Genomic DNA, 117,519 nt, shown 5'->3' on the forward strand with positions numbered 1-117,519 from the left:
GGACCAACTCCATATTAATGCTGTCATGACGTGGTCCTTTCTGGGTATAGATCATGGCTTCTCACTCTCTCCTACACCCGGGTTCTGTTATCTCAGGTTGTAAATTCCTGGCGGACACTCTCTCCCCCTTTTCATGCAAAGAGAGACCACAGAGTGAACAAAGGGTTTCACGTGGCCGAACACTTAAATACCAAAAATGGGAAAATGAAACTATATGTCCACTTGTGAGAATGTGGGAAATGTCCGTGGACACATAAGAGACAGTTATGTTAAGTGTGTTTCATTTGGTGACCTCATGAAGGACAGGAAACACACATAACTATATCTCTGAATGTGAACGTTTCTCAATTATGGTGTTTGTATCTAATTCTTGTATAAAATGAATGAGTAAAGATTAAACTATTTGTGAAATTATGTAATGTGGTGTCAAAACTTTAATGTGAGAGAATTGTATTCCCTTTAAAGTTTAACTAAGTCATTGGCCCGCCCCTGTGAGCACAGACATGATCTGGCATCATGGAACCGCATTTTCTATTGTTACGAATAAAACCCCCTCCTGAGGTAAATCCTCTCCAGACCACGCATACCTCGGTGTAAGCTGAGGTGGGACAGGTTTGAGTACCAAGACTAAGCAAAACCACAGCATGAGCTGTGATTGCGAATAGTTATTGAATTCATAACCATACCCCGTTGAGCATTGGCTACACAGCTGGAAATAGTTAAAACTCTGAAACCATCTATCCCTACAGAATAAGAGCAAATCTTAGATACTAATTACTAGTCTGCAGCTAGAAATGATGTAAACCTGGGACGAGAATACCAACAACCGCCGAAACACCTATTCTATGAGAACATTTTTGAATGGTACTCTGAAGTATCCATTCTAACCGTGAAATACTTTGATCTTCAGGGAAACAGAGAGAGAGACTCGGATGAACTCTCTAGCAGCCGGACCGGATTCCAACAGAAAAGATCACAACGACACATGGGCGTAAATATATATTGATTGCAACTATTCCCGAATGAGTGAGCGTTCATGTGCAAAGGATTAGCATTTCAATTAATGTAATTATCAACTGTGTGTAGTGATCCCGCTTCTTTCTCAGTCCACAACTTCTTCCCTTTGTCCACCAAGCCGTCATATTGGCTTAGCGCACTAGGGAATCTTCCCTATCCTTGTTAGTAACTAATATTTACTGTTTGTTTGTTTATGCATTTCTGTGATTATTTAGTTAGTTAGTAAATAAAGGATTAAGCCAATTGGTGTATGGATTATTTATAGTAAAGGCTGGGTTTGTGCAAATAACCAATCATTTACGACATTCAGATGAGACAAAGAATAATTCATTAATGGAAGACTAATTGATCAGATATTAAAATATCTGAAGAGTTCTATTCGGAAAATTATAACTTCGTAATCTTTAGACTTCCTGTGGTGCCCCGACTTCCTAGTTAAAAAATGTACATGATTAGTTTAATCACATAGTAATTATTACACAGACTTGATTTGATTAAATAACCGTCTTCACCTTTAATGATGCCAATGACATGACAATGCCCATGATTTTGGAATGAGATGTTCGTTGAGCAGGTGTCCACATACTTTTGGCCAAATGTGAATCACATTTTTATTTGGCGTACCCCCGACGGCGTTGCGCGTACCCCTGTTTGGGAATACCTGCGGAAGACCATTCCATTCTTGTGGGCCGGCTCAGGAGTATTGATGTCTCTGAGGGGTCTTTGGCCTGGTTTGCTAACTACCTCTCTAAGAGTGCAGTGTATAGAGTCAGAACATCTGCTGTCCCAGGCACTGCCTGTCACCAAGGGAGTACCCCAAGGCTCGATCCTAGGCCCCACGCCCTTCTCAATTTACATCAACAACATAGCTCAGGCAGTAGGAAGCTCTCTCCTCCATTTATATACAGATGACACAGTCTTATACTCAACTGGCCCCTCCCTGGATTGTGTGTTAAACGCTCTACAACAAAGCTTTCTTAGTGTCCAACAAGCTTTGTCTGCCTTTAACCTTGTTCTGAACACTTCCAAAACAAAGGTAATGTAGTTTGGTAAGAAGAATGCCCCTCACCCCACAGGTGTGATTACTACCTCTGAGTGTTTAGAGCTTGAGGTAGTCACCTCATACAAGTACTTGGGAGTGTGGCTAGACGGTACACTGTCCTTCTCTAAGCACATATCAAAACTGCAGGCTAAAGTTAAATCTAGACTTGGTTTCCTCTATTGTAATCGCTCCTCTTTCACCCCAGCTGCCAAACGAACCCTGATTCAGATGACCATCCTACAAATACTAGATTACGGAGACGTAATTTATAGATTGGCAGGTAAGGGTGCTCTCGAGTGGCTAGATGTTCTTCACCATTCGGTCATCAGATTTGCCACCAATGCTCCTTATAGGACACATCACTGCACTCTATACTCTTCTGTAAACTGGTCATCTCTGTATATCCGTTGCAAGACCCACTGGTTGATGCTTATTTATAAAACCCTCTCAGGCCTCACTCCCCCCTATCTGCGATATCTACTGCAGCCCTCATCCTCCACATACAACACCCGTTCTGTAAGACATATTCTGTTAAAGGTCCCCAAAGCACACACATCCCTGGGTCGCATGTCTTAATGTGGAAGACACATTTCAGTTGAAGGCATTCAGTTGTACATCTGACTAGGTATCCCGCTTTCCTTTCCCCTTTCAGTTCAATGCTGCTAGCGACTGGAATGAGCTGCAACAAAAACTCAAACTGGATAGTTTTATCTCAATCTCTTCATTCAAAGACTCAATCATGGACACTCTTACTGACAGTTGTGGCTGCTTTGCGTGATGTATTGTTGTCTCTACCTTCTTGCCCTTTGTGCTGTTGTCTGTGCCCAACAATGTTTGTACCCTGTTTTGTGCTGGTACCATGTTGTGCTGCTACCATGCTGTGTTGTCATGTGTTGCTGCCATGCTATGTTGTCATCTTAGGTCTCTCTTTATGTAGTGTTGTGTTGTCTCCCTTGTCATGATGTGTGTATTGTCCTATATTTAATTTATTTTTAATCCCAGCCCCTATCCCCGCAGGAGGCCTTTTGGTAGGCCGTCATTGTAAATAAGAACATGTTCATAACTGTCTTGCCTAGTTAAATAAAAGTTCAATTAGAAAATAACATTAACGTTTTTCTGCCATGCGTAATATGCAGTAGACTATGTATTGCATAACAATAATAATTGTAATTCTGTTTTTTGGGGGAGGGGGTTTGGGCTCATAAGCCTAGGCATATGCATAAGCTCTAATATGCATATGAGTGTTTTGAATGAATCACCTTAGAATGCGCTGTCCGTTTCATTATGTTAGGCTTTGAAACCACATCATCCATGTTTCGCACTCTCAACTTGCTGTTGAACTTCTTACTTCAAATGTATCATCATAGTGAGGTGAAATTTTAAAAGTAGAATGGTCTTACTGTTTTGATGATAAGTGTTTGTGGTGATTTTCAATGCATTTGCATTGATGTCAGTGATATTTCAGCCCTTACCAGGCCATTAGGACCTGATGGCGGGACAATAGAGCCCTGAGTACCAGGCCATTAAGACCTGAGGGAGGGACAATAGAGCCCTAAGTACCAGGCCATTGGGACTTGATGGAGGGACAATAGAGACCCGAGTACCAGGCCATTAGGTCACACTTTTGTGAACAAACAAACTCAGGAAGACAACATGAAAGAGCGAGGTGGAACATATGAGGTTGTGGTATTTGTTTCACTGTTGTGCATTTTGTAGTATGTTTTTTCCCTCACTTTATTTCACTATACTGATCCCACTAGTTCTACTTGTCATAAATAGGAAGTTAGCTACGATCAAAGCTCTTATTTAAAACGAAAGATCATTCATGTGTAATTAATCTCGCAGAACCAGACGTGTATCTCTGAATATTGCATTATATGGCGTAGCTATAGAGTCTATCATTACTGTGTGTAAATGACATTTTACCATGTAAATGCAGGGATATTTCTGAGGTACCGTAAAATAAAGTGCAACTATACTTTCTTATGCGATCCTCCATTGCCACATACCTGACCTCACTGAGGATCATGGGCTGTGTGCACTCAAATGGCAGGGTACTGATAAAACACAGAAGCCACTGCCTCCTTCCTGTTTCACAGCTGTCGTTCTGAAGTTGCTCCCTGTCTTCAGAGGCAGCAAATCAAACAGAATAAGAATAAGATAAGAAGCAGTACGGCTGGTTGGGTTGTGTATCGGAGGACGCATGACTTTCAACCTTCGTCTCTCCCGAGCCCGTACGGGAGTTGTAGCGATGAGACAAGATAGTAGCTACTACAACAATTGGATACTACGAAATTGGGGAGAAAAAGGGGTAAAATTCCAAAAAAAAAAAAAAAATAATAATAAAAAGACTGTTCTCATTGTGTAGAAACCAGGGTCTGACCCCCAAAACAAAGTTCCTCTCATCATTATCCATACCGGAGCCATCTCCACCTTGGTACCCAAAAACAAACTCATTTTGGCACACAAACACCAACTCATTCTATGGAATGCGGGCTCCGAGAGACAACAAGACGATCATAAATCAGTTGCTAGAGTTCAATCTCAGAAGCTCCTCTCAGTTCACACAGACACAATAGAGTTCTAAGAACCCTATATGGTAGCATAAAACAACCATTTGATCAAATAACAGTATTATTAACATAATCTTGTAATTTCTCCAAGATAGTACTTGCATTTCAGCTGAATGGCATTATTGTTAAACATTGTCTTGGTGAAGAGGAAAAAGCTCTGCTTCTTCAAAGTTTCCTGTAACACAAGCGGTGACAAAATGTCAAAGGTATTAGTACTACGCCAGATTTGGATAACATTTTGGTAGACTAAAATATTCTGGTTAAAAAACCTGTTTCAAATGATCTGAACAAAATAGCTAAATAGCTTGTCAGGAATGTAGCTAGACGCGAGGGTGAGGGCGGGTAGTCTATGAATGAATGGATCAGATGAATTGTATTGAGTAGTCTTGAAACACAACTCCATGATAGGATATAAGAATAGGGATACTTTGGCAGGCCTAATGAAGACAGAAATTATACAGTTTTACATTGTTTATAATGTAGTGGAAGCTGTTACAATGTTACATTGTTGTAGTTAGATTGTAGCAGGACTTACAATGCAACCTTCCCAGAAAGTCAAACTAAAGCAAGGCAAGTGTTGTCTCAATGCCTCCTTCTGTAGATTGCGACAGTATATCAACTATTGAAATAGATTAATCTGGCTAAATAGAAAATGTACTAAGCCAGCTCCAAATGTCTACCGATTATGTTTTGGTAGGACATGATGCTGCGCACAAGAAGACAAGGGAATTACACTGTTGACATTTAAATCAAATCAAATTGTATTGGTCACATACACATGTTTAGCAGATGTTATTGTGGGTGTAGTGAAATGCTTGTGTTTCTAGCTCTGACAGTGCAGTAATAACTAACAAGTAATATCTAACAATTTCACAACATATGCCCAATACACACAAATATATGTAAAGGAATGGAATTAAGAATATACAATATATGGACGAGCAATGTCAGAGCGGCATAGACTAAGATACAGTAGAATAGTATAGAATACAATATATACTGTACTTAGGAGATGGGTAATGCAATATATGTAAACATTATTCAAGTGACTAGTGTCCCATTTGTTAAAGTGGCCAGTGATTTCAAGTCTATGTATATAAGCAGCAGACTCTATAAGCTAGTGATGGCTATTTAACAGACTGATGGCCTTGAGAAAGAAGCTGTTTTTCAGTCTCTCGGTCCCAGCTTAAAATCCATTTACCCTGCTCTGACACTGCATTTACCCAGCCCGGACACTTTACACGGGCGTGTAAAGTGAATAAAAATGTATACAAATAACACTTCTGTCAAGTTCCCCGTCAATAACCCTGTTTCCATGGCGCTCGCCACTTGTACTAAGCGCTCCTGCTTGGTTTTCACTAGTTACCACAGAAAGTCAAAATTAACTATATTGTAAAAAAGTATGAAAAAAAGAGTATGTTTTGTCTTATTGTAAGATTAGGGTTAGGCATAATGTTAGCAGTGTGGTTAAGGCTAAGGTTAGGTTTCAAATCAGATTAAGATAAATTGTAGTAATAGGCAGAGTTGAGCCATAATTATGACTTTGTGGATGTGGTAACTAGTGACTAACCTCCTGGTTGCGTCCTTGGCCTGACGTCACCATGTAGGCGGTCTACCATGGACACCAAACTGGAGATAATATTTTAACTGCCGAACGGCAATGAACGTTCTTATTGGACAAATTCACGCAGTGTGGCTTTTTCTTTTTCGAATGTTTTCATTAGTTTCAGACATCAACATTCCATGCACTTTGTAGGTTAGGCAAATAGGTCTATATTCCAAATGAAAAAATGCCATTCTAACTCATATTTATTGGGGCATGAAATTACTTTTTTTTTGTTAAACAGGATCAGTAAATCACTGAACATTAGGCCTGTCGTGTAGATTACTTTATGAAGACACAGACTACTTCTGTGCATTTATACTGTTTAACATTAAGTTATAAAAGGCTTTTATTGAACACACAGCTTGCTAAAACATCCCTATAGGCTTCCGCCTTCACCCCGTGACCTCCTTGCCCCCCCCCCTACTTCACTGCTCAACATTAACATTACACCACAAGGCCGATGTACTCTCATTACCTCATTATGTTAAATCAATGTGAATCATGCATAATAAAAGTGTAGTAAATGTGTAATTAATAGGTTTTTAAAAAGACTCATCATACATAATATAATTATTAGGGAAATACCAGTCCTTCTGATCATAGCACTACAGATTATAGGACCCAGAGTCATTGACAACCTGCCTTTCTCTAGGTGCTCCCTAGGCAGGGGTGTGAAGCGCTGATCACCGAGGTAGAATACGAACAACTCTGATGCGTTGAAATATAACTTGTAAAGCTGGTTTTTGTACCTAGTAGGAGTGCCAGCTCATCAGTCTTGGTGGACTTTAGCAACGCATTGGTCGCTGTAAGTATTTCCTTAACAAGTTCATCTGACTGTTTCACGTTTGTTTTGCCTTCTTCGTCACTTGTAAAATCTTTTAAAATCTGCTGCAGAGGTTACTATTTGTGCTGCTTACCAATACAGGCGATGTTGCAGTTTTCTGAGGGAGCCCCACCAATAACACATTTATTACAGGTGGACAAATTGTATATGTATTTTATTACAGGTGGACAAAATGTATATTTCTTGCTTTCTCTCTTTTGTCGCCTTTTTGTTTAAGGTGGACAAATGGATTTTCATCAGATGTTGAATGATCAAACTCTTATTCTTTTCTTACTTTTTAAATTTTTTATCTCTAGGCTCCTGTTGTAGATTTTCACCTGTAGTTCCTCTTCAATATGTTTCTGGCCAAAAAACTCATTGGTGGCATCCTGGATGTTGTGAGGTAGGCCTGGCTCCTTTTGACATACACACACACACACACACACACACACACACACACACACACACACACACACACACACACACACACACACACACACACACACACACACACAGCACACACACAAACAAGCACACACACACACCCTGTCAGGTTACTGACTTAATTCATTCATGATGTTGCACACTCAGCAGTTATTATATAGTAATAGACAATGGTCCTTCTGGTTTTCTCCAACAGCAATGTTGACCCTGGTCAATTCATGCCATCAGAGCCTGTGAGTTAAACCTTTAACAACCTTGATAACATCTCAGAACACTGTCCTAGTCTTATGAACACTGTGGATTGGAAAGTTTTAGAAGTAAACTCTACTCTTTTGAGCAAATGAACCACAACTGTTGCTGTCCTGCATGCCAGACCGCAGTGTTAACAGAACCTGGTCTGTGTTTGTGCCCTAGCCCCCACCACGCAGACCTCTGGCCTACGCTAAGCCGAAGGAGAATGACGAGGAGACACAGTTTCGCAAGGTGTTCCAGCAACTTGCTGGGGATGTAAGTACTTATTGTTTTTCAACTTATGCACTCCTACTACTATCATATCTGATCCTATTCACCTCCGTTATCCAACCGTTAGTGGTTTATTGTAATATAGTGCAGACCAACGACCAGTGTTAATTAAGTCACAGATTTGTTTGTGGTGTATTATCTTTTGAAGTTGGTGCAGCCAACTATCCATGGCAGGAATGTTATTTCATTTTCGGGCTGATTGTACACTGGTACAATAAGTGAAGCCCTGTTGTCGCCTCTTGTATCCAAGTTAAACCTAGTTTGCATTCCAAACCCCTCCCTCCACTTATTCACCCTGCTTCATCTGGAGCCAGACCTCAGAATGTGGTTCATCCAGCCACTCAAAAGATGTTGGAAATGACGCTTCTAATGTGCTGTCTGTCATTCGCTGCTGCCAACCAATAGAAGCCTTTTAGTAGAGTACAGTAAAGACTTTCTGTTGGTTTAAATCATTGATTCCGCCCCCTTTGGTTCTGGCCATGTGTAGTAGCCCAGGGCTCCACAGATGTTCCCCTTCTCAACAGCAACTGTATGCTCATATGACTGCTATTGGATCAGGCAGTGGTGGAGTAAGAAGCTGAGGGTGTGGTTGTTGACAACCCAAAACCCTGGTTTATTCCACAGACAGCAAGAAGAGAGACTGGTTCCTCCTCTCTCTCTGCCTGGTTAGTTTTGTGTGGGTGGGGGTGGAGGCTGTGTGAGTCATATACTGTTGTTGAGAGTGGATACATGTATTACGTGTTCTTCTGGGCACTCGTCAGGCAGTGGTTGACTGTAAACTGATGACTAGACGGCCTCATTAAGGCCTTTCTCATAAGTGGAGGGAACCTAAAGACATACTTGTTGCAAATGTACCCGCTGAAAGTTTTGAAGTTGTTTCCATAATTGTGATTCTAATATGTCACGCACAAATACAGACAGAGCTATGTATTTGGTCCATGATTGTACTCCTGACACATCTGTTCATTAAAGTCGTCTCAGTGTCCTTATCCTTTTGTGAGCTGAGTTGTGACCCAAATACATGTAGGCATTTACAGCATATGAGGATATACTTGTGTATCTCTCTGTGTATTATAGGACATGGAGGTGAGCCCCACTGAACTGATGAACATCCTCAACAGGATCATTGGCAAACGTGAGTCCTATTTTTACACAAACACCATGCTTGTGTCTATATTTGTCTTTGTCATTGCATTCTTATAGTATTTATATTTCTGTGTGCATGTACCTTATGTTCATAAGCATGTCTATGCATGCCTTTTTGTATCTATGTACTCTCTGTACACACACACACACACACACACACACACACACACACACACACACACACACACACACACACACACACACACACACACACACACACACACACACACACACACACACTTTACTCATATCTAGACACCTGCTGCACGCATAATGAAGTTTGTCTAAGCACAAGACTAGTTCCATGGAATGGTTTAGAGTGGTCTGTCTGTGTTCATTTCAGGTAGTGACCTGAAAACTGATGGCTTTAGCATCGAGTCATGCAGGAGCATGGTGGCTGTCATGGACGTATCCTTCCACATCAGTGTCTGTATTAGAATGGAGGACTATACTACACTATTCTATTCCATACTATACTATCAGAGTAGTTGATATTAAGTTTTACCTTAACCCTGAGCACACAGAGTGACAGCACAGGAAAGCTAGGTTTCCATGAGTTCAAGTTTTTATGGAACAACATCAAGAAATGGCAGGTGAGTTCAGTCCTCTTGTTACATTTTTGATAATCGGCACTGTATGAACAATTGTGTGAAATGATGGACATTTCTGTGAAACGTTTGCCTTGAGCTAGAAATGATTTGCATGTATTTGCAAGGCATTCATATAAAACCACCTACAACTTCAAATAGTCCTTTTACTCCATTAATGTAAGAATGTTGTTTTATAAATGTCATGTTAATACACTCTTAATAAAAGGCGCTGTGAACTTTGACCTCCTGTGTAACCTTATTTTCGTTCTGATTCAGTGTATCTACATATCAAATGACACGGACCGCTCAGGGCTCATCTCCTCACAAGAGCTTCCTGCTACCTTCAAAGCTGCAGGTGAGCTCAGAGATCATGAGAACCAAAACATGGAAATGCATATTTCTTTGTCATCATAAGGCTTTTATAACAGTGTCATAACGGTGACAACAAACAGCCATGATAACTGATGAAAGCTAGCTAGTTCCTGCATATACACTACCGTTCAAAAGTTTGGGGTCACTTAGAAATGTCCTTGTTTTTGAAAGAAAAGCTATTTTTTTGTCCAATAAAAAAACATCAAATTGATTAGAAATACAGTGCTGACATTGTTCATGTTGTAAATGACTATTGTAACGGGAAACAGCTGATTTCTAATGAATTATCTTCATAGGCGTACAGAGGCCCATTATCAGTAATCATCACTCCTGTGTTCCAATGCCACGTTGTGTTAGCTAATGCAAGTTTGTCATTTTAAAAGGCTAATTGATCATTGGAAAACCCTTTTGCAATTATGTTAGCACAGCTGAAAACTGTTGTCCTGATTAAGGAAGCAATAAAACTGGCCTTTAGACTAGTTGAGTATCTGGAGCATCAGCATTTGTGCATTGGATTACAGATTCAAAATGGCCAGAAATAAAGACTTTCTTCTGAAACAGTCTGTTCTTGTTCTGAGAAATTAAGGCTAATCGATGCGAGAAATTGCCAAGAAACTGAAGATCTCGTACAAAGCTGTGTACTACTCCCTTCATAGAACAGCGCAAACTGTCTCTAACCAGAATAGAAAGAGGAGTGGGAGGCCTCGGGGCACAACAGGGCAAGAGGGCAAGCACATTAGAGTGTCTAGTTTGAGAAACAGATGCCTCATAAGTTCTCAACTGGCAGCTTTATTAAATAGTACCCGCAAAACACCAGTCTCAACGTCAACAGTGAAGATGCAACTCCAGGATGCTGGCCTTCTAGGCAGAGTTGCAAAGAAAAAGCCATATCTCAGACTGACCAAAAAAAAAAAAAGATTAAGATGGGCAAAAGAACACAGACACTCGACAGAGGAACTCTAGTTTCTCAAACTAGACACTCAAAGGTACTTGTCCTCTTGCTCAGTTGTGCACCAGGGCCTCCCACTCATCTTTATATTCTGGTTAGAGCCCGTTTGCGCTGTTCTGTGAAGGGAGTTGTACACAGCGTTGTATGAGAGCTTTAGTTTCTTGGCAATTTCTCGCATGGAATAGCCTTAATTTATCAAAACAAGAATAGACTGACGAGTTTCAGAAGAAAGTACTTTGTTTCTGGCCATTTCGAGCCTGTAATCCATCCAACAAATGCTGACGCTCCAAATACTCAACTAGTCTACAGAAGGCCAGTTTTATTGCTTCTTTAATCAGAACAACAGTTTTCAACAGTGACCCCACACTCTTGAAAGGTAGTGTATGTGTTTGGTCTCATTGGTGTCTCTCTCCTGTTATGTCCGTGTGCAGGCTTCCCTCTCAACGACCAGCTCTTCCAGTTGATGGTACGCAGGTACAGTGATGAACAGGGCAACATGGACTTTGACAACTACATTGGGTGCCTGGTCAGACTGGACGCTATGTGTCGTAAGTGACTGATCCTCAATGCTCCCCTGCTCAGTCCGATTATGTTCTTGATTTCAGACTATTTCCTTTTCATTACCCTTCAGTAATAGTGTTTTGTGCATTTTCAGGAGCTTTCAAGACTCTGGACAAAGATGATGATGGAATCATCAAAGTCAACATCCAGGAGGTAAATTAGTTTTCACTATTTTCTCTTTGCATATGAACGATGTGTTTAGGGTTAGGGACCATTTTTAAGATGAATGACTGGATATAGGAACTGAAATTAGACCTAAATAACCACACATCTTTTTGTGTTCTGCTTTCTCCACAGTGGCTTCAGTTGACCATGTACTCATAAAACATCAGGGAAAGCCTACAAAAATCCTACATTCATCTCTTCATTTATCTCTTTCTCTTTCTCTTATTTTAGATTTTTATTTCATATGACCATTGTTATTATTGTTTACAGACGTTCATATGTCATTTAGTCATGAAAGTTCATTCAATTCATCACTAGATGGCAGCATTGCAGCAACACCAGGAAAGCACAAATCCACTTTCTGTCCAATAGGCCAAACTCAAATACCTTTCTATATTCCCAAATATTTTAAAGTTTTGTGTTTTCCTTTTTTCCAGCAAAACACTTGGTCAAACATTCCATAATGCTATGAAATGTAATATATACATTCTAGTGCTCAATAAAGGGGCAATATTACCTAATACTTGCAGATATCTCATTTATTTCAATTTCTAAATGTTCTGCTTTTGCTCATTAAAGAAATGTTCTCTGTATGTTTGTAAATAACTTTAATATTTTTGTTTTATTGTAGCTTTTTGACTGACTTTTACAAACCAAGTCAATAATAATGTTGATTGTTATTCAGTTATTCATCACTTTTAACTTCCACCTCTGCCGACTAATAGCCGAATCTTTGCTGCCTATTACCTTTATTTACACACTGCATGGGCAAAAGGAGAGAGGAGCACAACAGAACAGCGGCTGGTGACGTGCACAGGTACCCGGGCCGTTTCCAGAGCAACGAGAGAGCGGCTGTTCAAGGGGGCGTGATCGCGGAGGAAGGACTAGAGACAATAAAATGAGAGACCACTCGCCGGGATGTAACGTCGAAGATAGAGCCACCAATTGGGTGAGCGGGTGGTAATCGGGGCGTGTCATCGGACTTACCTGGGGGCAGAGCGGACCTGGAAGGCAGGAACAAAAACCTTTGAGATGATGCTGAGGGACCGGGTAGATCAATGAACAAACAGGTGACGGATGTTCCAGTGGATTGTTGGGAAAAGTCGAGGCAAACACGACCACTCATATACATTAAGTTAAAGGTAAGTTTAGAGGCGATTTAACAGTGTTTATCACTTTATAGACGTAGGTGGTTTATATATTATAATATAGGCTATGTGGAGGCTAAGCTTGACCCATCGCATCAACACTGTTCATCTATTTATTTACGGCCTAAAAGAGTTACAACAAAGACTGGCTAAATCCACTGTTTGATAAGTTTGTGAAAGTTAAATACAAAATCAAAAATATAAGTATCTATTCTTGATGTAAACAAACATGCATGCTACTTGGTACTATGTGAACATTGCAATAATAGGTCTCATGAAACACAATTTGCTGAATCCTCCCATTCCTTGTAGCTGCCCAGTCCTTGATGAGGTGATCAATGCTCTTCTTGAAAACATGTTTCTATAACATCATATTGTCTTATTAGTGTTTTAGTGTAGGGGGTAGATTATTATTCTAGTAGGGGTGTAGAATTAATGGTATTTACTCATCAGTGGTAATTACTATGGTGGCAGTCCTCTTCAGTGGGTAGCCATGATCCGTGATGTCAGAAGCCATGTTATGCACGCTAGACAAATATATAGCTCTGAGCGGGTTGGCAAACACACATGTTGTCAAACAAACACACACGTTGTGTTCAGAATCAGACACTGTATGATACCTTCACAAGTTTGTCATCTGTTGAATTTGAGGGGAATCAAATATTCAGATATGTCCCTTCAGATAGGTTAGGCATTGGTTATAGGCTATAGGTTATAGGCCCGTGTCGCACATAATACTTCACAGCTTTTTTTAATCGAGTAAGTTCTGTGTCTGAAAGATAGGCAGCCCTGTTATATGTCTCCCTCTTGAGTTGTCAAAATGGCTGTCATGACCATCAACGATGTGATGCGTAGTTGGGTGAGTGGGAGTGCAACAGGAAGCCTTTGGTTGAGATGTATTGTCTGTCTCACTCATCTGTCTATCTGGTACAGCAGATACAGTGGTCATTGAATCAAGGGCAGGAGACAGGAAATCTGCACGGAGATAAAACAGCTCTGGTTCAAAGTTCTCAAAGTCTCATTCCATGTGTGACTCCACAGAAAACCATCCTTTTATTTATTTTTTTAGTTCAAATCAAAATCAAATCAAATGTATTTGTACAGAAACCCAGCCTAAAACCCCAAACAGCAAGCAATGCAGGTGTAGAAGCACGGTGGCTAGGAAAAACTCCCTAGAAAGGCCAAAACCTAGGAAGAAACCTAGAGAGGAACCAGGCTATGAGGGTTCGCCAGTCCTCTTCTGGCTGTGCCGGGTGGAGATTATAACAGAACATGGCCAAGATGTTCAAATGTTCATAAATGACCAGCATGGTCAAATAATAATAATCACAGTAGTTGTCGAGGGTGCAACAGGTCAGCACCTCAGGAGTAAATGTCAGTTGGCTTTTCATAGCCGATCATTCAGAGTATCTCTACTGCTCCTGCTGTCTCTAGAGAGTTGAAAACAGCAGGTCTGGGACAGGTAGCACGTCCGGTGAACAGGTCAGGGTTCCATAGCCGCAGGCAGAACAGTTGAAACTGGAGCAGCAGCACGGCCAGGTGGACTGGGGACAGCAAGGAGTCATCATGCCAGGTAGTCCTCAGGCATGGTCCTAGGGCTCAGGTCCTCCGAGAGAGAGAAAGAAAGAAAGAAAGAGAGAATTAGAGAGAGCATACTTAAATTCACACAGGACACCGGATAAGATAGGAGAAATACTTGAGATATAACAGACTGACCCTAGCCCCCCGACACATAAACTACTGCAGCATAAATACTGGAGGCTGAGACAGGAGGGGTCAGGAGACACTGGTCTCATCCGACGATACCCCGGACAGGGCCAAACAGGCAGGATATAACCCCACCCACTTTGCCAAAGCACAGCCCCCACACCACTAGAGGGATATCTTTAACCACCAACTTACCATCCTGAGACAAGGCCGAGTATAGCCCACAAAGATCTCAGCCACGGCACAACCCAAGGGGGTGCGCCAACCCAGACAGGAAGATCACGTCAGTGATTTCACCTTTATTTAACCTGGTAGTTCAGTTGAGAACAAGTTTTCATTTACAACTATAATCTGGCCAAGATAAAGCAAAGCAGTGCGACACAAATAACACAGTTACACATGGGATAAACAAATGTACAGTCAATAACACAATAGAAACATCTATAAACAGTGTGTGCAAATGTAGTAAGATTAGGGAGGTAAGGCAACAAATGGACCATAGTAGCGAAATAATTACAATTTTACAATTAAACACTGGAGTGATAGATGTGCAGAAGATGAAGGTGCAAGTAGATATACTGGGGTACAAAGCAGCAAAAAAATAAGTTACAATATGGGGATGAGGTAGTTGGATCGGCTATTTACAGTTGGGCTGTGTACAGGTGCAATGATCGGTAAACTGCTCTTACAGCTGATGCTTAAAGTTAGTGAGGGAGATATAAGACACTAGCTTCAGTGATTTGTGCAATTCGTTCCAGTCATTGGCAGCAGAGAACTGGAAGGAAAGGCGGCCAAAGGAGGAGTTGGCTTTTGGGATAACCAGTGAAATATACCTGCTGGAGCGTGTGCTATGGGTGAGTGAGCTGAGATAAGGTGGGGCTTTACCCAGCAAAGACATATATATGACCTGGAGCCAGTGGGTTTGGCGACGAATATGAAGCGAGGGCCAGCCAATGAGAGCATACAGGGCGCAGTGGTGGGTAGTATATGGGGCTTTGGTGACAAAACAGATGGCACTGTGATAGACTACATCCAATTTGCTGAGTAGAGTGTTGGAGGCTATTTTGTAAATGACATCGCCAAAGTCAAGGATCGGTAGGGAAGTCAGTTTTACGAGGGTATGTTTGGCAGCATGAGTGAAGGATGCTTTGTTGCGAAATAGGAAGACGATTCTATATCTAATTTTGGATTGGAGATGCTTAATGTGAGTCTGGAAGGAGAGTTTACAGTCTAACCAGACACCTAGGTATTTGTAGGTGTCCACATATTCTAAGTCAGAGCCGTCCAGAGTAGTGATGCTAGACGGGTGGGCGGGTGCAGGCAGCGATCTGTTGAAGAGCATACATTTAGTTTTACTTGCATTTAAGAGCAGTTGGAGGCCATGGAAGGAGTGTTGTACGGCATTGAATCTCGTCTGGAGGTTTGTTAACACAGTGTCCAAAGAGGGGCCAGAAGTATACATAATGGTGTTGTCTGCGTAAAGGTGGATCAGAGAATCACCAGCAGCAAAAGCAACATCATTGATGTATACAGAGAAAAGAGTCGGCCCGAGAATTGAACCCTGTGGCACCCCCATAGAGACTGCCAGAGGTCTGGGCAACAGGCCCTCCGATTTGACACACTGAACTCTATCTGAGAAGTAGTTGGTGAACCAGACGAGGCAGTCATTTGAGAAACCAAGGCTGTTGAGTCTGCCGATGTCAATCACCGCATTCTCAGATTCTAAAGCCTTGGCCAGGTCGATGAAGACGGCTGCACAGTATTGTCTTTTATCGATGGCGGTTATGATATCGTTTAGAACCTTGAGCATGGCTGAGGTGCACCCATCCTTATACAACAACTTCTAACCGTCATCATATATACAGTACTTGTCACAATCTTTGCAGCCCTTCATTCCCAGACAAAACATACTGTTGTTAGTTCTGGTTGTCTCTTTTCTTTCCTTCTGTCTTCCTCCCTCCCCCACCTCTCTCCCTCTTTTTCTCTCTCCATTTCTTTCTCTCCCTCTCCTCTTGTCTCTCAGCATGTTGCCTGGGTGAGGCAGGTGGTGATTAATGGTAATTATAAGGAGGCTGCTGCATGGTGCACTGTCATCTCGACTCCCTCACAACAGAATGGAAGGAGTGTATGTGAGATGCATGTACTGTAGGTGAAAGAGTCTGAGGAACAAGAGAGGTTTTGTGAAATAGGCACCAATTATGTCAAGCAATGAATGGAATATGATCTGAAAGTATAGGCAGTAGAGGCACAGAGTTGAGTGGGGATGGAGAGGGGTGAGGAGAAAACAAGCAGGGTAGAAAATTCAGTGATCAAACTGACATGCCAGGTGCAAATATTCAGGTTTTCAGAACTATGGGGCTCCAATGGCGGCTGAGAGAAAGGCTGTGCAGCCACAGAGTTGAACCAACAGATCATGCTGAAATCATGACTGATCCAATGTGTCCTTAATAGTATTGTTCCATGTCTTCAAGCTCACTCAAAGAGCAATGGGTAATTAGAGGGGTAATTTTCTGGGTGATACTGCCTAGATTTTCTAATTACTGTACTCTGCACAAAAACTGCCCATAAAGAGCTCTGCACTGTTGCACTGTTTTCATTGTCTTTACCAGGACGGGTGTCAAAGCCACCTGATGCACTAGCCTTGCTTCTTGGGAAAGAGGCTCAAGAGCAAACCAGACAGACTGTGCTGTCCTTCCGTGGCTTCTGCAGATGTCAGGCAAGATGGCTGCCGACTCGCCCGTGAGGACAGAGCAGGAGGAGCTGCAGAGGAGGGCCAACCAGGTAACAGATGAGGTAATGTCACATATCATCTCAAGAGCACTAACTTCTTTAACTTTGAAATATCAACAACAGAAGGTTCAGCTGCACTTTTTTAAGATCAATACACAATTTCCCCATAGCCGTTGGCTGTTGACCATTGGCCCCCACGATAAAGGGTAAATCATGCCTGGAGCTATAGAAAAGGTTACCTGCCATACCCGGGCATTGTTTTCAGAGTTGCAATATCAAGAGATTACACAGTGACATCACCCTAAGCCACTCTCCCAGAGGGTTTTCCCCTTGGGTAAAGGTTACTTACTGCACATCACATCTAATTCCCAGTCCAATTACTTCAGCATCAGCAAATTCCCTGGAGAAAGGCCCCAGCATTCTGTACAAACACATTCTTGGCACACAGACCACTGAAATGAGTCTGTTTATGTTTTTAGTACTGTATCTAAGGTAACTAAATCCTCTAATTGTGTCCTGTCTCTCTGACCCTCCTCATCCAGTCCCTGGAGAGTACCCGTCGTATGGTGCAGCTAGTAGAGGAGGTATGGGAGACTCAGCACCTGCCACTCACTCTGCCTCTGTTGACCAAGCCCTAATAATGACACGTCATCGTCATTATAATCACAGTATCTCTGGTTGATTTCTTTTGGCAGCCTACCGATAATGTACTCCATTCATTCAGTCCTTTAACCGAAGAGTCTTCATTTGATTCAATGCAAAAATCATGAACATTATAGCCACATTATGGTGAATCTAATCTATTGCCATTTCTGATCTCAACAGAGCAAAGATTCAGGAATCCGGGCCCTGGTCATGCTGGACGAACAAGGAGGTAATGAAATGGACGTTATATAATCATTTTCTCCCATTGGAAGATGTGGACACATCGATGTCAATCTTACAACATAAACCTTAGATGGTCCTTGTTCTTGTATGTATATCCATAAGTGGGTGCTCATGTTTTTGTCAGTATACTAGATGAGTGTAGGCTATTTGTGTGTCTGCTTTTGTGTGTATGTACTGTATGTGTGTGTTCCTTCCTGTGTCTCTCCTATCCACCCTACTCATGTTCCCCACCTGCCCCATATGGGCAGAGCAACTGGACCGCATCGATGAGGGGATGGATCAAATCAACAAGGATATGAAAGAGGCTGAGAAAAACCTCACTGACATGGCCAAGTGTTGTGGCCTGTGCATCTGGCCCTGCACCAAGTAGGTCTGCCCTGCTCTGTGGACACCTGTCATCTGTGTGTCACCTGAGTGCCCGTCAGGCCAACCGGCAACCAGACAGTCTGTCTGTCCATCCATCCCGCCTCTGCTCCAGTCCATGATTCATTTTGTGTCTGTTTTTGTTTTGCTCCATTATGAGATTGGGTGACTAGAAGTCTGCAGCAAAGTTAACTACAACAAAATGATGGTCATGTCCCAAAACATTTATATTTTACAAACAGTACATCTTCTACTCACACAATACCAGGCATTTTATGGACTTGTGTGTACCATTATTAAATCATTTGTGTCCTGTTCTCGGTTTTGGGGTTTGCACATACCATATTTGCGCAATTGCATTATGCTTTACCGCTGGCTTTCCTTTGTCAGTTGGGGGCTTTGGTGATAGAACAGTTTTGTGTTATATTACGTTCTCCCTCATTTTCCCCACTTTCCTCCACCTCTCCCATTCCTACCCTTCCCTCACGTTTTGCGTTGTCCAGAGCAACTGGAGCGGATTGAGGAGGGCCTGGACCAGATCAACTCGGATATGAAGGAGGCTGAAAAGAACCTCACAGACCTGGGCAAATGCTGCGGTCTGTGTTCCTGTGATAAGTAGGTGTTGGCAGGTGGGAGGGGTTATGAGTGTCAGGAGCAGATGGGGATAACATGGTTCCTTCCTCAAGTATTAATGTGCATGTCTGTGTGCCGGTCTTTACAGTTTGTTTGCCAGTTGCTGCGCATAAGACTCCTTCTTGCTTGGCTTGTCTCTTACTTCCTTCTTCAACATGTCAGGGCTTAGATCAGAAGTTTTGTTTATTTCATGCAGGTGACCCTTTGTTGTACTCTTGAGTTAACACAATGTACTGTGGTATGAAGATTTGTGTGTATGGCTGTCTGATGTGCTCTGTCCTGTCTGTGCCTCTGCATAGGCTGAAGGACTTTGAGGAGAGTGGTGCCTATAAGAAGGTGTGGGGGAACAACCAGGATGGGGTGGTGTCCGGCCAGCCGTCCTCACGCGTGGTGGATGAGAGAGAGCAGATGATCATGAGCGGAGGCTACATAAGCAAGTAATAATGGTCAATGGCATGACAACCCCAATAGTAAGGCAACAAATCCCAATACTCAAAGACGTGCACATGCCCTCACTAGTCCTAAGAGAACGACAGCTTATTTTTGTTGTACACACATACAGTAGCCCTATATCACACCATTATGGATATGGGCTAATAATTTAAAAAAAATTCTCCATAGACAAGTCTTGGGCCGCTAATTCCAAACAGCGTAAAATAAAAACATTTTTAAAAAACTGTGAAAATGTATTTAATTTTAATAGACAAAAATGATGAATTCAGGAATTTAGATTTCATTGTAATGTTTGAGCATAAGAACACAAATTAGCTTAAAACTGCTAAATGTTCACTCAGCTTCATAGCAGAATGTATAGAATTGCAGGAAATTAACATTTCTCTCAGGTCGATGGAAAAATGTGTAAAATTGCTAGAGATTGGCTTTAAAACACAAAGATCCTTTCCGACACAACAACCACCGAAGACTATTTTTGATCCAGAAAAAAACCTTGAACTCTGATGCAGCCTGCACATACTTTTTGGTTTACAAGTATTTTCTGATGAATTTGGCCATTGAAAATACTTGCTCATTTATAGCACCAAGGACTGTGTACCTAACAGAGGCTGTGTGTGGCAGCCAGGGGATATTTACTCTTGTCTATAACACATTGACATATAGAACCAGTCACCTGTCATGTGCGGTAGGAGCACCTGGCCAAACAGAGGACATTTATACAAACCTATGCCCCTCCCTGGATGCAGGGAAAACACGCCTTCCGAAAACAGTGATGTACTGAAACTTATGTTAAATGTACAAACTGACATCTGCAAAATCTACATTCTGCCGGTGTGTTTTCTCTTTATCTGTATTTCTGTCTTGTCTTTCTGTCAGGGTGACAAATGATGCACGCGAAGATGAGATGGAGGAGAATCTGGGACATGTAGGCAGCATTATAGGCAACCTGAAGAGCATGGCACTAGACATGGGCAATGAGATCGACACGCAGAATGTCCAGATTGACCGCATTCAGGGCAAGGTCAGTCCTATAGTACCTGCCATACAGCTATTTATTCAATAGCAATAGATGACCAATTCTGTGTTGAACATGAATCTAATGTGTTGTTTTTACAGGCCATTCTCAATGTATCCCGCATCGATGCTGCCAATCAGAAAGCTAACAATCTAATGAAGAGATAAAGAGGAAGATTGTCCGTCTCTGCTGTGTGATCTTATCTACTCCCTGTCGTTCTGTGCCAATATGCGTTCAGTGACCGTTCACCCACATAGAAAATCTGCCAAATGATCGTGTATGCCTTATCCTAAAGTCTGAGCAGCAGGGTACACATCATTATTCATACCTGGCTCTACATTAACCCACACCTGTTTGCCAGTCTCTGTTCAGTTATTACATTCCACTCTTGGTACTCCATGTCACATGTCACATGACAAAAAAAAAAAAAAAGAGTACAAGAAATGGAACGCTAGAGAGACTGGTACCCAGATACCCAGCCTGTACCACACTGCTGCCATCTGTTGGCTAGATTATTTTCTAGAAACGAGATACACATCCCCTTCGCTCTTTCACCATCCTCCCTCTGGTCCTCTTTCGATGCCCGTCCTCTATGGAGCCAGATACCTGCCATAAGATTGAACGTACAGTACCCGTGAAAAGTTTGGACACACCTACTCATTCAAGGGCTTTTCTTTATTTTTTAAACTATTTTCTTACATTGTAGAATAATAGTGAAGACATCAAAACTATGAAATAACACAAATGGAATCATGTAGTAACCAGTGATTCTTCAAAGTAGCCACCCTTTGCCGTGATGACCGCTTTGCACACTCTTGGCATTCTCCTCACCAGTTTCATGAGGAAAATGCTTTTCCAACAGTCGTGAAGGAGTTCCCACACTTGTTGGCTGCTTTTCCTGCACTCGGTCCAACTCATCCCAAACCATCTCAATTGGATTGAGGTCAGGTGATTGTGGAAGCCAGGTCATCTGATGTAGCACTACATCCCTCTCCTTCTTGGTGAAATAGCCCTTACACAGCCTGGAGGTGTGTTGGGTCATTGTCCTGTTGAAAAACAAATGATAGTCCCACTAAGCGCAAACCAGATGGGATGGCGTATAACTGCAGAATACTGTGGTAGCTATGCTGGTTAACTGTGCCTAGAATTCTAAATAAATCACACACCATCACACCTCCTCCATGCTTCACGGAGGGAACCACATGTAGCGATCATCCTCTCACCTACTCCGTGTCTCACAAAGACACGGTGGTTGGAACCAAAAATCTCAAATTTGGACTCATCAGACGAAAGGACAGATTTCCACCAGTCTAATGTCCATTTCTCGTGTTTCTTGGCCCAAACAAGTCTCTTATTCTTATTGGTGTCCTTTAGTAGTGGTTTCTTTGCAGCAATTCGACCATGAAGGCCTGATTCACTCAGTCTCCTCTGAACAGTTGATGTTGACATGTGTCTGTTACTTGAACTCTGTGAAGCATTTATTTGGGCTGCAATTTCTGAGGCTGGTGACTCAAATGAACTTATTCTCTGCAGCAGAGGTAACTCTGGGTCTTACTTTCCTGTGGCTGTCCTCATGAGAGCCAGTTTCGTCATAGCGCTTGATGGTTTTTGCAACCGCACTTGAAGAAACTTTCAAAGTTCTTGAAATTTTCTGTATTGACTGACCATGTCTTAAAGTAATGATGGACTGTTGTTTCTCTTTGATTATTTGAGCCGTCCTTGCCATAATATGGACTTGGTCTTTTACCAAATAGGGCTGTCTTCTGTTTACCACCCCTACCTTGTCACAACACAACTGATTGGCTCAAACGCATTAAGAAGGAAAGAAATTCCACAAATTGACTTTTGTCAAGGCACACATATTCATTGAAATGCATTCCAGGTGACTACCTCATGAACTTGGTTGACAGAATGCCAAGAGTGTGCAATGCTGTCATCAAGGCAAAGGATGGCTACTTTGAAGAATCAAATATATATTTTGATTTGTTTAACACTTTTTTGGTTACTACATGATTCCATATGTGTTATTTCATAGTTTTGATTTCTTCACTATCATTCTACAATGTAGAAAATAGTTAAAAAAATAAAGAAAAAACCTTGAATGAGTAGGTGTGTCCAAACTTTTGACTGGTACTGCACGTATCGTTACAATCGTAAGAAAATCCATACGTAAATTGTTAGGATCGTAAGAAAAGCCATGCGTGAAACAAAATGTAATCTGTGCACATACAAAGCACCATGTTACGATTACGGACTAACATATTAAGCTTGAACAAATCTTGTGTTGCAATTCTGACATACAATAATACCTTTCACAGTTTTGTCAGTTTCATCTCATCAACAAAAAAAACGGACAGCAAACGTCCTGTGAGGAGTGTTACCCGAACAAGCACAACACAGTATATACAAAATAGAAGTCAGGGAAACCGGAAAGGGGTATCCTGCACATTTTCAATTTAAGTCTCCATGTTCTATTACTCCTCAGTTGAATTTACTTCACATTTAGGTAACTAATGTAATGGTTTGTTTGCCAGTGCAAGTCTAGATAGCACTAGCTGAAATATGCCTACAACAGTGAAGTTTCAGTCCGCTAGGTGCATCTCTACTGCATGGACATATATCTGGGTGACGTGGACATCTCCATGCATGCACCTTATCAAAATATGACTAATTCAATATTGCACCATTCCACTCACTGGGCTCTGTCTGCAATCATAATCAGTAATATATACCAGTGGTGTAAAGTACTTAAGTAAAAATACTTTAAGGTACTACTTAAGTAGTTTTGTGTGGTATCTGTACTTCACTTTATAATTTATATTCTTGAGAACTTTTACTTCACTACATTCCTAAAGAAAATGATGTACTTTTTACTCCATACATTTTACCTGACACTCAAAAGTACTCGTTACACTTATCAAGAGAACATCCCTGGTCACCTCTACTGCCTCTCATCTGGCCGGACTTACTAAACACAAATGCTCTGTTTTTGAATGATGTCTGAGTGTTGGAGTGTGCCCCTGGCTATCCGTAAATTTTAAAAAACACGAACAATTGTGCCATATGGTTTGCTTAATATAAGGAATTTGAAATTATGTATTATTTTACTTTTGATACTTACAGTGGGGCAAAAAAGTATTTAGTCAGCCACCAATTGTGCAAGTTCTCCTACTTAAAAAGATTAGAGAGGCCTGTAATTTTCATCATAGGTACACTTCAACTATGACAGACAAAATGAGAAAAAAAATCCAGAAAATCACATTGTAGGATTTTTAATGAATTTATTTGCAAATTATGGTGGAAAATAAGTATTTGGTCAATAACAAAAGTTTCTCAATACTTTCTTATATACCCTTTGTTGGCAATGACAGTCAAACGTTTTCTGTAAGTCTTCACAAGGTTTTCACACACTGTTGCTGGTATTTTGGCCCATTCCTCCATGCAGATCTCCTCTAGAGCAGTGATGTTTTGGGGCTGTTGCTGGGCAACACAGACTTTCAACTCCCTCCAAAGATTTTCTATAGGGTTGAGATCTGGAGACTGGCTAGGCCACTCCAGGACCTTGAAATGCTTCTTACGAAGCCACTCCTTCGTTGCCCGGGCGGTGTGTTTGGGATCATTGCCATGTTGAAAGACCCAGCCACGTTTCATCTTCAATGCCCTTGCTGATGGAAGGAGGTTTTCACTCAAAATCTCACGATACATGGCCCCATTCATTCTTTCCTTTACACGGATCAGTCGTCCTGGTCCCTTTGCATAAAAACAGCCCCAAAGCATGATGTTTCCACCCCCATGCTTCACAGTAGGTATGGTGTTCTTTGGATGCAACTCAGCATTCTTTGTCCTCCCAAACACGACGAGTTGAGTTTTTACCAAAAAGTTCTATTTTGGTTTCATCTGACCATATGACATTCTCCCAATCTTCTTCTGGATCATCCAAATGCTCTATAGCAAACTTCAGACGGGCCTGGACATGTACTGGCTTAAGCAGGGGGACACGTCTGGCACTGCAGGATTTGAGTCCCTGGCGGTGTAGTGTGTTATTGATGGTAGGCTTTGTTACTTTGGTCCCAGCTCTCTGCAGGTCATTCACTAGGTCCCCCGGTGGTTCTGGGATTTTTGCTCACCGTTCTTGTGATCATTTTGACCCCACGGGGTGAGATCTTGCATGGAGCCCCTGATCAAGGGAGATTATCAGTGGTCTTGTATGTCTTCCATTTCCTAATAATTGCTCCCACGGTTGATTTCTTCAAACCAAGCTGCTTACCTATTGCAGATTCAGTCTTCCAGCCTGGTGCAGGTCTGCAATTTTGTTTCTGGTGTCCTTTGACATCTCTTTGGTTTTGGCCATAGTGGAGTTTGGAGTGTGACTGTTTGAGGTTGTGGACAGGTGTCTTTTATACTGATAACAAGTTCAAACAGGTGCCATTAATACAGGTAACGAGTGGAGGACAGAGGAGCTTCTTAAAGAAGAAGTTACAGGTCTGTGAGAGCCAGAAATCTTGCTTGTTTGTAGGTGACCAAATACTTATTTTCCACCATAATTTACAAATAAATTCATAAAAATCCTACAATGTGATTTTCAGGATTTCTTTTCTCATTTTGTCTGTCATAGTTGAAGTGTACCTATGATGAAAATTACAGGCCTCTCTCATCTTTTTAAGTGGGATAACTTGCACAATTGGTGGCTGACTAAATACTTTTTTGCCCCACTGTAAGTACATTTTTGCAATTACATTTACTTTTGACACTTAAGTGTATTTCAAACCAAATACTTTTAGACTTTTACTCAAGTAGTATTTTACAGGGTGACTTTTACTTGAATCATTTTCTATTCAGGTATCTTTACTTTTACTCAAGGATGACAATTGGGTACTTTTTCCACCACTGGTATCTACCAGGAATAATGAAACATAGATTAATATTAGATATTTGGTGAATCTATGAGTTATGTATGACCACTGGAGTCTTTTCCACTCAAAAATGTTTTTATAGAATATGTCATCACAACATCTTGCCAAAGCATATTCTGTGGAATAACATGACATTGAAATTAACAAGGGAGAGGTTAAACATAGGCTAAATCTGGCATAAGCTTATTCCCAAACTTTACAATAACTATGTTGCAGTGGTTTTAGGTAGTCTCAGTATAAGCTATTCCCTCCATCGCAACACTGCTGCCCAGTTGAAGAGCTTGTGATCTCCACGCAGCACCACAGCACCATACGCCTTCGGAAAAGCAGGCCTCAGCTTCAGAAGATGCCCTTCTGGAGACATGCAACCATAGTCATTATACCCTTTATGTAGGCCTTTTTGCCTACTAGCCAAATAGTGCAGAGCATGCATGATAGGTGCAACTCGTCACTCCAACATATTTGAACATTTAATTCATCCTTCTTTCAGTTCAGTCAGTCAGTATGTCATCCATTCAGTAATTTGGCTGAGCTGCAATAGGAACTAAATCAAAGAGAATAGAACAGTCATCCAATTGTTTATTGAAATCCATGTGTATTCAAAATTATCCAAAGTTCTTTAGCCTGTCACTATAATAATTCTGTTTAATTTAGGCCAATCCCAAAAAAATAATAGGCCTTCAACTTGTAAGCATTGCAATTTAGGCTATAATTTTGAGTGCTGGTGTCTTGCAGAATCATTTTAAAGGGGAGATCAAGCTGATCCTAACTGTTATAGGCCAATTTCTATTTGGCCCTGTTGATCAAGTGTTGGAAAAACTTGTCAATAATCAACTGACTGGCTTTCTTGATGTTTATAGTATTCTCTCTGGGATGCAATCTACTTTCCGCTCAGGCTATGGATGTGTCACTGCAGCCTTAAAGGTCCTAAATGATGCCACCATTACCCTTGATTCTAAGCAATGGTGTGCTGCTTTTTTTTATTGACTTGGCAAAAAGCTTTTGATATGGTAGACCATTACATTCTTGTGGGTCGGCTAAGGAGTATTGGTGTCTCTGAGAGGTCTTTGGCCTGGTTTTCTAACTACCTCTCTCAAAGAGTGCAGTGTATAAAATCAGAACATCTGTTGTCTCAGCCACTGCCTGTCACCAAGGGAGTACCCCAAGGCTGGATCCTAGGTCCCACGCTCTTCTCAATTTGCATCAACAACATTGCTTAGGTAGTAGGAAGCTCTCTCATCCATTTATATGCAGAGGATACAGTCTTATACTTTGCTGCCCCCCGGATTTTGGGTTAAATGCTCTACAACAAAGCTTTCTCAGTGTCCAACAAGCTTTCTCTACCCTTAACCTTGTTCTGAACAAAGGCCATGTGATTCAGTAAGAAGAATGCCCCCTCTCGCCACAAGTGTGATTACTACCTCTGAGGGTTTAGAGCTTGAGGTAGTCACCTCATACAAGTACTTGGGAGCATGGCTAGAATGTACAGTGTCATTATCTCAGCACATATCAAAGCTGCAGGCTAAGGTTAAATCTCGACTTGGTTACCAAACTAACTCTGATTCAGATGACCATCCTACCCATGCTAGATTATGGAGATGTAATTAATAGATAGGGTGCTCTCTAGCGGCTAGATGTTCTTTATCATTAGGCCATTAGATTTGCCACCAATGCTCCTTATAGGACACATCACTGCACTCTTTACTCCTCTGTAAGCTGGTCATCTCTGTTTGCCAGTCGCAAGACCCACTGGTTGATGCTTATTTATAAAACCATCTCAGGCCTCACTCCCCCCTATCTGAAAAACCTACTGCAGCCCTCATCCTCCACATACAACAACCGCTCTACCAGTCACATTCTGTTAAAACTCCCCAAAGCACACATATCCCTGGGTCGCTCCTCTTTTCAGTTCGCTGCAGCTGGTGACCGGAATGAGCTGCAAAAAACACTCAATATAGACAGTTTTATCTCCATCTCTTCATTCAAAGACTCAATCATGGACACCCTTACTGACAGTTGTGGCTGCTTCGCGTGATGAATTGTTGTCTACCTTCTTGCCCTTTGTGCTGTTGTCTTAGTCCAATAATGTTCGTACCATGTTTTGTGCTGATACCATGTTGTGCCGCTGCCATGTTGTGTCGCTACCATGTTGTTGTCATGTTGTATTGTTACTATGCTGTGTTGTCATGTGTTGCTGCCATGCTATGTTGTTGTCTTACTGTAGGTCTCTCTTTATGTAATGTTGCTGTGTCTCTCTTGTCATGATGTGTGTTTTGTCCAAAATGTTTATTTAATAAAAAATTGTTTATCTCAGCCCCACCTCTGCAGGAAGCCTTTTGGTAGGCCGTCATTGTAAATCAGAATTTGTTCTTAACTGACTTGCCTAGTTAAATAAAGATTAAATACAATTAAAATAAATAAAAACTTGCATTTTATAACTGTTTTTAGTATAGGGCTCCCCTTAATAAAAATAAACCCTAGCTCGCAGGCCTCTAAATACATTTTAAAATAGTTGAAGAAGCATGTGCAGTGGCTGATAGGGAAAACAGATCCGGCAATTAGAATAGGCTTTCGATAGTCTTGACCATTTGGGACCCCGTGGCTATTTCAATCAGGACAGGTTATAGCCAAGACTTAATCAATATTTAGTTTTGTCTCATTTATTGATATGGATATAGCCTCTGCGTGATGGGGTTGTGCAATGCAAATGGATATAACAAGCCTAAATACAGAGTGGAATTCACTAATACATCAGTCAGAATGCCTAATATAAGACCTAGTCAGTGCTCCCAAATACTGGAAAAAGTTTGATTCATTAGGTTACATGACACACCACAATAGCCCGAATCAGCTATAAAAATAAATTATGCAATTATATTTGAAAATTAAATAACACACAACAGCATGGCATATTTAGATAGCGGAATAGGCCTAAATCACATCCACTTTCTATTTTGCAGCTCAGGCAGTTCTTCTAGACAAGGCTCTTCTGTGTCTTTATCATTCTCACACAAGTCATTTCCTGAAAGCCCAAGCCTATTCTACGTCATCTACTGGTATTGAATTGAATTTACTTTGGGTAACAGACATATACAACAAAATGTACAATGTGGACCCAGAGGACATCACTTGAAAGTATGAATTAAAACGCTTGTTTCCAAAGTGGTCCTCAATGGTAAAAACAATAGCACATATAATGATTAAAAGGCCAGACAAAATTACAAAATGTATTTATATTGACATCCTAAAAAGTGGCCCTATTCACTGCACTTTTCCCCCTTACCTTAAAAATCAACCATATTCATTTCGCATTAAAACAATCTATCCATTGCACATCATACCGGTCCTTCAAATCAATACACCCGACCAGCAGTAGGGGTCACAAGGGGCAGTGGAGTGGTTTCTCTTACTTAAGACAACCTTGTACAAATTAAAACCGTTGCCTGCTTTTTAAAGCAATTTCTACTTTTTCTTTGCTTGTTTTCCAGGGGGAAGCTATTCCATAGACAAATGCCTGTGTAGAAAAACGCGCTCCTCGCAGTACTGATTACTCTTGGGATTTTACAAGACATAACACTAGCTCTGGTATTGTAGCTGTGTTGGTTATAGACCATATCAACGTGATTTTTCATATAACCTGGGGCACGATCATTAAGATGTCAAACATATGATTGAGTTTAAGTTGGTCCACTCTGGACTCCAAAGGCAGCAAGCCCACCTCCCGGAACTCCTGTACCCCTATGTGGTCCTGGGGGGACATTCAGCATATACATTTTTAGATAGCCCACTATACCAAGCAGAGCAGACATAATCAAAATGACATGGAATCAAGGTTGAGACAAGCATTTTCTTCACTTTGATGTTAAAATATCTAACGTAAACTCACCCCATTCCGTACAAATGTGTGCAACCGCAACATTCAAACGAGGCTACAAAGAAAACTAATGGGACTGTAGTTGACTTCAAAATCTGGGGTGTGAACAACATTTCTATTCAAGCGTTGATCGACATGGTAATGGCTCTGTAGTATTGGAGAAAAGTTGGAAAAACGGACATCGTGATGTGTCATGCTGTAACGTACAGCACGCATAAAGTAACCATATCTGTCTTACAATCTCTCTCCACCAGGTGTAGCACTTCTCTCATCCTTTAAAAACAAGAAATGGACAAATGACGGGGGGATACCTAGTCATTTTTTGCATCATCACTGCATGCGATCATCATTCTCAAAGCCGCTGTTTACTTCTAAGATCACTTTAGCACCGCCCTAAAAACCTGATTCCAATTTCACACAAACCTTCAAATAGGTATGTAATGACACATTATATAATCTCTTTATAGTGTTTTATTTACATTTTAGAGGCAATATGGTGATAAGTTGGACAGATCGAGTGAAAAAAAGCAAATTTCCCACACATCTCTCCTTACCACTATCACGCATTAGTTTCGCTTCCCCACCCGCCATTTTTTAAAAGACCCGACGGGGCTCATTGCCTTCTTGAATCATGGAGAAACGGGCAGCGTGGGGGTCATGTAATTGATTCTGTTGGAAAGGGGAGAAATTGTGCTTTACAATGGTATTAACATTACAGTTGATCTGGAAGTATTACGTTTTGGGGGCGCTAAAATAAGGTAAATTGTACAGACCAAGGCGATGTTCAAAAGTGAGTGAGTTTACGTTATTGTTACGATATCAAAAATGTCCATTTGTTTGCCATTTTAGAAAGAATTTTGGCAGCAATCCGGGATTGATCTAGGGACACACCAAGATAACTTACACTTGTTTTAGATTCAAACCTTACCTGCACAGTTTACCTTTATCTTGTTAGCCCTAAGCAATCTACAGAACAAGAATAGACTGATGCGTTTCAGAAGAAAGTCTTTGTGTCTGGCCATTTTGAGCCTGCCACAAATACTGATGCTCCAGATAATCAACTAGTCTAAAGAAGGCCAGTTTTATTGCTTCTTTAATCACAAAACAACAGTTTTCAGCTGTGCTAACATAATTGCAAAAGGGTTTTCTAATGATCAATTAGCCTTTTAAGATGATAAACTTGGATTAGCTAACACAACGTGCCATTGGAACACAGGAGCGATGGTTGCTGATAATGGGCCTCTGTACGCCTATGTAGATATTCCATATTCCAATATCTACACTGTATTTCTGATCAATTTGATGTTATTTTAATGGACAACAAATGTGCTTTTCTTTCAAAAACAAGGACATTTCTAAGTGACCCCAAACTTTCAAATGGTAGTGTACATTCAACCTTTTGGCAGGTATCTGGCTCCATAGTCCCCTTTCGATGCAGAAGGCATCAGTGGAATTGGGTTGCTATGCTTGTTCAAATCAAATCAAATGTTATTGTCACATGCGCTGAATACAACGCTTACTTATTTGTGGTCACCAGGCAGACAAAATAAATTGGGAAGGGATCAACATTCTGTGTTTGCTTTGCTTTGAACACTTTAATGAATTTTATCTGTCAATGAGGACAATAGTTTTTTAAAATGCACTTTATAGCTCCGTTTTCATTTTTATTTATTTAACTCAACAGTTGCTTAATGGCAGACTGCATTCTCCCATGTAGTTTGTGTTAATATTGTGAACTGGACTTACAGCTAAATGTATCTAGCAATTGACATGTTTGAGTTTTCGTTAAGACTATATTAGCACTTCAATATAGCTGATGTCAAACATGGTTTCCATTACACAATTTCCTAATTGTCATAACATCAAGTAGGCTAGACCCACATCCTCCCCTTATTACATCACTGTGGTGTTAATTTGCAAACTTCAAATTGAATAATTCATATAATTTGTATACAAGATACATATGGACTGGTATTGTAATTCTGTAAATAAATTATTAAATTAAGCTAGCGTTAAACTGCAAGTTATTGTGATCTTTTCCATAGACCGCGTGGCCTAATGGATAAGGCGTCTGACTTCGAATCAGAAGATTGAGGGTTCGAGTCCCTTCGTGGTCGTTTAACTTCTCTAGCGTTACTTATTTAGATATGTTGTCAATGTCACTACATAAGTATTGTCATGTCTCTTGAAGCCAAGAAAATAAAGGATTATTGACTTTGAGCCTATTTTGTTTTAGATTGATTAGCGACCGATTTATGTATGCTATATTCTTACAATTCGGTAACGTAGTATTTAAGACCGTCAATATGATTTAGTAGCAACATGATTTGGTTGAGGAATGTCACCACAGGGTGTGTACTCGTTCAATCAATGACTGTACGTTATTATGTAACAATAGTAGCAGTGATTGATGCACGTTGAACTGTAATGTGGCCATTCTTGGCATCATACCAAATTCGTATTCTGGTAAGATTTCGTAATGTTGCGCTCGTGGCCGCCTGTAGGTCATGGAAAATGCGCGATCAGAGTCTGCGCAACTCAGCGTTCTTCTCGTCGTCTGTGCGAAGTTTATGAAGCTGCACTGCAAGAGGAGAAAAAAAAACATTCGTCACTCTATTGGTAATTCCTGCTCTATCCAATGAATCACAACTTCACATTTGTTGTTGCTAACTCTTTTGTCAATGTGATTAATTACTAAGATAGTTAATTAACGTTTCTATATCAACAAACAATCTGCAAAAAACGCGTACGACCTACGTTAGCTAGCTAGCGTTAGCTCGCTAGCGACCGACATTAGCTAACGTTCTTTCAAAATGGTAGCTAGCTAGGCAGAATGCGTAGGAAAATCTCGCTATTGGCTTATCCATTAATCCACAACAAATCTGTAATGATCTCTGTTCGTTCTCAAATTGGTATTTTGTCCCCTTCGTTGCATGGCAGGATGCACGTTTACCGTGGTTGAAAACACTGGCCTTCGAATTACCGCAAAATAGTGTAGTTGGCTACATTCAGCGTAGAGTACACAAGGGGGGCTCAACAAAGAACCAGGAAGCATAATGCTCATTGGCCTAGCAAGAGAGTGTAAGATTGAAGCTGCTAATTATACGAATGGTTAATTTAAAGACGTACCCACATTTAATTCCCATGCAGAGTTTTATTTTTTACCACGAATTATTATGTCAATTGTCAGGTATTATTGGCAATAGTAATGGTGTCCTGACTACTGGAATGTATGCCTAGCCTACAATTTTTTTATAAAGAGGTTGATGCATTACAGAAGTCATGTTTTAGGCACACTTAGGGATGGATCCCTGGTCTACCCATTGATACGCATATTATTTTCCCACAGAACAAAAATCTTACCCAAACATTTTATAAATTCAATGCACTCTTTACTTTATTCTATAATATATGCATAATAATAAATAATATATGCCGTTTAGCAGATGCTTTTATCCATAGCAACTTAAACGTGTGCATACATTTTTACGCGGGCATGGTCCTGGGAATCAAACCCACTACCCTGGCGTTGCAAGCACCATGCTCTATGAACTGAGCTACATAGTCTCTTATAACACAGGGATTCCTATCAGTTGTGTGTTTTACATTTTGTTCTCTCCTGCAGGCTGACAGTGCCAGGGGTGGTGCCCTCTCAGGTATAGGTGGTTATCTCTTGGGCGTGTAAACAGGACAGGCCAAGGGCTGTTAGGAGTGCAACATGAATTTTAAATTCACCTATAGCGAAATAGAGGAACTTGGGGGCAACTTGCCCATGAAGAAAAGGAAGTCACGCTTCACCTTCGATGAAGTCCATCTGCTGCTGACTGAAGTCAAAAGAAACAGGCACATCCTCGTAAGTAAGTACCTCCCCTCAGTGTGTACTGTGGGCACAAATGACATGAATTTGATACATTTACGAAGTTTATGCATAGTAATGTGTGAAGCCTTTGGTCATGATCAGCATGAAGCACTCAAAATAGACACATGTTCGCTTTGCATTTGTTTGTCTCTTGTTCCCTGCTTGCCTTTTATTCCTTGGTGTGCTATTATCTGCCTTTGTCACCCACCACAGGCAAGTTCAACCAAGGCGCCTCGTCAGACCTGAGGAAGCGGACATGGGCGGACATCGCGATTCACATCAACAAAATTAGCGAGTGCCAACGGGAGGTCATGGAGATCGTCAAGAAGTGGGCGGACCTAAAGTGCGATGCCAAGCGTAGGATGGTTGCCATGCGAGGGCCTAACGGTGTCCGTATCTCCCAGAACCTGTCACCGGTGGAGAAAATGGTGCACGAGATACTATCCATGTCCCCTCCGAACAAGGCCACCATGGGCAGTATGAATGATGAAACTGAGGAGAATGACTTTGGTGACATGTCAGGGATGTCGACTCGCTCCTCTGGCACCTCTAATGGTATGGCTGGCCTTCATCACATGGCTATGCCTGTCACCAGCCCCCATGCGATGGGCTCGTCTATGTCTCCTTTCTCAACTCCGGATAAAGATCTTGGCATGTTCTCTCCGATGCCATTTGGCCGTGAGTCTTTCCTGTAACAATGTTTCTCTTTTTCTCATGAGCTCTTTCTCCCCAACACTCATGCATTCAACACACTATTCACATGTTGTATTGATTATTATTATCTTCTCTGTCATATTTTTTTATTGTCCTTTTAGGGGATCCTTCTCAGTCATTTCATGATTTTTCATTCATGAAACCAGTCGATGAAGGTAAAACTCTTTCTCTCGCACTTTGTTGTTGGTAAAAGTGTTTGCACCTAGGTTTCCGTGTAATTATGCATCTATGAACTGTGTGTGTATTCACATCGTGTTTATGTATTGCCCATAGACGACAGTCTGGGATTTGAGGACCTAGAAGAGGAGCCGCGGCACATGGGCTCCTTCCGCCCCCCTGCTGAGCCTCGTCGCACCTACTCCAGATTCGCTGCCTCTTCCACCACTGTGTCTTCCTCCATGGCTACCTCCTCGTCCTCCCACCCAGCTCACTCCTCTTCCTTTCTCCCTGCTCCTCTCTCCTCTTCCACCTCTACAGGGTCAGTCATGGGGCAGGGGGCAATCCGGAAGCAGCTAGCCCACAGTGCCTCCCTCAGTCTCAAGGAGCAGCAGGCCACTACTGCCCTGCTAGGGGCCGTGTCGGGGTCTTTGGGGGCCCTGGCCCAGTCCGTGCAGCAGCTGGTGGAATCGCAGCAGGAGTTTGTACGCGACTCCCTGCAGATGCAGCGAGAGACTGTGAGCGTCCTTCGAGACTTCTCCACCAATGCCCTGGCTCTCCTGCGGGACAAGGTCAACGGCCACCCACCGCCTTAACTCCCAGTTCACCAACAGAACACAACACACACACGGACCCTACCTGTGAAGTGCTTGCCCGTGGACTGAGATCATGTCATTAATACTATTTGCTGATTCACCTTGAGAATGAGTATGCTGCCACTAGTATAGAGAGTACTGAATAGCAGGAAGCCCAAATAAAATTATGAATATCTTTATATACCTGAGATGAGCTTTCTAACCAGTGACTGGTTTATTGTTACTTTTGATTAAAAAGAGCAATGCATCCATGTGTCATGGTTCCAGAATTATGGTAAATCATATTTTTTGTATTTTTTTTTTTTTACTGAATGAAACAAGACTGGACATTGCAAGTATGTTTGTCAGAGAAAACTTGTGCAATACTCTAAAAACGCTTTTCGAGTGTAAGCGAACTGTTGATCTGCTCCTATTTTGTTTCACATAGCCTCGTTTGCAGGCTTCCTCTAACAAGTATGCAATGACCGGTCATCCACACACATTCCAAGCATAACCAGCCACATTTATAGATTAATTTGGATCAAATTAATTAAATGACTAAGAAAAAGAGCAGCACGTACATGTGGAAAGTATGAATGAGATTTGATCTGCCAACCTCTGTCATTACTATCCAAAAGTTAGGTGGTTTGGTTTTCAAACGGGCAATAAATCACACTACAACTACAAGACGACTAAATAGAAACTGGCCATATTTGTAGCATTTGCACTTCAATTTAATGTATTTTCATTTTGTATTGAGTTTAAATTATGAGTGTCTAACTTTTTAGAAAAGTTTTGAGTTATATTTTGTCAATGCTGAAGAAATGTGTTTTTATGAAAAAGTAACCTTTTTCACTGAACTTCAATTAACTTTTTGTTTTTCCAGACTGAATGATTTTTAAAACATACTCTAGACTACTGTACTGTAACATGTAATGTGTGACTCCTTCAACCAAATCTTGAGAATAAAACAACCTGTTTTTAACCTATTTTTTTCCTGGAGGCAGCACATGAATGTATGGGATCTGTGATCAGTCATTTCTGAAGCTAAACCAGGCTACAGCTTTAAGACTCAGGTACTGACCACATTGAAACATGATCTTCGGCTTTAATAAATGATAGGACTCCCGGCTCATCATACAAGGTGCTGGTGCTGTTTGCCCTCTGAAGGACGGAAACACAATGCATCTGTGAAAAGCCAAAGATAACACAGACGTGTATTCCTTTCCTTTTACATTCTGCCCTCTGGATCTGGATATCTGGCCATGAATCCTGAATAGTAAGTAGTTATGAGTTGTGAGTGACAATGGCATTTATAGCATTATTTGTGTGGTTGTCGAAGTTGGATGTGGTGTCATGTTTAGGTAGGCTATTGTCTTGGATAACATTGTAGCTACTGTTAAAGGCCCCTTTAGGTTTATGGTAGAATAAAATGCTCTGAACTTGGGACACTTTTTTGTTGCTTTATATGCAATAACCATAGTGTATGTTAGGTCTATCAACGGTGTGTTTATTTATTTTTCATCCTACTTGATATAATCAACCTAAATAATAATGTAATGTATTCCTCAGCGACTACCTGTTCAAGCTGCTTCTTATAGGAGACTCTGGTGTCGGCAAGTCTTGCCTGCTCTTGCGGTTTGCGGTAGGCATTGTGTTAAAATAGAATGCACACAATCTTTGGTGTTGTTCCATATAGCAATGAGTCTAGTGCAAACAGAAAGCAAAGGCCATTTCCTTTGTGGAAAGGACACTGCAAAATATCATCAAACCCAGTAATTAACCACTGTTTGAAGGTTTGTTCAGCCCATTCTCCCATTGTAAATAATAGAACTGCTCAGTGGTCTCTACTCCTCAGGATGACACCTACACAGAGAGCTACATCAGCACAATCGGAGTGGACTTTAAGATCAGAACCATTGAAATGGAACAGAAGACTGTCAAACTACAAATTGTAAATACATTTTTACAAGACAAACTGCATAGCTCCAGTTGTACATTTTGGTGATGGGGATGTGGTAAAGATTGTTTGTAAATTCAAACTGTTTGATCTATCTCTCCTAGTGGGACACAGCCGGACAAGAAAGGTTCCGGACCATCACATCCAGCTACTACAGAGGAGCACATGGGATCATCATTGTGTATGATGTCACTGATCAGGTAATACAGTGTATTTGAACTCCTCCTCTCTATGGGCTGGATTGACCGTCTATTGCATCGCAATGTACCAGAGTTAGAGATAAAACTATACATACAAGATTTCAACTATTTTGCCAGGAGTCCTTTAACAACGTGAAGCAGTGGTTGGAGGAGATTGACCGCTATGCGTGTGAAAATGTCTCCAAGTTGCTTGTGGGAAACAAGTGTGACTTGGTCTCTAAAAAGGTAGTGGACTTTGCCACTGGTCAAGTAAGTGTCTGTTCTCATTCATAAAATGCTTGTGTCACCAATGCACAATAGATTCCTCATTAACTACAAATTATTGTCAATCATAGGTATTGTGCTTTTGTTCCATTGTGTTGTGATAAATGACATAAAATTCTGCGCTCTCTTTTTCTTGGTATGATTGCTTCAGGAATTTGCTTCATCCCTAAAGATTCCATTCCTGGAGACCAGTGCGAAGAATGCTGATAATGTAGAGAAATCATTTTTAACCATGGCCTCTGAAATACAGAAGCGTGTTGGAAGTGATGGTGTTCAGAGTGAGGCTGCTAAAGTGGGCAACAAGATAAACAGTGCACCCCTTTGGCCTGGGGGGAAAGAGGAGGCTGCCTCAGAGGAGGGGAATTCTTGTTGCTAATGCCATACACAAACTACAGAATAAGAGAATCAATGAGTTTGGACACTATCTTAATTTCCTTTTGTTTTGTTCAGAGATGGTAATTGATCCTTGTGTGAACAGCTATGCAATAGTTATGCGGTAGCCTGTTCCAAAAGTGCATAGAATGTGGCCCACAGAAAGGCACCCTTTGAATTAGTTGGTACCATTCTAATGTAATAGCTGAACACAGACAGCAACCGTGCTACCTTTGAATGGCCTGGGTATCGAAAATGTGACAAAAAAACAACAGTTGATTTACCCATGTGGGGTAGGTGATTGTTTGCTTGATGCTTGTAAGGTGAATTTTCTGTGTAATTTTATCTGTAACATTTGTGAAGAACTGATTGTTTTGGTTACCACTGGTGGTCAAACAAGTAATTTTTTCTTGTGTTAAACACTTTTTGATTAACGTTTGTTGTTTAATGAAGACAATAAAATATATTTGCGGCTTAATTTGTTTTCTTCATTGCTTTTATGCATAATGCACTGTTAGTTGAAACTTGTTGATGTATAGGAACAATTTGATCAACTGATCCCTTAAAATAATGTCCACAAATAGAGTGGTGCACAGGTACAACAGTTGCAAATCATCCCTGGTTCGTCGGTGCAACCATAGAAATAGAATCGTTCTATATCTGTGGGTGCAACACACATAACCTGAAGAAGATACAAGCAACTGTGTTGTTATGGCTGCCCTCTAGTGGTCATGAATATTAGATATAGAGAAGCAAAATAGAAGCAACATGAAAAAGAAAGTATGGCAATGATCGTTGCTATGCTCTACGAAAACACAATTTATAACAGGGTCTAAAAGTTTAACATTTGAAATACAAATCAGTGCAAACTAAGCCATGTCATATAACCTACACTGGTCGAAGGGAATAAGAGTGGTACAGGAATATAAAATACACTTGGTTGTATTACAGTATATAAACTGCCGTTCTGTAAAAGCCTACAGGGCAGGGATGTATTTTTAACAGACTTTGGGCACTGCCATCAGTAATGATGGACATTTTGGGTTGTATTCGAAGGTCAACGAAATCTTTGTTTCGATTGGAGAAAAGGCTGTAAATACCGCCCTATTTTGTTCCACATGACCTTTAACGATTTTTATTGCATTTTATGGCTGTCGCTCAGAGTAACATAAGCCAATCAGGCGCGTTTGTCCTTTTCACTCGCGCTATGTTCACCGGCTCTGTCCCTTTCAAGATGTCGGCAACGTCGATGTTCCCCATGTGTGTCCGGGCGAGCAGGGGCCTCCTCAGGCTCAGGAACGGAGGGAGAGGGGGTTCAAACTCCACGGGGGTGGACTTGATTCGGGCACTTTCCACGGAGAAGCCGCCAACAGGAGATGGCAGTGCTACAGGTGGACTCGCTCAATCAATTCTGCAAGAGAGGCTTCAGCAGCAACAGAAGAGTCAGGTGAGTCAAGCTAGCTAGCTGACATTCCTCCATACTTGGTTAGGTCACGTTAGCTAGATATACATACTTTTAACAAGCAATGCTACAGAAAAGCCAAAGAGACACTTAATCAATTAGCTGGTTTGGTTTTCATGAGTTGTCATTTCCAGTTTGTTGAACCTCCGAGTCTCTCACGAGACTATTCTTTTCCATTTATACACCCCATTTATTTGCTGAACCAATACATTCGCCGATTTAACATGTTGAACTAGGTTATCATGCCATCCATGTCATTCCAATTCGGGATCCTTGACCATAAAACCTAACCTTAAACCATACCCTAACACTTAGCTAACCCATTTACATTTCACCTTCAATGAGGCAGTGACGTCCCAAGGATCCCAGATAACACGGACCCTGTCATTCAACTGGCTGTATCCAGTCCGCTAGCTAGCTAGCCTACCAACATTGCCTTTGCTACTAGCTGTAATAATTAGCTAGTTAGCTAGCTACATATCTTTGTTTTCAATTGCCAGTGAGTTAGTGTTACCTAGCTAGTTAGTTAACGTTAGCTAATCACCAGCTTACTTTCACATGTCACACATCCAGGCATATTCCAGGAGATAAACGAGCCTTATATCATGATATTAGCCAGCTAGCTACCAAGTGGATTCATCACCTAGCCAAGTAACGTTCGCTAACTAGCTTTACCTAGATATACAGCTAGCTACGCGCTTATACTCCCACATTCAGCCACCATCTATTTATTTCTCACACATCAAGGTACAAGTCTAGCATTATATTAGATATATGGTATCTGTCAAGGTTTTTTACATTTTTAATGTATTTTTTTAATAACTTTTGAAGTTCGGGTATACCCTCCACGCCCCCAATGCATTTCCTGCACGCACACAGATTAATCTTGTCACAGTTTAATAACAGTGCAGGATATTTTAATTTAAATTTAATCTCTAAATCTTTCTAATCTATGACCAATGTCTTAAGTCACTGAGTTAGTTTGATTTGGAACTAGCTACCGGCATATGCTAGATGCATAATCTCATTTCCCTTTAAATTATACAAATTCCTTATTTTCCAAGCTATTCTGTATTGTAGCTATGTAATCCCAATATAATGTCTAGCTGGCTTGTGTTAGGAAATATAAAGGAATTTGACCTGGCTGTTTGCACTGACAGGGACAGCCCCCTCCAGAGGGGGATGGGGACTCGGAGCAGAAGCAGGACCAGGGAGAGGACAAGAAACAGAAGGAGAACACAGCCTATGCCAAGAAGATGGTGATGCGTTTAGCAGGCCTGATGGGGATAGGGGGTGCTGTCGGCATGGTGTACGTATTCGGTGAGTTTGCCTTACCCTCTTTGGTCCCCTCCACTCTGTCAGAGCAGCAGCATGTTAAAGGCTGACACTTAACCAGCAGCACTAGTGAAAGTCATACTGAAGATAGTGGAGTGATTTGGGACACCCTCTCCTTGCTCTGTGGAATATTTCCTTTTAGGAAGGCATTCTTGATCATTTGTTTTGAGCTTTAGGTGAATGGGCATTTTGAATATTACTTTAATTTCAACTCATCTCAATGGTGTAGAATTTTGATCAGCTGTTTCTTTGCACTCGTCTTATGTCTTTCTCAATTGTGTTTAAAAAAAATGTTTTTTTAAAGCATGTCTGACTCTTAAGATCAAGTTACTGTTCAATAGCTGTTTATGAATGAAATATACAAATTCCTTAGCATATTCCAGTGTTATTGTACTTACTGTCAGCCTAACAGGACTGACAGTAATGGATGGTGGAACTGGAGAAGACATGACCATACTTGTCAAAAGGAATGGTTGAATGTTTCACGATGTCTGTCTCTTTTCTGAAACACATGACACATTGTGCGGTGCCATATGTTTTTCAGAAGTAATTTGATTTGTGGACACATGGCATCTGATGCATGTAATGCAATAAATACTCATGTTTCAAACAAATAGATGTATAATATCATAGCTCTATAATATCATAGATGTATAATACTATCATGAGTAATGTGTTTTTCCTTCCTATCTACAGGTAGCAATTCAGTGGATGAACAAGGAAACGCGGTATGTTTTCATTAACATGTTTAGATGCAGAACATATGGTCTATTGCCTTATATGACCAATTATTAAAAAGTAGAGGTAAAAGATTTCCAGACGAAGTACTGTCGAACTTCAAGCAAACAGTGGCTTGTGTTAGTGGGTTTTAAAGTGTGCATAATGGGAGGTGGTGATGTAAAATGACACACTTATCACACTTCTCAGGGAGATCCCATGTAGCTCATCAATTGGTTCAAGCTAGCGCTTGCGGTGTGTATGGTTTCCCACAAGGCACATCGGGGACTAGAGGTGTGAGTCTGGGAAGGTGGCTACTTCAAAGAGCACACTTCTTTCAGGTGTGGTCCTGTTGTCCACTTCAAAGGGGACTGTTGTCAGCCTACTGTAAATAGTCTGTTAACTGCCAGGGGTCAAAGGTGTGGGGTTAGGAAGGTGTGCATTTTGAAAAGCACACTTGTCAGGCTGCTGTGAGTGGAGTGTGCCAGGCCTCTTAGTGCTGGATCCCACACTTGTCCCTGCAGACTGGAGGAGCTGTGTTTAATTTGAGGTCTTTGGGTGTCACTGTGAGAGAAGTCGAAGGATCCTGGTCTCATCCTCTATTGCTTCCTCTCTGGAACCAGAGGAGCCTGAAGTCTGCAACACATTTCCAAGGCTCAGCTTTTATGATGTGAATTCTCGATCCCTGAGTGAATTGATGTCCATTTACTCAGCACTTTTTGAATGAAAACCAATTCATAGCACATGAGGTGACCAGCTACTTACCTAATATTAAGGTTCCTTGTGCTTACAGCAATGTATCACCATTTTACTATAAATGTAAGTGTGTCAGAGGGTAAAATATCATCCAAAAGCCACTTGCCTCAAGATGAACATACTGTAGTTGGCGGAGATGACTCTTGAAATCACTAATGCTTTCAGAGGCATTAGCTTGGGCAGGATGTGTGGAATGAGAACAGGATGGTGGGCAACGTCCTCCACAGGGCACATGTCTCAGGTAACTGTGATATGTGCCAGGGGTTAAAGCTGTGGGTTTGGGAACTTTGACATTTCTTAGGGCTCACTTCATCACCAAAGACCCTCATTTGGTGTTTTATAGTTATCCTGTGGCCACTTCAAAGGGCACATTTCTTAGGCTGCTGTGATTGAGGGGTGTGGGCCTTATGTGATAATGTGGCCTTCTGCCATGGGTTTGGGAAGGTGGGCACTTGAAAGAGCACACTTCTCTTACTTCAAAGGGCATACTTGTCAGGCTGTGAGTGGAGTGTGCCAGACCTATTGGTGCTGGATCCAACACTTTCCCCCTTAGACTGGAGGAGCTGTGGCAATTGGAACCCTTTGGGTGTCAGTGCGAGAAGGAGCTGGATTCTGTTGACATCTCTATGGATTCCTCTCCAGAACCAGAAGAGCCTAATGTGAACGCCTGGCCCACATGTCCAATGGAAGAGTCCTAAGGTAGATGAATGCAGTTACATCCAAGGGCCATCTTGTACAGCAGCATAATTGGGCTTTGCATTCATCAGTAGCCAGAGGTTTTAAGGCTGAACATGCTACTGAAAACATGACTAGTCATCTACACTTTCTGTGAGTTTCTGTGGAGAGGAAATTAGGTGTTCATTCTTGTACTGAGGGACATCAGTAGCTCTACAACCAAGTCTTAGGTTAAGTGATCTGTTTGGCACAAATGTTTGGTCAGATGATATCCTGGTCTGCGGCTCTACACCTCTGGCACACTTTCTAATGAAGTGTTGCCCGTCATGTCCTGCCTTAAGTGAGATCAAGCCACCAAAGGGTACACTTCTCAGGAGATTGGCCTGTGTCAGTGTTAAAAGGTTTAGGTTTGGGGCACACTTATTTCACTTCTCATGCCCTGTTGTTCACTTTACAGTTTAAGCTTGTTCCCACTTCAAAAGGCACACTTGTTAGGTTGCTGTGAGTTGTGGCCCACTTCCAGGGGTTCGAGCTCTGGGTTTGGAACTTTTGTGTAGGTGGGCACTTAAAAGAGTAAGCTTTTCTCACTTATCACCCATGTCAAAAGGCTCTTGTGGGCACACTTGTCAGGCTGCTCTGAGTGGAGTGTGCCAGGCTTCTGGGTGCTGGATCCCACCCATGCCCCCCCTCAGACTGGAGGAGCTGTGTTAATTTGAGGTGTTTGGGTGTCACTGTGAGAAAAGGAGCTGGATCCTGTTCTCATCTCTATGGTGTTCTCTCAGGAACCAGAGGAGCCTAATGTCTGGAACACCTGTCTGATGGAAGAGTGCAAGGGTAGATTAATGCAGTAACATTTCAAGGCCAATCTTGTACAGCAGCATATCTTTGGCTTTGCATTCATCAGTAGCCAGAGGTTCTAAGGCTGAACATGCTAGTGAAAGCATGACTAGTCATCTACACTGAGTCTCTGGGGGGATAAAGTAAGGAGCCACTCAATTTTGTACTGAGTGACATCAGTAAATCTACAGCTTTATCGTATGTCAAGTAGCCTTTGGATTTGGTTCTGTTTGGCTCCCATTTTCCCCTGTTTTGCAATCGATTAAAAGTATTATCTTGCAATATGAAAAACAATTTTGTCACTAGGGCAGTGGTCACCAGCCGGTTGATTGCGATTGACTGGTCGATCATCAAGGCATTCCTAGTCGATCGCCAAACATTTCTGTAGAAAAGCTCACGAGAAAGGCTTGTGCTCATTTTTTAAAAATGTATTATTCCTATTGCGCTGTTGGCGGTAGGTGCACTTGATTCAGAATCCCTGTAGGCAGTGTTCCCATTTTCAACCAGCAAATCGGATCGCTCAAATCGCCGTTCCTACAGCTTCCTCGGCCACAGCATACTTGGCTAAGTGAGATTTCATAACTTTTAAAACCATGACCAGAGAGAGACTGTCAAATACAGCAAAGAGTGAGTTAATGTCTTAAGTATTTATTCAGCGCTGTCAACACGGTTTTTGTTCAACACTATTACAAAGCTTAAAAGCGCTTCTCCCTACTTCCATTTGCTTCTGCAGATACAATGAGTGAGTAGCCAAGTGTATCTGCGTTTTTATTATTAGCAGCTCGTCGTGTCTATTTTAATATCGAGGAATATTTCACTTTCTCAGGTCATGGGAACAACTTTTATTTGTGCGTGAGGAAGATGCAGTGCGACTTGAGTTTGGCCTTCAGGTTTGGCCTTCTGGTCAGTCTCAAAGATGGAGGAAGAGAGCAGGGACTGTGACTGAAGGTCACTGTCATGATTTGACCTTGTTTTTTGTCTTTCTCCAGAGTTCCCAGTTTTCTTGAAATCGCCTTAATCATCAGATGCAGGTACCATCAGTCCTGTAAAATAAAAAAGCACATTTTCAATTTATTACAGCACTTGCAGCTGTGCCTCGCAAGTGCTACACCAACTGATCTATTTTGTTATCAAAGCTTGAGTTTTGAAATATAATGTGGTCTGAGAAGAACAATATTGGTAGGCCAGGCATGTCGCCAATATGCTGTGAATAATATATTAGGCCTTCTGCACAAACCTCCATTCCTACAGAACTGTTTTTAGTAGGTCAATGTTCTTTTTTATGTTTAAATTTTTTTCTGAACGATAGATTCTTGCTTGCTTTTTGACTGCAAAAGTGATCTTGACTCAAAAGTTTGGTGACCACTGCTCTCGGGGTTGGACTAGTTTCTGCTGAATTTCCAAAACGGATGCATTTTTTTCTGGCATTGATCAATTTTCAGGTCCGCTGAGTGACGGCCTACCGGGGAACAGTGGGTTAACTGCCTTGTTCAGGGGCCGAATGGCAGATTATTACCTTGTCAGCTCGGGGATTCGATCCAGCAACCTTTCGGTTACTGGCCCAACGCTCTAACCGCTAGGCTACCTGCCGCCCCTATTTGATCATAATGTAGGCCTACCGGAGTGGCCTACCATTAAAAAAAGAAAACTATGGGGAAAATGCATTCAATAACATCTTGCCATGGAAATGGCTGTTCTATCATTCAGCCTACAGTAGCTGCAAATGAGTGGTGTTCAATGTAAGCCTACATTCCATGAGAATTTTGGAAGAAAATAAACATGCAGGGCTTGACATTAACCTGTTTTATCCACTTGTCCTTCAGACAAGGTGACTCAAAATGTTTGATTCAAGAAACCACGACAAAATGAAATGCATTATTATTCCTATACCATTTATTACAGAGAATCACAGAATTTATGCTAACTTATTATTCAAGCCTGTCTCAAAATACAATCTCTTTACCTGACTCCCTTTTCAAAGATCTCTAGAAATGCACAGGTTTTGCGCTCTTGTAGGAAGCTATCACTTCCCCATTGCTGACTACCAATTATCTATAACTTGGCTATTAACTCACTAACTAGTGAAGGATATGAACAAATGTGCGTACTTGGCAACATGCAGCTTTCGCTTTGGTCTCAAAACAAGTACATCTACTCACGACCGCTCATGCTGTAAATAAAGAATGACCCAGATTCATGTATGACAATGAGTGAAGTTCAATCACGTGCTTCTCTGCACAGGCAGTCCTGGGGAGCTGCAAGCAGCTTAGAGGGAACATTGATGACGACCAATTCTCATTCCTTTCACTAGCTCAAGCACCATTTCTTATAATGCTCCTTACCAGTTTGTTGCTGTGAGTGTCTATGGTCTCATATTGTACACTCTAGTAGTTTTTTCTTGAACTGCATTGTTGCTTAAGGGTGTGTAAGTAAGCATTTCACGGTAAGGTCTTCACCTGCTGTATTCGGCACATGTGACCAATAACATTTGATTTGAACTATTTTCATCTCTCAGAGCTTTGAGTGTCTACTTCCTGATGTTTTGTGAGTTCCTATGACCATCCTGTTGCTGTTTCGGGAACATGGCCTGCTCCCAGTCTCCTGGGCCTCTGCCTCAGTGTTGTAACGAGGTGTGAATTGCCCCTAAATGAGCACTCGCACAATCTCGTACAATGTCAACCTCCTCTGAAAGTCCAATTTGGCAAACCCAAGTCTTTTCTGAGTTAATTCACTGCTCTGTGTTAGAAGTGGTTCTTGAGATGCTTTAATTGGCCAGACATGCTCTAGTCAGAGCAGAGGCAAGGAATATTTATGTTCTAGCAACATTCTAGCCAAATTCAAATAAATTAACTATAAAAATCGAACTTTCATGAAATCACACACTTTCGGCGAAAGCAAACAATGCTATTATCTGAGGATAGCACCCCAGTAAACAAAGAGAAGCATATTTCAACCCTGCAGGTGCGACACAAAATGCAGAAATAAAAATATAATTCATGCCTTACCTTTGACAAGCTTCTTTTGTTGGCACTCAATATGTCCCATAAACATCACAAATGGTCCTTTTGTTCGATTAATTCCGTCGATTTATATATCCAAAATGTCAATTTATTTGGTGAGTTTGATCCAGAGAAACACCGGTTCCAACTTGCGCAACGTGACTACAAAATATCTCAAGTTACCTGTAAACTTTGCCAAAACATTTCAAACTACTTATGTAATACAACTTTAGGTATTTTTTTACGTCAAATTTAAGACGGTATGATCTGTGTTCAATACAGGAGGAAAACAAACTGTAGCTAGCTTTCTGGTCACGCGCCTCTATCTAACAGTAAACTTCATGTTACCCTCGTTCTGAACAGTGCTACTTTTTCATGACACAAAGGAATAACCTCTACCAATTTCTAAAGACTGACATCCAGTGGAAGCGGTAGGAACTGCAAGAAGGTCCCTTAGAAATCTGGATTCCCAATGAAAACTCATTGAAGAGTGACTTCAAAAAAGAAAATCTGAATGGTTTGTCCTCTGGGTTTCGCCTGCTAAATAAGTTATGTTATACTCAGACATGATTCAAACAGTTTTAGAAACTTCAGTGTGTTTTCTATCCAAATCTACATATTTTATCTTCTGGGGATGAGTAGCAGGCAGTTGAATTTGGGCATGCATTTCATCCGGACTTGAAAATACTGCCCCCTGTCCCAAAGAAGTTAACAGCTTGGAAAATTCCAAAAGTCAAGGCTTTGAAATTTCTGTTAGGCTAATTGACGTCATTTGGCGGTGTATCTGAGGATGTATTTCAAGGCCTACCTTCAAACTCCGTGCCTCTTTGCTTGACATCATGGGGAGATCAGCCAAGACCTCAAAGAAAAATGGTAGAACTCCACAAGTCTGGTTCATCCTTGGGAGCAATTTCCGAACAGTTTTCAACTGCACATGGGGGGGGACAAAGATCGTACTTTTTGGAGAAATGTCCTCTGGTCTAATGAAACAAAAATAGAACTGTTTGGCCAAAATGTCCATCTTTATGTTTGGAGGGAAAAGCGGGAGGCTTGCAAGCTGAAGAACACATCCCAACTGAAGCATAGGGGTAGCAGCATCATGTTGTGGAGGTGCTTTGCTGCAGGAGGGACTGGTACATGTCACAAAATATATGGCATCATGAGGCAGGACAATTATGTGGATATATTGAAGCAACATCTCAAGACATCAGTCAGGAAGTTAAAGCTTGGTTGCAAATGGGTCTTCCAAATGGACAATGACCCCAAGCATACTTCCAAAGTTGTGGCAAAATGCCTTAAGGACAACAAAGTCAAGGTATTGGAGTGTCCATCACAAAGCCCTGACCTCAATCATATAGAATATTTGTGGGCAGAACTGAAGAAGCGTGTGCAAGCAAGGAGGCCTACAAACCTGACTCAGTTACACTAGCTCTGTCAGGATGAATAGGCCAAAATTCACCCAACTTATTGTGGAAGGCTACCAGAAACATTTGACCCAAGGTAAACTATTTTAAAGGCAATGCTACCAAATACACTCAATTAGTATGTAAACTCCTGACCCACTGGGAATGTGATGAAAGAAATAAAAGCTGAAAGAAATTATTTCTATTATTCTGACATTTCACATTCTGAAAATAAAGTGTTGATCCTATCTGACCTAAGACGGGGAATTTTTATGAGGATTGAATGTCTGGAATTGTGAAACTGAGTTTAAATGTATTTGGCTAAGGTGTATGTAAACTTCGGACTCCAACTGGTAGCTCTTTGAGAGTGCATGATATTCATGGCTAGTCCCATTTAATTATAAAATCGGGGACAGGGCATGGAAATAAGGTCAGTTCATTGATAATGATTTGTTTATGAATTTCAACTAATGTACTGAACTGACTCCCAACCCTGACTAGCTTTAGCGTACGTTACACTATTGGTTTTGGAAAGGACGGTGGAGAAGCTGGACACTATGTACTAGACATTACTGACAGGAGTTGATACTAGAGGTCGACCGGAATGGCCGATAACTTGAAATCGGCCCTAATTATTCTTAACATTCGGAAATCTGTATTTTTGGGTGCCGATTTTTCTTTTTTAATTTTTTTTATACACCTTTTATTTACACCTTTTATTTACCTAGGCAAGTCAGTTTAAGAACACATTCTTATTTTCAATGACAACCCACCGTTCCTTGGCCAACTGCCTCGTTCAGGGGCAGAAAGACAGATTTTCACCTTGTCAGCTCGAGGGATCCAATCTTGCAACCTTACAGTTAACTAGTCCAACGCAATAATGACCTGCCTCTCTCATTGCACTCCACAAGGAGACTGCCTGTTACGCAAATGCAGTAAGCCAAGGTAAGTTGCTAGCTAGCATTAAACTTCTCTTATAAAACAATCAACACTAGTTAACTACACATGGTTGATGATATTACTAGATATTATCTAGCGTGTCCTGTGTTTGCATATCTGACTGAGCATACAAGTATCTAAGTATCTGACTGAGCGGTGGTAGGCAGAAGCAGGCGTGTAAACATTCATTCAAACAGCACTTTCGTGCGTTTTGCCAGCAGCTCTTCCTTGTGCGTCAAGCATTGCGCTGTTTATGACTTCAAATCTATCAACTCCCGAGATGAGGCTGGTGTGACGAAGTGAAATGGCTGGCTAGTTAGCGCACGCTAATAGCGTTTCAAACTTCACTCGCTCTGAGCCTTGGTGGTTGTTACCCTTGCTCTGCATGGGTAACACTGCTTCGATGTGGTGGCTGTGGTCGTTGTGTTGCTGGTTCGAGCCCAGGGAGGAGCGATGAGAGGGACGGAAGCTATACTGTTACACTGGCAATACTAAAGTGCCTATAAGAACATCCAATAGTCAAAGGTAAATGAAATACAAATGGTATAAAGGGAAATAGTCCTATAATAACTACAACCTAAAACTTCTTACCTGGGAATATTGAAGACTCATGTTAAAAGGAACCACCAGTTTTCTGAGCAAGGAAAACTGAAACGTTAGCTTTCTTACATAGCACATATTGCACTTTTACGTTCTTCTCCAACACTGTTTTTGCATTATTTAAACCAAATTGAACATGTTTCATTATCTACTTGAGGCTAAATTATTTTATTGATGTATTATATTAAGGTAACTTATTTAAATTTAGTATTGTTGTAATTGTCATTATTACAAATACATTTTTAAAAACTTTTTTTTTTTTTTTAAATCAGCTGATTTTAATCGGTATCAGCTTTTTTGGTCCTTCAATAATTGGTACCGGCGTTGAAAAATCATAATCAGTCTACCTCTAGTTGATACGACTCAGTCATTTGCCTGCCTTTCCTAAGCTTCTCTCTGACTGAGATGTCTAGTCTGAGCAACAAGAGGGCACACTAGGCTGAGTCATCGTGGCTGTGTACCTTTCTCCCCATTGGCCCATCACCTTACCTTTGCCCTAATATACAGGTTTACCTGGCACATTATAAAATTAATCGGATGTAATATAATTGGGAAATAAGTCGTTATAGATAAGCAGTTATCTAAATCATGTACATTATAGGGAAACTCCTTTATAACCATGCACAGGCAGCAGGGGGCGTAGTTGTGTAGTCTGTCTCCAACTACTGCAACCCCCTCAGGGCAGCCTTTTTAGGGAGGAAGGGGTGTTGAAGGGGGATAAAACAGCTCCAGCCCACAACCTCTGTTCCCATGTGGTGGCCCTAGCGTGCAGCATGTGGTGGCCCCCCCGGCTGGTTCTCTCTTGCCGGGCAGGCAGGCAGACCCCCAGGTGGCAGATGCAGCTGAATATTCATCAGCTGGGAGATTTAATTTGTCTGGTAATTGGTGGGCTTGTGTGGAGCACTGCTGAAAGTGTCACCACGAGGGAGGGGCCAGGGGGAGGGCTACACATTGGCATGACTGCACATAACGCACAGAGACATGCAACAGCGCCCCGGTTCAATATACTGGATATTATTACACACTACACACAGATGCTGGGCTGTCCAGGTGGAGAGTAGAACATAAGTGGTTTGGACGGTCTTGGTGTCTGTGCTCTCAAGGAGAAAATTGCTTTTTTTTTTTAAATATATTTTTTTTAAACTTTGGTACCTTAGTCCCTGTCTAAGAACTGTTAAGACTTTGTGAAGCATTGGTACAGATTTTCTGTTCAGTTTAGATCAGTCTGTCCCTGGGCCAAAACCGGTCCACAAGTGATTGGGGCCTGTCAAATCAGCAGGAATTCAACTAAAAACTAGTTTATTTTAGGAAAACTGTTCCCAAGTATCCCCACAAAAAAAAGTTATGATCTTGTCTCAATGTGATCAAGGTATGAAATTGTTATTTACAGATACAAAATCTCATTTTGGGCTTGAGTGTACAAATGTATTTTCTGACCCCCTGGCCATTTTTTGCTGACAAAAATCAACCTGTGTCTGAATCTATAGCCTACCCCTGGTTTAGATGCATAGGAGAGATTAAATGCTAACTAGCCTGGATGGCTATCAACTTCAATAAAGGAATATTTTGTAGTATTTGAGAGGTGTTATGGCTGTTTGGACCCCGCCGAATTGTCTGACACTGACGTTTGAACGTCAACACAACCACAAAATGTCATGTTATTTACCTTGTGCATTTGCCATATATTGTAAATCATGTCAAGAGTTTTTCTGCCAACAGTACCATCTGATTGACACATACCTGGCAATCACGCAAGTGTGTGTGTATGTGAAGTGGACCGTTTCTCACTTTCCTCCTTCGGTCTTCTCTTTCAGATTCCAGATCAGTTTGACAATGGTGAGTTGTTTCCCCAATGACTGACGCCACCTGTGGTATTCAGTCTAATCCAAAAGGTGTTTTGGAGAGGTTTTCTTTTCTCAAAGTTTAGGTAGCTTTGAGATCAGTGTTTTTATTTTGGTGTCTGAGGCTTTTGGCACACCTGTGTTCCAACATCTGCTCCTGGGCTATAAAAGGATCTCACATTACATCAGTTGTGTTTTATAGCTGAAGTAAAGGCTACATAAACATGGAATAACAAAGCTCAGACAGCTGTTGGTGGTTAACTTGAAGTCTTAGCCTTGTTTACAGTTCCCTTAGATTTGTCTATAAAATGAGCGAGCTTGTGTTAGAGGTCAAGCAAACAGCCCAATCTTATACCCAACATATCCATACCACGTTCACAACACCCTCCACCCATTCATTGACAGTGGTTCAGATGAGGCCCCCTCCCCTCTAACTTGCCTTTTCTGCTGTCAGCCTAGGATTGCGGGGAGGAATGGGGTTGTATGAGCGATCAAACCCACTGAGAAATGCCACCTTGCAGGGATCCCACACCCAATGCACAGGCAATGCCAACCACCCCCCTTTGTGTGTGACTACCACCCTGTACCCCTCCATATGCCCCTCAGTCATCCCTATAAACTGCCAGGCTGACAACCTGGTGGAAAGGGTCTCATGACAAGACCGACACAAAGGAAAATAGAAATTACATTGTGTTTCTCTCCATTTTTGTAAATTTTTAAGTTGTTACAACCCATTGGTTGCCCCAATAGATTAGTAGTCCTAGATGTCTGTCTGGTATTTTCATTCTCTGAGTGCACGTTTGGCCAGTGTGGAGCTGAGAGGGAATGTGTAGCATTTTGATAGGACTGGCTATGCTATTGAAATGACAGGAGGGCAAAGCAGGGGTACTGAGTCGCGAGGTGCCTCCCTCCCTGCTTCAAAGCTATGCTAATGCCTGGGACAGCTGCGGCCCTTTCTAAAAATCCGATAGGACATAGGGAAGTCTCCTCTTTAAACGCGTAACAATGTTATACAAATAATTACTTAATTCCTCACGATGTCACGCTCCCCAAAGACCACTACGTCTGTCTATCTGGGAACGTTGCTGCGTCTCTTTATTACCTTAGTGCCCAGAGTGCTGCTACAGCTGCTGTTATTGGCCAGCCCAAATGCACCCACAGCGTTCAATACCCCTAATGAAGGCCTGAGGAGGAGCCCCTGGAGGAGTGTAGAGGGAGCATTCCAGCCCACTGCCCACGTGTCCCTCCAACCCAATTTGTAGAATGCAAGTGAAGGGGATTGGGGGGGGGGGGCAGCCTGGATGCCTCCACTGGATGGGTCCTCAGGGACCCGGGGCGTTGAGGTCTGGCCTGCAAACAGACATGCTTATGAGACCCGTGTCGCCATGCCAAGTGATGGTATTCAGAGCACCGGCATTTTGCTGAGTAGCGTTGGATGCTGTGACTGTGATGAGCTCCCCAAAAAGCACCCTGTTGAGGCCACACTGTGGTGTGTGACATGCAGGACTGCTTTCAAAATACTCACCGAGGTTGGAAGGTGTTGCTTTCTCCAAATGTGTACTGTGGATCTAAGAAACTGTCTTGATGCAATCAATCGGTACACACACCAGATGTTTAGGGGGAGGGGAAAAAATTTATTGCTTTAATCTTCAAGCACTATTATTAGGCTTAAATCACTGACTTGTACTTTTCAGAGTCATTTCATGACTTGGAAGACGTCATCTCTTCCTGTCCATTTTATCAGATCGATTCACCCTCTGTGTCTCAGTATCCCACAGCTAGAATCCTCAGGGCGTGTTTGGCTGTGAGTTGAGGGGCGGTTCTGTATGACCTCCATGTTTGCTCGCTCTGACAGAGACGTAAAGGCCCAAGGAGGATAAAGACCACCAGGGCTCCAAACAAACTAACCAACCCAGCCTGCCTCCTGTACATACTGACCCAACCAACAGCCTGTGTCCCTAAGTTGGGTATTCTAACAGAGTGGCCTCTTGCCCCCCCCCTTACCCCCACTGCAAAGAGCGAGGCCGGACGACCGTTTGTCACGGCCCAAGAAAGAAGCGATTGACAGCGCGAGCCAAAAGCAAGAGCACCCCCCCCACCCCTGCCCAAAAAAAGAAAATGGGGAGAAGAAAGACAATTGAGTAATAATGGCCTTAAGCAAACTAGCGGAGCATATGCCACCCCAGTCGAGGATTAAAGGAGGCCTTTGTTGTGTCCGGAGGCCCGGCCATCGATCTTTCTCGCTCTTCCTCCTTTCCTCCCTTGTTCCCTTCCTACTTCTCCCCTGTTTAAATTGACATCTCTCCCGAGAGCAACATAGCCTTTCCACTGGCTATTAAGGCATGCCTCTATTACACTGGCAAACAAGGTTTGGATGAGGCTGCCTGACCAGAGTGTTGCTGCTTGTTAAAGCCTACTTTTCTGGCCTTTCAGTCAATAATTAACCAGGTCACCCACTCCCAGGCCTGCTGTTACTGGGCTGGGGGACCCAGAGGGGCCTGCCTGGTTAAACACACTGGCTGCAGGTAGGCCGGACACTATAGGCTCATAGAGACCTACTCCAGGTTTCTCACTCCCTCTCTGTCCCAAATGACTTCACATACCAGAGTCACCTGGCTGCATGCTTTAGCTGAGTGGTAGCATTTGCCATGAATTTACTGAGATGTTATTTGTTGGGACCAATGCTGCAGTCTTAAAGTGGAAATCAGCCATAGAGAAACAGCTTTTTAACAAACCAGGGAGTCTGCTAAGGGATGGGGCTGGAGAAATGTAACCACTCAAATTCAGCTATGGATGCAAGGACTAACCATTCATGCTATTCAAATTAGCCTCAACATGGTTAATACTATGTCGTGTTAGACATTTTCTGATATGCCACACTAGTCAGGTAAATGGATTAGCTTGGCATTTCTCCTGTTGACAGGGATGTAAACAAATTTGGGCACAACGTTTGAGAGAAGATTTTTGTGCATATGGAACATTTCTGGGATCTTTTATTTTCAGCTCTTGAAACATGGAACCAACACTTTACATGTTGCGTTTTATTTTTGTTTTTTGTATGTAGCAACTGCTGATTGCCCCTTTTTTTTTTTAAATTGTCATTTGTTAGGACTGCAGCTGTGTACATTCTACCACCACCAGAGTTGACTTGAGTCAGTCAAGAGTTTGGACACACCTACTCATTCCAGGGTTGTTTTTTTTTGTTTCGTTTTTTACTATTTTCTACATTGTGTATATAGTGAAGACATCAAAACTATGAAATGACACACACAGAATCTTGTAGTAACCCAAAAAGTGTTAAACAAATCCAAATATATTTGAGATTCTTCAAAGTAGCCCCTCTTTGCCTTGACAGCTTTGCACTCTCTTGGCATTCTCTCAACCAGATTCATGAGGTAGTCAAATGGAATGCATTTCAATTAACAGGTGTGCCTTCTTAAAGGTTAATTTGTGGACTCTCCTTAATGCGTTATAGCCAATCAGTTGTGTTGTGACATGGTAGGGTGGTATACATAAGATGGCCCTGTTTGGTAAAAGACCAAGTCCATATCATGGCACGAGCAGCTCAAATAAGCAAGATAAATGAGTCCATTACTTTAAGACATGAAGGTCAGTCAATAAGGAACATTTCAAGAACTTTGAAAGTTTCTTCAAGTGCAGTTGCAACAACCATCAAGCGCAAAGATGAAACATGAGGACTGCCACAGGATAGGAAGACCCAGAGTTACCTCTGCTGCAGAGGATAAGTTCATTAGTCACAAGCCTCCAGAAATTGCAGCCCAAATAAATGCTTTACATTGTTCAAGTAACAGACGCATCTCAACATCAACTGTTCAGAGGAGACTATGTGAATCAGGCCTTTGAGGTTGAATTGCCGAAAAGAAACCACTACTAAAGGACCCCAATAAGAAGAGACCTGCTTGGGCCAAGAAACGCATGCAATGGACATTAGAACGGTTGAAATCTGTCCTTTGGTCTGATGACTCCAAATTTGAGATTTTTGGCTCGAACCTCTGTATCTTTGTGCGATAAAGAGTAGGTGAACGGATGATCTCCGCATGTGTGGTTCCCACCCTGAAGCATGGAGGAGTTGTGGGGTGCTTTGCTTGTGACGCTGTCAGTGATTTATTTAGAATTCAAGGCACACTTAACCAGCATGGCTACCACAGCATTCTGCAGCGATACGCCATCCCACTGTGCTTAGTGGGACTATCAGGACAATGACCCAACACACCTCCAGGCTGTGTAAGGGCTATTTGACCAAGAAGGAGAGTGATGGAGTGCTACATCAGATGACCTGGCCTCCACAATCACCTGACCTCAAATCTAATTTATTTATATAGCCCTTTGTACATCAGCTGATATCTCAAAGTGCTGTACAGAAACCCAGCCTAAAACCCCAAATAGCAAGCAACGCAGGTGTAGAAGCACGGTGGCTAGGAAAAACTCCCTAGAAAGGCCAAAACCTAGAGATGAACCAGGCTATGTGGGGTGGCCAGTCCTCTTCTGGCTGTGCCGGGTGGAGATTATAACAGAACATGGCCAAGATGTTCAAATGTTCATAGATGACCAGCATGGTCAAATAATAATCACAGACCTCAACCCAATTGAGATGGCTTGGGAAGAGTTGGACCGCAGAGTGAAGGAAAAGCAGCCAACAAGTGCTCAGCATATGTGGGAACATCTTCAAGACTGTTGGAAAAGCATACCTCGTGAAGCTGGTTGAGAAATGCCAAGCTGTCATCAAGGCAAAGGTTGGCTACTTTGAAGAATCTCAAATATAACATATTTTGATTAAACTTTTTTTGTGTACTATATGTTATTTCATAGTTTGGATGTCTTCATTATTATTCTACAATGTAGAAAATTTTCAAAATAATAGCCCAAGGGGAGTTTTGGTCCACGTACACTAAGTGTTCCGTCTTGAGTATGGTGTGTTGAGAAATGATGCTCACTCCAATGTTTACAGCTGACATTTTATCTCTCTTACAGACACCCCGGTTATCCAACAGTTGAGAAGGACGTTCAAGTATTTCCAAGACTACAGACAGGTGGGTGATGATAAATAAACACAAAACAGAAGAAACGGTTTCTGACACTCCCACTGTTCAATGTAGCCTGATCAATGGATTGTTCCACTCTAGTCAGCCTTTTCCTCCGAGGCCTGGGGGTGTTTGTTTCAGGGAGGTAGAATAGAATGTCCTTGTCCATTAAACTCATGGGTTTAACCGCTGGTTTGGGATATTTATACTTGGTGAGACTGAGAGCCATGTTAGGTCTCTTATCTGTCTGTCTTTACTGAGGCAGGTGCAGCCACACCGCTTCGAGCAGGAAGGCGCCTCTGCATTAGCCTGCAGCTGCTGTTCCGTTAGACCCCTCTCCACACATACACACACACACACACATCCATCTCCCTCGTAGGTCTTTGATCTCTTCAATGGAGCGTGAACAGCCCCCTGTCTCCGTGTGTGTGTGGATACACATGCGCGCACACCCTTTCCTCCCTGTATCTCGACAACACACCTCCCCCCCTCGTCCTCCCTGCCCTTGGGTCTCCTGAACTTGTCAGTTCTCTCTTCCACGCGTCCCATTTCCCTCTTGCAGCTGGTTCTTACAGGATTATGGCTTTATGGGGTTTGCGGTGATGAGGCCAGCAAACAAACTAAGGAATCTCTAATGTTCCTGCATTCCCACATAAGCACCCAAATACAATCTCCTCCAATTTTACTACGGCGAGCCGGGAGAGGAAAAACATCTAATGAATGAGCTGAAGTGTTAAAGGGATAGGCCTCGTTCACCACAAAATACAAATGGCATAATTTTAAAAAATAAAATAAAAATGTAATAGAGCTTGGCTGTTGTCAATTGACCCACATAGTTCTGATGTGCCTCTTGCTCTTCTCACCGCAGCATTGTTATTGTATAGTTGTGTGATGTCATGTCTGTGTCCCCAGATGATCATTGAGCCCACGAGCCCCAAGCTGCTTCCTGACCCCCTGAGGGAGCCCTACTACCAGCCTCCTTACACCCTGGTCCTGGAGCTCACAGACGTCCTGCTGCACCCCGAGTGGTCGGTACGTACCACCCCTTTCCTCCCCAACACCACCTCACCCACCACCTTACATCCTGGCACCCCCCCCGTTCCACTGTGTGTGTGGGTCGCTGGGGGCCCACCACCTGTCTACCTCCACTATCTGTAAAGACCCCCCACCCCTTCTCACACATTACCTGTGGCTTCCACCTGGCCCCCTCAGAGCCTGTCCCAACCCTTACTCTAACACCACCTTCCACCTGGCCCTCTACCTGAGACCCTCCCTACTCCCCCTTACCTGAGTGGTCTCCATGCCCGCTCCCCCTACGAGTGCCAGACAGGTGGGGCACGACCGTAACCCGACACCTGCTGCCCTCAGCAGACAGCCGCCTGGCGGCCCTGCACGCAGAGCCTTTGATTTCTGAAGAAAAGACCAGTGGCTTTTTGTGTTAACACAGGCCTGCACCCAGGAGGTCGTCCAAAGGCTTCATCTGCCATAAACTGCTCCGTTTAGGCTGTCGAAAAAGCTAAATGTATGCCTGTAAATATACCACTTTATAACCTGACAGACTAATGAATCATTCACTGGTTGTGTGCATTTATGTGGATTCGATAGTGTCTGTCGAAAAAATAAAAATGTTACCCTAAATATAATAAACTGATTTGAAATGGATTATTCACTGACTATTTTTGTGGATAGCTTTCAGTGAGTGTTCTATCCATAAGGAATGTATCCCATTGCTGTTGGGAGTTGTTAGTATGTCTTTAAGCAGGTGAGGCAAACTGGTTTGTTCTCCGGTCCTCCCCACAGCTGGCTACAGGCTGGCGCTTCAAGAAGAGGCCAGGCATCGACTACCTGTTCCAGCAGCTAGCCCCTCTCTACGAGATAGTCATCTTCACTGCTGAAACAGGCATGGTGAGTGACATGACTGAATGCTTTTCTGGCGTGGGCCAATGATTACTTGCAAGATCTTGTCACGCCATTATTGTACCGTGATGGTTTCAAGTACAACTTTGCAGTCCTACGTTTTACAAATGCTCTTCTTTGAGATGGAATTTTCCATAAATCCCCACTCATCTTTCTGTACCTCTTGTGGCAATCAACATTGCAAATCTATAGGTGTTGCAACATAACACATTAACTGCTGAAATAAGTCACATGCCACATGAAGCATTTTGGATTGGTTAAGGCACAGACCTGCCTGCCTCACTTACCTAACATTCATCTGCGGCAGCCTCCCTCTGCCACAGCCAATCAGGGCTGCTCTTACCGCCTGGTGTAGCTTAGCTCGTTTGTGAACGCACACTGCACCTGTCACCTCCCCCTACAGGTCTCCCCTGTAGACCTTTTGTTCTAATGGACAATGACCCACCCCCGAAACAAAAATGTGTTTTGTCACTCCAAACTAGCACTGTTGACGATTCTTGATCTCAAACAACATCCCTAGTGTTGTTGCGTTTGACTGACTGTTTTTTTTGTTTGTTTTGGCAACAATATGTCTCATTACATAAGTCTTGGCCAACAAGCGGGCTCAGAACGGTATGCCTTTTGGGCTGCAAATACCCCTTTTATTTATGCCAACATTTTCTATGCAAATGAGCCATGCTCCGCTCAGGGTCTAATTGGTTCCTTGTTTAGGGACTGTTTTGTTTTCTCTGGGTGAAGGTCAGCCTTAGTGTTGTGGTGACCTGCAGCAGTGACTGTGCCAAGTCAAACTGAAGCCTTGTCTGTACCTCCGCTAGCTGCAGATTGCCCTACGGAGTATGGATCATTAACCCATCAAGGTTTCCTGGGCTTCACATTGGCCCATGTATTCTCCCCCTGCCCACTGCGGTAGTGCTGAGTAAGCCATGTAGTTCTAAGAGAAGCTGTCTCTTTTAGATTTTGAAGTGCGATTTTTATGAGCAGCAGCCAGGGAACTAGAACCTGACGACACCATCCTAGGTCTGTCACTACCCTCAGCCCAACTCTAGCCATGTAACCGATGGCCGTCATGCATATGCAGAAGCATCTCGCGTGTCAACGCTGTGTGATGTTGTGATGTGGGTTCTCTCTCACCAGACGGCGTACCCTCTGATTGACAGCATCGACCCCCAGGGCTTTGTCATGTACCGCCTCTTCAGAGACTCCACGCGTTACATGGAGGGACATCACGTCAAGGTAAACAAGTTGTCAGGCTGACCTTCCGCCACTGTGTGTGTGTGTGTGTACTGTTGTTTTTATGTTCACTACAGAAGCCTCCAATAACACAGAATTCCGTGAATTGAATGTCCTCCATGTTTCTGAATTTAAAACAGACATGTCATGTTGTGTAAAAGCCATAAAATTATTTAGACAAATGCCCTGTTTGTCATTTATTTTGGATATACCTGTGTATTCTCTCTCTCTCTCTCTCTCTCTCGGTCTCTCTGTCTCTCTGTCTCTCTGTCTCTCTGTCTCTCTGTCTCTCTGTCTCTCTGTCTCTCTGTCTCTCTGTCTCTCTGTCTCTCTGTCTCTGTGTGTGTTTTAAGACTCAGAAGTTAGTGTGCTCCTTTTCAACCCCGCTCCTCCTGGGCCAAGCCCCCAGCCCAGAACCCCTGGTGCGCCCCTCTCCACTGACCCAATGGTGCCGTACCCCCCTTCTGAGCCTCATTAACCTTATGCCCCCCTCTCCAACAGCCGGAGTCCGTCTACATGCATGACTGGAGTACAATAGTGTCAACTCTGATAAACTAACTTGTCATTCGAGAGAACCTATAAGGCAATAATGTATAAGCTGGATACTGTTGCTTTAATCATGTCGCCTGGCATCTTAAATGGCTGTATATTACAAGCTCTATCAGAGCTGACCGTAACTAACATGCCTAGCCTACATCACCATGTTTCAATGGAGTGCTTTTCTAATGCATGGGACACTAATTTGGCCTGGTAGTAAATGTGTGGTTATGGTCCCGGCGTAGCGGGGTGTAGGTAGGTATACCTTCTCGGTGAAGATGCATGGCTGTGTATTATTCATGGAGGTCAGTTCTTTCCATGTTAATCGCTCACTACTAAAACTCATATTCATTGGGAAACATGAATAGTTGATGAGGGTAACCTGCTACCCCCTGCTATACAGAGCTTGAATGTGTTTATTTGGTGATTAGTCATCCTGAGTCTAACGTTACATACAGGATCTTCCTCTCCTTCTGTGCACTCGCCTGAATTCACGTGTCTCCTGTCCTCCTCCCCTTCCGTTGGTGACTTTCTGCCCATCTCTGTCTCTCTCTCTTCACCCCCCTCCCCTCCTGTCTCCCCTCCCTCGCCTTCCATCTGGCCCGCTGAAAAGCAACCGGGAGGCAGAAAGGGAGTGAGGGAGCGAGAGAAAGGGAGGTCTGAATAGAGCCGAGTCCCCCGAGACCTCAGGCGTCTGTCCAATGGTGAATGTCGATGGTGTTGCCCCTCCCCCAACTATTTTTAAACAATGTGGAGCCACAGATGCGAGGTGTCAATAAAATGAGCGGTCCGATCTGACGACACATTATTGTCTGGTCTGTCTAATTAACTGTGATTAGAACCAGGCTGTGGTAGAATCAGCCATTGATGTTGACGACAAGTCCAAATTTGAGGGGTGAGATGTGGCCTAGCTTTGACCCCCCCCGAAGACATAGGGCAGTTAGTGGAGGGCACGACCGTCTGCCACAGGTGAACCGACTGGGTGGAGTTGAACAAGACCGAGTGCTCCACCAAATGTTGAGTTTCAGAGATCAGTGTTTCTTTTCAGTTGAAGTCGTTTCATTCTCCATGGGAGTGTCAGATTTGAAGTAGTCATACTAGTGCACTGTGTTTGTTTACCTGCTCACCAGACTTGTGTGTATGTAACCCTATGAGGGGGGGTGTGTGTGGGTTGGACACATTCCTACTCCGGCTCGCAGCCTGTTGCTTTGTTAGGAGCACACTGCTGCCTTGTGAAACCGAAGCCCTTACCGTGCCTTTAGAAAGTGTTCATACCCCTCGACTTATTCCAAATGTTTTACAGCCTGAGTTCAAAATGATTTCTACACACAATACCCCATAATGACAAAGTGAAAACATGTTTTTAGATATTTATTGAAAATGGAATACAGATGTCTAATTGACATAAGTATTCATTAGCACTTCACCTGGCGCCGTTACGGGTGGTGGCGCCGTTACGGGTGGTGGCGCCGTTACGTGAATTTTCACCTGTTTATTGGTAGAATCACCTGTTTCACCTATTTATTCAAAATGTATTTTTTTCACTGCCAAGAAGTTTCCTTTCATTTGTTAAATCCTTTTATTGTAGTAATGAATTCTTTAGTCATTTTTTCCCATATTTTAAAAAACTTCTTCAGTGTCATTGTATTATCACCATCATATAAGCCAGATGGGCCTATCACATAAATCAAATGTATTTATATAGCCCTTTGTACATCAGCTGATATCTCAAAGTGCTGTACAGAAACCCAGCCTAAAACACCAAACCGCAAGCAATGCCGGTGTAGAAGCACAGTGGCTAGGAAAAACTCCCTAGAAAGGCAAAAACCTAGAGAGGAACCAGGCTATGTGGGGTGGCCAGTCCTCTTCTGGATGTGCCGGGTGGAGATTATAACAGAACATGGCCAAGATGTCAGTCAAAAAGATGGTGTCTTGTCCTGCTCCTGAAATCTGCTCCGGCATTGACCTATTATAAACTGGGGATTTGAGCCCAGAATGCTGATTGGCTGATAGCCGTGGTATATCAGACCGTATACCACTGGTTTGAAACAACATTTCATCTTTACTGCTCTAATTACGTTGATAACCAGTTTATAATAGCAATAAGGCACCTTGGGGGTTGGTGGAATGTGGCCAATATACCACGGCTCAGGCTGTATCCAGGCACTCTGCGTTGCGTCGTGCATAAGAACAGCTCTTAGCTGTGGTATATTGACCATATACCACACCCCCTCTAGCCTTATTGCTTAATTATGACATGGCTAGGTTTTAAGTGTTAAGAAATATTCACAGCCCTTAGTCAATCATTTGAAGAAGCACTTATTGACAGTGATCACAGCTTTCAGTCTTGTGCGAAGCTGATAGGCATACCCATCTGGATTTGGGGATTTTTCTCAAGCTCTTTTAAGGTAAATGGGGAATGGCTGTGAACATCAATCTTAGTCTTTCCACAGAATTTCAATGGGATTCAAGTCTGGGCCACTCGAGGACTTTCACATTCTTGTTCTAAAGCCATTCCAGCGTTACTTTGGCTGTGTGCCTAGAGTCATTGTCCTGTTGGAACAAATCTTCACCCCTGTCTGTTTGCATTCTGAAGCAGGTCCTCATCAAGAATTTGCCTGCATTTGTCTCCATTCATTGTTCCCGCTATCCTTACCAGTCTCCCAGTACCTGCTGCAGAAAATTATTTATTTTTTCCCCCCAATGATGGAGACCACTGTGCTCTTGGAAACTTTCAACACTAGAACTTGTTCCCCAGATTTATGCCTCATCACAAATCTCTCTCTGATATCTACAGACAGTTCCTTGGACTTCATGGTGTAGTTTCTGCTCTGACATGCACTTTCAACTGTGGAACCTCATATAGACCGATGTTTCATTCTAAATCATGTACAAACAATAGCATTTGCTCAATTTGGAGTATCGTAGCAAAGGGGTGTGAATACTTCTGTAAATTAGATTTCTGTATTTCATTTTCAAGGCATTTGCAAAAATGTCTAAACATGTTTTCACTTTGTCATTATGGGGTATTGTGTTTTTAGATGGGTGAGAATCTCTCATGCTTTCAGAATGTAGGGTGCAAGACAATGTGGTGTAAGTCAAGGGGTATGAATACTTTCTGAAGCACTGTAGGCATCCCACGGCCAACTCAACTACACGTGTGCCAAACACGTACTGTATTTAATCTAACTGAAATAATAAGCCATCATATAGGCTGACCAACTCTGTAAGGACAGACATCAATACATCACTCTCAAACTCATTACTGCACCTAGGCTAATGTAGAAATGCACATCTGTCAATGTACACACATACACACGCATTCGATTGGGCCCCGTCTCAGAAAGAAAGTTCTATTTATTGGGAGTGAGGAGTGTTCTGGTTATTTCCTATACCCCTACACACACACAGTGGTCCCCTGCTTTGCCCTTTGCCAGGCTAGTCAGCAGCATCTCGGGGGGTGTATATGTATGTATATGTATGTATGTGTATGTATGTATGTATATGTATGTATGTGTATATATATATATATATATGTATATATATGTATATATATATATATATGTATGTATATATATGTATGTATATATATATGTATATGTATATATATATATATATATGCTGCAAAAAATAAAGGGAACACTAAAATAACACATCCTAGATCTGAATGAATGAAATATTCTTATTAAATACTTTTTTCTTTACATAGTTGAATGTGCTGACAACAAAATCACACACATTATCAAAGGAAATCAAATTGATCAACTCATAGAGGTCTGGATTTGGATGCACACTCAAAATTAAAGTGGAAAACCACACTACAGGCTGATCCAACATTGATGTAATGTCCTTAAAACAAGTCAAAATGAGGCTCAGTACTGTGTGGCCTCCACGTGCCTGTATAACCTCCCTACAACGCCTGGGCATGCTCCTGATGAGGTGGCGGATGGTCTCCTGAGGGATCTCCTCCCAGACCTGGACTGAGGGATCTCCTCCCAGACCTGGACAGTCTGTGGTGCAACGTGGCGTTTGGTGGATGGCGCAAGACATGATGTGCTCAATTGGATTCAGGTCTGGGGAACGGGCGGGCCAGTCCATAGCATCAATGCCTTCCTCTTGCAGGAACTGCTGACACACTCCAGCCACATGAGGTCTAGCATTGTCTTGCATTAGGAGGAACCCGGGGCCAACCGCACCAGCATATGGTCTCACAAGTGGTCTGAGGATCTCATCTCAGTACCTAATGGCAGTCAGGCTACCTCTGGCGAGCACATGGAGGGCTGTGCGGCCCCCCAAAGAAATGCCACCCCGCGACTGACCCACCGCCAAACCGGTCATGCTGGAGGATGTTGCAGGCAGCAGAACGTTCTCCACGGCGTCTCCAGATTCTGTCACGCCTGTCACATGCTCAGTGTGAACCTGCTTTCATCTGTGAAGAGCACAGGGCGCCAGTGGCAAATTTGCCAATCTTGGTGTTCTCTGGCAAATGCCAAACGTCCTGCACGGTGTTTGGCTGTAAGCACAACCCCCACCTGTGAACATCGGGCCCTCATACCACCCTCATGGAGTCTGTTTCTGACCGTTTGAGCAGACCCAGGCACATTTGTGGCCTGCTGGAGGTCATTTTGCAGGGCTCTGGCAGTGCTCCTCCTTGCACAAAGGCGGAGGTAGCGGTCCTGCTGCTGGGTTGTTGCCCTCCTACGGCCTCCTCCACGTCTCCTGATGTACTGGCCTGTCTCCTGGTAGCGCCTCCCTGCTCTGGACACTACGCTGACAGACCCAGCTCGCATTGATGTGCCATCCTGGATGAGCTGCACTACCTGAGCCACTTGTGTGGGTTGTAGACTCCGTCTCATGCTACCACTAGAGTGAAAGCACCGCCAGCATTCAAAAGTGACCAAAACATCAGCCAGGAAGCATAGGAACTGAGAAGTGGTCTGTGGTCACCACCTGCAGAACCACTCCTTTATGGGGGTGTCTTGCTAAATGCTTATAATTTCCACCTGTTGTCTATTCCATTTGCACAACAGGATGTGAAATGTATTGTCAATCAGTGTTGCTTCCTAAGTGGACAGTTTGATTTCACAGAAGTGTGATTGACTTGGAGTTACATTGTGTTGTTTAAGTGTTCCCTTTATTTTTTTGAGCTGTGTGTGTGTGTGTGTGTGTGTGTGTGTGCAAACCATTACATTTATTGATGAACTAAGATGATTGCAAGGCATTTTGTGTATTTCTCCGATCGTCACAATTACCTTTTTTAAACAATGAAAGGGATAGATTTCATTTTTAACTCCATTCTTTAGATGAATTCCTCTTCAGAGTCTTGTAACTCAACTCTTTTCCACCCTCCCCTGTAGGATGTGTCGTGTCTGAACCGGGATACCTCCAAGGTGATAGTGGTGGACTGTAAGAGGGAAGCCTTCAGCCTGCAGCCTTTCAACGGTATGGCGCTGACAAAGTGGGACGGCAACTCAGAAGACCGAACACTCTACGACCTAGCTCATTTCCTCAAGAGTAAGTGTGTGTGCAATGGAGTGAATGTCGACCAACCTGTTCCTTCCCAGACACGCTATTCACTCGTGTTTTTCTCCGGGCAGCCATTGCTCTCAGTGGAGTGGATGACGTGCGTTCTGTGCTGGAGAACTATGCACTGGAAGATGACCCCGTAGAGGCCTTCAAACGCAGACAAGCGCAGCTAGCACAGGTACAGTCCAAACAAACCCAATGTCCAGGAGCAATGGATGACGACTAACGACTACACTACCATTACCAACCAAGAGAAGTGTCCTCATTCTCAAGAAACATTACATTTTCTGTAGGAAAAACATTGTCACTGATGGCTTGATGCCCTTTTATCCATCTGTTTTGCGAGCACTTTAGAGCTATAGTCCGTTAGATACTGATGTAACTGTAGATACGTGTGTGTGTGTGTGTGTGTGTGTGGACAGGAGGAGGAGCAGAGGTTGGCTGAGCTGGCCCAGCCGAAGAAGCAGGCCATCTCCTTGGGCTCCATCGCTGGACGGTTCTGGCGCTCCAAACAACAGTGAGTGGCCCTGTCTCGCACCCACCAATCGCAGCCCACCCCTCCACAGTGTCCGGCCAAAAGGATGGCGGGCTGCAGTCACTCAGCGGGGTGGGTGGCGGGCGTCTCGACGCGTGGGGGAGGAGACAAGGAGAGACCATCCAATCAGCTGAACTTTTGACTGTCACAAGCATGTCTTGAGGGGGGGAGCTGGAGAGGAGCAAGGGTCCAAAATAACATTCTGGTACCTCTGTCATCAGCAAAGTCACTTCCTGGATCTCAGATGCTCAGGTGAAGGCGGCGCATGCCCCCCCATCTGCTTTCGTTGGTCCTCTGTTGGCACTGACGTACACAAAATGGTGCTGAGTGGTTACAGACATTATTGATTAAACCGTTTCAGTCCACATTAGTTCGTCCACTTCTACTGCCCACCGGCCGGTCATACGGGGAACTGACCAGAGAACAGTGCTCTTATCTGCAACTCCATGCACTTGGATCTGGTGCTCTGGAATGATGGAGTTTGATCAGCTTTGTTGAAACAGTTTCCTTGGGTTTTTTTTATGTATATCTAAGACAAAGCTTGTCAGGGTTTAGGATATGAATGTTATTAAACCTGTTGCACTCTGAGACTCTAAGCTTATCTCCACCAACAAGAAGTCCTTGCTTGGACAGGCGCTGTTGACGCCAACGGGACTTTGTGCAACAGAGGCTGGAGCTTGCGCTGTAGGAATGAGTGGGAGAGACATTTTCAGCAAATCAAGGCAAGCCATGTGAAATTGGGCTGGTGGCACGCATACTAAGTGAAAAGGGGATCCTGATGTCTTAATATGTGCTTGTTGAATGTTCTGTGAGATTCAGTTTGTGAACCATTCACATAGTCCCAAATAAAAAAATCTTAAATCTAGCATCTTGTGTGATTTGGTACAACCGAACATGTAATGTGAACTAGCATCAATCCGGTGTTTTCATGGCAACATGTTGAATCTTCTCTTAATACCCTGACATCTATACTGAACAAAAATATAAATGCAATGTGTCAAGTCTTGGTTTCATGAAATAAAAGATTGGTGAAATGTCGTCAGCCATCCATGAGGTAACTTTTTGTATGGCTCTATCCGTTTACATGTTATCAAGGACGGATGTCACGTGTGTTTCGAACCAGAGGATCACTGGTTCGAGTCCTGTTTGGGGCAGTTGGACAGTGGAGGAAGCTCAACTGTTAGCAACACGCTGACACCTGTTACATTGGCAGATATAATCGAAATCAAATCTGAGATTTAATACATTAACAACTGGAAGACCTTTCCAAGATGACTTTTTTGTGGAAGAGGTCATCATGGAAATGTTTGCAGTACATTTCAATACAGCTATATGGCTGTGGTAAATTGGTAGGATACTCCTCCAGGACATCGACTGTTTTTCAGCCATAGGCCTGACTGAGTGTGCCTCCACCAACTCCTATTTACAGTTCTGGTATAGACAATGGGCTGGAGGTAGTCAATGGCCATGTGCCAGAGCATCTCAAGTAGGACTTTAGTAAATGACAAACATTAAGTATTGTGACGATTAACACCTGACAAACACTGAACCTCTTCAGTATTTGGCACTAGGGAATTTGTAGTTTAAGGCAGCTGATCTCCAGCACAAATATTAGCAATACCTAATTAGGGTCGATCAATGCTCCTCATCCTCTTAGGGATATTTGTTAGGTTTTAAGGTGACTAAAATCCTTTAAATCTCAATTAGATAATGATAATATTTTAAATCCTTTAACAATTATATTTGTTTTAGGGATTGGACATCATTTGTGAAGTCACTAAGCCTGAAATCTCTGTTTTGATTTTGCACAAACTAAGAGAAAATGGGTTAATTTAACCAAGTGTATTGTATTATCAATGCATCTTTGCAGCCTATTGTAAAATAGCATTGCGCATGGAGTGGGCCATTAATTAAAAATTCATCGAGAGGAAATCGCCCAGCGGTCGCAATAATTCGTTTGCATAGACTTTCTTTACAGAAATGCATGACTTTAACGCCAATTGGAATACAACTAGATAATGCAACCGTTTGAGAGTAAGGTGTGAAGGGAGCATGTGATGGCTCAATTCACAAATACATGCAAGTTGTGGGGTGTCGAGGCTTTTTGGTTTACCACCATGCACTACCTAGACAGATGCACACGTGCCAAAATACAAATGGCCACAGGCTTTCTTGGGAAAATGAGTGTGGGAGTTAATCTTTCTTTTAATACCATGGTTATTTAGTTTAAATCAATAATTCGTTCAAATATATCATCTGCATATCTTAATTAGTGCAATTATCAGCAGTAGGCCTACTGGGTTGGAAGAAAACGAAATTCGATTGTCATATTTTAAATTGAATTTCCTTTTTCCTTTTGGTTATAGTAAAAGTAGTACTACCGCTCAAGTGATTAGTGACATACGTTTCTGTTTACAAAGCATGTGACAAATACACATTTTATTTGAAGTGACGACAATGCACTGGTCCAGGTAATTTACATAGATCTGGACAAAAGTAACTTTTTTTCCTGTCTGCTCTAATGAGGTAATTTTCATTACCAGCATAGTTTGAGTAGGCTAGGACAAGTTGGGTCAGAAATGAGAAGGCCTACCCATTTTCATTTGAACCAAGCAAAATCTACTCGTGAATAGGTGCGACCTAACTCAACCGACATAAGTGTCACCTTAAACTGCTTTAAGTGAACATGCACGCGACAGAAAGCCTGGGAATCGGACTGTCTCAGGCTCATGGTGTTGCACTTGACACCTCTACAGAATGTGCAAATTCACATTTATAGGCGCCCTATGCCTTCTGCCACCGATTAACACCACTCCAAATGTTCTCGCAGTGCGTCTTTCCGCTCCTCCTGGTTGTTCCCCTCTTTTTCTCCTCCCAGTTTAAACAACTGGTGAGAGACACACGCCACACCCCGGCAAAAGCGACGATTCCTACACCATTTGGGCACGTGTGGAGATTTGAGTGGCAAGTGCTAGAACATTTGCCCAAAGCTGTTCCATAAGGGTTGAAGAAGTGGCACAACCTTTTAGATGCAAATCGACCAAATACTTTTCACTTTTTTTAAATATCACAATTCTGACACGCTATTTCCATGGACATTACGCATGCTAAATACTTGTTAAACGCTTGTCGAATATCTGCCTCTGCAAACACAGGCATATTACAATTATGCACGTATTCGATCGTGTCATCCATCTGGTCATCGATTGTTTTAGCATTCTATTCCCTTAGGCCTAACAATTGTCTCTGATATTCATTTGCATACTACTAGTGCTTGACTTGGGATGGAAGAAGTGCAGGATCTATCATTTTCTAAGTCGGTCCATTTGTTCACCGAAATTTACAAATGACGTTATGCTATAGGGACCTCCTGATTATTCTTTGTTGGCGATTTATACACATTTTCCGGGACTTCTCCGTGACCTTTAGCCAAATTTCCATGACACTGGAAAGCTGCTGTCTGATCCCATGTAGAGCTACCACCACCTGCCGTCATATTTAAAAATATGATCAATCAATTATGAATTATTTCCATGACTTTTCATGACCTTGCAAACCCTAATTTGAGGGCAGGTAGCCTGTCGTTCTGCCCCTGAACAAGGCACTGTTCCTAGGCCGTCATTGTAAATAAGAGTTTATTCTTAACTGACTTGCCTAGTTAAATAAAGAAAATGAATAAATACAAATTTGACAACATGGAACAGCGCATCATGCCGTTCAGACTGGCACATTTTCAATGTGCACTATCTCGAACAGCCTATAGTTAGTTAGTTAGTCAGTCAGTCAGTCACAGATTCAGGGACAAGTGGCGAATAAACTTCAACAAAGCTGAATCAGGAAATGAATGTCCACCCTCCATTGCTATTCAATGAAAATCTCGCCTTCATTCCGCTTTGATCAACCTTTTTTTGCCACTGTGTGTGACTAGGTCAGCGATAGGCTACTTTGTTTTTATAGAAGAGCCGGAACTCAACCCCTAAAATTAGAAATGCCGGACAGTTCCGGCCCAAGACAAGCACTGCATAATACCATGCTTCCGCGCCGCATGCTCTGCAACAAAATCAATGAGAAGTATTTTTCGTAATTTTTCCGACTTTAGTGTTCCGTATTTTTCGTTTTACGCATTTGGCTATAGGTCCCATGAGAGCGTAAATACGCAAAACAAAATGTTCTTATGATGTTACATTTTGTCATTGTTTCAGGCAATTATCTGCTTTCACTGACTTCAATATGGTATTGGATAGAAGGCTTAGTGCCATGGACCTAATAAAAAGGTCATTGTTGCCATTCATATCCTATCAAAAGTGTCATACCACAACATGCTGTCGTATTAAAACCTCACAACTTGCATTGTTGTTTTGGTTAAATCCACCTCGTACAAGGATGCGTTCCGCCCGGTTGTGGATACGCATGATGGTAACTTTTATTGGTTACAGGGAGCACTTCATATTTATTTATCCTGTCTTTTGTCCCGAGTTGGAACTCAATCAGCGAAAGCACCCGGTCCGGATAACTATCCAACAAAATAATGATAGAGGTTCATCTATACCCCGTTTTCTTTTTTTTCTTCTTTTTTTTGTGACGTGCTTCAGCGGAAGCGTGCCAGGGGTAGTCAGGAACAGCGGAGGCACGCGCTGCCCTCATTAGAATTACAATAGATGAGCGCAAAGGATGAGCAACAGTTTGCAAATGTGCCCATTGTCCCTGTAGACCCCCGCAACAGCAAGCATACCCAGTCAACTGACACACGCGCCCCATTAAAACATTAGATTGTAGGCTACAGATAATATCGCTGTTGTATGGAATTTATGGTTCTTGTTCTTCCTTTTACGTTTTTAATTACGCATTTAAATTCTCATTGTAATACTGCATGAATAAGGAAATGTTCTACGCTAATGTTATTAAACTACACTCCCCTCGTCTGATTTATTTAGTTAGTTATTCCATTGCAATAGCCTGCATTCAGAGGTTTGGATAGAACGACCGAGTGGGGAACTGTTCATGTTATCACAGAGAGCATATGGCGGACACACTCCACTTAACTGGAAGCCACTCGAGGGCCACCCGCACCATTACGGAGATGCGTAAACAGATAGGGGCGGCGGGTAGCCTAGTGGTTAGAGCGTTGGACTCGTAACTGAAAGGTTCCAGGATCGAATCCCCGAGGTGGCAAGGTAAAAATCTGTCGTTCTGCCCCTGAACAAGGCAGTTATTGAAAATAAGAATCATAGTTAAATGAAGGTTTAAAATATATGCCTAGCAAAAACGGTATAACACAGATTCTATAGGCCTACCTGCTGTGGAGTTGAAATCAAATCACATTTTATTGGTTGCATACACATACAACAGTGCATTAGGAAAGTATTCAGACCCTTTGACCTTTTCCACATTTGAAGTTAGTCTTATTCTAAAATTGATTGAGTACATTTTATCCTTCATCAATCTACACACAATACCTCATAATAACAAAGCAAAAACAGGTTTTTAGAAAATTAACAGATCTTATTTTCAGACCCTTTGCTATGAGAATTGAAATTGAGCTCGGGTGCATCCTGTTTCCATTGATCATCCTTGAGATGTTTCTACAACTCGATTGGAGTCCACCTGTGGTACATTCAATTGATTGGAAATGATTTGGAAAGGCACACACCTGTCTATATGAGGTCCCACAGTTGACAGTGCATGTCAGAACAAAAACCAAGCCAAGAGGTTGAAGGAATTCCCTGTAGAGCTCTGAGACAGGATTGTGTCGAATCACAGATCTGGGGAAGGGTACCAAAACATTTCTGCAGCATTGAAGGTCGCCGAGAAAACAGTGGCCTTCATCATTCTTTAAATGGCAGAAGTTTAGAACCACCAAGACTCTTCCTAGAGCTGGCCCCCTAGCCAAACGGAGCAATCAGGGGAGAAGAGCCTTGGTCAGGGAGGTGACCAAGAATTTGATGGTCACTCTAACAGAGCTCCAGAGTTCCTCTGTGGAGATGGGAGAACCTTCCAGAAGGACAACAATCTCTGCAACACTCCACCAATTAGGCCTTTTATGGTAGAGAGGCCAGACGGAAGCCACTCCTCAGTAAAAGGCACATGACAGCCCACTTGGAGTACGCCAAAAGGCACCTAAAGACTCTCTCAGAGCATGAGAAACAAGATTCTCTGGTTTGATGAAACCAAAACTGGACTATTTAGCCTGAATGCCAAGCATCACATCTGGAGGAAATCTGGCACCATCCCTTTTTCAGCGGCAGGGATTGGGAGACTAGTCAGAATCGAGGCAAAGAAGAACAGAGCAAAGTACAGAGATCCTTGATGAAAACCTGCTCCAGAGCACTCAGGACCTCAGACTGGGGCAAAGGTTCACCTTCCAACAGGACAACTACCCTAAGCACACAGCCAAGGCAATGCAGTGGTGACTTTGGGACAAGCCTCTGAATGTCCTTGAGTGGCCCAGCCAGAGTCCGGACTTGTACCTTATCGAACATCTCTGGAGAAACCTGAAAATGGCTGTGTAGCGACGCTCCCCATCCAACCTGACAGAGCTTATCTGCAGATCTTCTCAAGAATGGGAGTAACGTCTACTATGGGGTATTGTGTGTAGATTTGAGGGAGTAATTTAAAAATCTATTTTAGAATAAGTCTGTAACGTAACAAAATGTGGAAAAGTCAAGGGTTCTGAATACTTCCTGACTGCACTTTATGTGTATATATGTGGGGTGGCTGTATAGACAATAGGGACAGTATATGGGTAGAATATGTAGTATATCTGAAGGAATAGCATAAGCACAGCAATAATTCAATATGATAGGCCTTGACTAGAATATAGTATATACATATGAACTGTTTTACAGTGTGTAAACATTATTTAAAGGGACCAGTGTTCCATGACTATGTACATAGGGCTGCAGCCTCTAAGGTGTAAGGTCGAGTAACCGGGGATAGCCATCTAGTGACAATGACTACATTTCAGGACTGGGCAGGGGCCAGCTAGTGTTGACTATTTAACCGTCTGATGGCCTTGAGATAGAAGCTGTTTTTCAGTCCTTCGGTCCCAGCTTTGATGCACCTGTACTGACCTAATGAGGGACAGGGTTCATTCATATTGGCTGATATCATGCGCATCTCCTGCCTGCATGCACGCGCGTAGACCTAATTGTATCGGTCTTTATAGGCCAACATTTTAATTAAACAAAAGTGGAATGGATTTGTTCATCTGTCATGATTGTAGGCTGCTTACTCTGCCTGGACCCGAGCAGCATGATATATGGCTGATTTGCATGGGTCCTTTCATTAGCTGTGCTGTTGTGTAAGATATGCTACCTCATATGTCCAGTCAAAAACATTGCTATTAGACAGTGAAAGTGCCTACCTATGGAAATTATTAACTTTGCACTTCTGACATTGGGTGCTTATTACCTGATTATTACGCAGCGAAGACGTAGTGTAGCCAGCCTATGGAAGGAGAAGGTGGGTTGCATAGCCAGGTGCCGTTGATTATAATACAGCTGTAGTCATGACCCCAACCTCCTCCAGTACTACACCTCCGAATCTTTCGATGGCACAATAAAATATCTCACTCAAGTTTGCTGGCATGAGGACACGCGTCAAAACGATTACAATTCTGGGGCCAATCAAATTTTGACCCTATCATGCTTACACAGCAAACCTACATTTCCCCATCGGTAAAGTGTATTCAACATTGCATGTATCCAGTACTTTCAATTTACTACATATTGAAATCAATGTCTGATCAAACTATGTCTGTTTTTTTTCTTCTATCACATGAGTTTAGGTTCGCTCTTTTCGCAATCAATGTGCGCAGTTCTTTCAACGTGTATAGGCCTATAGCCTATTTCTTCACATTTTCATTCAGCTTTGTGGCTGAAGCATCCATAGAGTCTTACATTTAAATGGGTTTGCATTTCGTTATATTACCCTATCCAATTTGGTGACAAAGCACATCGTAAACAGTCCCCAAATTGCAGCCAAGTCTGCACAGCCTTTGACACACTCCCCCTCCAGCGCGCCCGCACCCTCCCCACTCTGATACTGGAAGGCGGTATAAAATCCCTGGCGCACGCTCCACTACACGTTACTAAAGGTGGAAAGAAGTCCAGAGTGCAACTGCTCCGCGGAGCAAAAGGATTTTATTTTCGTTGTGAGCTCAATTTCTATTAAGTATTGTCTGAAGACCCCCCCAAAAAATCTCCCAAGAAGTGCGCTCTATTTCGCACGTGATTTTTTTTCTTCTCTTGTTTTGGGATACAAGACAGTTTTCCTCGTTTGGATATCTGGCGCTGTCCGCTATACTTTCATAGCAGAAGAAGAAACAATTCCCGCAAATGGCTCATTTGTTATTCGCGTGTTTTTTGGCGTTGATATCAACGCAACTGGTGAGTACACATGCAATATTCATAGTTATGTTACGTGTTGGTAACCTGTACAATTGCGCTTTTTACCCACTAATATGTACTTTATCATTCTTGTAGGTCGAGTCGTCTGGTGTGTTTGAGTTGAAAGTACACTCCTTCAGTAGTACCCGTAGTGTATGTAAACGGTCTAGGGACTGCCAGATATTCTTCCGAGTCTGTCTTAAACATTCTCAAGATGTCATCTCATCTGAGCCCCCCTGCACATATGGCATGGGACTGACCGAAATCTTCAGTGCTGACCAGAGCTCCATCTCCAGTAGCGAACCCATCAGAGTGCCTTTCCATTTCAAGTGGCCGGTGAGTAGCCTACTGTCAACATACTCAATATACCATAAAGCTGATGGGAAATTCAAGGTCGAATGCAGACGGTTTTCTCACTATCAAATCATTTTCTGGTAACAATTAAGTACCCTACTGTGATTGTTTTCAAAGAAATTGTCAAAAAGAAATGATCTAGCTTCTTAGTATAAAAAGCAATTTCGCAAGTGAGAATTGTGCTAGGACTGACTGGGAGTAGGGAACACTCTTATTTGTCTATTAACTAATTTACCAGCTGGTGATGTCACCAGGCAGGCCAAAACTCCATCTCACCAAAACAGGCTGATATTTCAGGCAGTCTTTACCTCTTACACTAAAAGGGCATTATCATAATTTTCAGAGTTTCACTGTATTATTCCAACATGGTATGGAAATATATTTAAAACACAGGAAATCACTGCACTGGGCCTTTAATGGTTAATGCCAGGTGGTACATTTCATAGATTGGGTAATGTCATGAAAAGTTTTCACTTTATATAATCTTGCCTCTTACAGCTTTTTGACAAAGTATATATTTTTCCTGTGTGGATTGAAGGGTACATTCTCGCTTATTGTTGAAGCCTGGAACGCAGAGTCCTCCGACGGACAGTCCACAGGTAGGTAGCCTTCAGTGTCCACTCCCTCTAGGCCGTGGAAAGTGACTTTGATATTCCTCTAATAGTGATTCCCAGCACAAGCGTTTTGAGTTATAAAACACGTTTTACATATTTATAAAAATGCGGTAACATTTAATTAGACATATAGATATTTTAAAGCTATTACCTCAAGATTGGATTTTAGGAATGCATTTTATTTTTTATCTGCTTAGTGTCGCTCTCTCTCTCTCTTTAATAGAAAACCAGAACAACATGATCAGCCGCTTGGCCACCCGTAGAAGACTAGACATTGGCGAGGATTGGTCACAGGATGTACATTTTGAAGAGCAAAGTGAACTTCGTTATTCTTACCACGTTGTCTGTGATGAACACTACCACGGTGAGAGCTGCTCAGACTACTGCCGTCCCCGTGACGACCCTTTCGGACACTACATTTGTGATGACGCGGGCGCCAGAATGTGCCTGTCGGGTTGGAAAGGAGAATATTGCTCAGAATGTAAGTGTACAGAACGTTTTTTAATTGATGAGGCCAATTCTTATTCTATTTTTTTTACTGGCTGTTATTCAGATTATGTAATATTTATGTCCAATGGTCAGATTAATATACGGGTGTCTATATATATATAGAGAGAGAGAGAGCTCCGTAAAATGCTTTTTTTTTAAATCTCAGAAATGACTGTTTTGCGCCACTGATTTGTGCTGGATGTACACAGCGCGTGTAATTTCAATTCTTGAAGTAGTTAATTCTGACATGTCAACGACATCTTCTGGTGAAAATTAGGCTTCTGTCGATTCAAATATAGATTTTGTCTGCATCTTTTGTTCGGGCCAACAATGGAGCTGAGTTTATGGTTTAACAGGGACACGCGTCGGAACTTAATGTGCGCTCCCTTGCATGAAAAAATATGGCATGTGTTTCTTTTGTGTGTCTACCAGCTGCGTAGTTTAGTACTTAACAAATACTTGATGTGTCTGAGCCCAGTGAAAGGGGATTGTTTTGTGATCCGAAAGGGGCACACTCATTCTAATTTTCTCTCCATCTCCAAAGCCATCTGCTCGTCTGGCTGCAATGAGAAGCATGGTTATTGTGAGGCCCCAGGCGAGTGCAAGTGCCGCCTCGGGTGGCAGGGACCCCTCTGTGACGAGTGTGTCCGCTATCCTGGCTGCTTGCATGGCACCTGTGGCCAGCCGTGGCAGTGCGACTGTAAAGAGGGCTGGGGAGGACTGTTCTGCAACCAGGACCTCAACTACTGCACCAACCACAAGCCCTGCACGAACAATGCTCCCTGCACCAACACAGGCCAGGGCAGCTACACCTGTACATGCAGGCCGGGCTTCAGTGGGAACAATTGTGAGATCGAAACCAACGAGTGTGACAGCAACCCCTGCAAGAACGGAGGCAGCTGTGATGTAAGTTCTGCCATAACTGCTGCATTCTATTTATCTCTCAGGATTAAAAGTTACTACTCAAAGTCTTTAATTGTCCTCTATGAAACGCTAACATATATATTTCCAGGATCTGGAGAATGACTACACCTGCACATGCCCCCAAGGCTTCTACGGGAAGAACTGTGAGATCAGTGCGATGACCTGTGCCGACGGGCCTTGCTTCAATGGTGGCACCTGCATGCAGCAGGTGACCGGTGGTTACTCCTGCCGCTGTCCTGCCGGCTACATGGGCTCCAACTGCGAGAAGAAGATTGACCGCTGCAGCAATGGCCCCTGTGCTAACGGTAAGAATTCCTCCAACAGCACAACCACTGACTGAGTGAGGGAAACCTACCAGGACTTCTGATTGTTATGATGGAGCACTGGCGATCCGTCATTCAGGGCAGGTTGTGCTCTTTTGAGCCCCACATTTTTAGCAAAAAAAATAGCTTTCCTGTTTTGCATGTTATTTTGGCATGAATACGTGTCACATACCAGTTTGCAAACAATGTAAGAAATATATATATATCATAGCATTAATAAAGCCGCATTTCAAACATGGTCTCTTTTTTTTGTTTTCTTGAGTAAGACCGCTACAAAATGCAGATGTTTCAGCCTAGCGCATTGCTTTCAGTGGTGGGGCAAGCCAGCCGAAAATACAGAGCGTTGCCCCTTGATTGGCTCAGTTTTCTGTCACACATTGGGACACTACGTCAATGTCAACTCTTAGGGTCGAGCTAGAAAATTCAAGCCCCCTGGGTGCTGCTATAGAGTTATATTAGAAGTGCCCATCCAAGAAGGCTCAAGGTAATTTGCCAAATATAAAATTACCTCAAATCACATATCTACAGTAGCTTTGATTGGACTGATCATGTCAACATCATACTTTCAAAATCTTAGCTAGCAGTCAGCATCATGAATCAAGTCGATAATCTACTGGCAAATCCTTTTTAATCCTTGTCATATGAAGATAAATAATTAAGAGAATTGACCATTGGACATAAATATTACATAAGTTGGAAATCGCACATTCAACCATGAGTGTTTTGAAAGGAATCGGTGGCTAACTGCAAGCATTGCAAAGCAATCACTAGCCTGCTATTTAGTGGAGTGGCTGTGTGGTCCCAAGTCTAAGATTAAGGGTCTCTTTTCCTAGTTTAAAATTATAAACATTCAACATTGGCCATGCTGTCAATGAAGCATGATTTCTGCCGCGCTCAAAACAACTTAACTCGGAACGACAAAATCGGACTTTGGTGAGTTCAAGACAACTGGGAACTCGGGGGTGGACGGGACAAGCTATAACTGGGGAAAATAGGTTTTGAACTTTCATCCAACTCGGAATTGTACATTTGGACCTCTGGCCTCTTTCTAGAGCTACGACCTGAAGATCACTGACCTCATTATGATTCAACCTTTTTTTCCCATGAGAACCCAGTTGTCTTGAAAGCACCATAAATTCAGAGAATGCCAGACTTTGATGACAAAGTTTGATGACAAAATTTGCCCACGATGGACTGCCGCGCCACCTTCCTGTTCAAGAGAGCACAGCACAACAAGGTGAGTCAAATGTCTTGTATGCTGCTGCATTAATGATGTAATATGCCAGCGATCTATACTGTTGCTAAGAAAGTAATATTTAGTCTGTTGTGTAGTAAGATGTTAGTATCCCATGTGCCTCACCCTAATCATTTGGTCTATATTCAGCTTAATTTCACCTACTGTTCTGACTTGGTGGTGCACATGTAGCCTCTAACCTGTTTTTGAGAAATGTAATCATCGAATATTGTAAGAGCTTTCATTGTCTGTTTATTTTGCCCCCTTTATTTATCCTACGATTCTGACTTGGTGTACAGGGAGAACACTGTAAGAAATGCCCATGTTCTGAATTCTGTCGTGGTACATTTCAAAAGTACTGAACAAATAGTCAATATAACTATGTCCATCCTTGCTGGCTCAATGTCTTAATCGATAAGATTGCCTCTAAATCTTTCTTGGACCCCTTATGCCATAATTTGTAGATCTCAGTTGTCAGTAGAAACCCCATTTTGTTTAAGCAAGTCAGACATGTCAGCTACGTTTTTTTGAAATGCAGTAAATTAGGCTGAATTAATTGTTTTGCTGCCAGACAAGGCTCCGCTGATAGCCAGATGTAGCAGAGGTAAGGTGTTGGGACAGATTTATGTAGGCCCTAACAGTTTGTGGAAACCATTTGTCACTGTTCTAATGCAATTAATGTATTGTTTAGTGTTGTTGGCTTTGCTGGCATGCGTCCCACAATAAAAAATAAAAAATAACATTTTTTTTCCCCACCAAGATTTACATGCTAAAATCGTCACTGTGATGGAGCCGCTCAAAAACTCTTATCTGTCCGTCTGACAACAAAACTCAACGACCGTGTTGCAGACACATTCTTTGGCAGTTAACATTTACAAAAACCAATGATGTTTTCCTCTTTGCCCATAAACTCAGTTTTGTTTCGACATGCATCCAGTCCGCGCCTAAAATGTAAAAAATGCAGGACAGGCACGGTACAAAAGACGATTGGCTCAGATCCATATAAGGGGTGAGATAAAGCTGTCATTATGAGGTGGTAAAAAAACTATTCTTAGAATGTTGTGGGCTATTTTGTCCCCCCTGGGTCCTCATTAGCTACACTGGAGCTGTACTTAATGTGCGAATGAGCACAAGCTTATCTGTAATCGGCTAAATTCCTGTTGGTATGGGAAACAAATATTCACAGTTCTATTCCAGTCAAAAGTTTGGACACCTACTCATTCTTGGATTTTTTTTTATTTTTATTTTTTACAATTTTCTACATTGTTGAATAATAGTGAAGACATCAAAACTATGAAATGACACATGGAATTAGTCACCAAAAAAAGTGTTAAACAAATCAAAATATATTTGAGATTCTTCAAATAGTTACCCTTTGCCTTGATGACAGCTTTGCGCACTCTTGGCATTCTCTCAACCAGCTTCACCTGGAATGCTTTTCCAACAGTCTTGAAGGAGTTCCCACAAATGCTGAACACTTGTTGGCTGCTTTTCCTTCACTCTGCGGTCCAACTCATACCAAACCATCTCAATTGGGTTGAGGTCAGGGATTGTGGAGGCCAGGTAATCTGTTGCAGCACGCCATCACTCTCCTTCTTGGTCAAATAGCCCTTACACAGCCTGGAGGAGTGTTGGATGATTGTCCTGTTGAAAACAAATGATAGTCCCACTAAGCGAAAAACCAGATGGGATGGCGTATGACTGCAGAATGCTGTGGTAGCCATGCTGGTTAAGTGTGCCTTGAATTCAAAATAAATCAGTGTCATCAGCGAAGCACCATCACACCTCCTCCTCCATGATGGCTGAAATGTTCCAGATTGACTGACCTTAATGTCTAAAAGTAATGATGGACTGTTGTGTTTTCTTATTTGAGCTGTTCTTGCCATAATATGGACTTGTATGGACTCTTTAACCAAATAGGGATATCTTCTGTATACCACCCATACCTTGTCTCAACACAAGTGATTGGCTCAAACCCATTAAGAAGGAAATAAATTCCACAAATGAAGGCACACCTGTTAATTGAAATGCATTCCAGGTGACTACCTCATGAAGCTGGTTGAGAGAATGCTAAGAGTGTGCAAAGCTGTCGAGGCAAAGGGTGGCTACTTTCAAGAATCGAAAATATATTTTGATTTGTTTAACACTTTTTTTGGTTACTACTTGATTCCAGTGTTATTTCATAGTTTTGATGTCTTCACTATTATTCTACAATGTAGAAAATAGTAATTATAAAGAATAGTCCTTGAATGAGTAAGTGCGTCCAAACTTTTGACTGTTACTGTATGTTTGCCTTCCACAAGAAGCTTTGACACTCATACCTGCACTTCAAGTTTTGATAAACATGCTGTGTGCAGTGATTTGAACCCCCTGTCTGTCTGTCCATCTTTCTAACAGGTGGCCAGTGCCTGGATCTGGGCCACAGTCTGATGTGCCGTTGTCGTCCTGGCTTCACTGGGCCGCGCTGCAAGATCAACAACGATGACTGCGCCCACAACCCCTGCCGCAACGCCGGTACCTGCGTGGATGGCATCAATGACTTTACCTGCACCTGCACCCTGGGCTTCACCAGCAAGGACTGCAGCATCCGTGCCGATGCATGCTCCGTCTTCCCCTGCCAGAATGGAGGCACCTGCTACACCCACTTCTCCGGACCCGTGTGCCAGTGCCCGGCCGGCTTCATGGGATCCCGTTGCGAGTTCAGCCTCAAACCCACTGCCAAGCCCAAGGCAGATGGTTTGCCTGCAGCCTTGGTTGTCTCCTTCGCCCTGGGCCTGGTCACCCTCACCCTGGTGGTGTGTGCTGCCATCGTGGTCCTAAGCAAGATGAGGCATGGGAGGAAGGCCACGGCGTCTTCTGTTCGTAACGACCTGGAGACTTTCAACAACCAGCCCATAGGTGGTTCCAACCCCCCGTCCAGCCTCCGAGAGAAGGAAACCTTCCTCATCCCCGGCGGCCATTACAAGGTGTCTAATAAGGATAAAGCGCTGACCTCGGCCCCTGCAGACAAACATGGAGACAAGGCGGTTTACAAGCAGAAGATGGTTGACTACAACATGGCCAAGGAGGAAGACTGTCATGCGAAGAACAGATGTGACCGGTAGGTATGCCTCGCCAAACTCAAACGGTACTGTGCCAATGAAGCAGTGTGTGATCACCAGTGCCCTCGAGTTGGCTGGAATGCTTGTATTTCCTAGTGCACCCTAGCAGGGCTTTCTACTAGCAGACATGTTACAACTTGATCTCTCACTATGTAGTGCTCAGGCTTTATCAGGTTTTCTTTAACCCACAACTTTCTATTGGGGATCACAGTTTCTGTTGTTGTTGTATGATTCCATTGCGCCTGTGGAACCAAACATGACCTATTTTCCCTCCCTATATCTCTTTTCAACAGGAAAAAATCAGAAGGCAGCATAATAGTTCCACCAATCAGCTTCCCTAAAGGCTTGTACCACCCAGTCTTCGTCATCCAGACAGAACAGCAAACTGAACAGTGTGTCTTTGCTACTGAGGTAAGCAGCTCCACCCATTCAAATGGGTTATTGTTAAGAGTTTATGAAGGAAGTTATTGTCAAATAACTTTCAAGATTTGATTGGTAACTTTCTCCCTCATCATTTTCCCACCTTAGGTTTAACAACAGTATTCTGACACCAGGAGTACCTTGACCAACAAGGGCTTTGCCTGAACATGTTTACAGTCTTTCAAAGACAATTCAAAATAATTGAAGAGGATATATTAAATCAACATGTATTATTTAATATTTATTCATGCTGCTCATTAAAAATGAACTTTTTTCACAACATTGACAATGTTTGGATAAAATACGTGAAAAGCGGGAGCTGGAGAGTAGAATGTATGTTCCGGCATCATTTGCACTATATTTTTAAATATAATTTGCTTTCCATTAAAAATGAACAAAAATAAAACTTTTCTCGGAAGAGGGCCAAGGATTCACCAATTACAGAGAAGCAGGACTTTTTACTCTCTTGATGCCTTATCGAAAAGAAAACGACATCTCAAATAATCTAGAGGGACATTTTTACAATCCATGAATAAGATGCCGCTACAATTCACTTGAGAAACGGAAGTAACAGCAAGGACATTTTCGTGGCCTCTTTTCTATTTTTTTTTTTACTGTCAAATTGGGAAACAATGTTCTAGCTGTCAAAGAACTGAAGATGAAGGTCTACTGAAAGCTTAGATGGACAGTTGGCTATAGATATTGGAGTCTGGAGTGGCCGGATGTCATATCTTGGCCTTCTGGTCCCTAAACTGGACTCCCTTTACGTTTGGAAATGAATCACCAATGTGCCCCATCTTTCAGAGCATTACATATATACTTAGGGAAGTCAATCTTATCAAGTGCCTGATCTTTGAATTATGCTATGACTTAAGGGAAATGGTACTGATCTTACACACTGACATTTCTTTTTGTGTTTGTTTGATACTCTCTTCGTTTTTTTTTTACAAACACACAAAGTCTTATATGAACCGGTTGACAGTCGTAGTGCATTGTACAGTTTTTTTTTCTTCTTTTTTTTCTCAATGCCTTTCAATATACAACTTCCATCTTGTCAAACACCCAGTGCTTTATGACATTCCCTTGACTTGAATGAAGTGTGTTGTGCATAAAGACTGCTTCCCCCGATGACGAAATATCATATCGTTTTAACCGACAGTGCTGGATCTTGAAAAAACTATTTCTTTTTTTTGCAGAATGAAGGACTCCAAAGAGGGGTTGTTCTTTTTCATTTGAAACCAAATAGATATGTATTTTTAATATTTGTATTATTGTCCTCTTTAATTTAACAATGCAATGTGTACATAACCATGAAATATTCTTTCTATTTAATTTGTTTGTACATCATTTGTATTTATGAAGAGAATTGTATATACGTCTATGTTATGTGCTTATTGTCACAAAGTCCAAAAAATATATATTTTTCATAATAAATCAGAAAAAAACATTCATGTTGTCTTCCCACTGGGGTTTGGGGGCTTTGGGCTGCTAGCATGATGTTTATGGTAAGTAGATGGGACATGGGGCTCAAGTCGATGGGGCCCATTTACTTTTGTTGCTGGGCCCGCTGAACCCACCTAGATAGCAGGGATGTTGGCCTCCCATAGAAAGGCAATCACGTGGATGGCACTAGCTAGCAGATTGTTGCCTAGGAGGCGGCTGCAGTGCTGTTTGGAGATGCATCATCCAGGGATTAATGTGCCATCTAGAAAAGGGAGAGATCTTACGGAGCGGTTTCTCTAAAGCCTTTGGCATAGTTCCCACAGCATACATTATCTGGCTCTAAAGACCAGCTCTAATCCATCTCCCTGATGCCTGTGTATATATATGCTAATTCTCTATCCCCCCCCCCCTTTGGATGAGACCCTGTATTGTGCAAAATAGATTAAAGGAGAAGCGTATGTTAACAAATCAGCATCCTCTGCACCACTGCTCCTAGTGTCGTGTGCTGAACGCTCATGGGATCAGATTTCTAACATCAGTTCTGAAATCTGTTTTATTTTCTGTATTTTACTCAAGCAATAAGCACCATGAGAGGCTGAAATTGAGTGTTCCAGTGTTGGAGGAAGATCTGTTGAGAATAACCTGCCTCTCAAAGACCGACCCCCCCCCCCTCTTTCAGAAAAAACAATTGGGAGGGAGAAGAAACTGTATAAATGGGGGGAGCACTTATGCTGAGAGCTTAAAGGGACTAAATCAAATGAGAGTTTATTTCAAGTGCATTTAAAGTTTGATTAGATTAGCTAAAGACCCTTGAATTAAACACCTCCCTCTGCAACTGTATCCTGGATTTCCTGATGGGCCACCCCCATGAGTTGAGAGTAGGAGCAGATCATGGGCTACAGGAAAACCAAGGGCCGAGCACGCTTCAACTATTTTGATTCATCATAGCCTTCGGAAAGTATTCAGACCTCTTGACTTTTTCCAAACATTTTTACGTTACAGCCTTATTCTAAAATGTATTAAATATGTTTTTCTCCTGTCTACAGTTGAAGTCGGAAGTTTACATACACCTTAGCCAAATGCATTTAAACTCAGTTTTTCACAGTTCCTGACATTCAATCCTAGTAAAAATTCCCTGTTTAGGTCAGTTCGGATCACCACTTTATTTTAAGAATGTGAAATGTCAGAATAATAGTAGAGAATTATTTATTTCCGCTTTAATTTCTTTCATCACATTCCCAGTTGGTCAGATGTTTACATGCACTCAATTAGTATTTGGTAGCATTGCCTTTTAAGTTGTTTAACTTGGGTCAAATGTTTCAGGTAGCCTTCCACAAGCTTCCCACAGTAAGTTGGGTGAATTTTGGGCCCATTCCTCCTGACAGAGCTGGTGTAACTGATTCAGCTGTCCAGACTGAGTAAAATCTTAACAAATCCTCTTGTCCATTGGTGCTAAAAGTGGGGGTTAAGATTAGTAAGCTGTACATGGGGATGTCGGCCACAATATGAACTGTGTGTCGTGAGAGAAGGGGCAAAGCAGAGGGCCGTGTGGCTCCTTTCATCGAACTCTGCACGTGGAACCAAAACAGAAAGCAAGTTGACTGTGTTTCAAAAAGATAGGGAGTCTGTCATGCCACTAAACTGCTTGTGTGGAGATGAAACCACTGCCAAGATGTCAAAGTACTGTATATAACTTTTGTTTATAGTGGAAGGGGGCATGCACAGAGCAGTTAGGCTGTGAGTGTGCACGAAGCTAACTGTCAAGTGGCTTTCAGTTACCCTCTTGTTCCCTGTCCAACTGAGTGTTTGTTTTCCTGCATATCAAACAAGGGCAACCGAACCATCGTTATAGTTAATCAGTTCCAAGTGCCACGTGTTCAGACCTTGTTAGAAGACCGCAGGGGAGTGGAGAGACTTCAGACCTCAGGCCGACCTGCTGTTCACCTGGCTTTGTCTCAAACTTCCCGCCACTATGCACCACACTATGTACCCTTTGAAAACACAATTGCACAAAAGATGGAACTTTGGACATTTCTCATGTCACCTGGTGTCATCTGTGGAGTGAGGAGGACCAACCTACTCTTTCCCATTTATTGTATTTTTTATTTTATTTAACCTTTATTTAACTAGGCAAGTCAGTCAAGAACACATTCCTATTTCCAATGACAGCCTACCAAAAGGCAATGGCCTCCTGTGGGGACGGGGGCTGGGATTAAAAATAAAATAAATAAAATGAAAAATATAGGACAAAACACACATGACAACATGAAGACAGGCCTAAGACAACAACATAGCATGGCAGCAACACATGACAACACAGCATGGTAGCAACACAACATGACAACATGGTAGCAATACAACATGGCTGCAGCACAACATGGTAGCAGCACAGAACATGGTACAAACATTTTTGGGCACAGACAACAGCACAAAGGGAAAGAAGGGAGAGACAGCAATTCATCACGTGAAGCAGACACAAATGTTAGTAAGAGTGTCCATGATTGTGTCTTTGAATGAAGAGATTGAGATAAAACTGTCCAGTTTGAATGTTTGTTGCCTGCCCCTGGAATGGAAGATCGAGGGTTTGAATGAGTGGTGGCCGTCGAAAGATGGCTGCTCTGGATTGGCCAGAGTTCTGGGTCAAAACAGGATGTAATTATATACACAGGTCTGGGAGTGGCTGAGACTCTTAGCTAGAGTCACAGAGTAACTCTGCGTCCTGTTTACCCTGCCGAGCAGAGGCAGCAGAGAGGGGGCCTGCCTTCGCCCCTCAAAAGTGGCCTTCCCTAGTTTCCTGTGGCTGATTGTGGTGCTACTTGTCAAAAGCCATCTCCTCAGAAAACAGAGCCTTCTGCGTGTGATTCCCTACTGTTCATTTCTATCAATGAAATTGAGAAGTTGTCCATGCAGGTACTAAGTTAATCAGTGATTCTTATCAACATACTAAAAGCTCTTTCACTTTCACTCTGTGGTCTTTAGCCATCTCTTTATTTAGTGTGTATCTTTGTTAAATTTTATTTCAAAGAGTTAGTCACTCGCAACAGAATAGCTTGGTTTCGAAAGAAAGACCGCTCGCTAGTCATTTCCTCAGAATGTGGTTGAAATCTGGTTGGGGAAATGGTATTCAGGGAGGTCTCAGTTCAATACAAATGATAAATAAAACTCATGAGTGAGTGTTTATTTTTGACTTCCCCTTCCCCCCAATAGTGGGGGGTGGGGGGAGGGAGTCAGCTAAACACTGGTGAAAACTCCAGCCATCTCTCTGTGCTCATGTCTTTGAGTGACGCCAGGCACCAGAGCAGGAACTCTATTGTTGCCACTGTTGTCTTTTCCCTGTATCCTCTTCCACGTCAGAGGAGGAGGAGGAGGAAGAGGGAGCTACACTCCATTCTCATTGGTTTCTGTTGTATTACTGCCGTGGTGTGGAGGGGCCTTTAGCTCAGCAGGCTAAGGCGTGGAGTGGTCAGGGCTGTAATATAAAATTAATGTCCAGTCAGCGGAATACCTTTCTAGGTATGTTGTTTAATGTCTCACAAGAATACCCGAAGATAACTCCCATACTGCTTTACAGCATGCCTGTGACACTGTCGTGCATACTATGACATCTCCTCCTTTAACGTGAACACATTTCCTTTGAACACTTTCTACAACTGAGTGTGACCATAACGAAAGCGGCCGTACGTCACAATAGCGATCAACAGAAACAATGCCACTGTAAAGGTTTTTGAAGAGAGAAAAAAATGACCAATGACGCAATGCAAGTTTTCACATGTACAGTTCACTTTTACCACTGTTCCTACCGGCAGGAGCGACCGTAAAGGTTTCGCCTTGTGATGTTAGTTGTAGTAGAAGGCTTTTTTTCCTCTTTTCTGACACATCCTTCGGCTTGATGTGTTTTTTTTTTGTTGTTCGGGCCTCTTAGGTTGCAGGTTTCTCTCCGAGGTTGCGAGTGTCTTTCTGTTGTTGTGCGTGGGATTGACCTGTAAGCACAGGAGAGCAACCAGCCGGTCTTTTGAATCCTCTTCGCGGCCTGCACTGCCCTTTCGGCACGGCCGTTACCCTGAGGGTTGTGCGGGCTGGAAGTAGTGTGCTTAAAATCAAGCTGCTTGGCCATTTCTTGGAACTCGGAACTCGAGAATTTGGGCCAAATGTCCGTAATGACTCATCTGCACTGTCATACCATGTGAATGTTCCTTTCAGCTTCATGGTGGCCTGTGTGGTTGTAGGTATGTGTTGTATCTCAATTAACCTTGAGTAGTAGTCTGACATGATCAGATAGTTTTGTTTGTCATACTCACATAGATCCAGAGCAATTCCTTTCCATGGCCTGTCGGGGAGTGGCATAGAGATTAGTGGCTCCATTTTGCTGTACCTTTCTAAGCTCACAACAAGACTGATATGACAGGACTTTTTTTTCTTTCTACCACAGATGAGATCCCCGGCCACCATACAGAGGCTTTGGCCCACTCTCTGCATTTAGTCAGGTGTAAAGTACTTAAGTAGCTCTTTAAAGTATTTGAATTAAGTCGTTTTTTGGGGGTATCTGTACTTTACTACTTATATGCTTGACAACTTTTACTTTTACTTCACTACATTCCTAAAGAAAATAATGTACTTTTTACTCCATGCATTTTCCCGGACACCCCAAAAGTACTCGTTATATTTTGAATGCTTAGCAGAACAGAAAAATGGCACAATTTACGCACTTATCAAGAGAACATCCCAGGTCATCCCCATTGCCTCTGATCTGGCGGACTCGCTAAATGCTTGAATGTTGGAGTGTGCCCCTGGCTATCTGTAAAAAAATTAAAAATTAAAAATACAAAAAAAAATTAAATTGTGCCGTCTAGTTTGCTTAATATAAGGAATTAGAAATTATTCATACTTTTGATACTTAAGTACATTTGAGCAATTACATTTACTTTTGATACTTAAGTATATTGAAAACTAAATTATTTTAGACTTTTACTCAAGTAGTATTTTACCGGGTGACTTTGACTTTTACTTGAGTCATTTTCTATGAAGGTTATCTTTACTTTTACTCAAGTATGACTGTTGGGTACTTTTTCCACCACTGGTCAAACCTTTATGTTCATTGTGTATTCTATCAAAAATGTTTGGCCTCTGTGTCTGTGGTACTACTAGTTCCCACAGGAGGTTGGTGACACCTTCATGGGCAGAATGGGGTGGTGGTAACGGCTGGAGCGGAATTTGTGAAATGGTATGAAATGCATCAAACACACGGTTTCCATTTTGTTGGATGCCATTCCATTTGCTCCGCTCCGACAATTACTATGAGCCGTCCTCCTGTGGCGGTTCCCCTTTGTGACTTTAACATTGTACTCTGACACTTCCCTTTTCACTGGAAAGAACACCTCTGACTGTGACTGGGGTTTTACCCACGTATGCAGGACAACCTGACCTGATGTAATTGATCATCTGCTGCGGGGGCAACTCTGATGCTCTCCATTTCTGTCTGTGTAGCAGGTATGTTGTTGATGACGGCGTTGATGTGTGTGTGTGTCTCTCTGTGTGTCTGTCTCCTTTTCTGCGCATGTCAATGGACTCCTTGACAGTGTTCCCCCACGACCAAGGTTTTTCCTGGTGTGTACTCCACTGTGGGTTTGAACCTCCTATTCCACGTGAGTAGTCTCTGGCACCATTATCCAAGACTACGCTGTTCATTAGTGGGGCCAAGGGCTTGTGGTCTGTCACTAACTTGAAGTCCTCCAGGCCGTACAGATATTTCTCGAACTTCTCACAGGCCCAAAAACTCACCAGACACTATTGTTTTAACGTGCGAACATCTCACAAGGATACCCGAAGATAACTCCCGTACTGCCTTACATACTGCTTTACAACATGCCGTAACACTGTTGTGCATACTATGACAAGGGCCAGGAGTTCAGCACTCTGGATCGTCATCGCCCACTCATATCCAGACGGTTACATTGTAATAGAGCATACACTGTAATAAACAGTACTTGTTATAGAGTATACTAATTTTACCACAAAGAAACAGTATCCTATCTTGACCAGCTTGAAAATGTTTTTCAAAATACAATGTTTTGTGCAATGTCTTGTTTGAGTGGATGATATCAGAACATTTGACATTTTGGTTGGTAGGGAGCAGAGGCAGAACAGGAGGGAGAGAGAGAAGGAAACGAGAAACATGGAACCATGCATTGAGAGGGGAGGAGGAACAAGGAGAGAGGGAGAGTGAAGAACACACACAGATGAAAGACACCTGCCATCACGACATCATTACTTGCCTGACTCCTCTTCCTGTTGGCACCTATTTTGGCTACACCGCGTCTGGCTACAGTCCTGTGTGACAGAGAAAGGGAAGCGGAACAGGAAGGCTAAAATACATGAATCAAGACCTCCATGTTGTATACACACTTACCTTCTCAGCTCCAAATGAGATTTCCATCATGCATTGACATGATGTGCTCCGTTCAAGACAGACACCGTTATATGGGATGGTTCTGAGGTGCTCAGGGACTGTCATCTCATCTTCTACACCTAAGACATGTTTGCAGCATAGGAGTAATAAGGACAAACAGTTATCAGGTATCTCTCCCTAAACGTTTTAGGGACAGTTTCCCGGACACAGACTAAGCCAAATCATGGACTAAAAATCATGATCACGTTTTAAGTTTTGAGTTTCAATGTCACATGCATAAGTACAGTGAAATGCCTTTCCTACAAGCTCTAACCCCAACAATGCAATAATCATTAACAATGTAATGCTAAAAATATCAAGGTAGAACAAAAACACACGAGAACTTCACAGATCTTCATTGTAAAGGGTTTAAACACTGTTTATGGCATGAGGACTGCAGATGTGGCCAAGGCAATAAAGTGCAATGTCCGTACTGTGAGACACCTAAGACAGCACTGCAGGGAGACAGGACGGATAGCTGATCGTCCTCACAGTGGCAGACCATGTGTAACAACACCTGCACAGGATCAGTACATCTGAACATCTGAACAACAACTGCCCGAGTTACACCAGGAACGCACAATCCCTCCATCAGTGCTCAGACTGTCCGCAATAGGCTGAGAGAGGCTGGGCTGAGGGCTTGCAGGTCTGTTGTAAGGCAGGCCCTCACCAGACATCACCAGCAACAACGTCGCCCATGGGCACAAACCCACGGTCGCTGGACCAGACAGTACTGGCAAAAAGTGCTCTTCACTGACAAGTCGCGGTTTTGTCTCACCAGGGGTGATGGTCGGATTCGCGTTTATCGTCGAAGGAATGAGCGTTACACCGAGGCCTGTACTCTGGAGAGGGATCGATTTGGAGGTGGAGGGTCTGTCATGGTCTGGGGCAGTGTGACGCAGCATCATCAGACTGGGCTTGTTGTCATTGCAGGCAATCTCAATGCTGTGCGTTACAGGGAAGACATTCTCCTCCCTCATGTGGTACCCTACCTGCAGGCTCATCCTGGCATGACTCTCCAGCATGACAATGCCACCAGCCATACTGCTTGTTCTGTGCATGATTTCCTGCAAGACAGGAATGTCAGTGTTCTGCCATGGCCAGCGAAGAGCCAGGATCTCAATCCCATTGAGCACGTCTGGGACCTGTTGGATAGGAGGGTGAGGGTGAGGGACATTCCCCCCAGAAATGTCCGGGAACTTGCAGGTGCCTTGGTGGAAGAGCAGGGTAACATCTCACAGCAAGAACAGGCAAATCTGGTGCAGTCCATGAGGAGGAGATGCACTGCAGTACTTAATGCAGCTGGTGGCCACACCAGATACTGACTGTTACTTTTGATTTTGACCCCCCTTTTGTTCAGGGACACATTATTCAATTTCTGTTCATCACATGTCTGTGGAACTTGTTCAGTTTATGTCTCAGTTGTTGATTCTTGTTATGTTCATACAAATATTTACACCTGTTAAGTTTGCTGAAAGTAAACACAGTTGACAGTGAGAGGACGTTTCTTTTTTTGCTGAGTTTATTATAAAGGGCCAGTTTCAGTACAATATTTACAATGTGCTGGGATACTGGAGTGATAGAGGTAGATATCTATAGGGGTAAGGTGACAGGGATACTGGAGTGATGGAGGTAGATATGTATAGGGGTAAGGAGACAGGGATACTGGAGTGATGGAGGTAGATATGTATAGGGGTAAGGAGACAGGGATACTGGAGTGATGGAGGTAGATATGTATAGGGGTAAGGTGACTAGGCATCAGGAGATATGATAAATAGAGTAGCAGCAGCGTATATAATGTTCGTATGTGGGTTTGTGTAGAGTCACTATAAATGTACTGTATGTGCATATTATGTGTTTGTGTGTGTGTGTTGAGGTATTACTGTGCATAGTGTGTAGGGCCCTGTGCATAGAGACAAAAAGAATAAATACAAAGGTCATCTCAGATACTCCATATAGCCATTTTGTTAACTATTTAGTTATTTATTTAGCAGTCTTATGGCATGGGGATAGAAGCTGTTCCGAAGCCTGTTGAGGTCAGACTTTATTAACCTGTATCGCTTGCCGTGCAGAAGAAGAGAGAAGAGTCCATGGCTTGGGTGGTTGGAGTCTTTAGCGATTTCCTTGACCTTCCTTTCACTGGAGAATTCTCATTTTACTCCTGGATTAACCTTAGTCTGTGTTTGGGGAACTGGCCCATGGTGTTTCAGCAGATAGGTGCTCGGCTTCGATGTTCCTTATTAAGTTAAGCCATGGCACAGCCCACATCTTCTAAATGTGTGACACATGACCAGGGCTCTGAAGTGCGACCAATTGGGCGGCATATGCAAAATATTTTGCTATGCGACGTGGAGTTTTATTTTGGGAGCACCAGTGCGACTAAAACAAAATCCCCCAAAATATACAGTGCCTTGCGAAAGTATTCGCCCCCCTTGAACTTTGCGACCTTTTGCCACATTTCAGGCTTCAAACATAAAGATATAAAACTGTATTTTTTTGTGAAGAATCAACAACAAGTGGGACACAATCATGAAGTGGAACGACATTTATTGGATATTTCAAACTTTTTTAACAAATCAAAAACTGAAAAATTGGGCGTGCAAAATTATTAAGCCCCTTTACTTTCAGTGCAGCAAACTCTCTCCAGAAGTTCAGTGAGGATCTCTGAATGATCCAATGTTGACCTAAATGACTAATGATGATAAATACAATCCACCTGTGTGTAATCAAGTCTCCGTATAAATGCACCTGCACTGTGATAGTCTCAGAGGTCCGTTAAAAGCGCAGAGGGCATCATGAAGAACAAGGAACACACCAGGCAGGTCCGAGATACTGTTGTGAAGAAGTTTAAAGCCGGATTTGGGTACAAAAATATTTCCCAAGCTTTAAACATCCCAAGGAGCACTGTGCAAGCGATAATATTGAAATGGAAGGAGTATCAGACCACTGCAAATCTACCAAGACCTGGCCGTCCCTCTAAACGTTCAGCTCATGCAAGGAGAAGACTGATCAGAGATGCAGCCAAGAGGCCCATGATCACTCTGGATGAACTGCAGAGATCTACAGCTGAGGTGGGAGACTCTGTCCATAGGACAACAATCAGTCGTATATTGCACAAATCTGGCCTTTATGGAAGAGTGGCAAGAAGAAAGCCATTTCTTAGATATCCATAAAAAGTGTTGTTTAAAGTTTGCCACAGGCCACCTAGGAGACACACCAAACATGTGGAAGAAGGTGCTCTGGTCAGATGAAACCAAAATTTAACTTTTTGGCAACAATGCAAAACGTTATGTTTGGCGTAAAAGCAACACAGCTCATCACCCTAAACACCCTATCCCCACTGTCAAACATGGTGGCGGCAGCATCATGGTTTGGGCCTGCTTTTCTTCAGCAGGGACAGGGAAGATGGTTAAAATTGATGGGAAGATGGATGGAGCCAAATACAGGACCATTCTGGAAGAAAACCTGATGGAGTCTGCAAAAGACCTGAGACTGGGACGGAGATTTGTCTTCCAACAAGACAATGATCCAAAACATAAAGCAAAATCTACAATGGAATGGTTAAAAAATAAACATATCCAGGTGTTAGAATGGCCAAGTCAAAGTCCAGACCTGAATCCAATTGAGAATCTGTGGAAAGAACTGAAAACTGCTGTTCACAAATGCTCTCCATCCAACCTCACTGAGCTCGAGCTGTTTTGCAAGGAGGAATGGGAAAAAATTTCAGTCTCTCAATGTGCAAAACTGATAGAGACATACCCCAAGCGACTTACAGCTGTAATCGCAGCAAAAGGTGGCGCTACAAAGTATTAACTTAAGGGGGCTGAATAATTTTGCACGCCCAATTTTTCAGCTTTTGATTTGTTCAAAAAGTTTGAAATATCCAATAAATGTCGTTCCACTTCATGATTGTTGTTGATTCTTCACAAAAAAATACAGTATCTTTATGTTTGAAGCCTGAAATGTGGCAAAAGGTCGCAAAGTTCAAGGGGGCCGAATACTTTCGCAAGGCACTGTAAATTCAAATGTGAGTTTTAGTAGTAATATTTATTAGCATCCCCAATTAGCTGCTGCAGAGGCAGCGACTACTCTTCCTGGGATCCAAACAGAAATCAAAAACAAAACCAATAAAATACATAGAATTCACGACGTGACCAAAAGTATGTGGACATCTGCTCGTCAAACATCTCATTCCAAAATCATGGGCATTAATATGGAGTTGGTCCCCTCCCCTTTGCTGCTATAACATCATCCACTCTTCTGGGAAGGCTTTCCACTAGATGTTGGAACATTGCCGCGGGGACTTGCTTCCATTCAGCCACGAGCATTATTGAGGTCGTGCACTGATGTTGGGCGATTAGGCCTGGCTCGCAGTCGGCTTTCCAATTCATCCCAAAGGTGTTCAATGGTATTGAGGTCAGGACTCTGTGCAGGCCAGTCAAGTTCTTCCACACCAATCTCAACTAACCATTTCTGTATGGACCTCGCTTTGTGCATGGGGGCACAAAGGGCCTTCCCCAAACTGTTGCCACAAAGTCGGAAGCACAGAATCGTCTAGAATGTCATTGTATGCTGTAGCTTTAAGATTTCCCTTCACTGGATCTAAGGGGCCAAGCCCAAGCTATGAAAAACATCCCTAGACCATTCTTCCTCCTCCACCAAACTTTACAGTTGGCACTATGCATTGGGTCAGGTAGCGTTCTCCTGACAACCGCCAAACCCAGATTTGTCCATCGGACTGCCAGATTTTGAAGCGTGATTCATCACTCCAAAGAACACGTTTTCACTGCTCCAGAATCCATTGGCTGTGAGCTTTACACCCCTCCAGCCTACGCTTGGCATTGCGCATGGTGATCGTACAGACTCACTACACCACTCGCTGAATATAATTGGTTCAGAGTTTGTTTTAATATTTTAACCTGCGTGTCGTGATTGCGTTTGATGTGGGGGGACAAAATACATTCATGCACGATGCCGCACGCGCAAAGCCGGTTTGGGTTCCATGTTAGGCTTGTGTGCTGCTGCTCAGCCATGGAAACCCATTTCATGAAACTCCCAACGAACAGTTATTGTGCTAATGTTTCTTCCAGAGGCAGTTTGGAACTCGGTAGTGAACTCGGTAGCAGTCCTGTTCTGTGAGCTTGTGTGGCCTACCACTTTGCGGCTGAGCCGTTGTTGCTTCTAGACATTTTCCCTTCACGATAACAGCACTTACAGTTTAGTGTGGCAGCTCTAGCAGGGCAGACATTTTACAAGCTGACTTACTGACTTGTTGGAAAGTCACTGAGCTCTTCAGTTTGTTGTCATGCCAAATAACAACCATATAATTATAATAAACATTCTATTTCTATGATTAAAAAGTTCACCCAAGTGTTTTGATCTATATCTCAAGTCAAGTCGCAATATTTGGTTTAAAAATAGCAATAAATGTTTTTTTCCTCCCATATCTTGGGAGAAAAACTAGCAACCTGGTAACTTGACCAGTACATGCAAACACTTTGGTGGCACAGAGATGTGCTTAAAAAGTAAGTAGACTATATCTTAATCATTTAAAAATATCAATTTTTCTGGTGCTCCTAATTTTTTGGTGCTACAAATGACTATTTATTTATTTATTTAGAGCTCTGCACAGAACACTGGGGAAGTAGCTCAATCTTTTGACACACTCTCACAAAATGACTCTAAGTACCTCTGTCGCCATGCTTGTGCACTGCGAGCCCTCTGTTGGGGCATTGGCTTTACTTTGGACTAAAAGACAAGTGGGAAGAGACATGGTAGGAATGAGAGTCTACCTGCTCCTCTGGTCCTGTGCCTGATGTGTATCTGACACGCACAGCTCTCCTATGCAGATATCAGACCAGTTCACTTTCATGTTAGATACTATCTTACAATGAGAGCCTTGCTATCTTATAATGACAGAACATTTTTGCCACTGAAATGGCAAAAAAAATGTTTTAGCCTGTTTCAGTTTGTTGGTGGTTGGCTCGTCCGGTTAGGAGCCTGCATGCATATGTTATTGTTTAATAGGGGTTTAGGGTGTCTGTGTATTTGTGTGATGTGAATGTTAGGTCTTGGTGTTGAGGTAAAGGTATCTAGGATTTAAGTTTGCCCACTATTTCATCCCTGTTAGCTTCCTGTTTTCCATGTATTTATAGGCCCTGACATGGGAAGGGAAGTGAACCCTATTCTGGCGCACGCATCACTCCTCAGCCTCTATTCTTTATTTTTAAGTCAAAAGGAAATGGAACATCTTCCTGGCACACACAGCACACACACACACACACACACACACACACACACACACACACACACACACACACACACAGAAACACATACACAGAAGGTTTTGCTTGACAAAAAGACACATAAGTGTATGTGTGCATCTGTTTGTGTATGGGTGTGTGTGTAGCCATGCAGGAAGATGTTTCATTTCCTTTTGAATTGAAATTTAAAAAATAGAGGCTAAGGGCTTAGCACTGGTATGTAATGTAACATACAGTTCATACTGTATGTGCTGAAATTCCTTTATACAGCATCATCACTGTGATAAAACGAAATGTCATAAAAAACAGCATGTTTCCAAGGGTGTTTGTTGAATTGAGATTCTGTTCTGTTCCTGTTGTCTGGGTGGAAGGGTGGTGGGGCAATGCATAGAGCCGGGGCCCTACCAACCCACACTCCCACCCTCCCTCCTTCCAAGCTATTTGAGAGGTCAGGCCCTGACAACATCCTCTGCCCCTCAGCTGCTGAGGCCCGGTAGGTCATAGGTCAAGACAAATAGGAAGTGACCAACACAGATATAGGTCTAACAGACAGGGCTGATTGTCAATGTGCATGTAGCTGGGGGGAGTTTTTCACGCGAAGGCTTTGAAGGAGACAAGGCAGTTGCAACAACAACACAGTACAAAAAAAATCAATTAGAGGGAAAACAAGCTAATCGGAGCACCTTCTCCCCCCCCCCTCTCTGAATGCATTCTTTTGTACAGAGCTGAGATCCCTGGGCTTTCCAGGCTGTTTGTCTCACGTGAAATCTACAGAAACAATTCAAACGAAACAGCCTGTAGACTGGTATTGTTTCCACGGCTGAGCGTTTGTCTCTGTGCGTGCGTGCGTGTGTGTGTACGTGTGGGTGTGGTATGTAGCCTCTACATTTACATGTGATTTTGTTTATTTTGTGTGTGGTTATGGATCCCAAGACTAGAGTACTTGTGCATTGTTACGTTTGTAGGATATGTGTCAAAGCCTGGTGGTTTATGCCACATGGCAAACCACACATAAAGGGAATAGACCTAAGAACATTCATTCAGGGGTTGAAGAAGAATGCCATTCTACCTAGTGGCATTTGCCAAGTGGTTTGCATATGTGAAGAAGAAAAAAAACAGTGGCGGCTGCATCGTTAGTTTGTAACCTGTCTGTTCACCCCGTTGAGTCGCTACTAAGTGCCAAGTAGGATGCATTGATGAATCGCCTAACCATAGAGGCATGTTCATAGGCCTCAGCCTATTGTTGGGGCAGTAGGGAAAATAATCTCTCAGCATTTCCACCAATCAAAGAGGACATGAGAGGTTTGTGTTTGGACTAATGGGGGTTTCTCAAGTCACGTAGCTGGAAAAGAAACACTTCTCCTCCTTTCCCTGTGGAACAGATGGGACATTCTTCTCTCATGGGCTTTCCTCTTTTGCCCTCCCTAGGAAAACAGTAGCAGCATGAACTCCTCATACACATAAAACAAAACAACAGCAGCAGGACAACACCGAAGCAACCTCCCGTCAACCCAGCCCTAACCTTAGAGACTCACTTTCACTGCGAAAGAAAGGGGCGTACATTGTTATGTGCCACTCAAACTGTTACTACTGAACTGAGGCCAAAGCAGCACAACAACAACAGCAGCAAGATCTGCTCTCTAAAGGATTTTGAGATATGATCTGTCTGTTTCAAACCCACCAAACACACCCACAACACACTATGTATAATATTCTCACTGGTTTCTGAGACGGGGGAGCAAATATTAGTGAAATACATTTGGAGACATGAAACATTCGTCAGCGATGATCTAAGTCAGGGTTCCTCAACTGGCGACCCGTGGTTTTATTTGGGCCCCCAAGTTTTCTGTGCAAAGCAAAAACACATATAAAACAATTTTGTGGAAATCTTATTGTTGGACGTAAACGACTGTAAAAACAACCGGAAATCAGCTTCAAATTATTAACATTTTGGAAATCTGTTTACAAGTATTCCCACACATCATAAAGAGACCCGTGATGGTATACAAACATCAGCGAGGTTTGAAATTATTATGTTTTAGTCAAATATTATACCCGTTTGGGCTTCTTGCGGTCAATTTGGAGTCTACAAATGATTTTGTTACTATGTTCTGGCTCCCTGACCATCCGCTCCCTCCAGAAAAAATTTGCCCGCGGCTCAATCTAGTTGATGATCCCTGGTCTGTGTGGACTGTCATGACATATTACATGGTGGTTCATGTGGTGGTGGCTCAGAAAGTTCACTATACGGAGGTGAGTATGACTGTTGAGGCCAGTGTCTGGTGTTTTGGGGCTTTAGACTGGGAACTCCACATCCGGCTAAGCACTCCCCTTTGACCCTAGGCAGCGTGGGAAAGGGTGCGGGAAGAGAACTGGCGTGACCATTGGCCATTAGTGCAGATGACTCTAGCAGACCTGCCCCACACCTGTCCCCCACACCCTGCTCTAACAGGACTCTTCTCACTGAGGCTTCCCAAGGAGGGGGAGAGCGGGCAGGGCAGAGGATGGGCTGCTGTTGGGGTAAAGACCCACACAGTCCCCGTTACCTTCTGTCTCCCACCCATCTCTCTTACAGAAGCTGCACTGGTGAAACCCGACACCCCTGACAGGAGCAGGAGATGACAAGGCGGATTTGTGTTGGGTAATCAATCATATGCCCTGGGAAATGGTGAGTGCCCGTTTTAACTGGTCACAGTGGTGCAGAGATGTGCAGACAAGGCTCAGGACAAGCCTGGACAAGCAAGAACTCACACAGGAGTATTGGGTAATATCGCATCAGTTTAGGATCTTTTATAGAGAGCATGCATCCGCAGCTGATTAGACTAGCAGACATTGTTCCTGCACTTGACATGGCATCCGATATCGTATATTGTTATGAGACTTATTCGCTTGGAAAATGACTACCAACAGACAGAATTGATTCTCAAGCAATTCCTCCATTTTGAGCCATTATGAATTTCAACATCTAATTCCATCACGGTGTTTATAATGTTATGTAAAAGTGCTAGGGGAATGCTGCTTGTGGTGTGTCCAACTGCTTCATGTATACCCTGTGACACTCAACAACAGAGGACGCCACACACAACAGACTTACTGTTCCAATATTTAATTGCCAGTTTTTGTACCAGCTTTTTGAATCCAGCTCTGGAGTTTGTCAATTAAATCATTGTATTGCACTTCCATGTGACAACCACATGCACCAGCCAGGCTGCCCCAGTCAAAGATGACGTTTGTGAGTCTGACCCTCTCCACATCGACCACTGCTGACCGTATCCTGCTGGTAGAGCAGACTAGCGGACTGACCACCTGACCTTTGATAACTGTTGTCGACTCGGTGGGTTCGATGATGGACAGCTCCATTTCGCAGCACAATAGGAGTCAAAGTGTGGGAAAGGAGGAAGAGGAAGTTAGCTGGTTTCATTCGTGCTGGGAGAGGGTGGTGATAAAGATCTGCAGAATTGACCGGGAGGCTTTTCCCAGGGGGGAAACACACGATGGGACAGGGAGGACTGACCTCCCTCACATCATACCAGACCAGGACTCAGGAACCAGGAACCAACCCAGGCATTCTTAACTGGGTGCCTCATAGCCAACCCCCTCATGAGCCTACTCTACTTCAGCTAAGGTGCTAACGACCTTGTCGTTTCCTGGGGAACAAAGTTGTTTTTATTTGTTCAGTTTGATTGGACTTTTACAATGTTTTTTGTTTCTATTAAGTCTACATCTGAACAACGTATATTAAACAAGCCATTAACAAACGTGTAACATCATGTTGAGTACTCAATATTCAGTAGACCTGGTGGTTATTGTTCCAGAAACATCTTCTTTTGTATTTATTTTGATTTCAGTTCGAGACTTTGGCCTCTCCTCTCTTTGTTTTGGGTCACATGGGATGCAGTGAATCGGTGGTGACACCTGTTGAAACAGCCTCATTTGACAATCCCAGGTTAGATTGTGGCAGAGTTGGTTGTTCCACATGGGCAGGCAATAGGAGTTTGCTATGTGGTTATGGCAGGCTGACTTATCTCTATTGAGTTTTACCGTCACAAAGTAATTTTGCAAAGAGGCATTAGTTTGAATAATGTAATTTCTTATGCAATTGGACCAACAAGGAAAAAGGCATAGAGTATCATGACACTGATTGGACAGTGCATCTGTAAACATCAGGGGCCATACTGTAGATTTAGGCTGTAAAGAGAGCACTGAACCCCACTTCCTCTGCTATGGCAGGGGTTCCTCTGCTATGGCAGTATTTTACTGTATGTAGATGGCGACAGCAGCCCACCACTCGTAGACATTTTGTCCAGAAGGCTGGTTACAGTCAGACGGGAGTGTGTTCCCGTGGCTGTATAGTAGCCTGATGGGGAATGGTGGAGAAGTTCCCACAGTGGCAGCCCCTTGTTCTCCATCTGTCTGTCCCCAGTCCCACACCTCACAGAGGAGGTAGGCTACCTCTTGGCCCTGGGCCTGAGGATGGAGAGGTTTGAGCAACGTGTGCCGCCACCGCTCCTCCTCTCCTCCACTCTGAGACTTCAAAGGGCCCCGCCACAGCTTCTGGGGGCCTCCTGCATTCCACAGCCAGCCAATCAACAGTGCTGTGTGCCAGTCTGTGTCTCTGCCCCTCCTTCTGAAGGCCAGCCAGACAGCGCCACCCAAACAGGACAGCCTCTCGTGAGAGTACAAATGTCACCTTCATTTACTTACAGTGGGGCAAAAAAGTATTTAGTCAGCCATCAATTGTGCAAGTTCTCCCACTTAAAAAGATGAGAGAGGCCTGAAATTTTCATCATAGGTACACTTCAACTATGACAGACAAAATGAGAAAAAAAATCCAGAAAATCACATTGTAGGATTTTTAATGAATTTATTTGCAAATTATGGTGGAAAATAAGTATTTGGTCACCTACAAACAAGCAAGATTTCTGGCTCTCACAGACCTGTAACTTCTTCTTTAAGAGACTCCTCTGTCCTCCACTCGTTACCTGTATTAATGGCACCTGTTTGAATTTGTTATCAGTATAAAAGACACCTGTCCAAAAAATACTTATTTTCCACCATAATTTGCAAATAAATTCATAAAAAATCCTACAATGTGATTTTCTGGATTTGTTTTCTTCTCATTATGTCTGTCATAGTTGAAGTGTACCTATGATGAAAATTACAGGCCTCTCTCATCTTTTTAGGGGGAGAACTTGCACAATTGGTGGCTGACTAAATATTTTTTTGCCCCACTGTATTTGAGTGTTGTGAGTTTGACCCATAAATCAGCTGACTTTTCAACAAAGAATATCCTGCCAGTTGTGGTTAACAGGAAACCAACTGGTTATTTATTGACCAGAATGAACACAGTGCTGGTAAGAGTACACTACACATTTTCAGTGACATGCTTCCTTCTATTTTGGGACGATACAATAATTTTTGGTTTTATTCGCAAACGACAAAGTGGTTACCGGAAGGCCAAAATGAGGCTGTAAACTCGTTTCCCATTTTCGGGACAGGAAATATGATTTGAACTGGGTTTCTGAGTAGAAACTACATTTCCCCAAACAAAGTGACCAACGAGTATTTACAGTCTATTTAGCCGAGAATGACAAATTAACACAAGTTTGCAGCATCCATTCTGTGAAATCACATCACTCTGAAGATTTCCAAAGAATACATTTGAGAAACTGCAGCATACGCTCTGGGTAATAGTGTGTGTGTAACGATCTTCTTCATCTGACGAACAGGAAAGATCGGACCAAAACGCTGCGTGGTAAGTGTCCATGTTAATTTAATATAACTGAACACGAAATACAAAATAATAAAGTGAAACAACGAAAATCGAAAACAGTCCTGAAAGGTGACACAACACAAAACAGGAAACAACTACCCACAAACACCAGGTGGGAAACGGCTACCTAAGAATGGTTCTCAATCAGAGACAACAATAGACAGCTGCCTCTGATTGGAAACCATACCAGGCCAAACACATAGAAAAGAAAACATAGAAAAACAACAGAATGCCCACCCCAACTCACGCCCGACCAAACCAAAATAGAGACATAAAAAAGGAACTAAGGTCAGGGCGTGACAAAACCCCCCCCCCAAAGGTGCGGACTCCGGCCGCAAAACCATATGCACTCAAAACAGTCACATGCCCTGTAAAACATCCAGACAGTATGGAATGTGTCCAGCAAAACAGAATGAATCTCAGGGAAGGAGCAAAAATGAGGAAGTGTGAGGAAGTGTGCCTGCTGTCAACACACTCCTGCCAGCTCTCTCATGCTGAGCTCTCCTGATACGGGCCCCAAAAGCCTCGGTCCTAAGGTGAGGACTGAGGAGCTCCTTTTATGTAACAGAGGCATGGAGTAAGGGGAGATGGGGGTAAAATGGAGTAGGAGGGGGGGTTAGGGATTCTCAGAGATGATGGGGAAAGGGGGAGATAATCACCTCTTGTCCACATCAAAGAGCTCCATCTCGTACTCTGTTTTCACCACAACTGGTTTCCCAGGCCAACACAGCCCCTATATGGAGGAAAGAACTGCTACCTCGAAGGCAGCAGAGCCTGTGTTAAGAAATACTAAAGGCTTTTCAAATGAGGAGTAATGGCGAAGTTTAGCTAAGATATTTAAAGAGGGTCTTTTAAAAGTCATGGTAATGATGTTAATGCAGCTTTCCCTTTCTTGCCTACCTGATTGTGTTCTAAAGGTTGGTTGGGCTTTAAATGTAGAGCATTGAAACACTTTTTCTGCAAGGACTTGATTGTGTACCATCAACGAAGGAGAAAGAAGAGAAGGAGGGATTATTGAGGTTGTCAGTTCTACATTTCCAACACATATTAGACCATAAGAGAGAGAAATAATCAAAAAAGAGAGAAAAATATTGATTTCTTTTGGTTGCTATGACTCCTCAAACCTTTTAACAAGCTGTTGCCAGGGAAAGTTCAGGGCCCACAGAGGATATCCTGCTATGGTCATTGATCATGGGAGGAAAGCACAGCCAAGCACTTCAGCTATGAACCCCTGAGACACTGCCCTGCAGTGCGGTGTCGTCTGGCATCTGTAACATACAGTATTATTGGAGGGCAAGTCCACAATGTTAAAGAATCCCAATGCTCGTGGCTTCGATTGTGTTCCTCTCAACGTACCTGACAAAGATGTCTGATCTCTGGTGCCACTAATCCTGACAGTTCAGTGCGCTGGGCCAGTAACCGAAAGGTCGCTGATTCAAATTCCCGAGCCGACTATGTGAAAAATCTGTCGATATGCCCTTGAGCAAGACACTTAACCCTAATTTCTCCTGTAAGTCACTCAGGATAAGAGCATCTGCTAAATGTAAATGAAATTAAACGTTTTTATGTAAAACCATGCTTCAGAATTCTTATTCTCATCTCCGCCCCACAGTTTATGAACCACTGATTTAGAAAATGCTCTTATCCAGAGCGACTTACAGGAGCAATTAGGGTTAAGTGCCTTGCTCAAGGGCACATCGGCAGATTTTTCACCTAGTCAGCTCAGGGATTCAAACCAGCCACCAGCTCTTAACTGCTCGGCTACCTGCCACCTAGACCACAGAAATATAATCCTGTGTTCTCTAACCAATAAAACTAAAGTTATCGTTTGTATTTAGGGCTTGTAGGAAACGGAAAGGCTCCTATTTCCCCAGTCTCTGTCCAAGCCATTAGAGGGTGCAGACACTGACCAGGTGCAGTGGAGCCTCCTCCCATGATCCACTCCTCTGAACCCTTCCTGTACCTCACAGGAGGCAGTGAAGACATCATCTCCTCCAGCAACAGTATGATGAGACGTTTGGTAGACTGTCTGGTTCAAATCCCAAGGGGGTTCAGTCTCTTGCTGCTTGTAAATCTGGGAAAGGAAATCACATGGACGGCTATTTGACATCATGCAAATTACCCAAGAAGATGTTAAAGTAATTCAATATGAAGTACAATGTTCACTCCATTTTCAACATTACAGTGAGAGGGATGAGAAGTCAGTCATAACACTTCATTTTCTTTATGGCCTTGTCTTTCGGAACAGCGCTTGGCCAGATCATTGTTTACAGTCTATGATACTCAGGACATGGCTACGTTATGATAAGTCAGGCCGGTCGGCTGGCTCATTGTGTTAGTGCAGCAACAGAGTTTAGATAGGCGATGGCATCTCTCTCTCTCCAGTGGAGAACCATGCAGTCTCTTCTCTGTGAGATTAATAACAGGAAAAGCAGGGGTCAGTTCCACCACTGCTGGGGGTTCCAGGCCCGAAACAGCCCGGGAGTCCTGACGGGAGTCCTGACAGCTGCTTCTCACTCCCTGCGCTGTGACTGGCCTGTCCAGGGCCATACAGAGAGCCCTGTGACCTCTGACCTCTCTCCAGGGTGCTAAGCTGCCAACTGTCATCAGGAGTCAGAGGAAGCAATTTATCCTCCCGGGGTTGAGGATCCTGCACACACAGCAACTAGAAAGAGAAAGGAGAGTAAAGGGACTCCATCTTCAGTGTCCAGACTACACATACAATAAAGGGGGATTTCAACATAATAAGCTTGTTTTTGGGGTGTTACGACACCCATTACGTAAAGCCAGTATTCTTTATACTCTAAATGAAACTAACATGATGAAACAATGAACTTATTTCAAAAGGAAGTCAACAGGAAATGGCCATACAAGCACAATATAAGCATCAATGTCAAAATAAAGTGAGTTTGTGATCAACAGGTTTGAAGTGAATGGGTGAAGGTGTAGCTGGTTTGGCTGCTGGCAATCCCCCTCCTCTTCGGCAGGTGCGTGGTCATCAGAACACAGGAAACCATTGTTCGTCACGTCTGATATGACTGTCGCACATTTTCCTTGGGATAGCATATAAAATTCCACCGGCTTGCAGAGATGGCAACTCTGATTAAAATCCTCCCCGAGTGAGTTTCTCAGCTTGTCCAGAGGATGCACAGAAACATACAATACGTGCGTGCACACACACACACACCGCCACTACTGTCCCAGCGTCTTAGTGGTCTTAGACAAAACATCCTGTTTATCTCAAGAGCCTCTCCATTGTGGCAACACATATTTCTCTTTGAAAATGCATTTTAAGTGGAGATCTACCAGCAATCAGAGTTTCACGGCTTGAGAAATACATTTTTAGGAAAGCAGACAATGAGTTCTCCAAGTTTTGGATAAAAAAATACAGTGTTTCCATGTCAAACAGTTTTGTTATATTTCAGACTTCTGTGATGTATATAAAATATTATATAGGGATGCACATTCCAAATTGGATACATTTCTACTATATATCTGACATGGTACAAGTGTCTTCTTTTTTTAAGCCCATAACTATATGTGTGAGGTGTATACTTTTATTTCAACGTAGATTTGCTTAAAACTACTAAGAAACACTCTTTGTGACCCTGATTTTTCCCACTGCAGTGAAAGGTTAAGTTGCCTTCCTCTTCCAAAACCTATAAGGTAGGGGGCACTGCATAGTATTATTGATAGCCTTGTCACTCCCTGATCTGTTTCACCTGTCTTTGTGATTGTCTCCACCCGCTTTCACCGTTAGTCCGTGGGTATTTATTCTGGTGTTCCCTGTTTGTCTGTTGCCAGTTCGTCTTGTCAAGTCAACCAGCGTGATTTTCTGTGCGCCTACTTTTTCTTATCTCTGTTTTGCTAGTCCTCCCGGTTTTGACCCTTGCCTGCCTTGACTCTGGACCTGCCTGCCTGACCATACTGCCTTCCCTGACCTCGGGCCTGTCTGCCACTCTGTACCTCCTGGACTCTGACCTTGTTCATGATATTTTGCCTGTCCACGACCATTCTCTTACCTGCCTCTTGGATTATAATAAATATCAGAGACTCAAACCATCTGCCTCCCGTGTCTGCATCTTGACCTTCAGTCATTTCAGCACAAATAAGGCAGGAATTCAGAGAATGTGCTCCTGGAGCAAAGGCCCCGGTGGCTGCTGTGTTGGCCACTGGCCATCTCCCCAGACGCGACTGAAGACCACAAGCAACAGAGGATAAAATAACTTTCAGTGAGCCAAGATCCCCAATCCTACAGCTCCATGCACAAATGTGTATAGCATTGGTGCACACAGGCAAAACAGGATGCATATTGAAAAATAACAAGAGGCAGTGGAGACTGGTGGACAGAATAGGTGGGAAGTGGTCCGTACTAACGGAGAGGAGTTAATGATGCTGCTGTTGAGTGGGTTTCCATAGAAATAGAATCACTAGAACCATGGTCATTTGACTACATCGTCATGGGTACACTCAATACGGCCGCCAGCCCACCCATCATGGAACGTTGACTTGAAAGTGGATTTCCATTAGAGTAATACTATTTCTATGATTTCAGCTCCTTGGTTGGGATGCACTGAGATGGTATGCCATGGGAAGGAGGTATCCCACAATACATTTGATGCAATTCCATCACTGAGCAAGGATATCGAATCCTTTTGACTTCCTTTGCTTTCATCACTCCAAATATTCTCCCAGATGAATCTCTCAGACTGATTGTTATGTGGGATGAGTTATGACATTTCCAATAGCCATTTTCATGCTGTATTTCGGAAAATAAAATACAATAGTGTATACCACTTTAATGCCACATTCAAGGGTGGAGACAGGGGACCAAGTAGGCGTTTGTTCTCTGATCCACTGAGATACTTTGCTGCTTGTTCCAGACATAAGGTGCGTACATATCAGAGATTTATAAGCATATCCACTCAGTTTTGAGAAGTCTCAACTATGACGTTTTTTATGCTATTGTGGCCATAATTAAATATGGCTATGCAGCTCAATGCAATAACTTGCTTTACTATATCTCCATGGCACAACATAGAGGAATGTGACACTCTTTGTTTTCACTCCCGTGCCAGGAGGAAGTGCTATTTTCCTTGTCCCCCCCATCTCCTCTCGCCATTTTCTCCTCCACCAAAGACCATTTTAAGATATGGCTTGCAAAGCAAAACAAAGGAAACTCGCAAATGACTTTAGGTTCACTTTTTTGTTTCCCATCTCTGCTGAAACAACCCGCTAACAGTCATAAAAATAAAGCAGGAGACTCTCTCGCTCTCGCTCTCGCTGTGTCTCTTGCTCTCTGTCCCGCTATGTCTCTCTCGCTCTCACGCTCTGTCTCTCGCTCTCTGTCTAACTCTCGCTCTCTCTAGGAGGGGGAACTACTGGAAAGAGGGTCACCAGAGTTTGTTCCTGTCTCTATCCTGTCACTGCCGAGGGGGCCTAAAATAGGACAAACTGAAGCGACGTCTTCCTGTTGACTCGTTTCCCTTCAGCGTTAGAGCACATCCTATTGTCTTTGAGGGCAACTCTGTACCCTACACCAACCTACCTATCTGCCTGCTCTGGCCCTATAGACCCACAGACATGACAGATGATCCTGGACCATCCTGTGACCTAGTACAACATCCCATGACATCAGTATTGGGTCTATGACATCACACTACATCCCTATATCCCCTATGTCCTCTTTTGTATGGTCATCTTATGACATGAACGGTATGTCCTGTTACATCATGTGTCACCAAGCTGTGTTGGAAATCGAAGGACATCAATGATCAGTCTGTGTCAAGTTATTTAAGTGGAATTATTATGCATTGCCATAATACAGATACCTATGCCGAAAATACTAGCATTGTATATTTCCGTTGTACTTTGCCACCATGTCCTTGGTAACAGTCCTAATGAGTAAAGTGTCGAAGTGAAAGTGGTTCTTCTGAATAAGGTCATGTACTACCAAAATATATATATATTTTTAACGTAATGTCAACGTGTTGTTGCTCCCGGCTTCCCATCTGTTAACAATAAATTGACCGTACAGTTAATTTAATATACTTGTCCTTGAGAACAAAGTAAATCACAAGCAGGTATACTAATCACTATGTACAGTAAATCATTCCCTCGCAGCTTGGCACCAATGTAGCATCCCCATATTTCTAAACCTGGGAACCAGAGAACAGGATGAGTGACAGTAGATGGAGGGCGAACTCCCACTCTCGCCCCAGGGTCCCTAATCTGATTGTGCTAATTGAACACAAGGGATTTATGACAGTGGCCATGTGTCCAGGGCTTTAGTAGGATTCCTCTTATCAACCCAGCCAAGGATAACCTCCGTTCTCACAAGGGTCAGAGTCTGTAGAGCCCCTGATGTTGGTCTTGCAGTGGGTAGAGTATGTAGACAATGATATACAACACTAGGTGATCATCACCAGGTATCACTCATTGATGCAACTCCTGTCGGGACCTGGCTTTCAGGGCTGAGCCATTGGAACAGGGAAGGATTATTCTGCGATGTGTACAAAACATTAAGAACAGCTGCTCTTTCCATGACATGGTGAATCCAGGTGAAAGCTATGATCTCTTATTGATGTCACTTGTTAAATCCACTTCAATCATGGTAGAAGGAGAGGAGACATGTTAAAGATTGTGTATGTGTACCATTGAGAAGGTGAGTGGGCAGGACAAAATATGTAAGTGCCTTTGGACAGGGTATGATAGTAGGTGCCAGGAGGGAATTATAATTATTACATTCAGCCCAAGGGCACAATGACCACTGGCCGCAAAAAGCATGTTTTTTTAGGGGGCATTATGGCCTCACAAAGGGGATGCAGCAGGTAAATTTGAGGCATTATCAAGTACTTGTCAAATTGTGAATGAGAGACTGATGAAGTGTGTACAGCATGAGCAAAAAAACAAAGCAGAACTCATGCCTTTCACGCAACTTTTTAAAAATCACCATTAGTCGCATCATGCAGCCTCAAAATGTATAAAAAATCGAAACATATACAGTGCCTTGCGAAAGTATTCGGCCCCCTTGAACTTTGTGACCTTTTGCCACATTTCAGGCTTCAAACATAAAGATATAAAACTGTATTTTTTGTGAAGAATCAACAACAAGTGGGACACAATCATGAAGTGGAACAACATTTATTAACATTTATTGGATATTTCAAACTTTTTTAACAAATCAAAAACTGAAAAATTGGGCGTGCAAAATTATTCAGCCCCTTTACTTTCAGTGCAGCAAACTCTCTCCAGAAGTTCAAGGCACTGTATAGCCCAACATTTATATCACAACTAAAGTTACCTAAAGAACTCTAAATTAAGCATATTGGAGGACCTATTTCTTTGTTAATTGCTCACCACAAAGTAGCCACATGTGCGCACTCCCTCAAATCGTTTGGAGAAAATATCCTTTCTATTTTATTCAGCTATGTTCAATTGTATTCTTCATACCATAAAACAATATAAAATAATGCCACAGAATTCTAAGAAAATCTTGTCTTCTAAACTAGTAGGGGAGGGTCTGGGTGGGCCACTGTCTGCGGTGGCGGCTCTGGGGCGTGACGTGGACCCCACTCCACCATAGTCTTGGTCCACTTAAGGGGCGCCTTTGGAGCAGCGACCCTTGCCGCCGACCTCAGACTGGGGACCCTTACAGCGGGCCCCGAATAAACGGGAGATCCCGGCAGCGCCGGACAGGCGGGAGACTCCGGCAGCACTGGTGTGAAGGGAGACTCCGGCAGCGCCGGAGTGAAGGGCGCCTCTGGCAGCTCCTGACTGACGGGCGGCTTCGGCAGCTCCTGGCTGACGGACGGCTCTGGCAGCTCCTGACTGACGGGCGGCTCTGGCAGCTCCTGACTGACGGGCGGCTCTGGCAGCGCTGGACAGGAGGGAGACTCTGGAAGCGCTGGACAGGCGGGAGCACCTGGAGGGAGGAGACGGAGAGACTGCCTGGTGCGTGGGGCTGCCACAGGAGGCCTGGTGCGTGGAGGAGGCACCGGATGGACCGGACCATGGAGGCGCACTGGAGGTCTCGAGCACAGAGCCTGCACAACCTGTCCTGGCTGGATACTCCCCGTAGCATGGCAAGTGCGGCGAAGTGGCAAAGACCGCACTGGGCTGTGCTGGCGAACCGGGAACACCGTGCATAGGGCTGGTGCCATATACCTCGGGCCGAGGAGACGCATTGGAGACCAGATGCGCTGAGCCGGCCTCATTTCCTCATTTCTCTCCGGCCTCCAGCTCTTCCCGGGGGCGGCGATATTCCCCAGCCTGTGCCCAGGGTCCCCTACCGTCCAAAATCTCCTCCCATGTCCAGGAGTCCAGAACCCTCTGCTCCTGGTTACCACGCTGCTTGGTCCGGTTGTGTTGGGTGGTTCTGTAATGAATCTCATCTTCGTCTGAGGAAGAGTAAGAAGGATCGGACCAATATGCAGCGTGGTAAGTGTCCGTCATAATTTATTGAACGAACGCACAAAAACAAAATAACAAAGTGAAATGGAAGAAACGAAACAGTTCTGTAAGGTGACATACACTAAACAGAAAATAACCACCCACAAACAAGAGTGGGAAAACAGGCTACCTAAGTATGGTTCTCAATCAGAGACAACGATTGACAGCTGCCTCTGATTGGGAACCATACCAGGCCAAACACATAGAAATACCCAACATAGAACAAAAACATTGAATGCCCACCCCAGCTTACGCCCTGACCAACCTAAAATAGAAACATACAAAAGGAACTAAGGTCAGGACGTGACAGGAAGCCAGGAGATGCTAATGTCTTCATGTTAATTAAAGGTCAATTACCGTGAGACCAGCAGTTATTTGCTTGACAATCACTGGCTGACAAAATGTCATGACCGCCACAGCCCAACTCATGGTCACATTTTATTTGGATAGTCCGAATAGTCCATCTGTAGATGGACAACCCGGATGGTACATCCTTTATTTAAAGGGGGAGATCCAGCAGATCCTAACTGTTACAGGCCAATTTCTATCTTGCCCTGTTTATCAAAAGTGCTGGAAGAATGTATCAATAATCAATTTAATGGCTTTCTTGATGTCTATAGTAATCTCTGGTATGCAATCTGGTTTCTGCTCAGGTTATGGATGTGTCACTGCAACCTTAAAGGTCCTAAATTATGTCACCATTGCCCTTGATTGTAAGCAATGTTGTGCTGCTATTTTTATAGACTTTGCTAGAGCATTCCATTCTTGTTTGTCAGGTAAAGAGTATTGGTGTCTCTGAGAGGTCTTTGGCATGGTTTGCTAACTAACTCTCCCAAAGAGTGCAGTGTGTAAAGTCAGAACATCTGCTGTCTCAGCCACTGCATGTCACCAAAGGAGTACCCTAAGGCTCGATCCTAGGCCCCACACTCTTCTCAATTTACATCAACAACAAGCTCTCTCAACCATTTATATGCAGATGATACAGTCTTATACTCAGCTGGCCCCTCCCCAGATGTTGTGTTAAACGGTCTACAAAAAAGCTTTCTTAGTCTCCAAAAAGCTTTCTCTGCCCTGAACACCTCCAAAACAAAGGTCATGTGGTTCAGTAAGAAGAATGCTGATGCGTGATATTTTGGCGATGTCGGACATGTAACTGCGTTGGAACTGCCAAGGCGTATTTATCACTTCTGTTGAAGGAGATCTTCATACCGCACGTGCCAGAGGTGAGTGACATTAGACCATGAAGATAGAACATGTCAAAAATCATTGTAAACATATGGCTTGACAAATAGTAGGGAAATACATTTCAAACATTTTCAATTTTCTAGATCTTGGGACTGGGTTTTCCCATGTCCTCGGTCTCAAAAGTTATTTATGGCATAACATTGGCCGTCTACTTGGGCATATTAGGCCTACACTATGCAAGCAGTGAAGAAACAACTGTTGACTTAATAAAAACAGTATAAATGAGATATTGAAGATTGATCTAACATAAACCAGATTATTCATGAAAGTAGCCTAATGAAATGTTCTTTAGCTTTTGCATATAGGGCATTACAAGCATTTAAAAACTAACTAAAAACTTAATCTCCATGCGGATCAGGAATCTCAGGACAACATTTCTAAATGTAATTGAACCAGTATGACTCTGACTCTGTAGGGAAACATCTAAATTCCACAGTTTTTTATGCAATTAGTGATTCTTATCAAAACAACGACAACATATATTCAGATAAGACTAAATAGGCTATGGTCCAATGTGACACGATACGCTGTTTGGTTCACCCTTTGGTCCTTGAGAACAGTGAAGCACTAAGAGTTGGTATCAAGCAGCGTTAAGTTCCTTGTAATTACCCTGGTTTTTCTACACCTCTCCGCTTCTTTCGAAATCCAGAAATTCCAGATTGGTTTGGCATAAACAAACACTTTGGTGATTTCCTCCCACTAAACCCTTGCATGAAAGAGAAGGCCACTGAGGGTAATCAACTATTTAGGTGTTTGGAGTACGTTTCAAAACTGAAGGCCAATCCAACCAAACCACATACCGTAATGGCCTCTTGCATGTTCGGAAATGTAACCCGGTATGATTATTCAATCTAAGTCCTAATATCCTTTCCGTTCCAATTACTATTCAAAACAACATTCTTCATCTCCTCACCTGTTCTCAGAGTTGTAGAAGCACACCTCTGCAATATGCAACCAGTCAGAGATGGAGAGATGGAGGTTATAGTGCATCCATCATTGAGATTGTTCCTTGGGAAGACATCGCCCATAGGTGAAGTGTTGTCACCGAGCTCCTTGAGATCTCAGTTTTCTCTCTGACTGTACTACTAACTTTCGCCTATTCTGTCTTTACCATGCAGGTCACAGTGAAGAAATCCCACCAGAGTTCTCCTGCACTTTTCTCTGCAGGTAGATACTAAGATATGAATAACGGCATGCACACGCAAGCATTTGTGCAAGCCACATTTATTTTCTGTGTTGGGAAAGGTTGATTATATCTAGTGTCTATAAACTGCGTAAAGGTAGAGAAACAGGTTTTTAACGTGTATTAATGCTTAAACGCCATTAATAGATGTGTAATAGGTGATTATTACATACTGTAATATTCCTTAAATGTCTGGTTCACCATAAAGCTTTAATAGTGTTGCAATGACAGTAAAGGCTTGCAGGGCATTTATGTTGACTTTGTGGCTGGAAAATCCAATACTTGTAAAGGTCTTCCCAGAAAAGGGAAGGGGGGGGGGATCTTATCATAGTGCAAATGTGTAACTTATCGTAGTAAAGAGGAAGTAGTGTGTTGCTGACTCATAACTTGGCGAGCAGCCAACGTTAGCTTACGTGAGACAAAGACACTGCTGCCTTGTGCTTGTCCATTAAACATGACATGACATAAACATAGCAGTTGAGAGAGTGACAAGGTTAAATACCATGTCACACTGAAAACGATCAGCATCATAGTGAAACTGAGATGCGGGAGATTATAGTTTGGGATAAAGTCTGTCCTACATATAACTATTTTGGTAGGACTAAATGTCAGATGAAATCCCTGTGACATGCTTGAATAGTTTCACAGTGGCAAAGGTAATGATTGTGTGGAATAACTAAACAGACGTGGAACAACATTACTTACTAATGTGGCCAAATGTATTCACTCGGTCTGGGCTAAGTATGTTGCCTTCAGCAGCTTGTTATGAGAATATCTTAAGAATCTCAGTTCTCTGTGGAGGAGGAAGTCTGAGGGTCTCAGTTTCAGTCCTGACATGTTCCTTCAGGAGAACCGTGTTCCTTAGAACGTCCCTCAACAACACCTCTTTAGCCTCGTTTTAATACCTGTCACCCTGGGATTTCCCCCTTTTCCCAATCCACTATTAGATTGGACAGAGATTCCGGTGAGTCAATGCTGATGCAGTCAAAGAGGAAGTTCAACCGGATGTTACTGTTTAAATCTTCAGAAACATGGCACACAAATTTGTTTAGTTGAGTCCCAATCGTATCCAGTAATTACTACTTATTGTAAATCTTCAGGTCAGACTGGAGTTCGTTAAGTAAAGAAACCAGTTTCAACTGAAGGGACTTGGAAAATCCCTCTCGTAAAGGCATTTATTAGATTTTTTTTAGACAGGTTGATGTGTAGATGATAAATGAAGAGATGTTTTCATGCCTCTTTATGGAAATATGTCTGTGGCTTTGGTAGTCTCCCCACTGTTAGATATGGCTGACAGTATACCTCTTCAAGTCAGATGCCTAATCGTAAGACACTCACATACACTAACTCAAGAAAATATCACGGCCTAGGGCTGGATTCAATCCGTATCACTGATGTTCAGCGCTCTAGCGCAATTGAAATGTAAAGGTCATTTCGATTTGAGCTGACATGTGCAGCGTTTACCACGAATGCAGTCTCCACTAATGTGGGAGCATTGCCTTTCAATTTCTATCACCCTGTAGAGCAGCTCTTCAGCGCTACGGATTGAAACCAGACCGTAGTACATGTAAGCCTGTCTTTGTCATCCATGTGTAAGCCATTAACTCCGCTCTCTACTTGTTAGATGCTTACATATTTGCTGAAAAGGCAAGTTTAGGTTTTTCCAGACTTGGGCCTTAATGGTAAAAGTTGTGACTGTAAAAGCATTTTTTTTTACATAGGAAAACTGAAAAATTGACATGTAATGACCAAGTCTTTGACATACAGTGACCACCCACTGGGCACGGACTTCAATTGGACGTGTGGAAACAATGTTAATTCAACTAGTGTGTCCAAAAGCCCCAAGCAGGGAAAACCAGTGTAGTTTACAATAGTTACACAGCGTGACTCATTACAAAGGAACACTGTGGTTTCCCAGTACCATGATCAAGGGACAAATACCTTTAGCGCCACATCAGATATGAGCCTGCATCTGGTGCTCGGTGCTACAACAAATGCCCAATGATGCGGATGGGATTGTAGGTGCTTCTTCGTCAACATTGAGGACCTGTCTTTGAGAATACATTCTTTGAGAATGTGTTGAAACTTTTACAGAAATGTTGAGACATCCAAATGGGAATTCAACCCAGACACGGGACATTATCAAAGAGTGCAAAGAGTACCGGTGTATTGGATGACGCACGGTTGCTGTTTACTCAGATATATAGTGGCCATGGGGAAAATAGATGCCTTGGAAATTCAATCTGGCCCATGGAGGAGGTCTTACTTGGAAATGGACTAAGTCAGATTGGAGGCTATTCTGGAGTTAATTAAATCACTCGAAGACTGAGGCCGGGTATTTTCATATCTGCCTAAAACATTATTCACACAACAATGATTAAGTGTTTAGAAAAGCAGGAGGAAAAAGGCTTCGCACGCTAGCTTGTTTCCTTTCAATACTCCCCCTTTAGAGCAGACCAACCCATGCTACAAAAAGCTAGCAATTTTTTGGGGACCAATGATGTGTGTTTAAATCATTGGTTTAAACAGACTGAACCAAAACTATAGGCTTTTGCTGTCTCTCCCATTGTGTTCCAGACTTAACTCATTTATCCAATATTGTATTTTCTTTGTCCCAGTAGTATCCCACACTCAAGGCCTAAAGTTACCTAAGTGGAGGGTCGCTCACTTACCTTAACGTCTTTTTTTTCCTTCTGCGCTTGAGACCTGTGGGGCAACAAGGGCGTAACTCCAACCCACACCCCCACCACCATCACCCCCAACCCCCCACCCCCAGTGTGGTGGTGGGGAGGTGGTTTGGCAGTGACGGTGCTCCAGCAATTTGCGCAATTAGGGTCCCGGGGCATGGCTGTCAGCCCCCAGCGCAGCGCGGGGAGGGTCCATGTCAGCCTGCTCCTTGCTAATGAGCCGATCGCCTTCCATTCAGACGCTCAATAATTAAGAGCTGGTCCTCTTCCAAGAAACCTTCTCCTCCCCCGCCATCTGTCAGCGAGGCAAGCAAGGAGCACGCTCCGTATTGTTCTCTCCTCAGCTTTATTGTGCATGATTTTTTTCTTTAGCACTTGATTAGCGCCCACTTCCAAATGAGAAGAGAAATCTCAGCCTGGCACTGAACCGTCCCCTCGGAGAGGGGGTAGCTGGGTTTGGAGCCGTCACAGAGTTATGTTAAGCACTTTGACTTTGAGGTGCGTTTGTGTTGAGGAAGGAGGAGTCGTTTTATAATCCATCGTTTGGCGCAGGGGAGAGACACTTCTTCAACTGGGAAATGTGTGTAAACAAGCAACAAACATGCCACCCTGCCCAACCCCCTCCCTAGCAGCACCTCACAGATGTCACAGATGGGCCCTGCTCCAGGGCATTACTCGATTAAAATGGCTTCCACAGCGTCCAACACCGTAGAGCCACCCCCCTGCCCACCTGGTGGCCCCAGCGCCCCTTTACCATTTCATGTAGCTCCCTTGTGTTAGATGGAAACTTCATCATTAGCTGAGGGAGGTAGAGGAGGGCTTACAAGCCCCAGGAACCTCCTGGCCTCAACTTGTGCCCCCCATGGCTGCCCTTTCATCTGGATGGCATCTTCATTAGCCAGAACTGCTCAGTGCATTGTGGGGACAGGGTGGTGCACCATGGTCTGATGGACCTTGGGATGTTGGATGGGGTTTTGGGATACAGTGTTTCATCTGGATTTTCATTGTTGTAAATTGTAGTTTAGATATGCTATACCAAGACAAGCTAGTGGATAGTTATGGTGTGTAATGGTTGTGGTTTGGAGAGTGGTCTGTATCCTGGTGGCCTTGGAGTGGGACCTCAAGTAAACAAAGTAAAAGGGGATCTTGTTTAGACAGGGCACTGATGTGTCTGAAGTGAGGTTTTGGAGATAGGTAGTTGTAGCAGAGGGGCCCCCACTCACTGTTATTTCCTGTGCCTGTCGCATTGAGTCTGGTCTCTCTTCCACTCTACTGGCCCGGAATGTTCTCCCTTCATTATCAGCCTGACCCAGCCCTGCAGGACACCCCTTCTTCAGCTCCACGTAACTCCCCCACCCAGTTCCAGTCCCAGCCCCACAGACGAGGGGGGAGACAGACAGGCCAACAGACTCCCTCGCCACGGTTTATTGACCCAGTTTGCGGCTCAGGTCGCATGGCGGGAGTTGACCAAGAATGGCGCCTAAATGTATGAGGGCGCCAGCGAGGACCACCAACTGAGGGAAGGGATGTGGTGCACCCTGGTGGAGCGCCATACTCTTGCATAATGCATTATTATTTACCCATATTAATATTGGTCATTGTTATTAATCGAAGGGTAGCCTACCATTTAGACATATATATATTTTTTTTAAATCATCAACTGTGAGGTATTTTTCTTATTGTTATTAATTTCTCAGGAAATACAGGGGGTATAATGAAGACAACTGGCTGACAACCTGGCATGACACTAAACTGCTCTTCCTGTTTTTTAAAGTTATGTAACATAATGTCTATGCCTAACCTGACATGACATATAAGACAATTGAAAATGTTGTAGTTTTCCAGTTCCGACAGACTTAGAGGTTCTCTGCCTGTGATGCCTTTAGTTTGAGATGAACGGAACACGAACAAGAGCTGACCTTCCCATTCACTCAGACTGAGGACGGTGTGTACAAGTCTTTTATCAGCCATGGCTGGGCAGGGTCAAAGTTCAAATAGCCAGGAACACTTCATTCTTTCCCAATTGGCACACTGCCCAACCCAGCCTCTGACATGCTTTCACTTTCATTGCTTGTGGCACCAAGGACAAAACCGCCCCGAGAGAAAGTTTGTCCAAATTACTCAAAACGAAAGAGGCGGGATTTCCTTAGCCCGTTTTTATATTTAAAAACTATTGTTCTGTTAATCTGTTCTCTGCA

The 117,519-nt window shown here is 42.9% G+C and overlaps 6 protein-coding genes, 1 long non-coding RNA gene and 1 other non-coding gene across 9 annotated transcripts; 7 read left to right on the forward strand and 1 right to left on the reverse strand.

Moving 5' to 3' along the window:
* Positions 1-6,884: 6,884 nt before the first annotated feature.
* On the forward strand, positions 6,885-12,331 carry LOC112265143 (calpain small subunit 1). 2 transcript variants are annotated; one of them, XM_042295925.1, is made up of 11 exons: positions 6,885-7,043; positions 7,379-7,464; positions 7,702-7,738; positions 7,920-8,012; positions 9,105-9,162; positions 9,517-9,581; positions 9,698-9,766; positions 10,040-10,118; positions 11,516-11,632; positions 11,740-11,798; positions 11,943-12,331. In XM_042295925.1, the coding sequence occupies exons 2-11, from the start codon at positions 7,418-7,420 to the stop codon at positions 11,967-11,969; spliced, it is 651 nt and encodes a 216-aa protein (XP_042151859.1). In that variant the 5' UTR covers positions 6,885-7,043; positions 7,379-7,417; the 3' UTR covers positions 11,970-12,331. The 2 variants fall into 2 exon arrangements, with proteins under 2 accessions (XP_042151859.1, XP_042151860.1); XM_042295926.1 differs by lacking the exon at positions 6,885-7,043 and adding an exon at positions 7,071-7,214.
* Positions 12,332-12,461: 130 nt separating this feature from the next.
* On the forward strand, positions 12,462-21,424 carry zgc:101731 (SNARE_SNAP25N and SNARE_SNAP23C domain-containing protein). The gene is made up of 8 exons (XM_024442213.2): positions 12,462-12,952; positions 17,275-17,458; positions 17,938-17,979; positions 18,221-18,269; positions 19,150-19,261; positions 19,579-19,716; positions 20,609-20,753; positions 20,849-21,424. Exons 2-8 carry the CDS (start codon positions 17,375-17,377, stop codon positions 20,912-20,914), a joined length of 636 nt encoding a protein of 211 aa, XP_024297981.1. The 5' UTR covers positions 12,462-12,952; positions 17,275-17,374; the 3' UTR covers positions 20,915-21,424.
* Positions 21,425-29,979: 8,555 nt separating this feature from the next.
* LOC112265148 lies at positions 29,980-32,659 on the reverse strand. Its single transcript, XR_002955728.2, has 3 exons — positions 32,488-32,659; positions 31,986-32,115; positions 29,980-30,203 (listed from the first exon to the last, which is right to left on the reverse strand). It is a non-coding gene; the product is annotated as an uncharacterized LOC112265148 (long non-coding RNA).
* Positions 31,579-31,651, forward strand: trnar-ucg. The gene has a single exon. It is a non-coding gene; the product is annotated as a tRNA-Arg (tRNA).
* On the forward strand, positions 32,022-35,827 carry zgc:113149 (uncharacterized protein LOC541363 homolog). Its single transcript, XM_024442216.2, has 5 exons — positions 32,022-32,153; positions 33,160-33,391; positions 33,607-34,071; positions 34,209-34,262; positions 34,381-35,827. The coding sequence occupies exons 2-5, from the start codon at positions 33,253-33,255 to the stop codon at positions 34,857-34,859; spliced, it is 1,137 nt and encodes a 378-aa protein (XP_024297984.1). The 5' UTR covers positions 32,022-32,153; positions 33,160-33,252; the 3' UTR covers positions 34,860-35,827.
* A 121-nt stretch (positions 35,828-35,948) lies between these two features.
* Positions 35,949-38,106, forward strand: zgc:171927 (uncharacterized protein LOC100124616 homolog). Its single transcript, XM_024442217.2, has 6 exons — positions 35,949-36,117; positions 36,411-36,483; positions 36,697-36,792; positions 36,903-36,998; positions 37,116-37,247; positions 37,414-38,106. The coding sequence occupies exons 1-6, from the start codon at positions 36,104-36,106 to the stop codon at positions 37,636-37,638; spliced, it is 636 nt and encodes a 211-aa protein (XP_024297985.1). The 5' UTR covers positions 35,949-36,103; the 3' UTR covers positions 37,639-38,106.
* A 715-nt stretch (positions 38,107-38,821) lies between these two features.
* Positions 38,822-67,023, forward strand: timm50 (translocase of inner mitochondrial membrane 50 homolog (S. cerevisiae)). The gene is made up of 11 exons (XM_024442215.2): positions 38,822-39,081; positions 40,257-40,416; positions 41,128-41,159; positions 51,172-51,193; positions 56,191-56,249; positions 57,153-57,272; positions 58,041-58,145; positions 59,292-59,390; positions 65,282-65,438; positions 65,522-65,628; positions 65,873-67,023. Exons 1-11 carry the CDS (start codon positions 38,842-38,844, stop codon positions 65,969-65,971), a joined length of 1,200 nt encoding a protein of 399 aa, XP_024297983.1. The 5' UTR covers positions 38,822-38,841; the 3' UTR covers positions 65,972-67,023.
* Positions 67,024-74,051: 7,028 nt separating this feature from the next.
* On the forward strand, positions 74,052-83,278 carry LOC112265149 (delta-like protein C). The gene is made up of 9 exons (XM_024442219.2): positions 74,052-74,372; positions 74,469-74,708; positions 75,265-75,325; positions 75,564-75,821; positions 76,374-76,735; positions 76,842-77,058; positions 80,708-81,410; positions 81,705-81,822; positions 81,940-83,278. Exons 1-9 carry the CDS (start codon positions 74,322-74,324, stop codon positions 81,943-81,945), a joined length of 2,016 nt encoding a protein of 671 aa, XP_024297987.1. The 5' UTR covers positions 74,052-74,321; the 3' UTR covers positions 81,946-83,278.
* Positions 83,279-117,519: the final 34,241 nt, after the last annotated feature.

Source organism: Oncorhynchus tshawytscha, linkage group LG13 (genome assembly GCF_018296145.1).
Source record: "Oncorhynchus tshawytscha isolate Ot180627B linkage group LG13, Otsh_v2.0, whole genome shotgun sequence".
NCBI lineage: Eukaryota > Metazoa > Chordata > Actinopteri > Salmoniformes > Salmonidae > Oncorhynchus > Oncorhynchus tshawytscha.

Coding starts and splice junctions, on each gene's coding strand:
- LOC112265143 (XM_042295925.1), top strand. CDS start 7,418: ATGTTTCTGGCCAAAAAACTCATTGGTGGCATCCTGGATGTTGTGAG. Junction 7,739..7,919: donor AATTCATGCCATCAGAGCCT/GTGAGTTAAACC, acceptor TTTGTGCCCTAG/CCCCCACCACGCAGACCTCT. Junction 11,799..11,942: donor TCAAAGTCAACATCCAGGAG/GTAAATTAGTTT, acceptor CTTTCTCCACAG/TGGCTTCAGTTGACCATGTA.
- zgc:101731 (XM_024442213.2), top strand. CDS start 17,375: ATGTCAGGCAAGATGGCTGCCGACTCGCCCGTGAGGACAGAGCAGGAG. Junction 17,980..18,220: donor TGGTGCAGCTAGTAGAGGAG/GTATGGGAGACT, acceptor TGATCTCAACAG/AGCAAAGATTCAGGAATCCG. Junction 19,262..19,578: donor GGTCTGTGTTCCTGTGATAA/GTAGGTGTTGGC, acceptor GCCTCTGCATAG/GCTGAAGGACTTTGAGGAGA.
- zgc:113149 (XM_024442216.2), top strand. CDS start 33,253: ATGAATTTTAAATTCACCTATAGCGAAATAGAGGAACTTGGGGGCAAC. Junction 33,392..33,606: donor AAACAGGCACATCCTCGTAA/GTAAGTACCTCC, acceptor CACCCACCACAG/GCAAGTTCAACCAAGGCGCC. Junction 34,263..34,380: donor CATGAAACCAGTCGATGAAG/GTAAAACTCTTT, acceptor TATTGCCCATAG/ACGACAGTCTGGGATTTGAG.
- zgc:171927 (XM_024442217.2), top strand. Junction 36,999..37,115: donor TGTATGATGTCACTGATCAG/GTAATACAGTGT, acceptor CTATTTTGCCAG/GAGTCCTTTAACAACGTGAA. Junction 37,248..37,413: donor TGGACTTTGCCACTGGTCAA/GTAAGTGTCTGT, acceptor TGATTGCTTCAG/GAATTTGCTTCATCCCTAAA.
- timm50 (XM_024442215.2), top strand. CDS start 38,842: ATGTTCACCGGCTCTGTCCCTTTCAAGATGTCGGCAACGTCGATGTTC. Junction 40,417..41,127: donor CGGCATGGTGTACGTATTCG/GTGAGTTTGCCT, acceptor TCCTATCTACAG/GTAGCAATTCAGTGGATGAA. Junction 41,160..51,171: donor TGGATGAACAAGGAAACGCG/GTATGTTTTCAT, acceptor CTTCTCTTTCAG/ATTCCAGATCAGTTTGACAA.
- LOC112265149 (XM_024442219.2), top strand. CDS start 74,322: ATGGCTCATTTGTTATTCGCGTGTTTTTTGGCGTTGATATCAACGCAA. Junction 74,709..75,264: donor CTTTCCATTTCAAGTGGCCG/GTGAGTAGCCTA, acceptor TGTGGATTGAAG/GGTACATTCTCGCTTATTGT. Junction 75,326..75,563: donor CTCCGACGGACAGTCCACAG/GTAGGTAGCCTT, acceptor TCTCTTTAATAG/AAAACCAGAACAACATGATC.